Source organism: Danio rerio, chromosome 22 (genome assembly GCF_052040795.2).
Source record: "Danio rerio strain M-AB ecotype USA chromosome 22, GRCz13ab, whole genome shotgun sequence".
NCBI lineage: Eukaryota > Metazoa > Chordata > Actinopteri > Cypriniformes > Danionidae > Danio > Danio rerio.
In genome coordinates this window covers 26,933,526-27,077,704 of record NC_141042.1, presented here as the reverse complement: position 1 = coordinate 27,077,704, position 144,179 = coordinate 26,933,526, and the positions used below count along the sequence as shown (strand labels likewise).

The following is a 144,179-nucleotide window of genomic DNA, read 5'->3' as shown; positions in this document are numbered from 1 at the left end:
CTTCTTTATGTTCTTAAATTTTTTGCAAGTAATTTATCAACCAAAACAACAAATGTGGTTTATGAGATTGTATGTGCGTAGATGAGTACTGATTTCTTGGCATTGTCCTCTACTGGCTTGGCATGCATATTACATAGCATTTCTCTATCTGATTGTTAGATTTTATTGTCGAGGACTAAAAGTTTCATGTTCCTAACTGTAATAGTCACTAACCTGTTCACCTCTATTTACTTTAAATGTAATTTACACACACAAATACTCAAATTTGCATTTGGTTTGAATTTATCATTGCACTTACTTTGTACCTGATGTGAATGTATTTTTTCACGTGAGTACACAGTGAACAGTTCAAAAAACTGAACTGCAGATATCAAAAATATATAAAGATATTTTACTCATTTATCAGATAGACAATGTCAGAGCCATTGGACATTTACAGTACACAGTTTAAATATTATTAGTTTTTCTTTATCCTTCACAAATGGATGACACAGTACTGTCTAGGATTGGGCAATGTCGACCAATTTGGCATTGTACGATGTCTAATGTGAAACATCGCAATGGACGATGGCATCCTCACCGAAGGAGGCGTGAATGAATTATTTATGAATAATTAATTTATAATGAATTAATTATTTGTTGCCTACCATTTAGACTACCTGACCCGCATGCTCTTTGCTTTACCCATAACCAAATCACAAATAATACAAATTAAGCTACACACAAATTACCGCCTGTCAATCACTTTTTCCACAGAACTTGAATAGGCAAAGTAACCTGTGTCGTTATAATGGCATCGATAAACTTGGTTGGTAAAAAAGCTGCACACCCAACGGGAACCAACCAACAGTATCTGAGGTGTCCGCTAAAATTACTGAGTACAAGTGTGAAAGTGAAAGATTAAAGCAGTGTACTGACCCTGTGACGCATTACCTTATAAATTTAAAAGATCGAAGACTTGTAAGATAGAGACAAGATGAATTGGATATCATGTTTAACAGCTATAGTGAGACGTGATTCAGTGGTACATCCTTGATAAACTGTCTCTGGGGTTTTGTGCTCTAAGCACCTGCTGACTGCTGGAGCTCAGATGCACACATGCACTGCATGACAGAGTGTGTGTGTGAGATGTGGATCGTTTTTGTTCTAAAATTCCATTTTAAAACTGACAACTTAATGCAAACGAGGCCTAAGTGTGTATTTGTCGCCAGAGGGTTGCTGCTGCGATGGGGGCGGGGTGGAAGATCGTGATCCCAGCTCAGCATCGTAATGCAGCCTTGATGATGCAAGCTGAGATTGCATCTCTCAGTGATGGAATGCCAGACACAATGCACTCAATGGAGCTAGTGACATCACTGTGAGAGGTAGGGTTAGGGGTGGGGTTTGGTCAGTGCATTAAAAAGCATTGGATGTAGCTCAGATTGCACTGCACCAGGAGCCTCATGTACAAAGATTTGTGTTGAATTCATACTAAAACTTTGCGTACAGACAAAGTTGTATACATGTATGTGCATATGCAGTAAAAAAAATCAGGGGCCTCATGTATCAACGCTGCGTACGCACAAAAACTTTGCGTATGCCAGGTTTCACGCTCAGAATCGCTCACGTTTGGATTTACTAACAATGAACTGAACGTGGGAATGTGCGCAGCTTCACGGCAGCTTTCTGGCTGGCGTACGCACATTTTTTGTGTGTGTCTGTTTTATTTCCATTGGCGACTCCTAGAGGCAGTTGTGTTAAATTCCTCTCTACAAAGTGTCTGAGCCTTGCAATGGCAGCTGTATGAGACGGGTTCATCTAGCAGGTATATAAGGTTTCCATACCATACATTTGACCAGCCAAACATTAAAGCACAATTTGTAGCGGTCGCCTGTTTTCCCAATGTAATCTGAGCGATCTACTGCACACACATTGCTATAAAGGCACCATCTGAAGATGAATTTGCATACGTGAATCAGAAACATTTCCATTTAATAAATGTGCAAATAAAATATGATGCACAAACTTATTGATGATTCCTTCTTGTCTTTCTCGTGATAAATAGTGAATCTGATATGTAGCGGGGGAAAAAAGAAGAAAGAGTTCATTAGACGCTGTATTCGAGCCGAGTTCATGCACGAACGTGTCAATACATGATCACATGCGTCTAAAGAGCTGCGCCACTGAGACTGTTAAGAGTACTGCAACATTTTACAGATATAAACCACACTATTTCTTTTTTTTGATGCACTCAGTGCGATGTTCAGACCCAACTGTGTTAACCGTATCAGCTAAACTCTTCCACTCTATTTTTTTCTTTTGTTGTTAATTCCGGAGAACAAACTTGCAAATAACACCGCTTTTCCCCGGTCTACCCCCGAAAGCAGCACCTCCAATTCATATTCTGTTCAAAGTTTCTCTTTTTGCTTGCTTTTGCCATTGCTTTTTCGTTGGGTTTTGCCATTAGCATAGTCATTAGCATATTCATACGGGGGAGGAGGCAGGGAGGGGTTTTGTGCTCGTGCATGTTGCGCTCAGTTTCACGTTCATTCGGAGGTATAAAAGAATATGCGTGAGATTCGGCGTACGCAGTGTTTCATACATCTGAATTTTTTCTGCGTACGCACATTTACAGCTTTGTGCGTACGCAATGTTTTAGTATGATTTCCACGCAAGTCTTCGTACATGAGGCCCCAGATGTATGAAACACTGCGTACGCAAAATCCCTTGCATATTCTCTTTGTACATCCGAATTAACGTAAAACTAAGAGCACGTGCATGAGCGCAAAACCCCTTCCTGTCTCCTTACCCTTATAAATATGTCAATGACTCTACTTTGGCAAAAAACAAAAGAAAAAGCAATGGCAATAGCAAGCAAAAAGAGAAACTTCACAGAAAATGAATTGGAGGTGCTCTTATTGGAGGTAGAACGGAGAAAAAATGTGTTATTTGCAAGTTTGTCCTCCGAAATTGATAACAAAAGAAAAAAATTGAGTGGAAGAGTTTAGCTGACGCGGTTAACGCAGTGGGGTCTGAACATCACACTGTGAGTGAAATAAAAAAGAAATGGTCTGATGTAAAGGTGCAGGTTAAGAGGAGTACAGTGGCGCATCGTCAAAGTGTGAACTGAACAGGCGGGGGAACAGGGGATGCTGAACTAACACCCTTTGAGGAGAGAGTTGCCTCTATTGTGGGTGACACTTTACTGTCTGGAGTAGTATCTGTGTCTGTGGGAGACAGAGATGTATTAGAAAAATACTTTGTTGGGGTGGTATAGCGGCACCCCTCCGTTCTTATCAAGGCAGTGCCACCAACATTTCAGCTGCCCAATTGCCCGCTCTACAACTGACTGAGTGCCTGCCACCTTGGAGCCTCATCCCGACCATGCTGTTTGTGAGGATGAACGAATCAAGGGTTGACCAAGACCACCTTGCTTCAATATTCGTTTAGCACAATTTGAGCATCACATATTATTTGCACATTTCTTGAATGGAAATTTTTTCGATTGACGTATACAATTTACAAAAAATATATGTTTGTTATTATTCTTTTGTTGAAGGCCAAACGTTTTCAGCTTATTCCATTTCATGGTTTTAATGCCCCCTTCCCCCCACAGCATGTACTTTTTTCCGAACATAATTATGGTCACCCTTCTCTGTTGACGTTGAATATAATCTGCATGCACAAATACTTAAATTCACATTTGGTTTGAACACATCATTGAACGTGAGTGGATAACAAAGTCAATAAAACAGGCCAATAATGTTAAAATTTACTGTGAATGCATGACAATCGACTGAATTGAAGAAGTTCACAAAATTAACATCCAGATATCAAAAATTCAACTTCAACAGGACTTTCTGAATGGTTGCGTTGACTGCAGTGTTTCTCATTGCATCTGTTTGAACACCTTATTTGCTTAAGTGACATTCTGCTCTGGTGTCGAAATAATGGCAGACTGTTTACAGCTCACTCAGGGCAGGTCTATGGTAAAATACCAGTGTCAGTCAACAGATGTGGGAGGAGCCTCAGCCTGTTTTGTCATGCCTATGCCATAAATCTGAGAACAACCTGGGGGCTGTTTCATAAAAGTCATTTAGAAAAGTGGGGATTAAAGTCAAAAACCTGACTTCAGTGAGCTGAACTACACGTCCACGCTTAAATTTGTTCCATAACAGCAAGTTGAAGATCATTTGATCCAACTAATCTGAGTTCATCTTAAATAATCTAGATTTAAATAATCTAGATAACTGCTCATGCACGTTACTGCCGTGAAACCCTGAAGGTCAAGATGCATCTATTATGTTGTGTGCTACCATGGCAACGATGGAAAAAAAGAGCTCTGAAATGAGACACACGTTGGTTTTTGAGTTCAAACATATAAACATTTTTACATAATAATCAAAAACAACTGTATGGCTTGCAACAAAGCAAGAGAGAAGGCTGACATGAAGTTGCAAATTTTAAAATATAGGTCATTATTTAGGCCTATTAACGTTAAATGAAATATTTGTCATGACACATTGAAATTGTGCTTGTGCACACGTGTGAGAAAAAGAGTGAATGCGTGCTTACTGCCAATTGTTGCTTGCAAGAAAAAGTTTTAATGCATTGCAGGCTTACTGTATTGTCAGCACATTAAGATTAAAATAATGGCAACAAAGAGCCGTGTGCTCACAATTGGCGGGATTTTTAATTTGCTCCCAAAACTGCTGTAATTTACTGCGTTTCATTTGACACTTGTGTTTCCTGCGGCCCATGGTATAATATCATTATATTAAAGTGAGGCTACTGCTCGGCCCAGATTCATTTCCCGATTATTCCTCTCAGGGTTTACAACTTTAAAGTATTTTTTTTTAAATGTAGCCTACTTCTTTATATCAGTCAGTCCTTTCTTAATATTATTTTCTTTATTAAATATTTGTCATTCATGTATATATTGCTAATGTACACCACTCACAGATCTATTTTTTTCAAATAAAATTTTCTGGAGGATGCTTTACAATAATATCTTTGTGCTTATACATTAGATTATTCACTACCAAGGCAAAATTTGGAACTAATCTGACAAAAAAAAAAAAAAAAAAAAAGAATGAAGATCACAGTCTAAAAATTAGGGGGAAATATTATATAATTTTTAAATAATCAGGAAAAGCATTAAGAGAAACATAAAAAAATTAGTAATTGAAATTTTAGAATTTTTTATTTTTATTTTTTTAAATTGAGTTTAAATGTATTATCGTTCTATTCTTAAAGATGTTTGGCATAAATAAATAAAATACATATATATAAATATATATATATATATATATATATATATATATATATATATATATATATATACATATATATAAATATATATATATATATATATATATATATATATATATATATATATATATATATATATATATATATATATATATATATATATATAAGCTCTACTTTTTTTCGATAGTTTACAGAACAAACCATTATTATACAATAACTTGTCTAATTACCCTAACCTGCCTAGTTAACCTAATTAAGCTAGTTAAGCCTTTAAATGTCACTTAAAGTTGTATATAAGTGTTTTGAAAAATATCTAGTCAAATATTATTTACTGTCATCATGGTAAAGTTATTAGAAATTAGTTATTAAAACTGTTATGTTTAGAAATGTTTTGAAAAAAAATCTTCTCTCCTTTAAACAGAAATTCGGGGGGAAAATAAACATAGGGATATTGGCTATAAAGGTTTGATCCCCTTATTAAGAGGTTAAGTGAATTAAAATAGTATCAAATTACAGCAGGTGAATGTTAATATTGAACTTAAGACTAAGAGTAACTGAGCTTAAACTATCGTAAATTTGTTTAATTAAACCAAATCTGCCATTCATAAACCTGGCTTATTAAAATAAGCCTTGCTTTTTATGTAAGCTTGGTTTATGGAAGGCCCTGATCTCAGAAAGTGCTTATTATTTGCAAGGGGTTGAAAAAAAATACTTGAGGAATTTTTTCATTATAGTGTGGTTGTGAAGACATGCTACCATGACACATTTCAGTTCAAACATCATTTAAAAATATTTAACATCCGAAGACCCCTATTCACACACTTTATGTTTGTGAAGTTGTCTGTCTCTCTGTTTGCAGTCTGTCTGAGTTCAGCTTAGTTCAACATGTCGCCGTCAGACTGGAAACGTCTCTTCTCTGCTGTATTAATAGAAGAGCATGTGTAATGATAGAAGCACCTGGCCAAAACATAGCAAACGGATATAACACATTCACATTCTCTCTCTCACAAACACACTCATGATTTTCACAGACTACTTCATCTGCACAAACACACTCTCACACTTTCCCACGCATTTAAGCACAGCTAGTTGCAGTTCTTTCTCAGTATTAACACCTGATCCAACAGAGTATTTTATATCAAAAGTCTGATCAGAACATTTACAGTTGAAACCAGAAGTTTACATACACTGTATAAAAATGGGCATAACCATTAAAAAGAAAGTCAAATGTTAATGTTACTAAACTTTTTCTCTTTTAGGTAAGTTAGGATTATCAAATTTGTTTCTGTTATGCTTAAGAGCAGAATAATGAGAGAGATATTTTGAGAAATTGTTAACTTTTTTTTGATAATCAAGTTAACATACAATAAAACTATTATGCCTCTGAAAAGCTCAGATGATGGTCTCAAGGTTTTGGAAGCTTCTGATTGGCTAATTGGCAACATTTGAGTTAATTAGAGGCACAACTGTAGAATACTATTTAAGGAAAACCTCAAACACACAGCTTACTTGTGTGACAACATGGAAAAATCAACAAGCCAGAATCAACAAAAAAGCCAGATTACAATTTGCTAAATTACACTGGGAAAAATAATCATTTTTGGAGACATGTCCTGTGTTCTGATGGAACTGATTGAACTGTTTGGCCATAATGGCCATTGTTACATTTGGAGGACAAATGGGAAAGCTTACAAGCCTAGGAACACCGTCCCAACTGTGAAGTATGGGGCGGCAGCATCATGTTTTGGAGCTGTTTTGTTGCAGGAGGTCCACTTCACAGCATAGATATCATCAAGAAGAAATAATATTATGTAGAAATACTGAAGCAACATCTCAAGACATCAGCCTGGAAATTAAAACTTGGCCACAAATGGATCTTCCAAACAGACCATGTCCCTAAGCATACAGCTAAATTAGTTTAAATGTGCTTTAAGAACAACAGAGTGAATGTTTTGGAGTGGCGATCACAAAGCCATGATCTCAATCCTATAGAAAAATTGTGGGCAGAGTTGAAAAAGCTTGTGCGAGCAAGACAGCCTACACATTTGACTTGGTTACAACAATTCTGTCAGGAGAAATGGGCCAAAATTCTAATACAAACTATTGTGAGAAGCTTGTGGAAGGATACCTGAAACATTTGACCAAATTTATACCGCCTAAAATACAAAGCTAAAAAATACCAAGGAAAAGTATGTACACTTTTGATTGTCTAGAAATTAATAAAAAAAAATAAAAAAATAAAAAATTTGCATTATTAAGGCATTTAGGAAATGTAAATCCTTTAAGTAATCCTATAATGAACCTAAAATAGTAAACGTTTAGTATGATTTACCATCAGACATTCATTCATTCATTTTTTTGTCGGCTTAGTCCCTTTATTAATCCGGGGTCGCCATAGCGGAATGAACCGCCAACTTATCCAGCAAGTTTTTACGCAGCGAATGCCCTTCCATCTCTGGGAATTCCCATCTCTGGGAATCATCCACACACACATTTACACACACACTCATACACTACGGACAATTTAGCCAACCCAATTCACCTGTATCGCATGTCTTTGGACTGTGGGGGAAACCGGAACCCCCAGAGGAAACCCACGCGAATGCAGGGAAAACATTACCATCAGAAATAATAATAAAAAAAATGGTTATGTTCCTTTTTTAAGAGTGTATGTAACAATCTGATATCAATTGTATATGTCTAATAAATACATGTGCACACTGTGTACACAACATTTTCACAACATTGTGTTTTTTTGTAGTTTACACAAATATGATAATTGTATTGTTTTCAAAATCCTCGAAACCCATTTAAATAAATGCCATCAAACATGCATATGCTCAAAAGCCACAGTATATAAATAACATTAAAACGTTATGCATTATTTGTCCTCTAATCTTATAACTACTGTATGTTTGTTTGCCATTAAAACATTACTTATGTACTACTATACATGGACTTATTAGAGTTTCTTAGTGTAGCTGTGTGTGTGCGTGAGCAGGACTTTACTGAGGTGTTAGAGAACAGCTGTGTTTGTTCACACTCCTTTAGAGCATGTAAGAGCAGTTGATTATAAATACAGCATTGTGTGTATGTGTGATCCTGCTAACCGACTGTCCATGAGCACTCAGCTGATGATGACACTGCCAACCTGTGACCTCAGGGTTGCTGTCGTTCCCACAGACACGTTCATGTTCATGGAAAATCTCCAGCTCCTACTGCTGCCTGCCAGTGGTGAAGAGTGAAAAGGCCTCTTGAGTAAATATTTTATCTACTGTTGTAAGATCCGGTTCATTTTAGGTGAACAATACTTTTAACTTGTCCAGTACCACAAAGTCTTACTGACCGTGCCCCCATGATGTCAGTTATTTATTAGGCATGTTGTAAACAGTTTTATTTTACAACAATAATCAAAGTGACACTGGGAAGAAAATCATTAGGAAATTTTTAGGGGCTGTGTATGAGCGAAGCGAGTTAATCCTGTGTTGCGTTAACGTGAGACTCTTATCGGCCGATAAAAAATAAATAACGTCGTTAATCTATTCTCAAAGTTGGATTGGGAGGGTCTATTCTACGCAGCCATGATGACTTTCACCTTGATATTTTAGTGCAGATATATACCTGGCCAAATTGCACTGTAGGTGGCGAGAACGAGTCTTCGAACCTCTATGTAATCCTACTGTGAAATAACCACATCAAATGTGACGTGCTTACAGGGATGCAGTTCACTAGAGTGAATCTAACTGTCAGGCACCTGTAGAGTTTATGCGTTTGAGTAAAAAATATACAAAAAAATGGAGCGAGTGCTTTTTAAAATGAATGACAGTAAACAAAAGTCAAACCAGTGAGCCATCTGACAAGAAAAGTGCCTTTCTGAATCTTTCACTTACTTCGAAGACATTACTGACTACGCTTACATGGACATCTGTAATCTAGTCATTTGCCTTAATAGACTGTAATAGAATTAAGGTGTTTAAGTGAAGTGCTTTCATGTAAGAGTTTCCTGTAATTTTGGGTGACTTTAACTGTAGTTCGGCAGTTTTACATTCACTCATGAACATTTCATTCTTGCCCCTGTGACAAACTGGGGTATTAGACGCAAATAAGGAGTAAGGACTGGTGAGAGTGTTATGGAATTTAATAACACACGCCAAAAAGCATTTCATGATGTGTGTGTGTGCGGCACTTTACTGACAGCTGTGTGTGTGGATCTTGACGGAAAATATGGTGAAAAGTCCTACATGTTGGTTTGATTGTGGTGTTTACTTCAATAATTCCACTAATATATGCATACTCCACATGTCTTAGTTCCATTTCTGTTTAGTTCAGTTTTGACTTTAGTCGGATTAAAGGTAATACAAAAATCGCTGTTTTAACTGAATAAACCCTTAGTAAACACAAGTACATCTTATTGAACATAATTTATATTCATCACCAATTGTCATAGTAGAACAGTTTCTCAAGCAGTTTGTGATGCATTTTAGAAACAGCAGATGAACCCCTGGTCTAATGCGCCACCTGGCTTGAGAAACCCATTCTCAAAGACTTACTTTTAGTCATTATTTGGGAAGCACACATATTCTGAATGCCTTTGGCAGAATTTAAATGAGCCATTTTTGTATATATATATCTACTGTCACCTCATTTTTTGAGATCAGACATGAAAATCTGTTTTTATGATAGTCAAGAAGTTAAGATGTAGAAAAAACAAAAACAAACATGTGCTGAAAACATCTCACCTTTGATGTGGAGAGGACACACTCCACCCTCCTCCTTGCCGTCCATATTTCTCACAACCTAATGCACCGACTACAGCTCCACCTGATTCTAATCTACCAGATCATTTACATTCACTGCTGTCTTTAGCTGTTGAGACAATTCTCAACACCCCCCCCCCCCCCATTTGACTATTTTCAAATCCATTCAGTTAAATAGACATTATGGGCGACGTGGTGGTACAGTAGGTAGTGCTGTTGCCTCACAGCAAGAAGATCGCTGATTTGAGCCTCTGCTGGGTCAGTTGGCATTTCTGTGTGGAGTTTGCATGTTCTCCTAGTGTTCGTGTTGGTTTCCTTTGGGTCCTCTGGCTTCCCCCACGTCCAAAGACATGCGGTACAGGTGAATTGGGTACACTAAAATTGTTCGTAGTGCATGTGTGTGATTGAGTGTGTATGGGTTTCCCAGCTGATGGGTTGCAGCTGGAAGGGGATCCGCTGTGTAAAACATATGCTAGATAAGCTGGCGGATCATTCCGCTGTGGCAACCCCATATTAATAAAGGGACTAAGCCAACAAAAAATTAAATGAATGATAAATAGACATTTGGTTGTTAAAGTGCAAAAAGAGGCGAAAATCCATTTAAACGCAAGCACCGTCATTAGCAGCAGGCTAGCGCAGAAACTTCATTGAAAAAACTGGAGTAAAATGAATTTCCATATTTTAAAGACATAGTGTGAAAAATAATATTCAGTGCAGTGCTTCTGATACCCACTTTTTATTGTATCTCAGCCAGGCAGTAAAGATCACTGTTATTTTAAAGAAATCAGATCTTAAACAGCTATATTTGCATGGGATGAAAATTAATCGAAAGCCGTGGGCCTGACTGACTGAAATTAAAAGTCTGTGTGTGTGCATACACCCCATTTTCACTTACCTTTTGCCCACCTCTCTTCAGTTACCGATCGCTGCAGCTTTGGTGGCCTGAGGTATAATTTTTTTCCAAGGCAAAAACACTGTCCCAATCCACCACTGGTTTCAATGTAAGCTTCTTTTTTATCCTGTTCTGTTTCTTGATTTGTGATGGTGTACATCTTTGTCTTGTCTTTTTTATTAGCTATGTTTCACAGTCTCACGGCAATTCGAAACTTTTTCATTTATGGCCTGTTTTCACTGAGTGGTACGGTACCATACCATACCACTTTTTCGGCACACTTTCTAAAGGGTACCCAACACAAGAAAAGGTACCAAAAGGCAGAGCTAGACCTGGAGCTGAACGCTATTGGTTTACAGAGCAACGACATTTGCTTAAGCAACAAGCCAGAATGCAAACAAAAGAGCCGCCATGTTTAAAATACACAGCGGAGAGATAACAGCATAATTATATACACATATAATAACAAGCTAGGATCGACTGGAGCTCAAACAAACCTTGTCGTCGTCTTGATGAACGGCAACAAAGCCAAAAAGAAGAGCAGATTTACCCTCAGCCCCTTGGTTTTTTACGAGCCAGTCTGACACCACGCCCACCAAAAGGGTACCCTTAAGGCCCGTGCACACTGAGACGTTTTTTGCTCACGTTTTCTGTCAACGTTTAATGCTCATTTTTTTATTTTGACGCGCCGCGTCAAAATCTTCTCCACCAATCAGATCGGCACTTTTGCTCACGTGCACAAAGCTGCTGAAGTTACAGTAAACAGCACTTGGAGGCACTCAAGCGCTAAACTGTCAGTGCGAGCGCTCATTGAAGAAGATGCCCAGAGGCGATATGAACGTGGAGCTGCTTATTGCTCTGGTGAACAATCATTTCTTCATCGCTAGAGCTGAAGCTGCTGCTTGAACTATCCATGCTTGTTCAAGTCACCAGTAACTTTAACAACAAAAGTGTGAACTTCCTCTCCTCCTCTTCTTCTGTGTTATAAGCGGGTGTCAGAAGCTTAAAGTTGTTTAGCGCCATCTAACGTCAAAAGAGTGATTTTGCATACTCTTCAGCTTGACGCCAGTGAAAAGCGCTATGGTTTGAATACTGAAAAACGGCTCGTAAAACGCTGATGATAAATGCAAACGAAAAGCGTCCCGGTGTGTAGGAGCCTTTAGTAGTGGAAACGCAAGTGTGATAAAGGTTACCCATGCTGACCTGAACCGTACCATACTGTACAACTCAGTGGAAATGAGCCATTTGTGGCTAATTCGTATGAATTCGTAAGATCTAATTCATACATTAGTAAGATTTGCTCATTTCCCAGTGACAGTTGGGTTTAGGGGTAGGGTTTGGTGCCACGCCTCCTTTTTAAAATCGTACAATTTCATACGACTGAATTCGTACAAATTAGCTACTAATCTGACTAAACGTAAAATACTTATGTTTTCTTGTGAGATCTGGCTGTTTTATGCGCATTTTGGATATGGACGGAAACTTCAAGATTTACCGAGTAGGATAAATTCTACCGAACAAATTCCAGTATGCACGTTAAAAAAGGTCATGTGATTTTGTTATAAGAGATCAAATGATGATTAAAGTATGTGTGAATGGACAAACCAGCAGGCTGAGCACACTGTAAAACATCTGAAGTATTTTTTTTGTCATTCTATGATGCTGTAACAATTGCAGTATTAGTGTTATATTAGTAATGACCTCCGGAATCAAGAGTGTCTGTGCTCTGCATCTCGTTCATTGAGAGGGGTCCAGGGCTTAAAGTATTCCGGCACCATGCCGGATCTCCGGCGTGCGGCTGTCACCGACTCAGTCCCAGTCATTCCCCTCGCTGGCCAGCAGAGGTCATCATCACCGGACTTCTGACATTACGTCATCCCCAAACACACCTGCAGCACATCTCATTGATCACCACACACACGTATATAAGCAGCACACACACTCACCTCAGTTCGAAGTCTTGTTCTGCCCCTGCAAACACTACTGAGCGTTTCTACTCCTTGCCTGCTTTCCCCGTTGCTAACCCAGACTGTATACCGACCTTGTCTTGCTTGTCGCCTGTCTCGAACCCAGCCTAAATCCCAACTCTGATCCTAGCCGCCTGCCTCTGACCCATGCCTGCTTATTCACTCTGTGTTTGCTTGCCACCACCCCACCGACTGAATACTATTGTGTTTAATATGAGTTCGCACATGAGTAACATCTTTGTGCTCTTTATTAAACTCTGTTTAATAAGCATACTGCAAATGGATCCCTCTGTGTCAGACCCTTCGTTACAGAAGACTTCGCCCAACATGGATCCCGCAGCCATGCAGTTCTTGTCCAAGGAGCTCACAACCCAAGCCCAGGTACTAGCAACACATCAGCAACAGCTTGCACACCTCACTCAGCTAACGGAGGAGTTAGTACACACCCTGCGGGGTTTGAACGTTGCGACCCCAGCGCAACCCACCGCCAACTACTCTCTCCACCACCCTCCGGTAACCTAAACACAACATGCTCCCAGTCCCCGCCTGGCGTTACTGAAAAGTTTACTGGTAACACAGCTAAGTGTAAAGATTTCCTATTACAATGCAAGCTGTTTGTCGCCCAACAACCCCATATGTTCGCAGATGAGAACAGCAAGATCGCATTGGTTTGCTCATTGCTCACTGGGAAGGCTCTAGACTCGGCGACTGCTGTCTGGCCAGACAACACTCCTACTTTTCCCACGTTTAAGGAGTTTCTCCAGCGTTTCTGTGTGGTTTTCGACCATCCGGAGGGAGGTCGAAACGCAGGTGAAGAATTTTAACTATCCAGCAGAACAACCAACCTGCGTCTGAGTTCGCCCTTCATTTCCGTACATTGGCTGCACAGACTGGGCTGACGATCCCCTAAAAACCCTTAAAAAAAAGCCTTAAGCCCCGAACTCCAATCTGAGCTAGCATGTAGAGATGAAGGAAAATCACTTGATCAGCTCATTGAACTCTCCATCAGGCTGGACAACCTGCTACGCACAAGACGTCCTTCTCACGTTATTTCCCCTTGTCCCAGTCCAGCTTCTTCAGGCCCCGTGGAACCCATGCAACTGGGTCGAACCCAATTGTCGAGCGAAGAACGAGACAGATGTTTAAAGAATCACTTGTGCCTGTACTGTGGTATTTATGGTCATACCAAGGTCCAATGCACCAATAAACCATCCGCCAAGACGTTGTCGGTGAGTGCAACTTCCATACTCTCTAACAACAATAACGCTCTAACTGTTCCCATCTCTGTGTCTTTTGGAAATACCACGGTTCACACGGTTGCTCTGGTCGACTCAGGAACTGCTGGCAACTTCATCGATATGACTTTTGCCCATAACAACGCTGTGCCACTAACCTCTTGTGATTCTCCCCTAGCAATCACGGCGGTAGACGGACACCCCCTAGGGGATGGAAATATCACTTACCGCACTCTCCAACTCACCGTTCAAACAAGATCTCTCCATAAGGAGCAGATGGAGTTCCTAATCACAAGGTCCCCTCAGCACATCGTTATTCTTGGATGGCCCTGGTTACAAGCTTATAACCCTCACATTTCCTGGAAAATGGGTGAGATCTCAAAGTGGAATGAATCATGTATCAGTAATTGCCTATGCTCTGTTGTTCCCGTCCAGCTCAATGCTATTGTCTCCAGTGTTGATACCCCTGAAGAACCCATAATTCCCGATGAATACAAAGACCTAGCGAAGGCATTCAGTAAGCATAAAGCTATTAAGCTTCTACCTCACCGTGAGTATGACTGCGCCATTGAGTTACTGCTTGGCACAACGCCCCCTCGTAGGAGAATATTTCCTCTGTCTCAAACAGAAATCGAAACCATGAATGCTTACATTAAGGAGGAGTTGGAGAAAGGATTTATACACCCTTCAACTTCACCCGCATCTGCAGGCTTCTTCTTTGTAGAAAAAAAGGATGGTTTAAATTCCCTGCATTGACTATAGAGGTTTGAATGAAATCACCGTGAAGTACCGCTATACCCTGCCTTTGGTCCCAGCAGCCCTGGAACAACTACGCTCAGCCAGGTACTTTACATTTACATTTACATTTAGTCATTTAGCAGACGCTTTTATCCAAAGCGACTTACAAATGAGGACAAGGAAGCAATTTTCACAACTAAGAGCAACAATGAATAAGTGCTATAGGCAAGTTTCAGGTCTGTAAAGTCTAAGAAGGGAAGTATTAGTAGTATTAGTATTTTTTTTTTTTTTTGGTACAGTTAGTGTGATATTCAGAGAGGCAATTGCAGATTAGGAAGTGTAGTGGAGAGTAAATAGTTTAGTTTTTAGTCGTTTCTTGAAAGTAGCGAGTGACTCTGCTGTTCTGATGCAGTTAGGGAGTTCATTCCACCAACTGGGCAGATTGAGCGTGAGCGTGAGCGAAAGTGATTTCTTCCCTCTTTGGGATGGAACCACGAGGCGACGTTCATTTACAGAACGCAAGTTTCTGGAGGGCACATAGATCTGCAGAAGTGAGAGCAGATAAGAAGGAGCAAGGCCAGAAGTCACTTTGTAGGCAAACATCAGAGCTTTGAATTTGATGCGAGCAGCAACTGGCAGCCAGTGCAAACGGACTAGCAGTGGAGTGACATGTGCTCGTTTAGGTTCATTGAAGACCACTCGTGCTGCTGCTTTCTGGAGCAGTTGAAGAGGCTTGATAGAGTTAGCTGGAAGCCCAGCTAGTAGAGAGTTGCAGTAATCCAGTTTGGAGAGAACAAGAGCTTGAACAAGGAGTTGAGCTGCATGTTCCGATAAGAAGGGTCGGATCTTTCTTGATGTTATAGAGTGCGAATCTGCACAATCGAGCAGTTCTAGAAATGTGGTCAGAGAAGTTTAGTTGGTCATCAATCGTTACTCCAAGGCTTTTCACCACTTTGGATGTAGTAATGGTTGCCCCATCCATCTGGATTGAAAATTTATGGTGTAGAGTCGAGTTGGCAGAAACTACAAGCATTTCCGTTTTTGCGAGGTTCAGCTGGAGATGATGATCTTTCATCCAGTGTGAAATATCCAACAGGCAGGCTGAGATGCGAGCTGGAACCGAGGGATCATCAGGATGAAAAGAGAGGTATAGCTGGGTATCATCAGCATAGCAGTGGTAGGAGAATCCATGTCTCTGGATGACTGGTCCTAGAGATGATGTGTAGATGGAGAAGAGAAGTGGCCCAAGAACAGAGCCTTGAGGTACCCCAGTGTTTAGATGCTGTAGGTTGGACACCTCTCCCCTCCAAGACACCCTGATTGACCTGTCAGTGAGGTAAGATCTGAACCATTGTATTACAGTGCCCGCAACGCCCAGTGACTCGAGCGTAGATAGCAGGATCTGGTGGTTGACAGTGTCAAAAGCAGCTGACAAGTCCAGCAAAATGAGGACTGATGATTTAGAGTCTGCTTTAGTCTGAGATCCTCCACGACCGAGAGCAGGGCAGTCTCAGTTGAGTGGCCTTTCTTAAAGCCGGATTGCTTGTTGTCCATGAGATTGTTTTGAGTAAGAAAGTCCAGGACTTGATTGAACACTACTTTCTCCAGAATCTTGGCCATGAATGGAAGCAGGGATACTGGTCTGTAGTTTTCAAGTAGCGTATGGTCCAGGTTGGGTTTCTTTAGCAGTGGGGTTACCCTAGCCTGCTTAAATGAGATGGGGAATAAACCAGAGTCAAGAGATGTGTTAATTATGTGAGTCAGTGTTGGTAGACTGCAGGAGAGATGGCTTGCAAGAGATGAGAGGGAATGGGATCGCGTGGACAGGTGGTTGCATGGCTAGATAGCACGAGTTTGGACACCTCAGACTCAGAGAGCTGAGAAAAAGAGGTGAGTGTGTGTGGTGTTGGTGGTGTACCTTGCGTGTTTGTTGTAGGTGCAGCAAATTGAGCACTGATTTTTGCAGTTTTGGTGCAAAAGAATGTAGCAAAGTCATCAGTAGTAAGTGTGGAGGATGCGGGGGGAGGAGGAGGATAGAGGAGGGAGGAAAATGTTTTAAAAAGTAGGCGAGGATTAGTGGCATTGTTGATTTTCAGACGGTAATATGTCTGCTTTGCAGAAGTAACCTCAGCTGAGAAAGAGGACAGAAGAGTTTGGTATGTTAAGAGCTGTGCAGTATTTTTAGTTTTCCGCCAAATTCTCTCTGCAGCCCGAAGTTTTGAGCGATGCTCACGGAGAGTATCCGAGAGCCAGGGTGCAGGAGGACTGGCACAGGCTGGCCTGGATGCAAGTGGACATAATCGGTCTAGACATGATGCTAGCGTGGAGCAGAGTGTATCAGTGGCACTGTTCGAATCAAGTGCAGAGAGTTTGCAAGATGGAGGAAGAGAGTCTGAAACAATGGTGGATAGTCTATTGGGTGAGAGAGATCGTAGGTTTCTGCGAAAGGTAACCAAACTTAATCTCCGCAGTGCTTACAACCTCATCCAAATAAAGTGGGTGACGAGTGGAAAACCGGGTTTTCTATGGCTAACGGCCACTATGAATACCGGGTGATGCCCTTCGGCCTAGCAAACAGTCCTTCCGTCTTCCAGGCATTCATAAACGAGGTATTCAGAGACATGTTAAATAAATGGATCATTGTGTATATTGATGATCTCCTTGTATACTCAGATACCTTAGAGGAGCACATCCGCCATGTCAGATGCGTCCTGCAGAGACTCATGGAAAACCAGCTTTATGCCAAATTGTCCAAATGCAAATTTCACCTAACGTGCATCTCCTTCCTGGGATACATCATCAGCGCGGATGGAGTGGCTATGGATGAAAAAAAAGGTAAACACTGTAGTTAACTGGCCAAAGCCGGAGACAGTCAAAGAACTGCAACGCTTTCTGGGGTTTGCTAATTTCTACAGGAGGTTTATAAAAAATTTCAGCTCTGTGGCCGCTCCGCTCACCTCAATGGTGAAAGGAGGCACAACTAAACTAAAAAAAGTTGGAGTCATGATGCCATCTGGGCGTTCAACCACCTCAAATCTCGCTTCTCATCGGCACCCATCCTCTGCCACCCTGACCCAAAGGTACCCTTCGTCCTAGAAATTTACGCCTCCAATACTGGCATCGGAGCTGTGCTCTCCCAAAGGCAAGTGTCGTCTGACAAGCTCCACCCATGTGCCGCCTTCTCCCGCAAGCTCAACTCAGCCGAGAGAAATTATGACGTGGGCAATCGCGAACTTCTTGCCATGAAAATTGCGATGAAGGAATGGAGACACTGGCTGGAAGGAGCTCGACATCCCTTCTCTGTGATCACAGACCACAAAAATCTGGAGTACATTCGTTCAGCCAAAGACTCAATCCTCGGCAGGCTAGATGGGCACTATTCTTCACACGCTTCGACTTCTCAGTGACGTATATCCCTGGCTCAAGAACATCAAAGCCGATGCACTCTCCCGTCTCTCTGAGGAAGAACCCAATAAGGAGGAAGAACAGCCCATTCTGGAAGATTCCATCATCTAGACCCCCATCACTTGGGACATTGACACCGAGATATCCCAAACATCCAACAATCACCCTAAATCTCCAGCTTGCCCTGCAGATAAAGTCTTCGTTCTCCAGTCACTCCGAGAGAGATTAATCGCTGAGATCCACTCAAGCCCTAGTTCCGGACATCCAGGTATTTCAGGCACCGTCGATCTCATCCAAAACCGTTACTGGTGGTCCACAATAAGTAAGGATGTAATTAAATTCATTTAATTACTGTTCCTCTTGTCATATGCATAAACATTCTCGCCATAGCCGCGCCAGACTCTTGCAACCCCTGGAAATCCCATGTCGTCCCTGGTCCCACATCGCGATCGATTTCATCACCGACCTTCCCCTCTCTCAAGGCCACACCACCATCCTGACTGTCATTGACAGATTCTCCAAGGCATGCAGGCTCATTCCTATCCCCAAACTACCTACAGCCCTGGAAACTGCAGAGCTCCTATGCACTCACTTGTTCCGCTATTATGGTCTGCCCGAAGACATCGTGTCTAACAGAGGTCCCCATTTTACATCCAGAGCATGGTCAGCATTCTTTAAAAACCTCAACATTAACATCAGCCTCACATCAGGTTATCATCCTCAGTCCAACGGCCAAGTGGAAAGACTTAACCAAGAAATAGGGCATTTCCTCCGCACCTACTGCCACCAGATTCAGGAGGACTGGAGTCACTTTTTAATGTGGGCTGAATACGCTCAAAATTCCCTCAGAAAAGCATCCACTGGTCTTACGGCATTTCAAGTCATCCTAGGATTCCAGCCCCCCCTGTTTCCATGGTCTGGAGAACCATCGGAACTCCCAGCTCTCAATCACTTGTTCCAAAGATGTGAGGAAACCTGGAACGCAGCCCATACTCACCTCTCTCATGCAGTCAGGCGATTCAAGGAACAAGCTGATCGTCATCGGCGCCCCAATCCAGCGTACACCCCAGGACAGTGAATATGGCTGTCGACTCAAGACCTGCACCTCAGTCTTCTATGCAAAAAGCTCAGTCCCAGGTACGTTGGTCCTTTTAAGATTGACCGTCAGATTTGTCCCGTATCCCACCGATTAAACCTTCCTAATCATTATCGCATCTCTCCTACTTTCCATGTCTCATTGCTCAAGCCTGCTGTTGGTCCAGCCGAGGTGGATAGGGAGGTGGCAGCCGGTGATCAAGGTCCCCCGCCAATCGTCATTGACGGAGAGGAGGCCAGAAGTCCTGAAGATCCTGAAGTCCAGACACCGGGGGGGAAAGCTTCAATACCTGATCGACTGGGAGGGGTACGGTCCGGAGGAACAATCATGGATCAACCCTAAGGACATTCTCAACCCAACGCTGTTATGTGAGTTTCACCGTCTACATCCGGAAATGCCAGCCCCTCGTCCTCATGGAAGACCCCAGCGTCGTGGTCCCTCTCACTTCAGGAGCCGTTCGCAGGAGGGGGGCTCTGTCACTGACTTGGTCCCAGTCATTCCCCTCGCTGGCCAGCAGAAGTCATCATCACCGGACTTCTGACATTACGTCATCCCCAAATACTGATTGATACACACACCTGCAGCACATCTCATTGATCACCACACACACGTATATAAGCAGAACAAACACTCACCTCAGTGCGAAGTCTTGTTCTGCCCCTGCAAACACAACTGAGCATTTCTGCCCCTTGCCTGCTTTCCCTGTTGCTAACCTGGACTGTACACCGACCTTGTCTTGGTTGCCGCCTGTCTCAAACCCATTCTGAATCCCGAGCCGCCTGCCTCTGATCCTAGCCGCCTGCCTCTGACCCATGCCTGCTTATTCACTCTGTGTTTGCCTGCCGCCTGCCCATCGACTGAATACTACTGTGTTTGATGTGAGTTCGCACACGAGTAACATCTGTGTGCTCTTTATTAAACTCTGTTTAATGAACATACTGCAAATGGATCCCTCTGTGTCAGACCTTTCGTTACAGCGGCCATGAGGGAAAATTTTTTTAGAGCCTGCACATATGGTTTAATTATAGGGATGCTCCAAAAAAAAAACAATTAACCGTTAACCGAAAGGGTGCATTTGTAACCGATTAATGGTATCAGTTAAACAATTCAAAAATATACTTTATATATTTTTAAAGTTTGGCTGCATAAGGGGCATCTGTTTAATGATTTACTAACGGCCGCCAGTGTTTTGCTGTTGCGCGCTGTGTGCTCGAGTGGAAAAAGCGTGTTACCTCAGTCGCTTCTTTTTAATTTTTCAGTCAAATGAAAGCACTGCAGGGTTTCTGTTCAGGTGACAGCAGTGTTTGGGTTGTCAAGGCAACTATGGCAAACTTTTAATGATGGAGGTCGCTGTTTTAAGTTACCCAGAGCTGTATTACTTTACAGATCTTGAATATCACAATAGGCTATTATTAAAATTACAATTATAACACGACTCGCACACACCAGCTGATTCAGTCGTTTCCTAGTGACATACAAAAGACTGCCGCTCTTTTTTTTTCTTGTCAAAACTTTTCCATTATCTAGCCAAGGACTACATACGTGTAAACGGTGCTTTTGGGATGGTTACATACGTGATACAGTAAGTTCAAGTTCAGACATGAAACTCGTTGGAAAACCTATATTACATAGCCAATCTGGGAACATTTTGGATTCGTGGCGAATGAGAAAGCTGAACTAAAAATTTGGATGAAGCTATTTGTAGGGCTTGTTTAAAAAATAAGAGTTAAATGGACAAGCACGTGGAATCTCCAGAGCCACCTGTGCCATTGATATGCGGAGCCAGCTCCGGTCATGTCATCTTCTGAATGCAAACACCCAGCTAGTCAGCCAGGTATTGCAGAGAAGCCAGCCTTCCGAGAAGTGCAGGTGGCGGAGCAAGTTACCTCTCTTTGCCACGGTTGCGAAAAAGTATCTGCATTTGCGCTAAAGGAACACCATCTGAATGGGTGTTCAGTGCTGCTGGAAACATTAGGCAAAGAATTTAAAATATGGATAGAAAACAAGGCGGAGAGACGCTGTTTTTTCAACATCTGACTTATATTGTTACAAGCCTAATAGGCTAATATTTTTGTTCTTTTATTATTAGTTTCTACTTATATTATTATTGATTAGTTTTGTGTCATTTTAGGTTATTTGTGAAGTTCTTAATATAACGTTTAATTGTTATTATGTTTCAAGCAGTTAAAGTTATGTAATATTTAATTACATTATTATAGGCTGTATTGTGTGGTTTTATCAATGAAGGTTGAACAGTAAACACGTACGTTTTTATTTTGTTTTTTTAATTTTTACATAAAATGTAAGTTATGTAGGCTACAGAGGCATAATTTGTTACAGGAAGAACATTTTGCCAGTGAATATTGTCCCCATTATTTAAAATAAATAAATAAATAAATAAAACACATTACGAAAAGGATGCAATGAAGGAAAAGCATGCTCTTAATTATTCTTCATAATCTGATTCGTAGCCTACATGCAATAAACCCAATATTGCGCTGACAAAAACAAGGTCTAAAAGGTAAAGTCTAAAGCGAGAGGAGTTATTGATATATTATTAAGATTGGTTGTTAATATGATCATAAACACGACCTGCGTTGTATAATAAATACTGTCACGGTGTCGTGTCTGCAATCTTTTCTCATTGAAGAACAGATAATTCATGTTATCGCCATCTTCCCAGCCAGGTTTTCATCCACAGTTTCCACTTTTGTTTTTTCTTAAACAATAAAGTATCGCTATACACTCTCAGAAATAAAGCTACACGATCTGTCACTGGGTGTGGTACCTTTTCGAATGGTACAAATGTTTACCTAAAAGGTCCATATTAATATCTCAAGGGTACATATTAGTACCTGAAAAGTACAAAAGTGTTCCTCTTAAAATTTGTAGGTACTAATATGTACTTTTAGGGTACGAATATGGACCCTTCAAGTACAAATGTGTACCTTTTGAAAAGGTACCACCCCAGTGACAGATTGCGTACCTTTATTTCTTAGAGTGTAACAGGCCCCGCGGCAGGATGTCATAATTGAGCGGGCTATTACCGATTTTATCAATGAAGGCTACACTGTTGACCCTTACTGTAGATTATGCAGTAAATAACTGTAAAATAGCCAGTGTTTAGCTGTAATGAAAGGAAACAGTATTTTACTGTAAAAGAAGCTGGATTTGTATGAAATTCTGTAGTGCAAAGAATAAATCACAGTAATTTACTATATGTACCCATTACAGATATTTACTGTCATAATAAATGGTAAATTACTGATCAACCATTACTGCCCCATCTACTCTGTTGCTTTATGTTGCTATTTATATGCATTATATAATTTTATATATTTATATATATTTACTGTTCAGTTTTGATATGTGAATGGTCAGTATTGAGGGGAGAGTGGGACATTGCATTGATGATAAGCTGAATTTCACTGCAGCCATGTGTTTTCTTTGGTTTCTTTTATGTTTTAACATTGAGTATCAGGAGTCAACCAATGCCACAGAGATCATCAAAAGCTAAGCATATGTGGATGAAATGCATTTAAAGGCAAAAATATTCACACAGAGCAAAGAAATTGTCATAATAATTCTTATAACTTTGTTTACGTTTCTATAATTAGTCTAATTTGCCTAATTTAACCTATAGTTAAGCTTTTAAATTGCACTTTCAACTGAATATTAGTATTTTGCTAAATGACTAGTAAAAATGTGTTATTTAAAAAAAAAAATCTTAAACAGCACGTACATACATGTTTGCAGAGACTCAATGAATTTGTTTGGAAAACTTCAATTAAAGTAAGTAAAAGTGGCATTAACAGTATAGTTTAAAGGCTTTCCTAAATAAATGTATAAATCATGTAATTTTTGTGTTTTTTTAATATTACTACAGATTTGGAACGACATGAGGATCAGATTATTTATTATCATTTTTTTTTCCTATGGATGAAGTTTGCATATTTTAATTGTTTTTATTAAACAACATGTGCATAATTGTGATAAATGTAGGCAGTTGCTTTGAAAATATGCTATGCTCCAGGCCAGGGGTGTCAAACTACTAGAGGGCCGCAGCCTAGCAGAATTTAGTTCCAGCCCTGCTTCAACACACTACCTTTAGATTTAGTTTGATCAGGTGTGCTTAATTAGGGTTAAAGCTTAACTGCACTCTTCCCCTGTAGATTATGCAGTAAATAACTGCAAAATTGTCAATGTTTTGCTGTAATGAAAGGAAACAGTATTTTACTGTAAAAGGAGTAGAGTTTGTATAAAATTGTGTAATGCAAAGGATAAATTACAGTAATTTACTTTATGTACTGTGACAATAAATGGCAAATTACTGTTCAACCATTACTGTCCCATTTACTCTGATGTTTTATGTTGCTGTTTATAGAGACGTGCATTTTAAAGGCAGAAGACAATGATTTAGGCCTCACCACACTCCCACAGGCTGTCTTTTTCTAAACACAAAGGTATTAGAAAGAGTTTTCAGAAAATGCTGGCCCTTTAAGGGAGTCAGGTGTTTGATTTGTTTACTGCTGAGTGCGCTCTATTCTCTGTCTATCAATCCAGATGTAGAGTCTGATGTTTTAGGCTTTAAATAAGAATCTACAATGAGTAAGTAAAATGTGTTAAAATGTTTTTGAGGGTTTCTAAAATAAGGCTGTGTTTTAAGTTATATTGTTGTTATCTTGAACTGTGTACTTGAAAGCTACATTGTTAGCTAGTTAGCCTCTCCTCGCTTTTGTTTAAGTATATTTATTTATTGGATATTGCATAAAAGTTTGCTAAAAGTTTATGCACATAAAAAACAATAAATTCCATCACCTCAGTAAGGTAACATGTGCACATAAAATAATCACAGGGAATCTCAAAAAAAATGATACAAATAACTATCCACACACAAAAGCTCCACTGTCAGGTCCCAGATTGTGAGTTTGTTGCTAAAGATTTTTAAGAGCTGTGTTTCCACCTATGAATTTATATTAGAAACAATAGAAAAGTTTGTGGTCATGAGATTTTAAAGTAGATAATAATTATAACAATAAAAGATTGGATCCTTTGGATTTTCGGTGTTGCCGACTTTGTTTTTGTTTTTTATAATTATTTAAAACTTTTTATTGAGAATTGACACAGTACCTGCCTGTGTTTGACAAACATGTTTCTATATATATATATATATATATATATATATATATATATATATATATATATATATATATATATATATATATATATATATGTGTGTGTGTGTGTGTGTGTGTGTTCTTTTCATATGCTTATTTTTTAATTATTTGAAACTTTAAAAAATAAAATAGATTTTTGTGTTTTTAGCTGTTTAGTTTTCACATTTTAAAATCACATTTTACTGCAGCACTTTGTGTGTGTGTGTGTGTGTGTGTGTGTGTGCATGCGTCCATTTTTTCTATTTGATATGTGATTGTGATAAATGTTGGCAGTTGCTTTAAAAATATGCTATATACCATGAGGGTCAAACTCCAAGTTCCTGGAGGACTGCAGCGCAGCAGAGTTTAGTTCACACCCTGCTTCAACATTACCTGTAGATTTCTAACAAGCCATAATTAGTTGGATCAGGTGTGTTCAGTTAGAGTTACAGCTTAAAGTCCCAGTCACACTGCACTTTTCTCCCTTTAGACTTCCATTCATGCGCATGTGAATGCTGCAGACCTGGAATGCTAGCTCATGCGAAAGATTTCAGTGTTTGCAGCATTGGAAAGTTCAAACTTGGAGATCTCTGACCTGCAAAATCACATCATGTGATTGCTTGAGACCAATCAAAGATCAAAACATGACCTGTCTGAACAAAAATTTTAACTATGGACCGACTATAAAAAGTCGCTTGCTTTTTAGACGATATTTATATCTGCTGATTTCTTAATTTTGTTTTACATTTTCTGTTGTATATTTGTTTGCTGCCAAAACAAAAAAAATACATTTGTCTAAATTTTTATGCCTTTTATTTTTAATAACAGGTAATAATACGAATTAATTTTAGTAAGACTATGACATACTATTAATGTGTATGCAGTATAATGCTGTGAGTTGTAACACTACAGTACTGTAATTAACTGTACACAGTTTCCAGTTAGTTACCACTACTGCTCTATTACAGTAATTAACTGGCAACACTGTTGCCAGCTACTCACTATAATGGTTCGGTTACAGTAAATAACTGGCAACACTGTTGCCAGCCACTTACTGTAATGGTTCATTTACAGTAATTAACTGGCAACACTGTTGCCAGTTACTTACTGTAACCAAACTTTTACAGTGAGTAACTGGCAACAGTGTTGCCAGTATTCTACTTTAAAAATGCCCGGTAAGGTCTAACAGTGTAGGCATCGATACCGTTTACATTAATGGTGACAGATTATGGCTTAAGCACCAAACAAGTGGTTTAAATTATGTGCTAGTCTCCTTAATTCTTTCCGTTTTATTATAAATAATATACATATTTAAGGTTTTAGGTAAGACGAATGTCCACACATGCAAGCTAAACTAAATCATAACCAAGTTATCACACTTTAATGTTCACCCATCAGCATTAGAAAAAAAAATGTTACAACTGAATGTCATTTTAAAAAAGTTATTAAAATGATGTGTTACTTAGTTACATTTTAAGGCATTAGTGTAGCAAAACAGAGCCTGTCTAACTATCTCCTTAGATTATCATTCAGCCTGCAGTGCATGAGGTGGATCCGCGGTCAATCCACATACATACTCACTATATACCTTTTTAATTTATAACACTGAAAACTTGACTTCGCAGGCCGATCATCTTTAAACTCAAAAGGCATTTTTTAAGTTTCCCATCTTGAGATTGCTGCTGTATAACGGGATGTTTCTTTACACAAATGTAAAAGTGAGTTTTAGTGGTGTCAAAATGAAAGCAAATATTTTTAAGTGTTCTGCGCTTTGTCAGTTTTATAGCTTAGCTAATAATAATAATAATAATAATAATAATAACAATAATAATGAATATAATAAATTGTAATATTATTTATAGTGTAGACCTTTCTTTAATATTAATCTCTAACTGAAAAACTCATATGAAAATGATTGGCCGGCAGCTGCGTCTCTGCCAAAATTAATTTAACGGCAAATTAATTTTACACATTGCTTAATACACACAGGATGTACAGCAATACGCAAATATCTTTACAAATAAAAAAGAATTAAAGGATTAAAATATTACAAAAAATATTTTTTTTCTAGCCTACATAAATATAAAAACAATGTCTTCATCCTTTCATGTCGGGGGGCTTTTTTAGTTTATTCATGACAATTTGCTTTTGTATAATGTTATTATTATTAGCAGTATTATTTATTATATGCATATTTATATTTGTTTTATTAAAAACAAGCTTAAATTTGCCCACCTGTCAGGTTTTAGACCATATGGGGCACAGCATGTGTATTTGGATATAACTCAGTTTTTTTTTAACACACTTTGTTATTATTGTTCAATTATCTGTTTGCTGGAAATTAGAACTTAGTTTAGAAATAGTTTTTAAACAAATCTTTGCGCATAACAAACTAACTTAATTATGTATAGGCTAATGGATGTCTGTGTAAACAACACATTTGCCTATCCACGAGAGCGAAAATGAAAGTAAAGAATGAGGAGGCTCATCTCTCATTCTCCTGCTGCAGATGCTCTGTTTAACTGTTTTCTTACTAGTGAAATGCTCAGTTTTTCCACTTACAAAGTCTGTCATGCAAATGGCAAATGCACTATGGCACAAAGGGAATGGGGGAAGACTCTGATTGGTTTATTCTCAAAACACACCTTTAACTCATTAAGAGAATAAGCTCAACCCTGTTAACCATGTGCCATAGCGCAAAGTGGATTTTTTCCATCCTTATATTAGCAAAAGTGGATTCAGACACACCCATAATGCTTTTGCGCTTTGGGCCTGGATCCTCAAAATAGAGCCCTTGGGGTTCATTGTCATTTTCTTTCATCACACGAAACGCACACAGACATGAGGAGGAAATAAGTCATAATCATAAGACAATCTTTAATCTAATGACTTTTATTAAAAATGTTGACAGAGATTTTGTGAAATAATAATAGCAGCGGAGCATAAATTAAATGTATATTTCCTGTGGAGCGATCGATTTGAGGTAGCCTGATATTTTTGTTTGACAGAAGAAAAAAAAAAAAAAACATGATTGGACAAACAGCAGACCCTCAGCGTCATCCACTGGACCAGCTCCTTCTTCTGGTCTAAATGTCTTAAAAAGAAACCGTTTGCAGGAGTTTGCTTACAACCCAGAATAAAAGGGAAAAAAAGTGATAATGGCATTGATTTCACTTCTAATCTTTAGTTTAGCAGTTCAGTTCTTTAGCATTTTATAGCACTTGTTGTTTAAGCACTTTAAGCACTTGTTATTGTTTAGAAAAACACTTTATTTGACAGTATTTTTAATTAAATGCTGCAAAGCATAATCTCATTTCTCATTCTCAGTTTACCAGTTTTTTTATCACTGTAAGCTCTTGTTTCTTTATTTTTGTTATTATCGTCAATATTTAAGCTTTCTCTGCAGTTTCTCTCCACTACCACCCCCCTCCCGCTCCCGCCATTTAAAGTTCAGGCTCAGAATTTTTTTTTTACTTTAACCCCTGGGGGTCTGGCTGCAGACTCGGTGCAGTGCAATTCTAGCTGCATCCAATGCTTTTTAATGTGCTCACCTAACCCCACCCCTAACCGTCACAATAGCGTCACTAGCTCCATTGAGTCTGACATTGCATCGCTGAGTGATGCAAGCTGAGCTTGCATCATAAAGACTGCATCCAGATACGATTGCTTTCATCACGTGTTGGCATTGTCTTCTGAGGTGCAGGTCATCTATTAAATAAAGAAAGCATTCACACAGCTTCTCCTGCTGCAGCAAATTTCATTTTTTACCTTTTGGTGTCAGTTAATCAGGAAGTGATGATTTTGTTCTCTTTGACTCGTTGGATAGAAACACCGCTTCAGTCGCACGTCTTTTAAGCAATATTCCTGTTCTGCATCTTTGGATGGAAACAGCTATTGTGTGCCTCCTGCATTACCATTCTGGTTTTCACAATCATTTTAATCAATTCTTCACGTGAATTCATTACTTTGTCTTGCACCGGTTATACACAAACGACTTGATACAAATCATAACCTCAGTTTGGGGTTGTTAGTTGACAGAACAGGCACCATGGTTGTTGAACAGCTCATCTCCTTTAAGGTTTGAAATGTTAGTTTAAATATGTTTTTTCTGCAAAACACAGTTGTGACCAGGGAATAGGTTACCCCTGAACTTATACTAGTCTAGCCCAGGGGAGTTACTAGAATCAAATTTCCCAAAATAGAGTGATATGGACATTGTGGCACTTTAAATGCACATAATGCCTGTTTTATGAATGCCATATATGCCTCATAAAAGTTCCAGGACCATGCCAGGAAATCCCTAATATGGATGAAGGCATCCAGCTTTTGCTATAGTTCAAAGGTGTTCAAACTGAGTGCTGAAGAGCTGGTGTCCTGGAGAGTTTAGCTCCAACCCTAATCAAACACACACGAACAAGCGAATCAAGCTCTAACTAGATATACTTGAAACTTCCTGGCAGATGTGTTGAAGCAAGTTGGAACTAATCTCAGCTGGTCACCGGCCCTCCCAGACTGAGTTTGGACACCCCTGTGTAGTTGAACGAATGAAAATAAGAATTGAAAAATAAAATAGATTACCACATCTAGAAAATCTCAAAAGCAGATGCTCTATCAGCAACAAACATTCGTAGCAAAATAGAGAGAGAGAGAGAGAGAGAAAAAAAAAAGACACGTTACCACTTTAGCTCTCAAAAAAAAGTCTTTAAAAAGTAACGTTTCCTTTCATTTATATTAATAAGACATATTTTTTTTTATTACAGCCATTGACCAAAACTGCACACAATTTTATACTGCGAAAACAAATATTAAGCTTAATCTGTACTTGGTTTCGTTTATCAGTTGTACTATTTTCCCCATCAGCTTCAGCTTTTCAAAATATTGAATGACTGTAGTAAACCTGCCTTGTGATAAGTCCCACTCCCACCTGCTGGTGGAAATGGGTACTGCTGAACAGCTGACTAATACCCGACACAAAAGCGGTGTTAAATGAAATGCATGTGATGTGGTAATTTTTAGTACTTAGATAAAATTATAACCTATTTATTTATAAATAAATGCAACATGTTCCAAAAGATTAAAGGCTTAAGCCCCCAAAGCCTTAAGTCATCTTATGAAAAGCAAAAAAATGCCTCAAAGGCCATCTATACAAAAGAAAAACAATTTTTGAACAGTACTGTGGGTAAACAAATGGGCATCAACTTCTCTCAAGAACAGAATGTTTGCATTTTAAAAGGATTTATTGAAAGTCTCAGTCTCTCTCTCTCTCTCTCACACACACACACACACACACACACACACAAGGCCCATGAGTAATCTTTGCAAGTACAGTCTTAAAGACTTGTTTTTAGTGCAGCCAATGTGGAGGAGATGCTGACAAAAATTAAGCTTAGGAATTCAAATCAATGGGTCCTCTGAGCTGCAAGAGAAGAGAAACCATTAAATTTAGACCATACTGTAAGTCTCAAACTTGATTCCTGGAGGGACGCAGCTCAGCAAACTTTTGCTCCAACCCTAATCAAACACAACTGATCCAATCAATCAAGGTGTTCAAGACTACTAAAAACGGCTAAGCAGGTGTGAGTTGGTTGAACCTAAACTATGCAAAGGAACAGCCCTCCAGGATTTGAGACCACCAATTTAGACATAGCCGATTAGTAAAATAAAAAGTATGCAACTGCACTGCTTCCAACGATACAGTACCTTTGGATGCAGCAAAATTTGACTACCAGGTACTTGTACGTGTCAGGACATGGATCAGGGAACGTGCTGTAGTCCACTCGTATGGAGCATCTCCTCTTCTCATTACATCTAACACACACACACACACACACACACACACACACACACACACACACACACACACACACACACACAAGCTCAAATTTACCCATTTTTAACTACCATAAATTAATTTCTATACAGATCATGGTGTGTGTCAAACTAACACTTAAAATTGCAAACAATTTGGTTTAACAGTCGATACAAAAATCAGCTAACAAAATGTCACATTATAGTTACTGAAACATTAACAATTTATGAATAAGGTTCCCATCCAGTTTGCTCAAGTTTCACCTTTCAGACACTATGGCCAGTGTTTGGGGTAAATGGCAGTTGATGTTTTGGACCGAACATTTGTCACAAACGCTGCAGACCCTTTTATTAGTTCGTCCATACTTTGCATCAGTTATCTTAATGTTATATTTTTCTATGAAGAGAAGGAGTGCAGCAATTTTTTAATAAGTGACATGATTAAAATGGCAGCATTATACATTCAACAAAACTTTAATAGATTGGCATTCAAGCACTTACCAGGACAGCCCAGCTTCAGTTCAGACCCGCCACACCTAATTACTGTTGCTGAAATGAAAGAGTCCAGCTTTAAAAGACATTGTCACTTTTAAACGGGGAGATTGCACTGGCCAGCGACTGAATTAAAGCTCTGAATAAGTTTGGTGCAAATAAACGTTCATTCATCTACTCTTGAGAATTCGGAGCACTTGAGTTTCTCTCAGTGTCTTGACAGCACATGGGTGCTCTTTGCCCATTTATATCAGTGGATGTGCAATGCATGAAATGGCAATATCAGGAACATATACAACATGCATATTTAGACTTTAGCAAATCAGTTTGAGCAAACTAGTAGTAGTAATAATAATAATAATAATAATAATAATAATAATGCATCACTTCAGAGTTAAATTAAAGATTATGTACTTCATTTTACATCATGAATTAATATGGGATCATAGAAGGACTTACTAGCAGGCATGTTGCATTCATCTGCAGATATCAGCAGGCTGCAGTTCAAAAGCATTACTGAATAACACAAATGAGAGATTTGATTAAGACACCTGTGCACTGCTAATCTCACACAGATGCACATTTTCAACAGCACAACATTTAATCCAGATAAAAACTTAACAATAATACAGCTAAAAACTGATGTTCACTGCTCTATCCTTTTTCAATTAAATAAACTTACAGGTAAGAAAGAAACTGTGAAAGAACATGATTCTGCTGACTTACTCAAAAAGTAATTCTATGCTTGACTGATTTCTATTTATAGGTCAGTGGTTTAAGTGGTAATAAGCGACACCTGTGGCCCATTCTCAACTTTGCACCCTTTTTTCACATTTTTAATTGAAATGAATACTTTTGGACTTGGGTTAAAATGATGGGTTAAAAACAAGAAAACAGAGATTCTTGAAATAATAAATTTAGAAAATATTTATAAGTATATATTTATAAATATAGTTATAAGTTTATATAAGTCTTCTCTGTAAATGCTGCATTTGTTTGATTATTATTTTATTTTTTCACTGTTTTATATGCATTTATATTATCATTTAACATGCTGTTAAGTTGCAATCACTGTCATTTTTCGGTGTAGATTCTATTTTTGTATGTTTGTTATCGAAGCATCAAATAAAAATATATAAAGAATCGATAGATGATCCACATGCAACAATTTCAGATCAATTCATCCAGACATTCTAATCTGAATTAAGAAACTTGGTAGAAGAAGCACATTAGTCAGAGATAAGTTAGCATTACAAGATCCAGGATTTGCTAAATCAAGGGTTCTGAACCTTTGGCAAGCTGGGCCCCCCCAAAGCTTGTCCATTGCAGTTTGGGCCCCAGTTTATTGTTATTTATTTATTAACAACATAAATATATTTAAACACGTTTGTGTGTGCGTGGCTGCTTGTATTTCACAAAAACTAAAGGAAAGCTTTAACTGTAGCCTATATTTTGACTAGCTTATGTGTGTGTGTGTGTGTGTGTATAATATATATATATATATATATATATATATATATATATATATATATATATATATATATATATATATATATATATATATATATATATATATATATATATATATATATATATATAAAAACTAAATACGACCTCACATTTTATACAATTGCAGCCTTTGCAACTTGCGTCCGTCATAAAAATGAATTCAGATGGTTCGATTTTCTGCATTTTTCACATTCATTTTTGAGGGGTGCCACCAAATGTAGAGGTGTAAACCTAGACTGGTCTCACGATTCGGTTCGGTTCAGTTCGGTTAGGATTATCATGCCATCGATTTGGTTCAATTCTATATCTTGCTGCATTGACGATGCTTTCCATAAATGTTTTCACTGCAATTCTTGTATTAAAATGTATAAATAGATTTACATATTATTTGTTTTACAATTTTGTCCTTTAATACAAACAGTCAGATATTCAAACTGTACCTTTAAACAACACGAGCATCTATAGCAAATAAACAAATATAAATATCCTGCTCGCTTTCTAAGCCTTGTCTACCAAGTTCATACACCCCTTTGATTGGTCACGCGCTCAACAGAATGGGCTGCGATTGGCTCTTACTCACTGGCGCTCTTCACAGATGAGTGACACTGATAAACGGCAGCGGCGATCAGCTTATTCATGATAGACACGGTGGAGAAAACTCTGCAGACACGTGCTCGTGTCTGTATCCAGAAGTATCGCTGTAACAGCCGAGAGGAGAGGAAAAGTCACACCAGCAGGTCAAATGGGCCACAGTAAGAGAGAAAGAGAGAGAAAGAGTTTACTTTAATTTTCTCAATCACAGTGAAATAAGGCCTTCTGCTATAAGTGTGAGTGAAAGACTGTCCAGCAAACACACACGCAGGGAAATTGTGCAGTTTCTGTGTTTTTAAGTAGTTGGAGACTTATTGGTTAAGTTGCGTCATTGATTCGTGGGTCTTTGTTTCTGCCCTATTACCAAACGGCATTTGGGCTATAAAAAGGGAAAAACATTTGCTATCTGGAATGGGTCACTTGATGGGCTTCCAAGATCTGCCGAGGGCACGTGAAAGACTAATCTGGTTGGATATTACTTTGCTTAAAGTGTTTTGCTGTTATAGCCAAGGCTAAAGTGAGTGTAAAGACGGGAAAAGGTAAGAAAGCATTGTGTAAGTACAGTAGTTCAATGTTGTGGTTTATGCAATCCATCTAGGAAGGCTGTATGCCCACTTCCTTTTCTCAGCTGCGAGAACCAGACGCAGGTGCGCCGCTGGGTTTGTTTTGCGGTGCCGGCTGTTTGACTGAAACTGACTATGTGATGACTGCCTTTTGATTTAACCTCGATCCCCTTTGGTGAGAGGTGGATGTTTGCATGTAGTTGTAAATTGTCTGATAGGAGATTTTAAACTTTATACCATAACGATTTAATTTCTTTGTTTATAGACTGGGTCGTATTCTGTAAAGTGAGCTTCTGTCAGGTTTTATTTTGTGTTTAGGTTATTTTGGTTTACATAAGAATTGTTTATTTAGCCAACTTTATTGTTGTTGGTTTGTTTATTTACTATTGCTTGTGTTACTGTCCCATTTCTCCTGTTTGGTTCGTTTTGATTGTATACATTTTTATTAGGTAAAATTCTCCATTTTTGTTTATTCCTTTTGGCAGGATTTATTTATTTATTTATTTGCTTGGTTTATTTCCGTTATTTTGATTATTTATCCAGCTTGTTTTCTTGTTATTTTTATTGATTTATGAGATCTGGTTTTTCATAAAATGTTATGCCTTTTGTGAATGTCTAGTGGGGCTCTGTATTTTCATACTTAAATTTTGTTTAGTCTATTGATTTTTGGTTTATTTTCTTTTTTTTGTAATTCAATTGGCTTAAGATTAAACTTTATGCTTGTTTTCGTTTTTATTAAGAAGGGATTTGATTGACTTTTGTCTTTTTTTTATGTAAATTCTTCAAATTTTCTTTTGCGTGCAAGTTTATAATTTCTCTTGTAATTTTGTTCTGATTGCAGGGCATTTGTCCGAATTGGTTACTTGCCGTCTTGTGACAGGGCCATAGCTCCCAGGATGGAAGGATCATTTTTTAGGTGATTAGGATTTTTCTCACAGCGTGCAGTGTCACTGTGTGTGCTTGTTTGTGTGCGTGTGCACTTTAAACAGTGGAGTGCTGTGTTTTCACTTACAAGAAGTGCAGTCTGGCCACCTTCCCTGGCTGGTGAGCTCCAGCCCTTGGGCACAATTTATGATTGTACAGCTACTGTGTCAATGTTGCAATATGCAGTGTTTTTTACTTAAGACTTGTCAATAAAGAAATTATTTTTGTACTGTGCCGATGTCTCTGACTTCTAACTGGTGGAGCAAACTTGTGCGTGCCTTTATAGGTGGTGCATGTATTCCCAAAGTGACGTAGTCAGGTAAATTGGTGTAATTTCTATTCTATTGGGGGTCATCCTCCATCTGCCCACCTGCCACCCATCACAGTAAGTTACGGCGACATAGCGCATATGTGATAAATGACATCAGTACATAATAACCGGTTATGATCTATTACTATTATATTCTATTACTTATAAAAAAAAAAATAATAATAATAATATTATATATATATATATATATATATATATATATATATATATATATATATATATATATATATATATATATATATATATATATATATATATATATATATATATATATATAAAAAGCTGGTTTGTATTGTCATCAGTACTCTTTCAGTGTTTAAAGACAGACCTTAGTTTAATGATTTCTAAGTTACTAAAGTTTACAGTACGTTATAGACTGAAGAATCTGCTGTAAATGCTGCACTCCGAGTGTAAACATGTTAGTGCCACAATCAAACTATTTCCGTCGTGTAGCATTTTTGATGCATTTTGTGACAGGAATAACACACACTGCTTTCTGAATCTACCAAGTGCATCTAAGTTTACGAAATGTGGAGTCTCTTTTTTTCTCTCATTCTCCGTGCGGTATCAAAAATTGCATTAAAAATAAACACTTCCAGCAATTCCTTGAATCAAATTCTCGTTTCTCATGAGGGTCATGAATGAAAATTCTGAATGAAAGAGCCAAACTACAGTTAAATAATTTGTCAAATAATTCAATTACTGATATCCATGTAAACGGTCACTGTCTTTCTCTCTCGAGTCTGTGGGCCCTATCATATACCCGGCGCAATGCGGCGCAAATGTTATTTGCTAGTTTCAGTTTGGCGCAAGTGTAATTTTTCTGTTTTGCACCAAGTTGTTTAAATAGCAAATGTATTTCCTCTCATATGTGTGCCCATAGGCGTGCGTTATGGTCTAAAAAGGAAGGCATTCTGAGGCGCACTGCTGGCGCGTTGCTATTTTGAGAAACTATAATAGATTTTTCATTAGACCAAAACAAACCCGGTCTAAACTCCAGCGCAGTTGCGCTTCGCTTACACACTGCTTAATAGCCTAAACACAAGATGTAGAGCAATACACAAATATCTTCACATATGAAAAGAATTAATATTAAGTGTGTGTGTGTATATGTATATATATATATATATATATATATATATATATATATATATATATATATATATATATATATATATATATATATAATAAGAATATAGGATATAAATATAAAGGATTAAAATATTACAAAACATTATTTTCTAGCCTACATAAATATAAAAAAACACTGCTTTTATGCCTTCTTCTCAGGAGGCTTTTTCAGTTCATTCATAACAATTTGCTTTTGTATATTGTTTTTATTATAAGCAGTATTATTTAATATATCCATATTTATATTTGTTTTATTAAAAACAAGCTTAGATTTGCCCACCTGCAGGTTTTAGACCATATGGGGCACAGCATGTGTTTGGGGATATAACTCAGGTTTTTGAGCACACTTCGTAATCATTGTTCATTTATTCGTTTGCTGGAAATTAGAACTGAAGTTAGAAATAGTTTTGAAACAAATATTTGCGCTTAACAAATTAAATTAATTATTTATAGGCTAATTGATGTCTGTGCATACAAGGTTTACCTATCCACGAGAGCGAAAGTGAAAGTAGATCGTTTATCTCTCATTCTTGCGCAGTAGATGCTCTGTTTAACTGTTTTCTGTTAAAAGAAAAAAAAAAACTGTTTGCTTGTGAAATGCTCAGTTTTTTCCACTTACACTTACTTTACGTCATGTAAATAGCAAATGCGGTTATGGCGCGACGCAAGGCTCTTAAAGGGAATGGAAGATGAGACTCTGATTGGTTTATTCTCAAAACACACCGATAACTCATTAAGAAAATAAACTCAACCCTTTTAGATCATGCGCCACGGCGCAAAGCGTTTTTTTTCGTCCTTAAATTAGCAAAAATGCATTCTGACATGCCCTGAAAGCGTTTGCGCCCTGCGTTTTGCGAATGGACTGTCAAAATAGAGCCCTGTGTGTTGTTTTGCCTCTGTGAAAATCAGCGCTCGCCTAAACCGACCCTTCCATTTTTATGCAAATTTTTATGCACCTTCCCTCTTTCCCTCCTCTGACACTCCCCCTAAACAGAGCTGTATACTCCCATTTTCCTGACTTTTTTCAAACTAGAGGTGTAAAAAAAAAAGAAAACTCGTGAACCTTTAAACTTGTAGATTTCAGTCACTCAAGTGAATAAATCACCACATTTCTGTCAAACCAAGAAAAAAATTATAAAAATAAATAAATATTTCACATTATATCACTAATCAACAAATCATTTGGGAAGTGATGAAAAACGTACCAGCAGACCTCTCACAGTGATCATCTGCAGATATCAGCAGGCTGGCGTTCAGAAACACCACTGAAAAACAAGAAAACTGATGAACAGATTCACATTATTAGCTGCACAAGATATAATCCACTAAGAACCTTCACATATCATCAAAGTTACACATTAATGTTCACTGCTCTCAAGAAGAAAACTCAAAGATAACCAATAAACTGAGAGAACATGATTCTGCTGTCGTCCTCAATGGTGCACGTGGTCTTTAATGATTCATATTTATAATTATAGGCCGCTGGTGTGGGTGGTAATGAGCGACACCTGTGTGCCTCACCGGTCTGCAGTCTCACAGAGGACAACAGCTCAAACCCAACTCTAAACATTAGCGGGGGCCTGTTTCAGTAAAGAGGTTCAACCAACTCAGAGTTTAAACTTTTTTGATTTACAGAGAGATTAAAAACTCTTAGTTTTCGGGTTTCAGAACAGCTGATCTGAGTTAGGTCAATCAACTTTGAGTAGACACACTCAGAGTTAAGCGAGCACACCGCAACTTTAAAAAAGACATTATCAATGGAGTGCAGATATTATGAGTGACCATGGCTACATCTGAAAAATGAAAGAGTTCAGGATTTCTTTCTCCAGCTGAACTTGATGTGCTCATGCAAAGTTATAGCAAATATGACCATATATTTAAAAAAGCAACACCACTGCATCAGTGAAACAGAGACAGTAGCGTGGCAAAACAGCTGCTCAAGTTAATGCATAATTTTATATTTAAAGTATTTAAATATTTAAGTTTAATAAAACAAGCAATGTTGTGTGACGTTTATACATTTTTTTGCACGTTCCCACTTTTATACACGTTGATCAGTTTTAATAGATGTAAAAGTGCACTTGTGTGTCTGCCTCTATTATTGATCATGTAATAGAGGTTCATATGACTTTTACAATGTAAGCAGAACTAAACAATAGTTTTTAGAACGAGTAATAATCCCATTAATCTAGTAGCAGTACATTTCTCTGTCGAAGGTCAGTGAATTTAAGCTAATTATTTATTTAAAAAGGACAAGCCATTCTCATACATGACTTTGTTCTTTGTGTGATTGAAATATATGCAATAGCTATGTTTCCATCCAAAAATATTAATTAAATTTACGTGCAAAACTGAAATATCGCATAAAAGATATGTGCGAATAAAGCAGCGTTTCCATCCAACGAGTCAAAGAGAACAAAATCTTCATTTCCTGATTAAGCGGGCGCCAAATATCAACAGTAAAAAACAGAATTTACTGTGGTAGGACAAGCTGTGTCAATATTTTCTTTATTTAATAAATGTACTTGCGCCTCAGAAGACAATTCTGACACACAATGAACACGTGGGGGCGTTTGAAGCCATGAGACGAGGAGAACAGACGCCTTTTGACACTTTGTATGTTTTTATGTATTAAATAATTTTAATTTAGGTTTTTGGGGTCTCTCAGCACACAGAACTCCAAATTCATCCCAAATAGTCTTGTTTGTTTGTTTGTTTGTTTCATTTGTGCTGCTTCTGTTGCATAAACATGTTCAGTTGCATATGTTCGATTTTCCCCCTTAAACGCTTGATGCTTAATTAATTAAACTACTAACTTGAAGAGCGGATGTGATTTACCTGAAATGTGTTATTACGTGTGCTCTTACAGAAATGTTATGATGGAAGTAGATGGGAGTTCAGCTGGAGTGACACAATGAGGGAGTATAACTCAGTGGATCAGAGAGTTGTGTGAACTCCCGCGATGTGTGCACGTGCCTGCAAAAGAGTGTCAATCAAAGGTGCAAAAAAAAGGCCGGCGGCCATTTTGTTGACAAAATCACTAGTGTTATGACTGGAGACGCTGCTCTATTGAACGCATTACAGCAAGTAGTTTATATGATTAACATTGATGTTTATCTACAAATGAATAAGTTGTGGACCAAGGTTTTAAGAATTGGACTGCCTAGACCCTTGCTTGAGAGGCGAGTCATTCTATTCAAGCTAGATTCGTCTATCAAAAGAAAAATGTTCAATGTTTGTTGAAGTTTGTAAGGCTTCCCTTTAAAACGTGTTATGTACATTATGAGCGGTGAGAGTTCAGCTTGGATTACCGGCATCTAGCGTTTAAGCATAATTCGTGGACGGTGATCAAATTTTGACTGTGATGTAGTTGGAGAATTGGGTTGAAGACACAGAGGTTGCATTGTGTGAGGCAGTTTGAAGTGGAAGGTTGAGATGCTGTTGGAGTTGCTATGGAGCAGTGTGTTCTTCAAATCGAATATGGCTGTAGTGAGAAACCCTGGCTCTTTATAGTGGGTTAGGACTGGCCTGATTGGTGGATTATACGTAGCTAATGCAGAACCAGTCGTGTTCAATCATAATCACGTGATCCTGTCAAAATTATGAATAATTAATATTTATGAATAAACATTCATTTATTTATCTTTAATACATCTTTTCAGCAGAGATGTAAAAAGCTGAAGGCTGTCCATCATTTTCACAGATTTAATAAAGGGTGATCGTCTCCTAAATAGTCTTTATTTAAATAATAATCTTTTGTTTATGCTGGATAACTCACAGATCAATTAAACTGTGTTTTGCCGAAACAGAGTAAACCTCTCACATCACAGCACAATCACTTTACTTCCAATTTCTCAATTTCACTCATTTACTGGTATTATTGTAAGGTGCAGCATTTGTAAAAGATGTTTAAAGACTTCACATGAGGTGTTGCATAGCTCAGGAATTCTCCTGGGGTTAGATTAGCAAATGTTTTTTAAAAACAGAAAGAAAAAAAAAATGATTTGCCAGTTTGCTTCTACAAACTGCTTTTGTGGGAATTAGTTTTAATACAACCCATGATCAGTCCTCATAAATGGTTTTTGTCCAGCCAATGTGGAGATGTTTAAAAAAATTGTGTAAATCCACAGGATCAGCTCCTACGACTTGCAGGAGAAACAAAAAAAGACACATTAAATATTGAAATCACTTGAGCAGCTTGATTGCCCTGTACAATAACTTACGCCTGCAGCAGTATTTGACACTCAGGTATTTGTATGTGCCGGCACAAGGATCAGAGAATTTGGTGTTGGTGGCTGGTACAGAGCAGCACTTTTTCCTGTTATAACTACACCATTAAGAGGACAAGTCATGAAACCCATTTGATTAACTGGCCTAGATTCTGTTTGTTCTAGTTGTTCTGTTTGATCTTACTAGCAATTCACAAACGACTTAACAGCTTTCCGATAGTGTCAGTTCAAAATGTTCAAATAATAATAATTCTAGAGTATTTACTTGAGATTTCGGATTCATATTTATAGGCCACTGATGTGACTGGTACTGAGCCATGCCAGTGCACACCAACTTCATTGGTTTGTGTGAATCTCCGGACACTAGAAATAAAATAGGCCTATTGTATGTGCGGCTTCAGAAAACTAAAAACAAGTTTACCTTAAAAATGTTTAACTAACAATTTTCTGACATAAATTTGTTTAATAGGATTGGGTTTCTACTATGAGATTTAAAAAAAAAAAAATATTGCAAAAAAAGCTCAATTCACACACAAAAACCCCCCACAAATCTGCTTAAAAACAAGCGAAGCAGCACAATTTTACCAACAACAAAAATACTATTTGGAGCATGATGGTTACAGAAACACATCTAACCTTTGAACAATACGACTGAAAGTTGATTTACGCAAGCATTCCTAATCCTAAAATGAAGTTTGTCAATGTACTCGACCTTGATCCAAAATGTATTATGTTTAAACACAAACTTAGGGTTTCAAACACTTTAGCCAATAGATTTGGTTTGTTTCTAATGTGGTAACATATTACCAACTTTATCTAGCACCTAATTATAGTTAAGAAATCACTTTAGCCAGTAGATTGTTAATTTATTTTGTGTTATCAGATATTCTGTCAATACAATTTAGCTAGCCACTGACAAGCTACAGTAAAAGCAAACTGCTCTGCTTAACCACTTCATTCAAACGGTTTTACAAATTAATCTTTAAATTCAGTCAGGAAACTACCAGTAAGGTAGGGCAAAGAGGGGAAGAAAAAAAAAATAATTACAAAAAAACTGACAGTTACGTTCTGAAGGGCGTTTATTGAAATGTAAACTCCCAACACAATACATAAGGACAGCAGGATTAGCTAGGAAAAAGAAATCCTTATGGAAGCCATTATAACCTACAGTAATGTCAATGTAGTCATGTTTACACTGAAACATGTTTTTGGGAATTATTGAAATAAAACCCATCATTAATCTTTGTGAAGCCTCAAAGGTTTGTTTTTGGTCCAGCCAATGTTGAGATGTTGACAGATCCAAATCCACAAGATCAGCCCCTACGACCTGCAAGACAGAAACAAGCACATCAATTATTGAAATCACTTGTGCAGCTTCATCGCTCTGAACAATAACTTACGCCTGCAGCAGTATTTGACTCTCAGGTACTTGTATGTGCCGACACAAGGATCAGAGAACACACTGTTGGTGGCTGGTATAGAGCAGCGCTTTCTCCAGTTACAGCTACAGCACAGAAAGGACAAGTCATGAAACCCATTTGATTAACTGGCCTTGATTCCATTTAGTGTAGTCATACATTTGTAAACATTATACCTTCTTGCCACAATGAGGACAGAGTTTGGTGAATAGCAGTGGGTGTCTCGGAGCTGCCCATATGGACGTCTGTAGCTGCAGATTCTTCTTTCTGTACGTCCATAGTTTGCTGCAAGGATCTTGATCCTAGTATGATCTACATGGAGACAGAAGCAAATAGTGGGGCATGTGACTATTAAAGCTGCAGCATTATAGAACAATCAAGTTTAATGGATTGTGTCACTTCAACACTTTACCTGGACAGGACAGATCAAGGACAGAGTGCTCACACGCAGTTGCTATGTCTGCAAAATAAGGGTTTCACTTTAATGCCTTAATAGGAACTTAAACTGGTAGACCTAGGCCACTCGAGCTAATGACCATTACAAACAACATACATACTATGAAACCTAAATGTTTAATATTTTTTAGAATTACACATTATAAAAATGAATTTACAAATAATTTTGGAAATGAGAAACTCTTACCAATAGACCTCTTACAGTAATCATCTGCAGATATCAGCAGGATGGAGTTCAGAAACACCACTGAAAAACAAGAAAACTGATGAACACACGTGCACTGCTAATCTCACACAGATTCACATTATTATCTGTAAAAAATACAATCCAGTGAGAAATTTAACACATCACCAAAGCTACACATTAATGTTCAAGGCTCTCTCAACTCAATCAGAAACTCACAGGTGAGCAATAAACAGAGAGCGACCATGATTCTGCTGTTGTCCTCAAGGATGCTTGTATCTTTACTGATTCTTATTTATAGGCCGCTGGTGTGAGTGGTAATGAGCGACACCTGTGCACCACACCGACTGCAGTTCCACAGAGGACAACAGGAGGAGCCCAAACCCAACTCTGAGCAGCAAAATAGTTTGAATCAATAGGGGGGAAATCTATCTGTGCTGCTTTAGTTTTTCAGATGTTAAAATAATCTTAGTCTTTGTGAATGTTTTTAGCTCCACCAACTGCTCTAAATTTAGCCTAAAATTACAGTTTGCTTCATTTGTGCTAGTGTGGGACAGTGAAAGACTCATTTGTGCTGCTTCTGTTATCAAAATATTGGACAATGACTTTGTATTGATGACTATAACGTCTCCAGTCGCCTCTCCAAATACTCTTGTTTATTGTGCTTTGTATGTTTTTATGTATTAAATAATATTAAATTTAGGTTTTTGGGGTCACTCGGCACACCGAGCTCTAAATTCATCCCAAATAGTCTTGTTTGTTTGTTTCATTTGTGCTGCTTCTCTTACATAAATATGATTATTTGCACACGTCCAATTACCATTTTTCCCCCTCAAACACTTGATTCATAATTAATTAAACTATTTACTTGAAGAGCAGATGTGATTTACCTGAAGTGTGTCTCTCGCACATTTATTTATTTTTTTAAATACATCTTTTCAGCAGAGATGTAAAAAGCTGGAGGCTGTCCATCATTTTGACAGATTTCCCAGAGGGTGATCAGCATCCAAATACTCTATATTTAAATAATAATCTTTTGTTTATGCTGGATAACTCACAGATCAATTAAACTGTAAGCGTTTTGCCTATACAGAGAAAACCTCTCACATCACACGATCATTTTACTTCCAATTTCACAATCATGCACTCATTTACTGGTGTTATTGCTGCTGAGAGTATCATTATGTTGAGTGAGTCTCAGGACACTAGAAATGAAATGGGCCTATTTTATCATTATGACTTTAGCGATTGATTTTCATCCAAAAATATAATTTAAACATTTAATTAAGAGTATAGATTATTATCTCTGCTTTCTGTTTTAAACTTACAGCACAGGCTAATACTTGTGCTAGGCCTACAGCTTTGACTTAATTTAGTGAAGCAGTTGTAGCCTTTATTTATTTACACAAAAATATTTGACTGAATGAACAAAACTTGAGCTTTAATTTTTATGAACTATATTAAGTAGATTGACTACACTACACATGACTACAATAATCAATTTTCTTTAAGAATGAATGTTTTAAAATTAATTTTCTGAAATCAAAACTAAATATTGAAAACAGTAAAAAAATATATTTATTTTTTACAAAAATACAGATTAAACACACTTACACTGACCAATATTGATGATTTAACCTTTAAAACAGCACAAAGGACCTCTTCAGTAGCAAAAACAAGACAAGTTAGGATGAATTTGGAGCATAGAGAGGACTAAGAAACACACTTCACCTTAAAATAAAAATGGAAGCAAAACCAGCTGATTATTGATTTCTTTGGCAAAGGATTGTTCACTCAAAGATAAATATTTAAACTTTTTTTTACTGTATTCAACTGCCCTGCTGAAAAATCCAGCTTAAACCAGCCTAGGCTGGTTGGCTGGTTTTAACTGGTCGACCAGGCTGGTTTTAGAGGGGTTTTAGTCATTTCTAGCCTGGTCTCAGCTGGTCAGGCTGGAAAATGACCAGCTAAGACCAGCCTGGTTTAAGCTGGACATAGCTGGTTTTGGCTGGTCATCTCCCACCCTGACCAGCCAAGACCAGGGAGGAAATGGCTGGATACCAGTCATCGTATAAGGCAGAAAAGGGTATCTTTTGTCCTATGTAGTGCCCAGTAATGATTCTATTGTATAATAAAACATAATAAAAATAAACATCGTGTAAAGCAACATTTGCTTTATAGTTTTTTTTTTTACTATATTTGTATTATACACTTGAATCATTACTTCCTGAAAATCAGCCATTTAGCCTTAACATAAAGTGATGAGGTGGGGTCATCACATATGAGCTGGTAAGTGGAAGCAATAATAAGTTTAATAGTTGAAACACCAAAAGATTGAGGACAGAAAATTAAGTTGTACCTGCACATTTATACTATGGACAAATTTCATATTATCAGTGTCCTTTAGTGACTGATGGAGCTTTAAAACCGGCTGCAATTAATGCACACAATAGCATTTGGAAACCCTGAAAAAAAAATTCTATTAAAAAATGTAGGTGTGTGTGCGTGAATGTATATATATAAACGACGTCCTACATCTTAAATTATAGATATATTTTCCTACAAAAGACAAAGCTGCCACTTCTTATAATATTATACAGAAAAATGTGAGGGGTGCAGAAGGAGAGAAAAAACACAAGATCTGTAAGTGAGATTCGAACTCGCTCCATTGTGCGCTCCATTGTTCATTAACAACGTACTGTCCATACACTATTGCCGTGCTCTGAATCAACTGTGTAATGATACGCAGATTTCAAAAAGGTTTGTTAAATACATTAACGTTATAAATTTGGTAATGAAAAAAACTATGCACTTATAACCCTCTCACAATGAAAAAACTTGTATCTGTGCGTCCACATCCATAAATATTCTCATCAAAAGAGCACGCGATGCTCAGTAAACTCTCTGAAACAGACACACTCTGGAACATAGCAACTTACTCTCTGAACATAACCTACTCCGGAGCAGGTTATCTTCAGAGAGCAAATTGCTATGGCTACTTAACATACCCAGAAGTTACCTCAGATTTTGGAACCAAAGCTGTGGTTATCCACCTACTTACTCTCAAACTTACCCGGCTATGTCACATAACCTGCTTTCTGGAACAGCCCCCTGGTCAGTGAAGTAGCACATTTTTATTTACAAAAAATCCGATCAAATAAGTGAAGTTTAATTTCGAGAGGAGCACGTGATATGATTGTGCACTGCTGGCCACTCATCCGTAATCAGTAATAATCCAATCAGAATGATCCTAGCTTAATATAAATGGATCACTTTCTCCTTATTGCTCCTAAAATCTTCTTTTTGGAAGAATGCTACCCGCTACAAACGCTCCAGCATTTAACCTACGCTTCAGCATCATTTAACCTTCTGACATGGAAGAACAACAAACAACAACTCCCCCAGCCAGAACCTCGCTCTCCTCAAAACTTCAGCAGCTGCCCCGCCAGCAATCGAGACCGAATCCCGCAAGACGCTGGCACATCAGCTCTTCCAACCTCTAATTCAATTGCCCCACTCTACACAAGCCACAACTCTGACTAAACTTAAAACGCCGGCGATCCAAGCCACCCCAAGGAAGCCAAACTCACTGATCACCTAACGTTAGCGGTCCACTTTCGGTAACGTGCATGATTTAAAAGGATGTCTGGCGAGAACAGTGCGTAAACGAAGAACTCACCTCTCAGCCTCCTGCTGGTCTACAGGTCTATAACATTCTGACAGCTGAAGTAGTTTGAATGCAAATGACCAGGCTATTTAATCCATAAACATTTGTCCACAACACATTCATACGCTGATATACATCCATGGAAAAGTGCACTGATCCTACACATCAAGCTTTTATCTCTTTTGTAACATGCCAATAGTGACTCTCGAGTGTCATAGACAGTTTTATAATAGCAGTAAGATGTGAAATGGCAAAGAAACAATTTCCTGCTTGACTGCAACAAACAAGAGGAGGACATTTCTGGCTATGGAGTAGCCTTTCATACTTTGACAGTGTTAGATATATTCACTTTTAAACAACTTCTATATCAGTAAAGGGTTTAAACTCCACTCCACTATCATCTCATGGGGCCTATAATAATAATAATAATAATACATTTAATTATGTCTGCTGTACATGTGCCATGTTGCAAAGATTCAATTTCTAATTCTCTCTTGTTTTTCCATTTTAGAGTTCACGACTGCCGGCTCCTGAAACTGCCCTTATTCAACCCATCACATTCTACATCCATTCCTAATGCATTCACACTCTTCACAAAGATACTTTTCCACCCATACAGCCCACACCCTTGATGTCATATTCACACTAGACTTGGTTTTGAGAAGTTCCGAGCTAACATCAAATTTCATCCCACATCCCATCAAAGCATAGCTGATCTAACTTTGCAGGATGTAGAACTCTCTTTCTTTATTAAGCAAACAGATCAATTACACAAGGACATTCTATTATACATTCAACCCCCCCCCCCCCCTTACTCTTCATATCACAATATCTAGCACTCATAATGCTCCAATGCTGACAACCATTCACACTTCCGCTATAGCAGAGTCGCTCCGCCGAGCCTTATTCTCCCTCTGCACCCCACCCCTCTTCTCCATTTATAGATGACACAAACCGCCCAGTAAAACAATTCTGATTTAGAGATGCTTTATAGCAGGGGTTTTCAAAGTGTGAGGCGCGCCTCCCCTGGGGGGCGCCAGAGCATGTCAGGGGAGGCGCGTAAAAAAATATAATATAATAAAAATATAATTATTAAGTTTAATTATTATATGTATTTTTTATTATACTTAAACATTTTACTTAAACAAAGCAAAAAAAATAATACGTCAGATATAAGAAAACCTTTTTTACCCAGAAGACCATAGCTGTGAATTCGCTTTTGTTTGTCAAGCCCGCCAATACAGGTATATGCCTGCTAATACAATGGGTCGGTTTCTGAGACCCCCCCGATTCAAAGCTGTAATGAAGTTCACGGCCCTTTGGCTGCCAGGAAGAAGGAGGCGGAGAACCGAAGCAGTTTTAAAGTGATTTATTAATAACAGTGATGGCAGCTCCTCACGGAGGCTGCCGTCTAAACCAAAACAAACAGACGGCAGCTCTTCACGGAGACTGCCGTCAAACTGAAAGCAAAAGTAAAATATGTCCAGGTCCGGTCCTCTCTCGGCTTCCTCTGCCCTCGTTCCTCCTTTTATGATCCTTTTATGATTTTATGTTCCTCCTTCCGTGGGATCCGAGGCAGGTGCGCACCACCGCAGGTGTATCCACTTACGCTCTGGCCTCACTCCGTTCCCACAGCTCTCGGCCACGCCCCCTCACCACAAAAGCCTTCAAGTTCAGGGCTTAAACCCAAAAGACGACGATATGATGATCAGTATTTGAGTTTAGGACTTACGTGGACAGGACCAGCTGATGAACCACGACCTTTATGTGTGGTCTGTAAAAATATTTTGGCTAATGACAGCATGAGACCCACTAAACTTCGACTGTTTTGACTGGGATGGACAGTTCTTGAATCTGTTCTATTCATATTAAACCATCATCCTAGTTTTAAAAACGTTATATTAAAATACTTGTTATTACTCTGTAAATAATTGCACTTTCATACAAATGGTGATAAAAGTGAGTTAACAGTCTGACATCTGTCTGTGTCTTTATATATACTGTATATATATATATATATATATATATATATATATATATATATATATATATATATATATATATATATATATATATATATATATATATATATATGTGTGTGTGTGTGTGTGCGCGCGCGCGCGTGTTTGGGAGGAGGGGGGCGCCAATGGATAAGTTGTATCAAAAGGGAGGCCCACTGTCTTAGACTTTGAAAAACCCTGCTTTATAGTAATTCTTTGCTTCACAGGCTTCCCCCAGACCCACTCCCAGTCACTCTTACACAGGGCGTTTGCGGAGTATTAGAAGGTGTTGGGGGCTGATAAGTCAACATAGAGAAGTTCGAGGGCCTTTTAAGTATTAGAAAGTCTTAGTTTCCTTTACAAGATAATAAAATTTTTTGTTGTACAAGGTATCATTGTATGCTAAAGTCTGACTGTATTCAAGCTGTGAATGTCAGGATACTAGGTAGTTACGTAATCAGTATAATTCTACTAAGATTTGACAGCTTGCCGCTTGTTTACTGCAACACCATTAGTCTGCAGCTCTATAGGTGACAACCTGTCGAATCGGCTTGATTTTAGTATACATGTTTTCTGTATACGAATGTTTAATTGGATTAATTTCTTACATTTAATGTTTAGTAAATATTCTGTAAGATAAATCTCACCAGGTTGAGTTGTTGAATTACTTTCTCTTATTCCTCTATACTATGTTTCAGAATATGAGCAGCCATCACAGAAGTACAAAGGGCAGCAACAAATCCAGATTCTAGGAAGGAGGTCATCTGATGCCTTCAAGACATACGTCCTAGCCACTAGCCCCCCAAAGAAGCCCAGATGGCTCTCGTCAGCCATCAACCCACATCCACTCAAGGGCGAGGGCATGACCCAGCCACCTTACCTTCTTCTTTTTCTTCCTTCTAGCCAGAGTAACACAGTTTTCTCCCCCAGCCACGTAGGTAATTGGAGTTCATCCAAGCCCCCCTCACCCTGCCACCCCGGCCGTTTCCGCAGTCTTCACAGCCCCCTCCCATTTTCCGACTCCTGCCGGACCCTGCCCCCCTAAGACTCTGACTTCTGCAGAAGTGTTACCCTGAGCATTGACTCCCGCAGGAGTCATCTCACTGCCCCTCCTAGGCCTTAGCAACCTTCATCATATATATATGCACGTACATAAATATATATTTATAATAGCGCTGTCATCTCCTCACGGAGTGTTCCTCGAGCACCTAACTCATCCCGTCACCCTCTAACAGGAGTCTTCACCATCCAAATCCCCTTTCCCAGACCCCCCCCAGGCCACTGAAACTCATTATATATATATATATATATATATATATATATATATATATATATATATATATATATATATATATAAATATACTGACATATATATATATATATATATATATATATATATATATATATATATATATATATATATATATTTATATATAGCGCTGCCACTTCCCTGCTTTATCTCCGTTCGGAGTGTTCCTCGAGCATATTTTTGACTCTTAATGAGCCAACCCGCCCACCCCTTTTGGCCCCCCTTCACTTGTCTCCCTCCAACCCCCTCCCCCACTCTGGCTCCCACAGGAGTCTGTTTCAAACTTTGCTCCAACTGGAGCCCTCTACTCTTCGTTCCATTCCTTAATCACTATATCCAGCAGCCCGATATAGTAAAAACTTTCTAGCTTTATGTCCCGAGTTAAAAGGGGAGCGATTGACACCTACCTGATCTCGGATCCCCTGATATGCTTCTAGATCGGGTGGGAGCCCTGGGCTCAAATATCTCCGAGCTCAGGGTTCTCTCCCGGGACAGCATGCCAAACCTGCTATAAATGCCAAGCATATCTAAGTGGGAATTCTTGAAATAGGCCTATTGTATGTGTGGCTCCAGCGATCGATTTTTTTTCCTAATATATAACTTAATCGTTCAAATAGGAGTAAAGTTTATTATTAGCGCTTTCGGTTTTAAACCTACAGCACAGGCTAATCCTTAGGCTAAATCCTAAGTTTATTTATTTATTTATTTATTTATTTATGTATATATTTTTTTCCCTATAGCAAGGATGAACACAAAAATGTTTTAACAGAAGGCTATTCCAAGCCAAAAATGTACACACATTATTGATGACCATGCAAATCCATTAAGGATGATTAAGCACGGATAATTAAAAGACTAGTTATCCTGACATGCGTCCACGACTTCACACATTACACAAAGTGTGTGCAGTGTAAGTTACCTTATGGAGTCAAGCTAATTGCATATTGGGGACTCATAAAACCTTGTTATGTGTGATTCTTTCATATTCACGAGTCCTGCTTTGTGATGTGTGATCTACAGGTCAGGTAATCAAAAAGTCGGCTACTTGATATTTAACTTTGAGTGGGTCGCGGGTAGATAAGACCAATAGCCATAAATACGCAACGCATACCCTTATTTTAAAAATCACGCGACCATCATCTCTCATTGTTTATTAATTAATAATAATATATTTTTTATTAAAACAAAAATATTTAGCACTGACAAGCCAACTGCAGAGAAACAAGCAACCATCGCGACAACCGTATAATCACTTTTCAGAAGTTCAGCTCTTCTTTTTGCACTTGATTATTATGCGTTGAATGTTAAAAAAGCAATATTGAATAGCCCTTCTAGAGTGTATCCTGCGTTTGCGTGCGTCTTTTATCACTGAAGCCGCTCTCTTCAAAAACCGAACGTTGCTTCGTCTGTCTGTCAATATTTTGACCTTTAATAAAATTAAAAGTTAATTTAGATGAGCCAATATTCGAATACTGCAGTAAAATAACTGTGACGTGCGGCCACACATCGAATCTATGAGGTTTGATCTCATCTTGCTCTAGCTGTCATGCAGACATTGATACAGACACCACACAAGTCAAGTCGCAAGACTAAGGCTGGTACCAGCTGACAGAATAGCTGAAGCCTTTGCGAAATCTGTGAAAATACAGCACTGAAACTAACAGGCATAAATATCTTTGAGCCAAAAAGTTTATTTGTGGGATATCTGTATAAACACAATCAGAGCTGATATTATGTAGAAGTTAAGTCGACTAATAATTAGGCTATATTAATTCTAATAAAATGAATACCAAAATAAACAATTCATTGCGTTTTTCGTTTAATAAAAAATATAAGAAATATAAGAAACAAAACAATTTTTTATCTAGTTTGTCGGAGCCGGTGTTTTAATATTAATAAAAATATGCTCAGCCTATTTAAGCTTAACGGCTATATACACCGCCAATAGACGAGCATTCAAAAATATTATTTTACTGTGTACTGGATTAGGATTATAATGTATATTTTACAATGAAAACTAAATGTAGCATGTCTCGCTGTCATTTAAACATGTAATTTATAACACACCAGAGCTGTAAGCGGTGTGTAAGCATACAGGGCGGTGTTTGGTTACTGCGCACCACGTTATTGAACGCCAATATCTCTGAGGGAGATTATGCTTCCCGATAGCCTATATTACTGAGAGATTTTTAAAATAAAAGGCATTTTAAAAAAGAAACAACAGTCAAATCGCACCTGTCATCTTGCCAGTGTAGCCTAAGTGTGTCGCCCTCGCATGTCACCTGCCCGCTGGCGAGAGAGAGAGCGCATGCTTAAAGAGCTCAAAGCTGGCATATAACCAAAAACTAGATCATATCGTTATAATTATTCCATTAACGACACTTATAGAAACATTTATACATTGACATGGTGTTTATTGAGATCTGTGTGTCTGCTCTTTACAGAAGCTGTAAACTGCACGCGCGCGGTGACCGCAGATGCTCAGCATTGACTAAACGCTTTAATTTAGCCTGTAGTCTTTAGTTTTTTTTACATAATGTTCTGTTACTTAAAATATCTTTCATTTTTTATTTAGTTTATAAATAAAATGAGTGCTAGCTTGTTTAGCTGTGATCATTACGCAAGGGTCGTATTGCATATTCGGTTTATTCTTCAGTAGCCTAAGGATTCGTTAATAATGTATTTTATAAATGGACTGTTTATAAGGACTAAACTATTATTATATAATACATTGGGCTAATTAAAACATTAAAGTCAGGTAGGACAACAAATCACATCCATGTAGTGAATTACTGTTGAGTGGTATCGGTGCATGGTATCGGCCTTTCATGTCCGATACGAGTATTTGAACCAAGTATCAACCCAATATCGGTATCAGTGCATTCCTAGTTTGAATCAACAAATCTAGCTAGGTTTTGTAAGAAAGCCATATAAATTCAATTTAGTTAAAAAAAAAATCTGATTTGTTACAAACCATTTAGATGAATAAAGACAAGTTTACCTTAAAAACTGTATTAAGACTGACATCAAAATAAAAATACTGAAAAAAAAACGAGGAATAAATTAACATGATCTTGTTTCTACTATTAAATATATATATATATATATATATATATATATATATAAACTATTGCAAAAGGCTAAAATTCAGTTGCACAAACCACAACATTTTAAGCTTAAAAACAACCCAAACAGCACAAATAATAATTGCACCAGCAACAACAATACTATTTGGAGGCATGTTAAATCAAAACATTTCACCCTAAAACAAATCCAACTGAATGTTGATTTATTATTTGACAATGATTGTTCAACCAAAACTCAATATACTCAACCCTTGATTCAAACCTTATTTTACTTTGTTTAAACAGAATTTTAAGGTTTAAAAGCACCTGAAGATGAACAAATTTGTTTGGGAAGAATAATCACTTTATGTGCGAGGTTAAAATTAGGGTGCAACATTTAAAAAAAAAAATTAAATAAAAAAATTAATGATTGAGATTAGACACAAGTGATTTCAAAATCATACTGAGGTAAAATATCATTCATATATACATATAGTTTTCAGCCAATGGATTTGACTAATTACTAATGTCGTTTAAGATATATCAAAACAATTTTAACAAACCCCTAACAGTAAAACACACGCACATTATCAGATATTTTATCAGGACAATTTAGGTAGCCTTTAACTACTGTTAAACACTAATTGCTACACTTATCCACCATGTTTTCAGATATTACAACAGTTTTACAAATTTTAGTGCCTATATTCAGTCAGGAAACTACCAATAAGAGCAAAGAGGGAAAAAAAAAAAAAAAACCAGGCCACGTTCTAAAAGACATTTATTTAAATGTCAACTCCCAACACAACAGGATTAATTAGGAAAAGAAACTTACAGATGCCATTATAAACTACAGTGATAGTCAATGTAGTCACGCTTCAACTAAAACATGTTTATGGAATTATTTTTAATAAAACCCATGATTGATCTTCATGTGAAGCATTAAAGGTTTCTTTTTGGTCCAGCCAATGTTGAGATGCTGACAAATCCAGATCCACAAGATCAGCCCCTACGACCTTCAAGACAGAAACAAGCACATCAGTTATTAAAATCACTTGTGCAGCTTGGTTGCTCTGAACAATAACTTACGCCTGCAGCAGTATTTGACTCTCAGGTACTTGTATGTGCCGACACAAGGATCAGAGAACACACTGTTGGTGGCTGGTACAGAGCAGCGCTTTCTCCAGTTACAGCTACAGCACAGAAAGGATAAGTCATGAAACCCATTTGATTAACTGGCCTAAACTGATTTGTTTAGTTGTAAACATTATACCGTCTTCCCACAATGAAGACAGCGTTTGGTGTATAGCAGTGGGTGTCTCTGAGCTGCCCATATGGACGGTTGCGGCAGCTTCTTCTTTCTGTACGTCCATAGTTTGCAGCAAGGATCTTAATCACAGTATGATCTACATGGAGACAGAAGCAAATGGTGGGGCATTTGAGAATTAAAACCGCAGCATTATAGAACAAACAAGTTTAATGGATTGTGCCACTTGAACACTTTACCTGGACAGGACAGATCCAGGACAGAGTGCTCACACGCAGTTTCTATGTCTGCAAAATGATAGGGTCTCACTTTAATGCCCAAATAGGAACTTAAACTGGTAGACTTCAGTCATAAGAGCAAATGACCAATAAGGTGTTAAATAGTTGCTACATTACGAACTAAGAAAGACCAAGTGTTTAAAGTTCCTTTGAGAATTACACATAATAATCACGAATTAATAAATAACTAGGGAAGTGATATGACACTCACCAGTAGACCTCTTACAGTAATCATCTGCAGATATCAGCAGAATGGAGTTCAGAAACACCACTGAAAAACAAGAAAACTGATGAACACACGTGCACTGCTAATCTCACACAGATTCACATTATTAGCTGCACATGACATAAACATCACCAAAACTACATATAAATGTTCATTACGATATTCAACAAGAAACTCACAGGTAAACAATAAACTGAGAGAGCACATGATTCTGCTGCCGTCCACAACGGTGCTTGTAGTCTTTACTGATTCATATTTAAAGGCCGCTGGTGTGATTGGTAATGAGCGACACCTGTGCACCACACCGCTCCGCCGAGGACAACAGGAGGAGCCCAAACCCAACTCTAAACAGCAAAATAGTTTGAAACATTCGGGAGGGAAAATCCATCTGTGCTGCTTTGGTTTTTCAGATGTTAAAATAATCTTGGACTTTGTGATTTGTTTTTCAGCTCCACCAACTGCTCTAAATTCAGCCTAAAATGTACGGTTTGCTTCATTTGTGCTAGTTTGGGACAGTGAAAGATTAATTTGTGCTGCTTCTCTTTTCACAATATTAGACAATGACTTTGAATTGATGAATAACGTCTTCAGTCGCCTCTCCAAATACTCTTGTTTATTGTGTTTTGTATAGTTTTATGAATTAAATAATATTTAATTTCGGTTTTTGGGGTCTCTTAGCCCACCAAGGTCCAAATTCATCCCAACTAGTCTTGTTTGTTGGTTTCATTTGTGCTGCTTCTGTTACATAAATATGATTATTTGCACACGTTCAATGACCTTTTTTCCCTTTCAAACACTTGATGCATGTCTTAATAAACTATTAACTTGAAGAGCAGATGTGATTTACCTGAAGTGTGTCTCTCGCACATTTATTTACTTTTTTTAAATACATCTTTTCAGCAGAGATGTAAAAAGCTAAAGGCTGTCCATCATTTTGACAGATTTCCCAGAGGGTGATCGGCATCCAAATACTCTATATTTAAATAATAATCTTTCGTTTATGCTGGATAACTTACAAGATCAATAAAAACTGTAAGTGGTTTGCCTATACAGAGAAAACCTCTCACATCCCAGCACAGTCACTTTATTTCCAATTTCACAATCATGCACTCATTTACTGGTGTTATTGCTGCCGAGAGTACCCAACTTCATTATTTTGTGTGAGTCTCAGGACACTAGAAATGAAATGGGCCTATTTTATCATTGCGACTTCAGCAATTGATTTTCATCCTAAAATATAATTTAATAATTTAATTAACAGTATAGATTATTATCCACGTTTTCTGTTTTAAACTTACAGCACAGGCTAATACTTGTGCTAGGCCTACAGCTTTGACTTAATTCAGTGAAGCAGTTGTAGCCTTTATTTATTTACACAAAAATATTTGACTGAATGAACAAAACTTGAGCTACCATTTTTAAGAACTTTATTAAATAGATTGACTAAAATCAGATTGTGACAAACAATTCAGATTACAAAACATGACTACAATAGCTAATTTGCTGTAAGAATGAATGTTTTAAAATTAATTTTCTGAAATAAAACAAATTTTTTTCTAACAAAAAAACAGTGAAAAAATATTAAATAGAATTTTTTTTTTTGGCATTTGGACAAAAATACAGATTAAAACACTTACACTAACCAATATTGAATATTTTACCAGCAATGACTATTTGGGATGAATTTGAAGCATACAGAGGACTTAGAAACACAACTTACCTTAAAATAAAAGTGGAAGTAAAACCAGCTCACCATTGATTTTTTGCCAAAGGAATCTTCACTCCAAAGATGAAGATTCAAACCTTTTTTTTTACTGTGTCAACAAAAGAAACTTGAAAGGTTTAAAACCACTTGTGGGCGATTAAACTTTCACTTTGGGGTGAATAGTCTTTTAAAGGGCCATGAAACCCCCTCGTTTCAGCAGGGTGTTTTCACACCTCTACTTTGGAAAAAGTCAGAAAAGTGGGCGTGTCCAGCTCTGTTTAGGGGGGAGTGTCGGAGGAACTAAAGTAGGATGGTGTGGGAGTGTCTATTTGGGCACGCGCGAGTTTCAGTCAAAATACACACACATGAGAAAGTGATGGTGTTTAACCTACATGGACATCTGTAGTCGAATTATTTGCCAAATTATTAAATCTTGGACTTTAACTGCAGTTTGGCTCTTTCATTCAGGGACTTCATTCATGCCCCTCGCGACAAACGCGATAGTTGATTCGAGGATCTGCTCTAAGCGTGTATTTTTCATGCAATGTTTGATACCTCACGGCGAATGAGAGAAAAAAAAACTCTGCATTTCCTGGAAACTTAGATGCACACGGCAGGTAGCGTCAGAAAGCCGCGTGTGTTATTCCGGTCACAAAATGCGGTGCTATGTTTGCACTCAGTGCAATAGTTAACTTAATTCGATACGAACAAACTGAATAAACAAAGAGCACTGATCGCTCACTTACCAAATCTGTAGAGACAGGACAATCACCAGCATCTAGAGCCGCGTCTTTATGAAGAGAAGACTAACGTTACAAGCGAATCCGAATTTCAGCGTTTGCAGATGAGAACAGCTCTCAGGTAAACAATGTTCCTCCTTAGACACGTAAGTTATTGTTGTCGAGCGTCGCGTACATTGTTAATCCACACGTGATCCAGCTGAGCTCTCACAGAGAGAAAAGGAAAACGAAACTTAATGGCAGCAAACTATAAAAGCAACACTTCACGCTTGTTTTGCCAAGACAACGTGGCGTCTCTGTGGTGTAAACACGGTGACACTAATGAATATTAATGAAGTTGCACAATAGAGCACGCTGATTGGTTTGAACCAAGCCTTACTCATGCATTAATGCATCACACTGTAAGACGTAATAAGACTCACGCCCAGTCTGCACGCTGGAATACAACGCTATTATGTCATGACCGAGACGCAGCTTCAAAAATTCATTTCAAACAGGAAGTACGAATTTGCTTGAAATAACGCAAAAACAACCAATTTACACTTTTTAGTGAAATATAGGTGTCCTAATAGTGTTTTTAGCAGTGTGGGACACATATACAACTGTCAACAGCTCAAAAAATGTGTTTTGGTGTTTCGTGACCCTTTAAACTTTTGCTTGGAAATCACAAGTCAGCAGCAGGGGGCAGCATTTTAAAAACATGTTTAAAGACACAATGCGTTACATAACTCAGGAATCCTCCTGGGGTTAGATTATCAAAAGTTTTTAAAAAGAGAAAGAAAAAGAAAAATTTCTTGGGTTGTTTTCAGATAAATGACCAAGACAGTTAACTAGTCACAAACAAACTGTTGTAAAAGCATACTACTACACTTAACCACTACTTTTTCAAAGGTTTTACAAATTGTATACCCGAATTCAGTTAACAAACTAATATGGGGAGAAAAAAGGGTGAACATCCGTTTAAGTCACCTTAAATAGCATTTATTGATTGCAAACTCACAACACAGAAGGATAACAGGATTAACTATGAAAAGAAACAGTGCTTTTATTGGTTAATATGGATGCCATTTTTAAACTACAGTAATATGAAGCATAGTTATGCTTCAACAAACTGCTTTTTTGGGATTTAGTTCTAATAAAACCCATGTTTAGTCTTCATAAATTATTTTTGTCCAACTGATGTGGAGTTGCTCACAAAAATAATGTAAATCCAAAAGATCAGCCCCTACGACCTGCAGGTGAAACAAAGAGAAACACAATAAATATTGAAATCACCCTTGCAACCTGATTGCTCTGAACAATAACTTACGCCTGCAGCAGTATTTGACTCTCAGTTACTTGTATGTGCCGACACAAGAATCAGACAATTTGGTGTTGGTGGCTGGGACAGTGCAGCGCTTGTTCCCATATACTGTAGCTACGCCATTCAAAGGACAAGTCATGAAACAAATTTGATTAACTGGCCTTTTTTCAATTCAATTCAGCTTTATTTGTGTGACCAGAGGACTTTTGTCCGTGTTAATGATTTAGCAGAGGGTAAATGAAGTGACTTACAATTAGGAGGACAATTATATTTTATTCCACAAGTTGTAATATACAAATTGTCTCCATCTTTATTGCAAATAAGGAGGAAAAAAAAGTAAATAAACTAAATAAAAGAAAAGAAAAAACAAACCACTAATGGCCACCGGTTACCCAGAAAGTGAGGACAGATGAGGTACCCAAGCAGCAGTGTTTTCACCACACTCAGCTCACAGCAATCACACTGCAACCTAAAAAACACAAAAATAAACAGTGACCAAATCACCACACAATCCCAACCACCTTTTCTCCACCGCCATCCACACAGTGCAGGGAACCCAGTGGCCACTGATGGTAAAGCAAATCCAAAACAGAACCTACAAAAGAAAGAAAAGTTTAACAAAGGAAAATACAAATTGTTGTCAACCTAGCAACATAATAAACAACCCAAATTCGCATACAACAAAAGTCAACAACAAGGATTCAATAACAAAAATATTATTGTAAGTCTAAAGTAAACGGCAACCGTGCATCCCTAAAAAGGGGAAACACAGTTTATTACAACACAGAAACTCAGAATATAAAGAAATCAAACACAATAAAACATCCTATAAATAAAACATGCATTAAGAGATAAAAACCCTTCTTTGTTTTAAACAATACCTCTAAGATCCTTAATTTCCCATGCTGACACTCAGGCAACAATCAGCAAACAATGATCCCGTAATAGCACTAGAAATAAAAAGGATAATATCATTAAAACACAATACTAAAAACGGTTTATTAAAATTATAAAACAACTACCTCTTTAAATAAGTTCGCAATGAAGATCTGGCAGCATTAAATGTTGTTTGCTCATCAGCTACCCCTCACGTGAAGTGTTGACTCTATAAATGTCAGTTTATGCATGCGTTAAATAAAGGAAACTCCGCGAGAAAGAGAGAGACCGCACATCACACAAATAAACTTACTACCTACCGGCCTTTACGTGCCGCGACCAGAATGCAACAACGACAGCAAAATGGCAAACAAACTTTGACTCACTTATATAGCGCTGAGCAATCTACAACCTGTTGTTAATTTATGCCGCAATCAGGAAATAAAGTGTCCGCACATAAACAACAACACTTCCTTGCATGGCGCTAAGCCTGCTGGGACTTGTAGTGCCCAGACATGGTCTCATTACAATCTACCCCCCAAAATTTAAATCGACGTCTCGTCGATTAACTTAAACCACTACAACCATGGGCGAAACAAACCATTTAGGACATTGCTGGACAGCCCCGTTACTGGAAGAGCAACATGGCTATGCAACTCAGCTTCACTGACATGTACAGGCCGAGGAAGATGGTATGGGTTTGAATGCTGTCCAGCTCTTGCTCTTCTCGTACGCCTTACAACCGCTCCTTCCGGCCGTGGAGCGGACTGGTCCTCCACATCAACCACTACAGGTAAAGATGGACTAATATCTTCTATTATTTGTGTTCTAGGTTGCGGATTAACTTTTTCTTGAGATAACACACCCCCAGGCCTCAGGGACATCATTACAATATCTCCCTCTTCATCAGGGAAGTTTTCTTGATAGTCTGCCTGATCTAAAAGGCCAAAATCATTTGGGGGGGTATAGGCTGGACGCAGTTCAGAACGATGGAGGTTTCTAATATTGCCACCTTCTACAGGAACAATAGCATACACAGCTCCAAGTTCATCAAGGGACCGCACTACTTTGTAAGGGGTTAAATCCCAAGCATCTTGAATCTTGTTCCTGCCTTTTATGTTGTGAGCTCTTCGATACACAAGCTGGCCTTCTTTTAGCTTCTCATGTCGCACAAGCTGGTCATTTGTTCGAGCACGATGTTCTGTGGCACACTGAAGACGAGCTCGGGCATTGTTGAATATTCTTTCCAAGTTGTCCTTATGGTACACCATCCAGTCTACGTCACTCTGGAAACCATCATCCAATCCCAACAGAAAATCGACTGGCAAATGTGGCTCCTGCCCAAACATAAGGACATGAGGAGAGTACCCAGTAGATTGATGCTCTGTGGTATTGTACGCAAAGACTACCTGAGCAAGATGGTCTGGCCAGCGACACTTTTCCTTTGGTGGCAATGTACGAAGCAAATCATGCATGGTTCTATTAAACCTTTCGCATTGCCCATTGCCTTGTGGTCGGTAAGGTGTGGTGCGAGTCTTTGAAATGCCATATAGTTTGCATAACTCGTAGATCAACTTGCTTTCAAAGCACCTTCCTTGATCGGAATGGATTTGTCGTGGTACTCCAAACAAGTAGAACCAACGCTCCACTAAAACACGTGCCACTGTTACTGCAGTTTGATCTTTAGTTGGGATAGCTTGTGAGAACTTTGAAAACACATCAGTCATAACTAGTACATTTTCAAGCCCATTTGATGCAGGTTCCAGTAATGTGAAGTCAATAGCCAGGATGTCCAATGGTCTCTCTGCCATCAGGTGCCCCATGAAACTTCGCACTCTTGGTCGTACCACTTTAGCCAGAGTGCAACGCTGACATCTCTTGCACCATTCCTCAATAAACTTAAACATACCTGGCCAATAACAACGAGTTCTCACTAAACTTGCGGTCCGCTCAATGCCTTGATGCCCATGATCATCATGTAGACTGGCCAAGACTTTTTCCCGGAGTACAGATGGTAATACAACCTGGCGGATTTCTCGATGTTCCTCTTGAGGATGAAACTTTCGGTACAACACTCCCTCCATCTTCACCAGCTTCCCCCACTGCCGCACGAGTTCCAGCACCTCTGATGACTCCATTGCTCTCTCTTGTGCATCAGGGGTCTTTTGGCGATTCCAATAAACAAGAAAACGCCCAATCGCAGGATCCGCTTCCTGTAACGCACCAAGATCTTCCCTAGGCTGTTCTGGAAAGACAGACATGGTTTCACTGGCAACTGTGTGACAACTGTTGGGACCATACTGATGTAACTCCTTTGGCACTGGAGTCGTTAAAGCAAGTTCAACCACAGATGGAGTTTTTCTAGAAAGAGCATCAGCATTAACATTTGACCGTCCAGGCTTGTATTTTATTTCCAGATCGAAATCTGCCAGTTGATTAGCCCAACGCTGTTCCAATGCTCCCAACTTTGCAGTCTGCAAGTGGCTAAGTGGATTATTATCAGTATACACAAAGCACTTCTGGCCCAACAAGTACTCCCTGAACTTTTCTGTAACAGCCCATTTCAGGGCCAAAAACTCCAATTTCATAGAGCTGTAATTTTGCATGTTACGTTCAGGTGGTCGCAATCCACGGCTTGCAAAAGCCACTGGTCGATGTTTACCTCCATGTTCTTGAGACAACACAGCGCCCAGACCTTGGTGACTTGCATCAATGTCCAGAATAAAGGGCTTACTAAAATCAGCATAAGCCAGAACAGGAGCGTTAGTCAGAGCCATTTTAAGGGCTTGGAAAGCACGTTCACAAGAATCAGTCCAATTGGACCCCAGGTTAATCTTAGGTCGTTTACTCTTTTGCCCCCTAATCAGCTCCGCTACCAATGCATTCAAGGGTCCAGCCATTTTTGAAAAGTCCTTTACAAACCGTCGATAGTAGCTAGCAAAGCCAAGGAAAGATCTAAGTTCTTGAAGACTTTGTGGCTGATTCCACTTAGCTACGGCCGATATCTTCTCTGGATCTGTGCTAACCCCAGTGGAAGAGACCACATGCCCCAAATAACGTACTTCTGACCGGAAAAAGCAACATTTACTGAGTTTTATCTTAAGGTTTTGTTGTCTCAGCCTATCCAGCACCAGCCCCAGTCGTTGAATATGTTGCTTAATAGTTGTTGAGAAAACAATCACATCATCCAAGTAGAGCAGCAGCGACTGAAAACTCTGGTCCCCAAAAATTCTCTCCATTAATCTTTGAAAAGTGCTTGGGGCATTGCACAGTCCAAATGGCATCCTGTTAAATTCAAACAGCCCAAATGGGGTACAAAAAGCAGTCTTGAATCGATCAGATTCCGCTACCGGTACCTGATTATATCCACTTGCCAGATCCAAAGTTGAAAACCACTTTGCTCCAGTCAATGCATCCAGCGACTCTTCTATCCTTGGCAAAGGGTAGGCATCCTTACGGGTTCTGGCATTCAGCTGGCGGTAGTCAATACACATCCTCAAAGAACCATCCTTCTTTTTCACCAATACAATTGGGGAGGCATATGGGCTACTGCTCTCCCTAATAATGTGGCTGTCCAACAACTGTCTAATGTGAGCCTTCACATCTTCAAACTGAATGGGGGGAATTCTACGATAGCGTTGGCGTACTGGTGTATCATCTACTAAGGGGATTTGATGGTCTATTAAATTTGTACATCCCAAATCGCCATCATGTTTTGAAAAGACGTCTGAATATTTCATTAACAATCTCTTAACTTCCTCCTCCTCAATCTCTGAAAGCCCAGACAGTTCTACGCCTTGCATATCAATGCTTGACTCCGATGTAACAGCATGGCACTGAACAACCACTACACTAGGGTCCTGTGACCTATCACCCTGAAAGAAAATGCCCTGAGATGAACTTATGATTTCAACATTAAGCAAACTACCCAATCTAATTCTGGGGGGCAAATATAAAGGTTCTGTGCCGACATTAACTATAGGTACATGAACTATACCTTGAACACACTGCAGCATAGCAGATGAGATTAGCACTCCAGCAGGTAACCCCCCGTTCTCTGGGTTTTGGGGTTCTAAAACCACTACTGTCCCACTGTGTATATTCTTTGGGCACAAAGCAGGCACTAACCTCATAGTTCCAGCTGGAATCTGAACAGGTTGGCAGGACTGCACTCTGGCATACCCAACAAAGCCAGGAACAGGGGCATCCTCCACCCCGTGACACTGGGATAGGGCGTCTCTCCAACCTTGTTCTGCCTGCCTAACCTGTGGAACTGAAAATAGTGCTGGGCCATGTTTTTCAAACAAATCATTATAACATTGTCCTATAATGTTCATGCCCAAGAGGCCAGGAGTAAATTCTTTCTTTTGATGAAAAAAAACATCAACTGGATCTTTCACAACCAAAATGCCCTGTCCTCGAAGGGTTTGTCCCAACACTTTCACGTCGGTTTCAAAATAACCCACATAGGGGATCTCAAGGCCATTAGCTGCTTTTAATTGAAGCCAGTTACATTTCTTAAGACCATTCACCCCTAATTGACGGAAATGTTTCTCAAAAAATGACTCTGTTATCGTGGTTACCATGGATCCTGTATCCAACAAACAAGAAATATCTACTCCCATCCCAATCTGTGCATTTACAACAGGGCATTTGCCCACGAGTCGCTGTAAAATAGTAGGGCAAACGGGTGACTTTGAAGCTTCCCTAGTCCCTTCAACAATCTGGCTTAAAATTGCAGTAGGGGCTACAGTATCGGATTCCCCAACTGAAATCTCATTTACATTTGCCTGAGGTGATCCGGAGTTTGACTCTGTAGGCCAAGGTGAACGACAAAATCTGGCAATGTGCCCCATTTTGTTACAACGTAGGCATCGCCACAATGTATTTTGCCTTGGTAAAGCAACAGCAGGGGGATCATTCTTTGTAGGCATAAGTCTATCAAGACGCTGGGTAAGATCATTTAATTGTGCTTGTTGCTGTCTCAACATTTCTTTCATTTCTTTTAACTCTGTTGATTCCTGGAATCTAACCTTAGGTTCCTGGTCAACTACCCTGGTTTGAGTGGCATTACACCATGGCTGGGAATATGAAAGAGTTGCTTCCCTGCTCCCCTCTTCTACCCATCTAAGAGCCTCACGTCGAACCTCGAGCAACGTAAGAGAAGGCTTCTCCCTCACAAGTCGTTTCAACTCACGTTTTAACGTTACATCTTGGACATATTCAACAAACTGATCGCGAAGCACTCTATCGGAATTGGGAACACTACCTGGATTACTATTAAGAATCAAGTCCATCAATGACATTAAAGCATGAGAAAATTCAGTCAATGATTCACCTTCTTTCTGTTTTGGCTTATAAAACCTCTGCTGTAATTGTACAAATGTCTGTTTTCCCCCATACAAATCTTTTAAAACTTCAAAAACAGACTCTGGAGTTTGTCTAGTAACAGGTGGATGAAGTTTTACCTCCATTCTAGCTTCTCCCCCAAGATGATCTAACAGAAAGACAACCTTTTCTTTATCAGCCCAACCTCTACCCTCAATACACACCTTAGCCTCGTCAATCCAGTCCTCAATACTCAAGTTAGAGTCCATGTTCCCATAAAAACGTGGGCACTTCCTCTCTCGGGGCACATAAAGCATTCTGTTAAAAGACACTGAAGATGGGTCATTAGAAACAGAAGGGTGAGGTTGGCTAGGGGCATCACTGCTAGATGGGGGACGCAGTCTCATCAACTCCTCATTCTGTGCTTGTAAGCTTTGAACCCGCTCCCTCAAGTCCATTAGTTCTTACTCCATATCTGTTGGTGAATTCTGGAAGACAGTTCAATCAGCACAATGACATCCAGGGTCCACAAAGCAGAGTCTGCGAAATCCTTTATGCACGGTCACCGTTTACTTACACTGAACTTATGCAAAAACATTTAAAGTTGCACAATCGATAGAGTAAGACACTTCACAACAGCCTCTGCTAAATTAAATCAATTTTAAATGTCCTGCCGACTACGCCAATTGTGACCAGAGGACTTTTGTCCGTGTTAATGATTTAGCAGAGGGTAAATGAAGTGACTTACAATTAGGAGGACAATTATATTTTATTCCACAAGTTGTAATATACAAATTGTCTCCATCTTTATTGCAAATAAGGAGGAAAAAAAAGTAAATAAACTAAATAAAAGAAAAGAAAAAACAAACCACTAATGGCCACCGGTTACCCAGAAAGTGAGGACAGATGAGGTACCCAAGCAGCAGTGTTTTCACCACACTCAGCTCACAGCAATCACACTGCAACCTAAAAAACACAAAAATAAACAGTGACCAAATCACCACACAATCCCAACCACCTTTTCTCCACCGCCATCCACACAGTGCAGGGAACCCAGTGGCCACTGATGGTAAAGCAAATCCAAAACAGAACCTACAAAAGAAAGAAAAGTTTAACAAAGGAAAATACAAATTGTTGTCAACCTAGCAACATAATAAACAACCCAAATTCGCATACAACAAAAGTCAACAACAAGGATTCAATAACAAAAATATTATTGTAAGTCTAAAGTAAACGGCAACCGTGCATCCCTAAAAAGGGGAAACACAGTTTATTACAACACAGAAACTCAGAATATAAAGAAATCAAACACAATAAAACATCCTATAAATAAAACATGCATTAAGAGATAAAAACCCTTCTTTGTTTTAAACAATACCTCTAAGATCCTTAATTTCCCATGCTGACACTCAGGCAACAATCAGCAAACAATGATCCCGTAATAGCACTAGAAATAAAAAGGATAATATCATTAAAACACAATACTAAAAACGGTTTATTAAAATTATAAAACAACTACCTCTTTAAATAAGTTCGCAATGAAGATCTGGCAGCATTAAATGTTGTTTGCTCATCAGCTACCCCTCACGTGAAGTGTTGACTCTATAAATGTCAGTTTATGCATGCGTTAAAAAAAGGAAACTCCGCGAGAAAGAGAGAGACCGCACATCACACAAATAAACTTACTACCTACCGGCCTTTACGTGCCGCGACCAGAATGCAACAACGACTGTTGAGGTGGAACCTCTGGAATGTTCTGATAGTCCTTGAAAACTGGAGACTCCGGTAAGAGAGTAAAGGGCTCGGAGAGTTTCATCCAAAAATAGCTTTAATGAGTGAGTACGTGTGTGTGTGTGTGTGTGTGTGTGTGGTCTGGAACATAAAATAGAACAAATTAAGTATCAATAAAATATTACAGGTTTAGCAATTAACAAATAACAGTCAAACATTTCCATTTAGATTACAACAGAAAATAATCTTTAGGTATAGGAATAAATTCACTGTCAAACTGTAGTGTTTAGAAATGACTCAACATTACACCATGTGTCAAAATATATACATTAATCCAACAAGGAAACATACTATGGCATAAATAGTTTGGACTAGCATATTAGCTTCCCAACACAGATTAACATATGACATAAGATTATGCAAATATATGCATTAAAGGTGAAATACAACATTACAGATATTGTTACAACAGTATTAACATAAGTATTACCCATGTTTTTGGTGGGAATCAGTAAATAAACTTACTTTCTTGGCATGAACGCACACAGGATAGATGTTTGCCTTCTCACCGTGCCTCACAAGTGATTTTTGCCATGTGCTTGCTCTTGAAAGCGAAAGTAGTGAATGTCGGTCAAATAAGAGAGGTGCGCCATCTAGGGTATACTCATAAGAACTGCAACCCTGTATAGGACTTTCCTACAAAGCCGCCCCCAAATTTACTAGATAAATTTGTAATTAGTCTAGGGAAAGTCTCAAGGCTAATTGTTTCCTTCCTCATCTTCCCATGATGGTAACTTAACTAACCGGGCGACAGGCCGAAGATAAGTTCGCTCTTTTACTTGCACTTCTGCAGTACGTACGCAATGATCTACACCAGCATATGTCTTAATCACTTTACCAATAGGCCATGAAGCTCGTGGCAACTGTGGATCAACTACCATGACGATCTGTCCAATAGTTAAATTGCCGGTGTCCCTTTGCCATTTTTGGCGTGTCTGTAGGCCTGGTAAGTAATGCCGTACAAAGTTTACCCAAAAATGATCAGCCAAAATTTGACTATGTCGCCACCTCCTTCTACCTAACAGATCACTAGAGGAGTAGATCGCTTGTGGGAGTGATGCATCGCGACGGCCCATCAGCAATAGATTGGGTGTGACTGGGTCTGGATCAGCTACATCCGAGGAAACATACCCGAGTGGCTTGGAGTTGATGATTCCCTCAACCTCTACCAGCACTGTACGTAAAACGGACTCAGTCACAGTTCGATTGCCTAGGACTACCTGAAGAGCTGTTTTGACAGACCGTATCTCTCGCTCCCAGGTACCACCAAAATGCGGGGCATGTGGCGGATTAAACTGAAATGTAATTTCCTGACCAGCTAACTGTTCTTTAAGTGAAGCTTCTAACGCTGTAAAAGCTTCTTGCAATTCAGTGGCTCCTCCCCTGAAATTTGTCCCCCTATCCGCCAGTATCTCAAATGGCTTTCCCCGACGTGATACAAATCTTCGTAAAGCCATCAGAAAGGCATCTGTGTCCATGCTCTCTAAGAGATCAAGATGTATACAACTTGTCGTCATGCATTTGAATATGATGCCCCAGCGTTTCTCAGTGCGTCGTCCTATTTTAATGGTGAATGGGCCAAAACAATCAACGCCTGTTGACCAGAAAGGGGGTTTATATAGTCTTAAACGTGATGGAGGCAAGTCTGCCATCTTTGGTATTACAGGCTTTGCTCTCCATTTTTGGCATGTTTCACAGTTGTACTGGTGTCTCTTAATGGATTCCCTGCCACGAAGGATCCAGTATTTGCGTCTGATCTCACCTAAGACCCGTTCTGGACCTGGATGGAGAAGCTGGTTGTCATATTTCTTGATTAGGAGCATGGTAATTGGATGTTTAGGGTCCAGTATTATGGGATGTATGGTGTCTGGAACTAGGCACTCAGCTCTGCGAAGCCGTCCGCCTACTCGGATAAGACCAACTGTCTGATCATACACAGGGGCTAGTGCAGCCAGACGGCTCTGGGTGGATATGGGTTTACCTTTTGTCAGTGCATCCACCTCTTCTGGGAAGCTGTCACTCTGAGCTTGCCTTAGTATATGTAACTCAACCTCAATGGCATCTGCTGCAGTCATGGAATCAGCCGCCCCGTGAAGGGACTGGTAAGTAAACTTCAACAGTTCACTCCAATTTTTATAATTGGAGATGGCAGGTTGAGGCGTAGTGATGATTGTATTGCCACAGAATGTTTGTTTTCTTAGCTCATCATGATCATCAGGAGCAGCTAATTCAGGCAGGGATGGCCAGGTGTCTGGATGCTGGTGAATGAACTGTGGTCCTTGACTCCAGCGCTGGGATTTGGTTAACTCTACCAAAGTCTTCCCCCTGGTCAAATCATCCGCTGGGTTGTCTGCAGTGTTAACATATCGCCAACAAGACTCCATTGTCAAATCCTGAATTTCCGCTATGCGGGTTCCGACAAAGACTTTATAGCGGCAGGAGTCGGATTTTAACCAACTCAGGACCGTTGTCGAATCAGTCCACAGGACAACATCTCTGGCAGGAATAGACAACTCTTTACTGAGTAACTTTGCTAGCTGCGCTCCTGTGAGAGCTCCACAAAGCTCCAAGCGTGGCATTGATATCTGTTTGCGTGGAGCCACCCTAGATCTTGCCATCACAAAAGCAACATGTGTTTGGTTATGCTGATCTAAAGTACAGAGGTAAGCGACTGACCCGTACGCGCGTTCAGAGGCATCGCAGAAGATATGTATGGTTCTCTGCATGCCTTCTGTGTCTGCACATGGTGGTATGTATGCTCGGGGTATTTCAACGGTGTGCAAATTAGCCAGTTCAGCCTCCCATTGGCGCCACTGTATTCGCAGGCTTTCTGGGTGGATAACATCATCCCAACCAACTTTTAGGTTCCAAAGATCCTGAATTAATATCTTTGCTTTCGTAGTGAAAGGTATTAGATATCCAAGTGGGTCATACTGCGTAGCCAGTACCTTGTAAACATTTCGGAGTGTGGGTTCAGAATAATGAACTTGACGGTGTTGGTATCCAAGATGGTCAGTGAGACAGTTCCAGCGGAGACCCAAAGCTGGCTCTTGTGGATCTGAACTATGCTCAGAAACCCACAGTTCAGTGCTAGCTGCTCTGGCTTCTATTGGGAGGTGTTCTATTACTTGGGGTATGTTGCTGGCCCACTGGCGGATTTCAAACCCCCCTGACGACAGATGACTACGCATTCGGTCAATTAGGCTGCGAGCTTTCTCTGGGCAGTTAAGACTCTGCAAACAGTTATCTACATAGAATGCTTGTTCGACAGACATTTGAACATCCTCATAGCCTACACAGTTGTCTTTTACATGTCGTTGTAGCGCATATGTGGCACAGCAGGGACTGCAGGTTGTTCCAAATGGGAGGACTTGCCATTCAAAGACATTTGGCTCTTCGTTCTTCTTCATGTCCCTCCAAAGGAAACGTAACAGTGAGCGATCTTCTGGCAAAAGTCTGATCTGATGGAACATTGCTTTAATGTCCCCACTGATTGCCACTGTGTGCTCACGAAACCGAAGTAGGACTCCAAGAAGTGAAGGACCCAGGATCGGCCCAGGAAGAAGATGTTCATTAAGCGCAAGTCCTCTGTACTGGTATGAACAATTGAAAACAAGCCTGGCTTTGTTATTGTGGTGGACTAAGTGATGTGGTAGATACCATGATTCAGCAGAGGATTCAACTTCTTCATTTGTCAGCCTCTTTACATAACCTGCATTTTCAAGTTTCTGAATCTCCTCGCAATATGTCAGGGTTTGATTGGGGTCATTAATGATTCTCCGTTCTGTACTTCGAAGTAGTGAAAGACAAGCCGATTTGGGTGCTTTTAGACAAGGACTGTCTTTCCGCCTGAGAAGTGGTGTAGCATATCTCATTGTGCCATTTACATTCACCCTTACAGTTTGCTGCTCGAGCAATTCAAGTGCTTGTTGATCGAACTTGGATCGAGTGGCTGCTTTCTCACTGATATAAGGTAAAGTGTCGATCTGCCACAATTTCTCCACATGTCTCTGTAGATCTAAGTGGGTAGGTCCCACTGCAGTGAAGAGACACCGCTGCTCATCACTAGGAACATGCATCAGGCTGGCAGGACCTTGGAGTGTCCAACCAAGCGGGGTGCAGATTGCTACAGGTCCACCTGCTGGGCCAGTATGCACAGGCTGAGTGGGAATGAGCAAATGTGGAAAGTCGGAACCGATTAGTAGTACGGGCCGCACATGATCAATTTCTGGTATTGGTAACCCTCGCAAATGCTTGTACTTTTTCATCAGTACTTTCACTGGGTAAGTATGCTCTGAGAAACCCAATTCATCAGCCGTAAAGGCATGATGGATCTTGTATTTTTGTCTAGGATTGTCAGCGGGTGAAATTTCAAATGAAACAGATGACCCCTTCAGGTGAACAACCTCATGTCGGACAGTTCTCAATGAGAGCGTTTCAGGGTTTTTATGCAGCTGGAGGTATTGTGTAGCAGAGGAGAGGAGAATTGTCCGCTCGGAACCATCATCTAGCAAAGCATAAGCCTCTAGTGAGTGTCTGGCATTATGTATGAGTACTTTGACCACCTTTAACATGACCTGTTGAGGACGATTGGGACGGTCAAGATAAATGGTGTCTGCTGAGGTACTGACCATAAGGACCTTGTTGGGCTCCTGCATGTTTACATCATGTAGTACAGTAAGATGCTGCTTTTGACATATATTACAGGGCTTTTTGAGGGTGCAAGCCTCAGGTTTGTGATTGCGTCCACAGCGGAAACAACCTTTGTCTCTGATCCATTCTGTGATCTGGGTAGTCGTCAGTGACTTAAATTTGGAACACATACTGAGATAATGCTCACGGGTATTACAGTATGGACAGTAAGCCTTTGGTTTGTCCCTGGGCTTTTGTGGAAAGGTACGACATGGCAGAGTGGTAAGGGGCATTTTATCATGACTGCTACTAATGTTGTAGTACACAGAAGATGATGATGTATGGCTACTCTTCCCTTTCCTTTGAGGCTTTATCTGTTCTTGAAACATGTCAACAGCTCTACTTGAGATGCGCTTCGCCTGTGATTTTAGCTGAAGCCATGCTGCTAAGTCATGAAGAGTGTATGTTTTATCTGTCCCTGTGACGAGTATACCACGACTGAGACAATGTTCAACAAATCCATCTCGGTAGGTAGCCGGCAATTTGACTAAAAGTCTGTCCACATGTGAGCCACACTTCAGTTCGTACCCATTCTCCCCTTCTAAAGAACGAAGCATACCTACAAGTGAATGTACTGCAAGAGCGAAATTATCGAAGGCTTCGGCATCCCCTACTCTAACTGGTGGAGAGTTCAAAATGGACCCAAGTTCACTCTGTACAAGTTGACGAGGTTGCCCATATTTGTCTTGGAGGGCTTGCAATGCAGTAGTGTACGGTGTAGGATCATGCATATAGGCTTGTGCTAATTTGTATGCACTGGGTAGTCTTATTCTGTCTAGAAGTACCTGGTACTTAAACTGCTCTGTGAGATGAGCGTGGCAGCCTATGAGACTATCTAATGCCATTTTTAGTAGGGCAAAGTCTGACTCCCTACCACTCTCAAATGTAGGCAGAGCTGGTTTAGGTATACCATATGAATTAGCAATTAGCATATCCATAACATTGGCTGGGGCTGGTGGCTGTACACTGGGAACATATAGCCTGGGTAATGGCTGTGAGCTTAATTGCTGTTGCCTAACAGGATTTTGTGACTGATTAATTGTGGGCTGAGACGGTACTGAAATTGACTGGTGAGGTGGCTGAGCATAGCTGGTCGCTGTTGAATCCGGAGACACATATGATGCACCTGGGCATAGAAGGTTAGAGCCTAACTGACTATATGTTTGTCTCTCATAGGACAAAGATGGCTGTACGGTTAAAGGAGGGCAAACATCTGCAACATGTAATTTTACCTGTGAGGGAAACACACCTGGTGCTGCAACAGAACAGATAGGAGAAGGAACAACATTCATTGGTTCTACATATAATGATTTGGATGTAGCATGAGAGGTAATGTGCTCATGTACTGAATGTGGAACTAATGGCTGAGCAGTAACAGGTTTACTCTGATATGTGTGGGGTGTAGAGTGCTGTGTACTATCAGGGAACTGTCGTAGTGTATGGTGAGCAACCTCTACCTTTGGTAAACGGAGTGTATCAGTCTGTACCTGCTCTGGGTCAAGTTCACCTTCAGTTTGTGAAATAGCAGTTGCATTCTCAGTCTCTGATTCGCGGAGAAGTGAAGCAACAAGACGCGCTTTCTCCAGCTCCATCTCTTTCTGCTTAATACGACGCTGTCTCTCAAGCTGTTTGGTGATCAGTTCTTTGGTCTTGTGTGCGGCACGAGCCTCTTCATCTAACTGATGACTTCTCCTCTGCTGCTCTCTGAGTAATTCTTCTCTCTCATATAATGCTAAGCGTGCTTGTTGATCCAGGAACTCACACTGCTCCTCAGCTTTGCTCTCCTCCACCATCTGCCTCTGCATCTCTGCTAGCTCCATACTTTTCAGCTTTTCCTCTACAATAGCTGCCTGTAGCTCTGTCAGTTGCGAAGCTGTCGAACGGCTGGATACACTGCTTCTGGTGGTCTTTGTCCTGGATCGGCTTTGACGTGACTTTGCAGATGAATGTGCTGATAATGATCGGCAAGGCACATGCGCTTCATCTGGATGTGCAGATGCAATGGCAGCTGCTGGCATTGTATTACTGTCCCCTGCACTGGAAGCTGGAATCTGGCTTGGTTGATATCCAACATCATAATCACCCAAGTAGGCTGGTGGATGTCTCTCCCGCTGAGTACAAGGTTGCACAATGGTTGGTGTGACCTCCTGCTCGGATTGCATGTTGTCTTCAAGGTTACTATCCTCCGGCTCGAAGGACCATTTGTTGAGGTGGAACCTCTGGAATGTTCTGATAGTCCTTGAAAACTGGAGACTCCGGTAAGAGAGTAAAGGGCTCGGAGAGTTTCATCCAAAAATAGCTTTAATGAGTGAGTACGTGTGTGTGTGTGTGTGTGTGTGTGTGGTCTGGAACATAAAATAGAACAAATTAAGTATCAATAAAATATTACAGGTTTAGCAATTAACAAATAACAGTCAAACATTTCCATTTAGATTACAACAGAAAATAATCTTTAGGTATAGGAATAAATTCACTGTCAAACTGTAGTGTTTAGAAATGACTCAACATTACACCATGTGTCAAAATATATACATTAATCCAACAAGGAAACATACTATGGCATAAATAGTTTGGACTAGCATATTAGCTTCCCAACACAGATTAACATATGACATAAGATTATGCAAATATATGCATTAAAGGTGAAATACAACATTACAGATATTGTTACAACAGTATTAACATAAGTATTACCCATGTTTTTGGTGGGAATCAGTAAATAAACTTACTTTCTTGGCATGAACGCACACAGGATAGATGTTTGCCTTCTCACCGTGCCTCACAAGTGATTTTTGCCATGTGCTTGCTCTTGAAAGCGAAAGTAGTGAATGTCGGTCAAATAAGAGAGGTGCGCCATCTAGGGTATACTCATAAGAACTGCAACCCTGTATAGGACTTTCCTACAACGACAGCAAAATGGCAAACAAACTTTGACTCACTTATATAGCGCTGAGCAATCTACAACCTGTTGTTAATTTATGCCGCAATCAGGAAATAAAGTGTCCGCACATAAACAACAACACTTCCTTGCATGGCGCTAAGCCTGCTGGGACTTGTAGTGCCCAGACATGGTCTCATTACATTTGTATAGCGGTTTAACAATGTAGATTGTGTCAAAGCAGCTTCACATCAAGGGTCATAGGAACAGGATCAGTGTAGTTCAGTTTGTAGTGTTTAAATCCAGTTCAGTTTAGCTCAGTTCAGTGTGGTTTGAAATCATTACTGAGAGTTCAAACACTGAAGAGCAAATTCATCGATACGTAGCTTTACAGATCCTGAACCATGCAAGCCAGTGGCAACAGCGGAGAGGGAAAAAAAAAACTTCACCAATAGGAGATTGAAGAAAAAAACCTTGAGAGAACCAGACTCAGTTCAGCACGACCATTTTAATTTCTCCGCTGGCCAAATATCTTGTGCAGAGCTGCAGTCTCAGCAGTGGAGGCAGGAAGCGGGCTTCAGCGAAGACTCGTCTGTCCCTGGAGCGTCACTGGAATCAGTCTCATGCTCTCCACTCCCCTATGACCAACAGCGCAGCAGCAGCTCAGGATACGGCCTGGTCCCGGATATGGACACCTTGGGATCATCTCGTCACTGGACTTGGATCCAATCAGTAACTCCGCATAATCTGGGGACCTCGGGATGAGTATCCCCAGGTGGAAATGGAGAATGAAGAGAATAATTAGCGTAGCTGCTGTTCATAGTGTATGTAAACAAGATGTAGAAACTTGTGTGGAAACCCGCTAAGTGATGCATTGAGTGTATGCTTTACTAAACAGATAGGTCTTTAATCTAGTTTTGATCTGAGAGAGTTCAATTCAATTCAGATTTATTTGTATAGCGCTTTTACAATGTAAAATAACTGTGACGTGCGGCCACACATCGAATCTATGAGGTCTGATCTCATCTTGCTCTAGCTGTCATGCAGACATTGATACAGACACCACACAAGTCAAGTCGCAAGACTGAGGCTGGTACCAGCTGACAGAATAGCTGAAGCCTTTGCGAAATCTGTGAAAATACAGCACTGAAACTAACAGGCATAAATATCTTTGAGCCAAAAAGTCTATTTGTGGGATATCTGTATAAACACAATCAGAGCTGATATTATGTAGAAGTTAAGTCGACTAATAATTAGACTATATTAATTCTAATAAAATGAATACCAAAATAAACAATTCATTGCGTTTTTCGTTTAATAGAAAATATACAGAAACTAAAAAAAATGTAATCTAGTTTGTATTAATGTGTTTTAATATTATTAAAAAAATGCTCAGCCTATTTAAGCTTAACGGCTATATACACCGCCAATAGACGAGCATTCAAAAATATTATTTTACTGTGTACTGGATTAGGATTATAATGTATATTTTACAATGAAAACTAAATGTAGCATGTCTCGCTGTCATTTAAACATGTAATTTATAACACACCAGAGCTGTAAGCGGTGTGTAAGCATACAGGGCGGTGTTTGGTTACTGCGCACCACGTTATTGAACGCCAATATCTCTGAGGGAGATTATGCTACCCGATAGCCTATATTACTGAGAGATTTTTAAAATAAAAGGCATTTTAAAAAAGAAACAACAGTCAAATCGCACCTGTCATCTTGCCAGTGTAGCCTAAGTGTGTCGCCCTCGCATGTCACCTGCCGGCTGGCGAGAGAGAGAGCGCATGCTTAAAGAGCTCAAAGCTGGCATATAACCAAAAACTAGATCATATCGTTATAATTATTCCATTAACGACACTTATAGAAACATTTATACATTGACATGGTGTTTATTGAGATCTGTGTGTCTGCTCTTTACAGAAGCTGTAAACTGCACGCGCGCTGTGACCGCAGATGCTCAGCACTGACTATACGCTTTTATTTAGCCTGTAGTCTTTAGTTTTTTTACATAATGTTCTGTTACTTAAAATATCTTTCATTTTTTATTTAGTTTATAAATAAAATGAGTGCTAGCTTGTTTAGCTGTGATCATTACGCAAGGGTCGTATTGCATTTTCGGTTTATTCTTCAGTAGCCTAAAGATTCGTTAATAATGTATTTTATAAATGGACTGTTTATAAGGACTAAACTATTATTATATAATACATTGGGCTAATTAAAACAAAGTCAGGTAGGACAACAAATCACATCCATGTAGTGAATTTCTGTTGAGTGGTATCGGTGCATGGTATCGGCCTTTCATGTTCGATACGAGTATTTGAACCAAGTAGCGACCCGATACCGGTATCAGTGCATCCCTAGTTTGAATCAACAAATCTAGCTAGGTTTTGTAAGAAAACCATATAAATTCAATTTAGTTAATAAAAATCAGAATTGTTACAAACCATTTAGATGAATAAAGACAAGCTTACCTTAAAAACTGTTTTAAGACTGACATCAAGATAAAAATGAAAAAAATGAATAAATTAATTTTTAACATGATCTTGTTTCTACTATTCAAAAAAAAAAAAAAATATATATATATATATATATATATTGCAAAAGGCTAAAATTCAGTTGCACAAACCACAACATTAAGCTTAAAAACAACCCAAGCAGCACAAATAATAATTGCACCAGCAACTACAATACTATTTGGAGCATGTTGGTTAAAAATAAACATTTCACCTTAAAACAAATCCAACTGTATGTTGATTTATTATTTGACTAAATGATTGTTCAACCAAAACTCAAGACTCAATATATTCAACCCTTGATTCAAACCTTATTTTACTTGATTAAACAGAATTTTAAGATCTAAAAGCACCTGAAGGTTAACAAACTTTGTTTGGGAAGAATCACTTTGTGCGAGGTCAAAATGGGGGTGCAACATTTATATAAAAAAATAAATAAATAAATAATAATAATAAATATATGATTGAGACTAGACGCAAGTGATTCCAAAATCATGCTGAGGTAAGTTGTCATTCATATATACACACATAAATAATAATTTACAGCTATTGGATTTAGTTAATTACTAATGTGTATAAGATATCAAAACAATTTTAACAAACCCCTAACAGTAAAACACACGCACATTATCAGATATTTTATCAGGACAATTTAGATAGCCACTAACAAACTACTGTTAAACACGAAATTCAACTCTTATCCATCATGTTTTAAGATATTACAACAGTTTTACAAATTATAATGCCTGTATTCAGTCAGGAAACAACCAGTAAGAGGGTAAAGAGGGGAAAAAAAATAAAGATAGGCCACATATAAAAGGCATTTATTTAAATGTAAACTCTCAACACAACAGGATTAACTAGGAAAAGAAACTCTTATAGATGCCATTATAAACTACAGTAATAGTCAATGTAGTCATGCTTCAACTAAAACATGTTTATGGAATTATTTTTAATAAAACCCATGATTGATCTTCATGTGAAGCATTAAAGGTTTCTTTTTGGTCCAGCCAATGTTGAGATGCTGACAAATCCAGATCCACAAGATCAGCCCCTACGACCTGCAAGACAGAAACAAGCACATCAGTTATTAAAATCACTTGTGCAGCTTGGTTGCTCTGAACAATAACTTACGCCTGCAGCAGTATTTGACTCTCAGGTACTTGTATGTGCCGACACAAGGATCAGAGAACACACTGTTGGTGGCTGGTACAGAGCAGCGCTTTCTCCAGTTACAGCTACAGCACAGAAAGGATAAGTCATGAAACCTATTTGATTAACTGGCCTAAACTGATTTGTTTAGTTGTAAACATTATACCGTCTTCCCACTATGAAGACAGCGTTTGGTGTATAGCAGTGGGTGTTTCGGAGCTGCCCATATGGACGGTTGCGGCAGCTTCTTCTTTCTGTACGTCCATAGTTTGCAGCAAGGATCTTAATCACAGTATGATCTACATGGAGACAAAGCAAATGGTGGGGCATTTGAGAATTAAAACCGCAGCATTATAGAACAAACAAGTTTAATGGATTGTGCCACTTGAACACTTTACCTGGACAGGACAGATCCAGGACAGAGTGCTCACACGCAGTTGCTATGTCTGCAAAATGATAGGGTCTCACTTTAATGCCCAAATAGGAACTTAAACTGGTAGACTTCAGTCACTGGAGCGAATGACCAATAAGGTGTTAAATAGTTGCTACATTACAAACTAAGACTGACTGAGTGTTTAAAGTTCCTTTGAGAATTACACATAATAATCATGAATTAATAAATAACTAGGGAAGTGATATGACACTCACCAGTAGACCTCTTACAGTAATCATCTGCAGATATCAGCAGGATGGAGTTCAGAAACACCACTGAAAAACAAGAAAACTGATGAACACACGTGCACTGCTAATCTCACACAGATTCACATTATTAGCTGCACATGACATAAACATCACCAAAACTACGTATAAATGTTCATTACGATATTCAACAAGAAACTCACAGGTAAACAATAAACTGAGAGAGAGCATGATTCTGCTGCCGTCCACAACGGTGCTTGTAGTCTTTACTGATTCATATTTAAAGGCCGCTGGTGTGAGTGGTAATGAGCGACACCTGTGCACCACACCGGTCCGCCGAGGACAACAGGAGGAGCCCAAACCCAACTCTAAACAGCAAAATAGTTTGAAACATTCGGGAGGGAAAATTCATCTGTGCTGCTTTGGTTTTTCAGATGTTAAAATAATCTTGGACTTTGTGATTTGTTTTTCAGCTCCACCAACTGCTCTAAATTCAGCCTAAAATGTACCGTTTGCTTCATTTGTGCTAGTTTGGGACAGTGAAAGATTCATTTGTGCTGCTTCTCTTTTCACAATATTAAACAATGACTTTGAATTGATGCATAACGTCTCCAGTCGCCTCTCCAAATACTCTTGTTTATTGTGTTTTGTATAGTTTTATGAATTAAATAATATTTAATTTCGGTTTTTGGGGTCTCTTAGCCCACCAAGGTCCAAATTCATCCCAACTAGTCTTGTTTGTTGGTTTCAGTTGTGCTGCTTCTGTTACATAAATATGATTATTTGCACACGTTCAATGACCTTTTTTTCCTTTTCAAACACTTGATGCATGTCTTAATAAACTATTAACTTGAAGAGCAGATGTGATTTACCTGAAGTGTGTCTCTCGCACATTTATTTACTTTTTTTAAATACATCTTTTCAGCAGAGATGTAAAAAGCTAAAGGCTGTCCACCATTTTGACAGATTTCCCAGAGGGTGATCGGCATCCAAATACTCTATATTTAAATAATAATCTTTCGTTTATGCTGGATAACTTACAAGATCAATAAAAACTGTAAGTGGTTTGCCTATACAGAGAAAACCTCTCACATCCCAGCACAGTCACTTTATTTCCAATTTCACAATCATGCACTCATTTACTGGTGTTATTGCTGCCGAGAGTACCCAACTTCATTATTTTGTGTGAGTCTCAGGACACTAGAAATGAAATGGGCCTATTTTATCATTGCGACTTCAGCAATTGATTTTCATCCTAAAATATAATTTAATAATTTAATTAAGAGTATAGATTATTATCCACGTTTTCTGTTTTAAACTTACAGCACAGGCTAATACTTGTGCTAGGCCTACAGCTTTGACTTAATTCAGTGAAGCAGTTGTAGCCTTTATTTATTTACACAAAAATATTTGACTGAATGAACAAAACTTGAGCTACCATTTTTAAGAACTTTATCAATTAGATTGACTAAAATCAGATTGTGACAAACAATTCAGATTACAAAACATGACTACAATAGCCAATTTGCTTTAAGAATGAATGTTTTAAAATTAATTTTCTAAAATAAAACAAATTTTTTCTAACAAAAAAATTGAAAACAGTGAAAAAATATTAAATAGAATTTTTTTTTTTGGCATTTGGACAAAAATACAGATTAAAACACTTACACTAACCAATATTGAATATTTTACCAGCAATGACTATTTGGGATGAATTTGAAGCATACAGAGGACTTAGAAACACAACTTACCTTAAAATAAAAGTGGAAGTAAAACCAGCCCACCATTGATTTTTTGCCAAAGGAATCTTCACCCCAAAAAATGACGATTTAAACCTTTTTTTTACTGTGTCAACAGAAGAAACTTGAAAGGTTTAAAACCACTTGTGGGCGATTAAACTTTCACTTTAAGGTGAATAGTCTTTTAAAGGGCCATGAAACCCCCTCGTTTCAGCAGGGTGTTTTCACACCTCTACTTTGGAAAAAGTCAGAAAAGTGGGCGTGTCCAGCTCTGTTTAGGGGGGAGTGTCGGAGGAACTAAAGTGGGATGGTGTGGGAGTGTCTATTTGGGCGCGCGCGAGTTTCTGTATTAATGAAGTTGCACAATAGAGCGCGCTGATTGGTTTGAACCAAGCCTTACTCATGCATTAATGCATCACACTGTAAGACGTAATAAGACTCACGCCCAGTCTGCACGCTGGAATACAACGCTATTATGTCATGACCGAGACGCAGCTTCAAAAATTCATTTCAAACAGGAAGTACGAATTTGCTTGAAATAACGCAAAAACAACCAATTTACACTTTTTAGTGAAATATAGGTGTCCTAATAGTGTTTTTAGCAGTGTGGGACACATATACAACTGTCAACAGCTCAAAAAATGTGTTTTGGTGTTTCGTGACCCTTTAAACTTTTGCTTGGAAATCACAAGTCAGCAGCAGGGGGCAGCATTTTAAAAACATGTTTAAAGACACAATGCGTTACATAACTCAGGAATCCTCCTGGGGTTAGATTATCAAAAGTTTTTAAGTGAAGTTTTTAAACTAATTTCGAGAGGAGCACGTGATATAATTGACAGCAGCTGGCCACCTATCTACACTCATTAGTTAGCCAATCAGATCTATCCTAACCCACTATAAGTAGCCTAGCTAGACATTACTCCCTTATCTTCGTTTTCCGAAGAAACAAACGACAGGTCCGCTCTAGCTTCTCCAAAAGTTACTCACGGACAAAACGGATCCTCCACATCTCCTACTATTCTTCAACTACAATACCACACCACCTTTAATACCATCGTCAGCAACTACAAAAAATGACAAAAACAACAACAACAGCGACGGCAGCTGAGATCACAACAGCATCAGCGCAGCTACATACAAGAAAGAAAGCTCCGGGCTCCCTGAAACACCAGCCCCGTCTTAACAACAACCAGCCCAGCATGAAAGTCAGCTCGAGACCGAGGCTCCAACGAGAGGCCGTAGGCCTATCCACTCCAGCCAGATCACAATGCAATCCCCAGCTCCGCTACGTACCTTCTCCAGCATCATCATGTGTCACTCATATCCAACAACGACTGTCACTGAACTCCTCCAAACTCCTAGACGCCGGGACCATAATTCAAAGCCGCTGCATTAAACCCAAAACACTTGCGAATCCACGTCTTCACCGCCACCCCCAGGACATAACACGCTCCTGCCACACCCCCTATCCTAAACAGACATTAAACCCGCAATCTCTCCGCCTCCCCGGAGAATCAAGGAAAGGATTAAAAAGCAATATTGGATTTGGACATATTGCAGCAATCATAATTCTAAACACGGATAAAACATATCTCCCGGACAATAAAGCAACTCTTGGGAATCCCACCTCACCTCTTCCATCCTGCAGCTCCCGATTCCAGTGCACACTCCAGTCCTCCTCTTTCAGCGATCCTTACCACCTACGCACCCCGCCCCTCTACCTTGCGTATCATTGCTTTTTCCCCCTCTCATTTTTACAAGCTCGCAGCTACTGCTGATTATTTTCTATTATAAAATAGAAATTACTTGTCGACTTTTGTCAATATGTTTATGCTTTTACTGAATTACGTTTGTAACTGACCTAATTTTCTGAATTTCTCATTCCAGGTTTCGTCTACCGAAGCACAGCCGATCTCGGCGCTCCCTTCCCACAACCTCACTAGCCGTCCACCAACACTACACCAGAAATCACAGAGCAATTCCCTGTTAAGCACATCCATACCAGCCCTACTGAAATGGACATTAGAACGTTTCTAAAAACGTCTAATAACGGCTCTTTCATCTCCTCATAATTCTGCCTTTTTCAGCTTTAACAGCATGATTCTGCCAGATGGATATGCTTAAATTATCACGTTATAAACCAAGCAATCTCTCTAATCTAGACGGCTGCAGCGCTCGGTTGCAATCAACATTACACCCGCCACCCGATTTCTGGCAATCGGAGGTCACAATTACATTTCGTAGTCCGTTTAACATTCGGATGCAAAAGTAGCCCACACATTTATGCTTAAAAACGATCCGCTGGATTCGCCAATAACTACGGTGTTTGCACGTAATTCACCTACAAGTTCCCGTTTCTCTCTCCCTAATATCCCCCAGCTAAACTAGTGACCGGTTTTCTAATATTTGCATTCTCATTGCGGAAGAACCTCCGGCTTAAGCACTTCTATAGAATTCTTAAGCATCAATTTGGAGTGATAAAATTTCAAGCATTAATAAGCTACTTGAATAAATCGACAATCAGTCCCCTTTTATATTCTGGAACAAAAATATCACGCTAAGCATAAACTGCTCTCCATCTAGAACATCAAACACACATGCGCATTATCCCGCAGGGATGCCTTTTCGTCACTCACCTATTTCATCTCGCAGCAGCAATCTCCGGAATAGAAGAGAAATGATCTAAATCCGATCTTGGCCGTAACAAACTCTGCCTGAAGGGCGTCGCGCACCAGAGGCGCCGACGGCGCGGTGACGCGACGCACTTACGACAGAGAATAGTAGATTAATGCGCACCAGACTCAAGCATTCATACTTTATCAAATAAACTAATCAATTATACAAATAGCGCTCCGCGGCGCGGCAGAATACGAAGTGTCATGAATTGTGGCTGGGCACTACGGACAGCCGCATTGACTTCCTTATTATTTATTCCTTCCTGTGAAAGTCAATGGTTACAGGTTTTCAGCTTTCTTCAAAATGTTGTCTTTAGCGTTTAACACGGGAGTCACTAACCTCTGAAACTAAGAGCTACTTTCGGGCACCGATTAACGTGGAGGGCTACCAGTTGGATAAACAATTCTTAAATAACAAATTGCTCAAATTACTTATAATTATAATTTAAGTTTTTGGTTATTTTTTAATAATGAATAATATTCATCCAGGTGTAGTCACTGATCATGTTATGATTCTCTCAAAGTTACCAACAATGATTTAACAGGGTAGGAAATACCCCGTAATTAATATATCAACGTGCAACACTATTTTATTTATCTTTGCAAATATTTACATTTTTAAATGATTACTTCTATATTAGAGAAAGCTTACTTGTAAGTGGTGTTATGGTGAGCCATTTTAGAACAGGCCTGTGAGCAACACACGAGAGCCTCGTGAGCTATCTGGTGCCCATCGGTACCATATTTGGTGACTCCTGGTTTAACAGAAATGAAATTCATAAAGGTTCGTAACCATCAGGTAGCGCTTAAAGCATGCGACCTGCTTATGCTTCCTTCCTTAAGCGCTGGAATAGAAGCCATTCATTTATTAGCTATCCAATTTCATCCTCAGTATATCCTTTTACACAGATGCTGCCCCCTTCGTGGGGTATATTATCGGGGCCGCCAATGCGCTTCTAACTGGCAATAAAGTCAATACATTCTGAAAAAAAAAAAAAAAAAAAACTTCTGTACATGTTCCTAGTGGCATAGGAAATCGCTGACTCTCTTTTGCTTTATTTTCAGAAACTGGTATCAGAAGCAGAGCCGCAGCTGACTCCATTTCTCCTTTTAAGATGATAATCCCATAACCACAGCATACACAATTTGCGTCAGCATTCATTTATACATTTTAAGTTACCCCAGAACACCTCATCAGTTTCTCACTGCTCAACACATCCACACATTCCGTTCAATAACATTTTTGGTTTCATAACACCTTAAAGTCATAGGACCATTCAGGCTTCCCACCAGATTCATAATCCAGTCACTCATTCAGAATTGGAGCCACCACCACAGCAGCACACAAGGGCTATCGTAACAACACATACAAACACTAGGAAAGTAGTCTCCCGATGCCTTCAAATCTTATATCTGACTCAGCCACAGCCATCTCAGGGAAGCTCAGAGGACCCTCACCAGCAGACGCAGTAATCCCAGCGGCCAAGGGCATGGGCCTAGTCCAGGGAGAGAATACGACCCAACCATACCAGCTTCCCGAGGGCAGAGGAACTACCCAGTCTCCCAAGGGCGCGGGCATGACCCAGCCATCTAGCTTCCTTTCTTCCTTCCAGCTGATTTGCACTCAGCCTTCTCCCCCTTTTCACTCACCTAACTCCAGTAGGAGTTCTCTCCCTGCCCAGGCCCCCTTGTCACCCCCGCCCCCCCCGGCCGCTGCCACAGAAGTTTTCACTGCCCCCCAACTTTTCTAACTTCTGTAGGACCCCGCCCCCCCCATGGCTCTGGCCCCCGCAGGGGCGTTACCCCGAGCTTCGATTCTCGCAGGAATCATCTCACTGCCCTGGCCTTAGCTTTTTATATTATGTCATTCCATAATGACATATAGTATAGCACTATTTATTTTTCTCTCTGTTTGATTTTATTTATATAAATTTATATCTATATGCACCCACGCATATAAATATGAATTTATATATAGTGCTGTCACCCTCACGCTCTGTTCCCGCAGGAACACCCCCAGAGCACCTATACTGCCCGTCACCCTCCAGTAAGAAGTCTTCACCTCCCCCTCATCTTTCCCGACTCCTACTGGAGCAGCTAAATAGCTCACCCAACCCCGAGCTGTGACACGAGTCATGTCACCGACCCTCCCCGGCCCTAGCTTTTATTTATGTTTATTTTTGTTTATTTCTCACACTTATCTTTTATTTTTTTAATTTATTTATATATATGTATATATATATATGCACCCACGCATATAAATATATATTTATATATAGTGCTGTCACCCTCAAGCTCTAACTCCCGCGGAGTTAATCCCGAGCACCGGACCCCCGCAGGGGTCATCGCCCAACTGCCATTTCCCCCTTCAGCTGGGGCTTCACCGACCATTCCTTTTCCCGACTCCAGCTGGAGATGGCACATACAGCTCTCTCTCCCGCAGGAGAGCCAAGAGCTTCGACTCTCGCAAGAGTCAGTAAAAACGCCCCCCCAAGGCCCTAGATTACCCCATTATATATTTATATATCTATATGTTTCATATAAAAATATAATTATATATAGTGCTGCCACCTCCCAGCTCAATCTCCGCAAGGAGTGTTCCTCGAGCAAATTACTCCTTTGGAGTCCCCGCCCCCCCTGCCCCCCTTCACCCCCCTCTCCAGCCGGAGTCCTTCACTCCCCTTCCCTTGTAATGACTCCAGCAGGATTCCCGCCCACCCCATGGCTCTGACCCCCGCAGGGGTCTCCCCGAGTCTCTACTCCAGCAGGAGTATTCACAGCCCAAGCCAACTCTGCTTCTCTGAAACTCTGTTTCACCCTTTGCTCCAAAGGAGCCCTCTTTACCTTTTCTTTTTCAAATAACTATATCCAGCAGCCGGATATAGCATTTCAAGCCTTTTGGGGAGTTTCTTCGAATACACGGCTGCTGTCCCGAGCTTCATGCATTTGGGGAGCTCTCGAGAACCACCTGATCTCGTACTCCCCTCACATGCTCTATGGACCTGGCGGGAGCCCTGGGCTCAACTATCTCCGAGCTCAGGGTTCTCTCCCGGGACAGCATGCCAAACCTGCTTACAGCTGTCAAGCAATATCTAAGTGTGAACTCTTGAAGTGAAGTTTTTAAACTAATTTCGAGAGGAGCACGTGATATAATTGACAGCAGCTGGCCACCTATCTACACTCATTAGTTAGCCAATCAGATCTATCCTAACCCACTATAAGTAGCCTAGCTAGACATTACTCCCTTATCTTCGTTTTCCGAAGAAACCCCCCATCCACCCCTTTCTCCTCCTTTTCTCCTTTACAAAAAGGGGAGCTCTCGAGAACCACCTGATCTCGTACTCCCCTCACATGCTCTATGGACCTGGCGGGAGCCCTGGGCTCAACTATCTCCGAGCTCAGGGTTCTCTCCCGGGACAGCATGCCAAACCTGCTTACAGCTGTCAAGCAATATCTAAGTGTGAACTCTTGAAAAAGAGAAAGAAAAAGAAAAAGACTAGTTTTGCCAGTAGATTTGATTAATTTCTTGGGTTGTTTTCAGATAAATGACCAAGACAGTTAACTAGTCACAAACAAACTGTTGTAAAAGCATACTGCTACACTTAACCACTACTTTTCCAAAGGTTTTACAAATTGTATACCCGAATTCAGTTAACAAACTAATATGGGGAGAAAAAAGGGTGAAAATCCGTTTAAGTCACCTTAAATAGCATTTATTGATTGCAAACTCACAACACAGAAGGATAACAGGATTAACTATGAAAAGAAACAGTGCTTTTATTGGTTAATATGGATGCCATTTTTAAACTACAGTAATATGAAGCATAGTTATGCTTCAACAAACTGCTTTTTTGGGATTTAGTTCTAATAAAACCCATGTTTAGTCTTCATAAATTATTTTTGTCCAACTGATGTGGAGTTGCTTACAAAAATAGTGTAAATCCAAAAGATCAGCCCCTACGACCTGCAGGTGAAACAAAGAGAAACACAATAAATATTGAAATCACCCTTGCAACCTGATTGCTCTGAACAATAACTTACGCCTGCAGCAGTATTTGACTCTCAGTTACTTGTATGTGCCGACACAAGAATCAGACAATTTGGTGTTGGTGGCTGGGACAGTGCAGCGCTTGTTCCCATATACTGTAGCTACGCCATTCAAAGGACAAGTCATGAAACAAATTTGATTAACTGGCCTTTTTTCAATTCAATTCAGCTTTATTTGTATAGCGCTTTTACAATGTAGATTGTGTCAAAGCAGCTTCACATCAAGGGTCATAGTAACAGGATCAGTGTAGTTCAGTTTGTAGTGTTTAAATCCAGTTCAGTTTAGCTCAGTTCAGTGTGGTTTGAAATCATTACTGAGAGTTCAAACACTGAAGAGCAAATTCATCGATACGTAGCTTTACAGATCCTGAACCATGCAAGCCAGTGGCAACAGCGGAGAGGAAAAAAAAAAACTTCACCAATAGGAGATTGAAGAAAAAAACCTTGAGAGAACCAGACTCAGTTCAGCACGACCATTTTAATTTCTCCGCTGGCCAAATATCTTTTGCAGAGCTGCAGTCTCAGCAGTGGAGGCTGGAAGCGGGCCTCAGCGAAGACTCGTCTGTCCCTGGAGCGTCACTGGAATCAGTCTCATGCTCTCCACTCCCCTATGACCAACAGCGCAGCAGCAGCTCAGGATACGGCCTGGTCCCGGATATGGACACCTTGGGATCATCTCGTCACTGGACTTGGATCCAATCAGTAACTCCGCATAATCTGGGGACCTCGGGATGAGTATCCCCAGGTGGAAATGGAGAATGAAGAGAATAATTAGCGTAGCTGCTGTTCATAGTGTATATAAACAAGATGTAGAAACTTGTGTGGAAACCCGCTAAGTGATGCATTGAGTGTATGCTTTACTAAACAGATAGGTCTTTAATCTAGTTTTGATCTGAGAGAGTTCAATTCAATTCAGCTTTATTTGTATAGCGCTTTTACAATGTAAAATAACTGTGACGTGCGGCCACACATCGAATCTATGAGGTCTGATCTCATCTTGCTCTAGCTGTCATGCAGACATTGATACAGACACCACACAAGTCAAGTCGCAAGACTGAGGCTGGTACCAGCTGACAGAATAGCTGAAGCCTTTGCGAAATCTGTGAAAATACAGCACTGAAACTAACAGGCATAAATATCTTTGAGCCAAAAAGTCTATTTGTGGGATATCTGTATAAACACAATCAGAGCTGATATTATGTAGAAGTTAAGTCGACTAATAATTAGGCTATATTAATTCTAATAAAATGAATACCAAAATAAACAATTCATTGCGTTTTTCGTTTAATAGAAAATATACAGAAACTAAAAAAAAATGTAATCTAGTTTGTATTAATGTGTTTTAATATTATTTAAAAAATGCTCAGCCTATTTAAGCTTAACGGCTATATACACCGCCAATAGACGAGCATTCAAAAATATTATTTTACTGTGTACTGGATTAGGATTATAATGTATATTTTACAATGAAAACTAAATGTAGCATGTCTCGCTGTCATTTAAACATGTAATTTATAACACACCAGAGCTGTAAGCGGTGTGTAAGCATACAGGGCGGTGTTTGGTTACTGCGCACCACGTTATTGAACGCCAATATCTCTGAGGGAGATTATGCTACCCGATAGCCTATATTACTGAGAGATTTTTAAAATAAAAGGCATTTTAAAAAAGAAACAACAGTCAAATCGCACCTGTCATCTTGCCAGTGTAGCCTAAGTGTGTCGCCCTCGCATGTCACCTGCCGGCTGGCGAGAGAGAGAGCGCATGCTTAAAGAGCTCAAAGCTGGCATATACCCAAAAACTAGATCATATCGTTATAATTATTCCATTAACGACACTTATAGAAACATTTATACATTGACATGGTGTTTATTGAGATCTGTGTGTCTGCTCTTTACAGAAGCTGTAAACTGCACGCGCGCTGTGACCGCAGATGCTCAGCACTGACTATACGCTTTTATTTAGCCTGTAGTCTTTAGTTTTTTTACATAATGTTCTGTTACTTAAAATATCTTTCATTTTTTATTTAGTTTATAAATAAAATGAGTGCTAGCTTGTTTAGCTGTGATCATTACGCAAGGGTCGTATTGCATTTTCGGTTTATTCTTCAGTAGCCTAAAGATTCGTTAATAATGTATTTTATAAATGGACTGTTTATAAGGACTAAACTATTATTATATAATACATTGGGCTAATTAAAACAAAGTCAGGTAGGACAACAAATCACATCCATGTAGTGAATTTCTGTTGAGTGGTATCGGTGCATGGTATCGGCCTTTCATGTTCGATACGAGTATTTGAACCAAGTAGCGACCCGATACCGGTATCAGTGCATCCCTAGTTTGAATCAACAAATCTAGCTAGGTTTTGTAAGAAAACCATATAAATTCAATTTAGTTAATAAAAATCAGAATTGTTACAAACCATTTAGATGAATAAAGACAAGCTTACCTTAAAAACTGTTTTAAGACTGACATCAAAATAAAAATGAAAAAAATGAATAAATTAATTTTTAACATGATCTTGTTTCTACCATTTAAAAAAAAAAAAAAAATATATATATATATATATATATATATATATATATATATATATATTGCAAAAGGCTAAAATTCAGTTGCACAAACCACAACATTAAGCTTAAAAACAACCCAAGCAGCACAAATAATAATTGCACCAGCAACTACAATACTATTTGGAGCATGTTGGTTAAAAATAAACATTTCACCTTAAAACAAATCCAACTGTATGTTGATTTATTATTTGACTAAATGATTGTTCAACCAAAACTCAAGACTCAATATATTCAACCCTTGATTCAAACCTTATTTTACTTGATTAAACAGAATTTTAAGGTCTAAAAGCACCTGAAGGTTAACAAACTTTGTTTGGGAAGAATAATCACTTTATGTGCGAGGTCAAAATGGGGGTGCAACATTTATATAAAAAAATAAATAAATAAATAATAATAATAATATATATATGATAGAGACTAAACGCAAGTGATTCCAAAATCATGCTGAGGTAAGTTGTCATTCATATATACACACATAAATAATAATTTACAGCTATTGGATTTAGTTAATTACTAATGTGGTTTAAGATATCAAAACAATTTTAACAAACCCCTAACAGTAAAACACACGCACATTATCAGATATTTTATCAGGACAATTTAGGTAGCCACTAACAAACTACTGTTAAACACGAAATTCAACTCTTATCCATCATGTTTTAAGATATTACAACAGTTTTACAAAAATATAATGCCTGTATTCAGTCAGGAAACAACCAGTAAGAGGGTAAAGAGGGAAAAAAAAAAATAAAGATAGGCCACATTATAAAAGGCATTTATTTAAATGTAAACTCTCAACACAACAGGATTAACTAGGAAAAGAAACTCTTATAGATGCCATTATAAACTACAGTAATAGTCAATGTAGTCATGCTTCAACTAAAACATGTTTATGGAATTATTTTTAATAAAACCCATGATTGATCTTCATGTGAAGCATTAAAGGTTTCTTTTTGGTCCAGCCAATGTTGAGATGCTGACAAATCCAGATCCACAAGATCAGCCCCTACGACCTGCAAGACAGAAACAAGCACATCAGTTATTAAAATCACTTGTGCAGCTTGGTTGCTCTGAACAATAACTTACGCCTGCAGCAGTATTTGACTCTCAGGTACTTGTATGTGCCGACACAAGGATCAGAGAACACACTGTTGGTGGCTGGTACAGAGCAGCGCTTTCTCCAGTTACAGCTACAGCACAGAAAGGATAAGTCATGAAACCCATTTGATTAACTGGCCTTGTTTAAGTTGTAAACATTATACCGTCTTCCCACTATGAAGACAGCGTTTGGTGTATAGCAGTGAGTGTCTCGGAGCTGCCCATATGGACGGTTGCGGCAGCTTCTTCTTTCTGTACGTCCATAGTTTGCAGCAAGGATCTTAATCACAGTATGATCTACATGGAGACAGAAGCAAATGGTGGGGCATTTGAAAATTAAAACCGCAGCATTATAGAACAAACAAGTTCAATGGATTGTGCCACTTGAACACTTTACCTGGACAGGACAGATCCAGGACAGAGTGCTCACACGCAGTTGCTATGTCTGCAAAATGATAGGGTCTCACTTTAATGCCCAAATAGGAACTTAAACTGGTAGACTTCAGTCATAAGAGCGAATGACCAATAAGGTGTTAAATAGTTGCTACATTACGAACTAAGAAAGACTAAGTGTTTAAAGTTCCTTTGAGAATTACACATAATAATCACGAATTAATAACTAGGGAAGTGATATGACACTCACCAGTAGACCTCTTACAGTAATCATCTGCAGATATCAGCAGGATGGAGTTCAGAAACACCACTGAAAAACAAGAAAACTGATGAACAGATGTGTAGTGCTAATCTCACACAGATTCACATTATTAGCTGCACATGACATAAACATCACCAAAACTACAAATAAATGTTCGTTGCGCTATTCAACAAGAAACTCACAGGTAAACAATAAACTGAGAGAGAGCATGATTCTGCTGTCATCCACAACGGTGCTTGTAGTCTTTACTGATTCATATTTATAGGCCGCTGGTGTGAGTGGTAATGAGCGACACCTGTGCACCACACCGCTCCGCCGAGGTCAACAGGAGGAGCGCAAACCCAACTCTAAACAGTAAAATAGTTGAGAGGGTGCTCGCTGCAGAACCATTTGAGGAGAGGTGAGCTCCAGAGAGGGGGAGCATGAGCTGTCGCTCCTCCTCCTGTAAGTTGTTTTAATGCGTACACCAACCCCACCCCTAACCCTACCCCCAGTGACATCACTCGTAGAAGAAGTGCAAAAAAGGTGGAGCTCAAGCTTAAGCTCCCCCTCTCTGGAGCTCACCTCTCCTCAAATGGCTCTGCAGCAAGCACCACTTGAAATAGTTTGAAACATTCGGGAGGGAAAATCCATCTGTGCTGCTTTGGTTTTTCAGATGTTAAAATTATCTTGGACTTTGTGATTTGTTTTTCAGCTCCACCAACTGCTCTAAATTCAGCCTAAAATGTACCGTTTGCTTCATTTGTGCTAGTTTGGGACAGTGAAAGATTCATTTATGCTGCTTCTCTTTTCACAATATTAAACAATGACTTTGAATTGATGAATAACGTCTCCAGTCGCCTCTCCAAATACTCTTGTTTATTGTGTTTTGTATAGTTTTATAAATGAAATAATATTCAATTTAAGTTTTTGGGGTCTCTTAGCCCACCAAGGTCGAAATTCATCCCAACTAGTCTTGTTTGTTGGTTTCAGTTGTGCTGCTTCTGTTACATAAATATGATTATTTGCACACGTTCAATGACCTTTTTTCCCTTTCAAACACTTGATGCATGTCTTAATAAACTATTAACTTGAAGAGCAGATGTGATTTACCTGAAGTGTGTCTCTCGCACATTTATTTACTTTTTTTAAATACATCTTTTCAGCAGAGATGTAAAAAGCTGAAGGCTGTCCATCATTTTGACAGATTTCCCAGAGGGTGATCGGCATCCAAATACTCTATATTTAAATAATAATCTTTTGTTTATGCTGGATAACTCACAAGATCAATAAAAACTGTAAGTGGTTTGCCTATACAGAGAAAACCTCTCACATCCCAGCACAGTCACTTTATTTCCAATTTCACAATCATGCACTCATTTACTGGTGTTATTGCTGCCGAGAGTACCCAACTTCATTATTTTGTGTGAGTCTCAGGACACTAGAAATGAAATGGGCCTATTTTATCATTGCGACTTCAGCAATTGATTTTCATCCTAAAATATCATTTAATCATTCAATTAAGAGTACAGATTATTATCCACGTTTTCTGTTTTAAACTTACAGCACAGGCTAATACTTGTGCTAGGCCTACAGCTTTGACTTAATTCAGTGAAGCAGTTGTAGCCTTTATTTATTTACACAAAAATATTTGACTGAATGAACAAAACTTGAGCTACCATTTTTAAGAACTTTATTAATTAAATTGACTAAAATCAGATTGTGACAAACAATTCAGATGACAAAACATGACTACAATAGCCAATTTGCTTTAAGAATGAATGTTTTAAAATTAATTTTCTGAAATCAAAGCTAAAAAATTTAAAACAGTGAAAAAATATTAAATGGAATTTTGTTTTTGGCATTTGGACAAAAATACAGATTTAAACACTTACACTAACCAATATTGAATATTTTACCAGCAATGACTATTTGGGATGAATTTGAAGCATACAGAGGACTGAGAAACACAACTTACCTTAAAATAAAAGTGGAAGTAAAAGCAGCCCACCATTGATTTTTTGCCAAAGGAATCTTCACCCCAAAAATGACGATTTAAACCTTTTTTTTTACTGTGTCAACAGAAGAAACTTGAAAGGTTTAAAACCACTTGTGGGCGATTAAACTTTCACTTTGGGGTGAATAGTCTTTTAAACTTTTACTTGGAAATCACAAGTCAGCAGCAGGGGGCAGCATTTTAAAAAGATGTTTAAAGACTTTACACAAGGTGCTACATAACTCAGGAATCCTCCTGGGGTTAGATTATCAAAAGTTTTTAAAAAGAGAAAGAAAAAGAAAAAGACTAGATTTGCCAGTAGATTTGGTTAATTTCTGGTGTGGTTTCAGATAATTGACCAAGACAGTTAACTAGTCACAAACAAACTGTTGTAAAAGCAGACTGCTACACTTAACCACTACTTTTCCAAAAGTTTTACAAATTGTATACCAGAATTCAGTTAACAAACTAATATGGGGAGAAAAAAGGCTGAAAATCCGTTTAAGTCACCTTAAATAGCATTTATTGATTGCAAACTCACAGAAGGATAACAGGATTAACTATGAAAAGAAACAGTGCTTTTATTGGTTAATATGGATGCCATTTTTAAACTACAGTTATATGCAGCATAGTTATGCTTTAACAAACTGCTTTTTTGGGATTTAGTTGTAATAAAACCCATGTTTAGTCTTCATAAATTATTTTTGTCCAACTGATGTGGAGTTGCTTACAAAAATAGTGTAAATCCAAAAGATCAGCCCCTACGACCTGCAGGTGAAACAAAGAGAAACACAATAAATATTGAAATCACCCGTGCAACCTGATTGCTCTGAACAATAACTTACGCCTGCAGCAGTATTTGACTCTCAGTTACTTGTATGTGCCGACACAAGGATCAGACAATTTGGTGTTGGTGGCTGGGACAGTGCAGCGCTTGTTCCCATATACTGTAGCTACGCCATTCAAAGGACAAGTCATGAAACCCATTTGCTTAACTGGCCTTTTTTCAATTCAATTCAGCTTTATTTGTATAGCGGTTTTACAATGTAGATTGTGTCAAAGCAGCTTCACATCAAGGGTCATAGTAACAGGATCAGGGTAGTTCAGTTTGTAGTGTTTAAGTTCAGTTCAGTTTAGCTCAGTTCAGTGTGGTTTGAAATCATTACTGAGAGTTCAAACACTGAAGAGCAAATTCATCGATACGTAGCTTTACAGATCCTGAACCATGCAAGCCAGTGGCAACAGCGGAGAGGGGAAAAAAAAAAAAACTTCACCAATAGGAGATTGAAGAAAAAAACCTTGAGAGAACCAGACTCAGTTCAGCACGACCATTTTAATTTCTCCGCTGGCCAAATATCTTTTGCAGAGCTGCAGTCTCAGCAGTGGAGGCTGGAAGATGGCCTCAGCGAAGACTCGTCATTCCCTGGAACGTCACTGGAATCAGTCTCATGCTCTCCACTCCCCTATGACCAACAGCGCAGCAGCAGCTCAGGATATGGCCTGGACACCTTGGGATCATCTCGTCACTGGACTTGGATCCAATCAGTGACTCCGCATAATCTGGGGACCTCGGGATGAGAATCCCCAGGTGGAAATGGAGAATGAAGAGAATAATTAGCGTAGCTGCTGTTCATAGTGTATGTAAACAAGATGTAGAAACTTGTGTGGAAACCCGCTAAGTGATCCATTGAGTGTATGCTTTACTAAACAGATAGGTCTTTAATCTAGTTTTGAACTGAGAGAGTTCAATTCAATTCAGCTTTATTTGTATAGCGCTTTTACAATGTAGATTGTGTCAAAGCAGCTTCACATAATGGTCATAGTAACAGGATCAGTGTAGTTCAGTTTTTAGTGGTTAAGTTCAGTTCAGTTTAGCTCAGTTCAGTGTGATTGAATCATTACTGAGAGTTCAAACACTGAAGAGCAAATTCATCGATGCGTAGCTCTACCAATCCTGAACCATGCGAGCCAGTGGCAACAGCGGAGAGGGAAAAAAAACTTCACCTGATAGGAGTGAAGAAAAAAAAACCTTGAGAGAACCAGACTCAGTTGGGCACGACCATTTTAATTTCTCGCTGGCCAAAATTCTTGTGCAGAGCTTCAGTCACCACGGTGGAGGCTGGAAGCGGGCCTCAGCGAAGACTCGTTTGTCCCTGGAGCGTCGCTGGAATCAGACTCATGTTCTCCACTCCCCATGACCATCAGCGCAGCAGCAGCTCAGGATACGGCCTGGTCCCGGATATGGAAACCTTGGGATCATCATGTCGCTGGTCTTGGATCCAATCAGTGACTCCGCATAATCTGAGGACCTCGGGATGAGTATCCCCAGGTGAAAATAGAGAATAAAGAGAATAATTAGCGTAGCTGCTGTTCATAGTGTATATAAACAAGATGCAGAAGCCTGTGTGGAACCCGCTAGATGATGCATTGAGTGTATGCTTTACTAAACAGATAGGTCTTTAATCTAGTTTTGAATTGGGAGAGTGTGTCTGAGCCTCGGACATTATCAGGAAGGCTATTACAGAGTGTAGGAGCCATAAAGGAGAAGGCTAGACCTCCTTTACTTGATTTTGCTATTCTAGTCACTACCAGAAGCCCTGAATTTTGAGATTTTAAAGAGCGAGTTAGATTGTAGCGAGACAGAAGGTTGGTTAGATAAACAGGAGCTAGATTATTTAGAGCTTTATAGGTGAGAAGTAATATTTTAAATTCAATACGAAACTTTACAGGCACCCAGTGTAAGGAGGATAAAATTGGGGTGATATGATCATATTTTCTAGACCTGGTCAGAACTCTGGCTGCTGCATTTTGTACTAATTGAAGTTTGTTAATAGAGGATGCTGGGCAGCCAGCAAATAGAGCATTACAGTAATCCAGCCTCGAAGTCATAAAAGCATGGACTAGCTTTTCTGCATCTGAGATGGATAGCATATTTCGTAATTTAGCGATATTTCTCAGATGAAAGAAAGCAGTTTTTGTGACATGGGATATATGATTTTCAAAAGTTTGATTGCTATCTAATATGATACCTAGATCTTTTATAGTAGAGCTAAAGCTAACTTTGTATCCCTCTAATTGTAGATTGAGTTGCGAGATCTGCTGTGTACAAGATTTAGGCCCAATAAGTAATAATTCTGTTTTGTCGGAGTTTAAGAGAAGAAAATTGTTGGTCATCCAGTCTTTAATGTCTTTGATACACACAGTTAGTTTAGACAGTTGAGACGTCTCGTCAGGTTTAGTTGAAATATGTAATTGAGTATCATCTGCATAGCAGTGAAAGCTGATCCCATGTCTTCTAATAATGTCTCCCAGAGGTAGAATGTAAATTGTAAACAGTAAAGGGCCTAAAACTGATCCTTGAGGCACCCCATACTTTACTGGGCTGACTTGTGAAGGCTGTCCATTAATATTCCCAAACTGGTAACAGTCAGTTAAGTATGACTTAAACCAATGTAGAGCCTGTCCCTGGACACCTGTAGACTTTAAGCGATTTATGAGGATATCGTGGTCAATGGTGTCAAATGCCGCACTAAGATCGAGTAAAACTAATAGCTAGATGCACCCTTGGTCAGCAGCTAAGAGTAAATCATTGGTTATTTTCACTAATGCGGTTTCTGTACTGTGATGAGCCCTGAAACCTGACTGAAAGACTTCAAAAATATTGTTCGTCTGCAGAAAGGAGCATAATTGAGTAGAAACAACTTTTTCAAGTATTTTAGACATAAATGGAAGATTTGAAATAGGCCTTTAGTTAGCTAAGTTGTTGGGGTCCAGTTGCGGTTTCTTAATAATAGGCTTAATAACAGCTAGCTTGTACGAGTTTGGAACATGGCCTATAGATAAAGAAGAGTTGATAATGTTAAGAAGAGGTTCTCCTATAGCAGGTAGCAGCTCTTTCAGTAATTTTGTTGGAATTGAGTCCAGCATACACGTAGCTGGTTTAGAGCTATTTATAATTTTTACTAACTCTTCGTGTTCTATGATTTTGAAGCAGTGTAGGTTATTATTATGATTCAATGAAATATTTACAGGATTTGGAGTATAAGCCGGTGCAGACAGTTTGGCATCTCCTATTTTCTGTCTAAAGCCTTCTATTTTATCACTGAAAAAATTCATGAAGTCATCACTACTAATTTGCGGTGGAACAGTTTGTTCCAAGGATGACCGATTATTTGCTAATTTAGAGATGGTGTTAAATAAAAATCTAGGATTGTTATGATTATTTTCTATCAGTTTGCGCAGGTGCTCGGTCCTGGCAGATTTTAGAGCCCTCCTATAGCTGGACATACTGTCTTTGTACGCAATTCTAAAGACCTCTAAATTAGTTTTTTTCCATTTACGTTCCAGGGCGCGGGTTGCTGTTTTGTTTTGAGTTTCTCTAGCCATTTTTAATTTGATGGGTGCCACAGTATTTAGTGTGCTAGTAAAGATGCCATCCATACTGCTGGTTACTACATCAAGATCATTTGAGTTTGCGGGTGCATTACGAAATAAAGAGAGATCAGGTAAGTTATTTATAAATTCATCTTTGGTTGACGGAACAATAGTTCTACTAGGGCGGAGTATTGGAGCGGGTTTGCTAATTTCAGGTAAACACAGCTTATATAGTAAGAGGTAGTGATCAGTAATATCATCACTTTGTGGTATAATGTCTACGTCAATAACCTCGATTCCATAAGACAGAATTAGATCTAATGTATGCTTTAAGTGATGGGTTGAACCCACAACGTTTTGCTTTATCCCAGATGAGTGTATTAAATCCATAAACGCGAGCCCTAATGTATCGTTAGCGTCATCTATGTGGATGTTAAAGTCACCTACAATTAGCATTTTATCAGTTTTGACTAGTAAGTCAGAAATAAAATCTGAAAATTCTTTTAGAAAATTGACATAGGGTCCTGGGGGTCTATATATGGTGATAAAAGTGAGAGATAACATAGGTTATTGCATAGTATCTAGAAGCTGAACATTAAGCGCTATTACTTCAAAGGAGCTAAACATAAGTCCGTTTCTTTGATTAACATTAAGGAAATCACTAAACGACCAGTTTGACGAGCCTCATGTTTATATAAGAATCCTGGAGGAGTTGCTTCATTTGAGCTAATATAGTCATTTTGTTTCAGCCAGGTTTCAGAGAGACAGAGTGCATTAAGATTGTTTTCTGTTATTATTTCATTTATGATAAGTGCTTTAGGTGCAAGTGACCTGGGGCCTCATGTATCAACGCTGCGTATGCACAAAAACTTTGCGTACGCCAGGTTTCACGCTCAGAATTGCTCACGTTTGGATTTACTAACGATGAACTGAACGTGGGAATGTGCGCAGCTTCACAGCAGCTTTCTGACTGGCGTACGCACATTTTTTGTGCGTGTCTGTTTTATTTCCATAGGCGCCTCCTAGAGGCAGTTGTGTTAAATTCCTCTCTACAAAGTGTCTGAGCCTTGCAATGGCAGCTGTATGAGACGGGTTCATCTAGTAGGTATGTAAGGTTTCCATACCATACAGTTGACCAGCTAAACATTAAAGCACAATTTGTAGCAGTCGCCTGTTTTCCCATTGTAATCTGAGCTATCTACTGCACGCACATTGCTATAAAGACACTATCTGAAGATGAATTTGCATGCGTGAATCAGAAACATTTCCATTCAATAAATGTGCAAATAAAATATGATGCACAAACTTATTGATGATTCCTACTTGTCTTTCTCGTGATAAATAGTGGGCAAAATCTGATATGTAGCGGGGAAAAAAAGAAGAAAGAGTTCATCAGACGCTGGATTCAAGCCGAGTTTATGCTCGAATGTGTCAATATATGTTCACATGAGTCTTACGAGGTGCGCCACAGAGACTGTTAAGGATACTGCAACATTTTACACATATAAACCACACTATTCTTTTTTTAATGCACTCAGTGCGATGTTCAGACCCAACAGTGTTGACCGCATCAGCTAAACTCTCCCACTCTATTTTTTTTCTTTTGTTGTTAATTCCAGAGAACAAACTTGCAAATAACACCACTTTTCTCCGGTCTACCTCCGAAAGCAGCACCTCCATTTCACATTCTGTTCAAAGTTTCTCTTTTTGCTTGATTTTGCCATTGCTTTTTCTTTGGGTTTTGCTATTAGCATAGTCATTAGCATATTCATACGGGGGAGGAGGCAGGGAGGGGTTTTGTGCTCGTGCATGTTGCGCTCAGTTTCACGTTCATTCGGATGTACAAAAGAATATGCGTGAGATTCGGCGTACGCAGTGTTTCATACATCTGAATTGTTTTCTGCATATGCACATTTACAGCTTTCTGCGTACGCAATGTTTTAGTAAGATTTCCACGCAAGTCTTCGTACATGAAGCCCCTGATGTTTAGGAGACCAAGCTTTACGAAATTTTAGTATTTTCACTTTTTACCGTTTTTTCTGGTTTGATTCTTGATAGATTATTTCTGGAGCACACAGTACGTTTGTTTCTTGATCTCTAATAATACGAGGAACAGACACAGTCTCTATGGGGTTAGCCAGATATGCATTACTGTAGTTTAAGTGGGACGAACAAGAATCTATGTGGTTATAATGTGAACTTTGTGGATTTTTACCTACTAGTCAGATGGAGCGAAGTAATCTGGAGATGTTGTCCGACAAGAGTTCAGCACTAGCTCGACTAGGGTGCAGGCCGTCAGCACGGAAAAGCCTAAGACGCTCCCAGAAAAGATTCCAGTTATTAGCAAAGAGCAATTTTTGTTCTATACACCATGTTTATAGCCATTCATTCAGAGCAAAAAGTCTACTGAACCTTTCATTTCCTCGGCAGTAGGTAGGAAGTGGCACAGAAACGATGATCTGCATGGCAGACGAGGCGCGTTGAACTGTCTCGATCAGGTTCCTGAAGTTCTTCTTCAGGAACTCCGACTGCCGGAGCCCGGTGTCTTTCGTCCCCATTTGGAGGACGACGGCACCAGGGCTCTCGGCAGCGCCCAGGATCATTGTAATCTGTGTAGAAATATTCTTAACTCGTGCACCAGGGGCCTCATGTATCAATGCTGCGTACCCACCAAAACTTTGCGTACGCCAGGTTTCACGCTCAGAATCGCTCACGTTTGGATTTACTAACAATGAACTGAATGTAGGAATGTGCACAGCTCCACGCCAGCTTTATGACTGGCGTACGCACATTTTTTGTGCGTGTCTGTTTTATTTCCATTGGCGACTCCTAGAGGCTGTTGTGTTAAATTGCTCTCTACAAAGTGTCTGAGCCTTGCAATGGCAGCTGTATGAGACGGGTTCATCTAGCAGGTATATAAGGTTTCCATACCATACAGTTGACCAGCTAAACATTAAAGCGCAATTTGTAGCGGTCGCCTGTTTTCCCATTGTAATCTGAGCTATCTACTGCACGCACATTGCTATAAAGACATTATCTGAAGATGAATTTGCATGCGTGAATCAGAAACATTTCCATTCAATAAATGTGCAAATAAAATATGATGCACAGACTTATTAATGATTCCTACTTGTCTTTCTCGTGATAAATAGTTGGCAAAATCTGATATGTAGCGGGGAAAAAGGAAGAAAGAGTTCATCAGACGCTGGATTCGAACCGAGTTCATGCTTGAACGTATCAAAACATGTTGACATGCGTTTTACGAGCTGCGCCACTGAGACTGTTAAGAGTATTGCAACATTTTACACCTATAAATCACACTATTTCTTTTTTAATTCACTCAGTGCGATGTTCAGACCCAACTGTGTTAACCGCATCAGGTAAACTCTCCCACTCTATTTTTTTTTCTTTTGTTGTTAATTCCGGAGAACAAACTTGCAAATAACACCACTTTTCTCCGGTCTACCTCCGAAAGCAGCACCTCCATTTCACATTCTGTTCAAAGTTTCTCTTTTTGCTTGCTTTTGCCATTGCTTTTTCGTTGGGTTTTGCCAAAGTAGAGTCATTAGCATATTCATACAGGGGAGGAGGCAGGGAGGGGTTTTGTGCTCGTGCATCTTGCGCTCAGTTTCACGTTCATTCGGATGTACAAAAGAATATGCGTGGGATTCGGCGTACGCAGTGTTTCATACATCTGAATTTTTTTCTGCATACGCACATTTACAGCTTACGCAATGCAAGTGCGTACGCAATGTTTTAGTATGTTTCCACGCAAGTCTTCATACATGAGGCCCCAGGAAAGCAGAAAGTATGTACTTTGTTACCTTTGGAGAAGGCGGTGCGGACGTGGCAAACGATCAAGTCACCGATGATGGCCACATCAGGACCCGTCTCACGTAGTGGGGAGAAGCGGTTCTCCGTGGAGATCTCGAACACAGGAGGAGGAGACGTCCTGCCCTGGGACCTGGCAAGCACCTTACACGGCTGCAGCCAGGCGCCGTGGCAGCCGGGTGTCGGCGTGACGCCTTGCTGAGCCCGGTGCACTGGACGTGGACAGAGAAACACGAGGGGTTGAAGTAGAGGGAGTGATGTAGTTGTATCTTCCGCTTACCTTAGATGATTAGCGTTAGGTACAAGCAGAGCTCGTTGTTCCTGCAGCCGTGTCCACCTCACCTCGAGGGTGCGAATCTGGGACTCCACTGCTTCCAGCTCCAGCGCCTTCATCGATGCTTCTCCTGCACTCAAGGACAGACACACAAGCGACAATGTACAGGGTGAAGAGCAAGGCCAGTAAGTCAAAAAAAATGAGTGAATGTAAGAGATCGGTAGCTTTAGCTGACCAGTGGTGCTAGCAGGCTAAAGCTACAAACAACAGGCGGATGCTCGAGGGACAGAACGTTTTAAAGCAGTTTTGTTTGTATAAATGTATTAAGGGTTTGTTCACCCTAAGTCAGAGAGAAATACTTAGCGAATGAGGAAGTATTTTATGAATTATATGTCAATTGCGAGTCCAAACTCCAAACACAAGCAGTGAGGCGACCGAACAGAGACAGTGACGTCAGTGACATCACTCGAGCAATAACAGCCTTGATTCTGTTTGTTCTAGTTGTACATTAAATGTTTATAAACTGGCCCATTAGCAATTCACAAAACATGCAAACAATTGATTTACCAGCTTTCTGATAGTGTCAGTACAAAATGTTCTATAAATAATACTGGAGCATTAACTTGAGAACCTTTCCAGAGTTTGCGAAGGGTCTCAATATCTGCAATCATATTTGAAGACCATGAATATGGAATGGATGGGAAAAAATGGTGAATGTATTCCTTACTGATTCATATTTATAGGCCGCTGGTGTGAGTGGTACAGAGCGATGCCTGTGCACCACACCGTCTTCATTAGTTGGTGCGAATCTCTGGACACTAGAAATTAAATAGACTTATTAAATGTGTGGCTCCAGTGATCGATTAATTTCCTAAAATATAACTTAATCATTTAAATAGGAGTAAAGTTTATTATTAGTGCTTTCAGTTTTAAACCTACACCACAGGCTAATCCTTGTGGTTGGCTATAAGCTTTGACCAAATCAAATTCAGTGAAGTAGCCTGTATTTATTTACAAAATGTTGGTTTGAATCAACAAATCTAGCTAGGTTTTGTAAAGAAGCCATATAAATTCAATTTAGTTCATTAAAATCAGAATTGTGACAAACCATTCAGATGAATAAATAGACAAGTTAACCTTAAGAACTGTTTTAAGACTGACATCAAAGTAAAAACACTAAAAACAATGAGGAATAAATTAAGTTTTAACATAATCTTGTTCCTACTATTAAAAAAAAAAAAAAAAACTATTACAAAAAGCTAAAATTCAGTTGCACAAATCACAACATTTTAAGCTTAAAAACAACCCAAGCAGCACAAATAATAATTGTACCAGAAACAACAATACTATTTGGAGCATGTTGGTTACAGAAACACATCTCACCTTACAACAAATCCAACTGAACGTTGATATAATATTTTACTGACAGGATTGATCAACCAAAACTCAAGATTGTCAATATATTCAACCCTTGAATCCAACCTAATTTTACTTTGTTTAAACAGAATTTTAAGGTTTTAATTCACCTGAAGGTGAACAAACTTTAAGTTTGGGAAGAATAATCCCTTTATCCGCTAGTATGTCAGAAGTCAATATTAGGGTGCAGTATTTTAAATGCTGATTAAGACTCAACTCAAGCAATTCAAAAATCCTCCTGGAGGTTACATTATATATAAATAAATAAATAAATTTCAGCCAATGGATTTGGTTAGTTACTAATGTGGTTTAAGTTATTACATGAAAACAATTAACAAACCCCTAACAGTAAGACAAATGCACGTTATCAGATATTTTATCAGGACAATTTAGATAGCCATTAACAAACTAGAGTAAAAGGCAAATTGCTAAACTTATCCCCCATGTTTTTAGATATTACAACAGTATTACAAATTAAAATGCCTGTATTCAGTCAGGAAACAGCCAGTAAGAGAAGGGCAAAGAGGGAAAGAATAAAACATAGGCCACGTTCTGAAAGGTGTTTATTCAACGTAAACTCCCAACACAACATATGGACGACAGGATTAACTAGGAAAAGAAACTCTTATAGATGCCATTATAAACTACAGTAATAGTCAATGTAGTCACGCTTCAAAACTAAAGCATGTTTGTGGGAATTATTTTAATAAAACCCATGATTGATCTTCATATGTGAAGCATTAAAGGTTTCTTTTGTGGTCCAGCCAATGTTGAGATGCTGACAAAATCCAAATCCACAAGATCAGCCCCTACGACCTGCAAGACAGAAACAAGCACATCAGTTATTTAAATCACTTGTGCAGCTTCATCGCTCTGAACAATAACTTACGCCTGCAGCAGTATTTGACTCTCAGGTACTTGTATGTGCCGACACAAGGATCAGAGAACACACTGTTGGTGGCTGGTACAGAGCAGCGCTTTCTCCAGTTACAGCTACAGCACAGAAAGGACAAGTCATGAAACCCATTTGATTAACTGGCCTTGTTTGTCAAGTTGTAAACATTATACCGTCTTCCCACTATGAAGACAGCGTTTGGTGTATAGCAGTGGGTGTTTCGGAGCTGCCCATATGGACGGTTGCGGCAGCTTCTTCTTTCTGTACGTCCATAGTTTGCTGTAAGGATCTTAATCCTAGTATGATCTACATGGAGACAGAAGCAAATGGTGGGGCATTTGAGAATTAAAACCGCAGCATTATAGAACAAACAAATTTTAATGGATTGTGCCACTTGAACACTTTACCTGGACAGGACAGATCCAGGACAGAGTGCTCACACGCAGTTGCTATGTCTGCAAAATGATAGGGTCTCACTTTAATGCCCAAATAGGAACTTAAACTGGTAGACTTCAGTCACTGGAGCGAATGACCAATAAGGTGTTAAATAGTTGCAACATCACAAACTAAGAAAGACTAAGTGTTTAAAGTTCCTTTGAGAATTATACATTATAATCATGAATTAATAAATAACTTGGGAAGTGATATGACACTCACCAGTAGACCTCTTACAGTAATCATCTGCAGATATCAGCAGGATGGAGTTCAGAAACACCACTGAAAAACAAGAAAACTGATGAACACACGTGCACTGCTAATCTCACACAGATTCACATTATTAGCTGCACATGACATAATCCAGTAAGAAACTTCACACATCATCAAAACTACGTATAAATGTTCATTGCGCTATTCAACAAGAAACTCACAGGTAAACAATAAACTGAGAGAGAGCATGATTCTGCTGCCGTCCACAACGGTGCTTGTAGTCTTTACTGATTCATATTTATAGGCCGCTGGTGTGATTGGTAATGAGCGACACCTGTGCACCACACCGCTCCGCCGAGGACAACAGGAGGAGCCCAAACCCAACTCTAAACAGCAAAATAGTTTGAAACATTCGGGAGGGAAAATCCATCTGTGCTGCTTTGGTTTTTCAGATGTTAAAATTATCTTGGACTTTGTGAATTTCAGCTCCACCAACTGCTCTAAATTCAGCCTAAAATGTACCGTTTGCTTCATTTGTGCTAGTTTGGGACAGTGAAAGATTCATTTGTGCTGCTTCTCTTTTCACAATATTAGACAATGACCTTGAATTGATGAATAACGTCTCCAGTCGCCTCTCCAAATACTCTTGTTTATTGTGTTTTGTATAGTTTTATAAATGAAATAATATTCAATTTAAGTTTTTGGGGTCTCTTAGTCCACCAAGGTCCAAATTCATCCCAACTAGTCTTGTTTGTTGGTTTCATTTGTGCTGCTTCTGTTACATGAATATGATTATTTGCACACGTTCAATGACCTTTTTTTCCCTTTCAAACACTTGATGCATGTCTTAATAAACTATTAACTTGAAGAGCAGATGTGATTTACCTGAAGTGTGTCTCTCGTACATTTATTTACTTTTTTTAAATACATCTTTTCAGCAGAGATGTAAAAAGCTGAAGGCTGTCCATCATTTTGACAGATTTCCCAGAGGGTGATCGGCATCCAAATACTCTATATTTAAATAATAATCTTTCGTTTATGCTGGATAACTCACAAGATCAATAAAAACTGTAAGTGGTTTGCCTATACAGAGAAAACCTCTCACATCCCAGCACAGTCGCTTTACTTCCAATTTCACAATCATGCACTCATTTACTGGTGTTATTGCTGCCGAGAGTACCCAACTTCATTATTTTGTGTGAGCCTCAGGACACTAGAAATGAAATGGGCCTATTTTATCATTGCGACTTCAGCAATTGATTTTCATCCTAAAATATAATTTAATCATTCAATTAAGAGTATAGATTATTATCCACATTTTCTGTTTTAAACTTACAGCACAGGCTAATACTTGTGCTAGGCCTACAGCTTTGACTTAATTCAGTGAAGCAGTTGTAGCCTTTATTTATTTAAATATTAGACTAAATAAACAAAACTTGAGCTACCATTTTTAAGAACTTTATTAATTAGATTGACTAAAATCAGATTGTGACAAACAATTCAGATGACAAAACATGACTACAATAGCCAATTTGCTTTAAGAATGAATGTTTTAAAATTAATTTTCTGAAATCAAAACTAAAAGTTGAAATAAGTGAAAAAATATTAAATGGTATTTTGTTTTTGGCATTTGGACAAAAATACAGATTTAAACACTTACACTAACCAATATTGAATATTTTACCAGCAATAACGACACTATTTGGGATTAATTTGAAGTAGGGATGATCAAAATAATCGATTAACCGTTAACCGAACGGTATAAATTGTATACCAGAATTCAGTTAACAAACTAAAATGGGGAGAAAAAAGGCTGAAAATCCATTTAAGTCACCTTAAATAGCATTTATTGATTGAAAACTCACAGAAGGATAACAGGATTAACCATGAAAAGAAACAGTGCTTTTATTGGTTAATATGGATGCTATTTTTAAACTACAGTAATATGCAGCATAGTTATGCTTCAACAAACTGCTTTTTTTGGGATTTAGTTCTAATAAAACCCATGTTTAGTCTTCATAAAATATTTTTGTCCAACTGATGTGGAGTTGCTTACAAAAATAGTGTAAATCCAAAAGATCAGCCCCTACGACCTGCAGGTGAAACAAAGAGAAACACAATAAATATTGAAATCACTCGTGCAACCTGATTGCTCTGAACAATAACTTACGCCTGCAGCAGTATTTGACTCTCAGGTACTTGTTTGTGCCGATACAAGGATCAGACAATCTGGTGTTGGCAGCTGGGACAGTGCAGCGCTTGATCCCATATAGCTACGCCATTCAATGGACAAGTCATGAAACCCATTTGCTTAACTGGCCTTGATTCTGTTTGTTCTAGTTGTACATTAAATGTTCATAAACTGGCCCATTAGCAATTCACAAAACATGCAAACAATTGATTTACCAGCTTTCTGATAGTGTCAGTACAAAATGTTCTATAAATAATACTGGAGCATTAACTTGAGAACCTTTCCAGAGTTTGCGAAGGGTCTCAATATCTGCAATCATATTTGAAGACCATGAATATGGAATGGATGGGAAAAAATGGTGAATGTATTCCTTACTGATTCATATTTATAGGCCGCTGGTGTGAGTGGTACAGAGCGATGCCTGTGCACCACACCGTCTTCATTAGTTTGTGCGAATCTCTGGACACTAGAAATTAAATAGGCCTATTGAATGTGTGGCTCCAGCGATCGATTATTTTCCTAAAATATAACTTAATCGTTCAAATAGGAGTTAAGGTTATTATTAGTGCTTTCGGTTTTAAACCTACACCACAGGCTAATCCTTGTGGTTGGCTATAAGCTTTGACCAAATCAAATTCAGTGAAGTAGCCTGTATTTATTTACAAAATGTTGGTTTGAATCAACAAATCTAGCTAGGTTTTGTAAAGAAGCCATATAAATTCAATTTAGTTCATTAAAATCAGAATTGTGACAAACCATTCAGATGAATAAATAGACAAGTTAACCTTAAGAACGGTTTTAAGACTGACGTCAAAAACACTGAAAAAAAGGGGGAATAAATTAATGTTTAACATGATCATGTTTCTACAAAAAAAAAAAAACTATTGCAAAAAGCTAAAATTCAGTTGCACAAACCACAACATTTTAAGCTTAAAAACAACCCAAGCAACACAAATAATTGTACCAGCATCAAAAATACCATTTGGATTATGTTGGTTACAGAAACACATCTCACCTTAAAACAAGTCCAACTGAATGTTGATTTATTATTTGACTAGAAGTATTGATCAACCAAAACTTAAGATTGTCAATATACTCAACCCTTGATTTGAACCTCATTTTACTTTAAAACAGAATTTTAAGGTTTAAATTCACCTGAAGGTGAACAAACTTTTAGTTTGGGAAGAATAATCCCTCTATTTGCTAGTAGGTCAGATGTCAATATTATGGTGCAGCATTTTAAATGCTGCTTAAGATTCGACTCAAGCCAATGAATTAAATTCAGCCAATGGATTTGGTTGGTTACATATGTGGTTTAAGATATATGGTCAATACAATTACCAAACCCCTAACAGTAAGACACATAGACATCATTTATTTTATCAGGACAGTTTAGGTAGCCACTAACAAACTACAGTAAAACGCAAATTGCTACTCTTTTCCACAATGTTTTTCAGATATTACATCAGTTTTACAAATTATAATGCCTGTATTCAGTCAGGATACTACCAATAAGAGGAGGGCAAAAAAAAAAAAAAAAAAAAAAAAAAAAAAAAAAAAAAAAAAAACACACACAAGCCACGTTCTGAAGGGCGTTTATTTCATGAAAACTCCCAACACAACATATGGACGACAGGATTAACTAGGAAAAGAAACTCTTATAGATGCCATTATAAACAACAGTAATAGTTAATGTAGTCACACTTCAACTAAAACATGTTTGTGGGAATTATTGTAATAAAACCCATGATTGATCTTCATATGTGAAGCATTAAAGGTTTCTTTTTTGGTCCAGCCAATGTTGAGATGCTGACAAAATCCAAATCCACAAGATCAGCCCCTACGACCTGCAAGACAGAAACAAGCACATCAGTTATTAAAATCACTTGTGCAGCTTGGTTGCTCTGAACAATAACTTACGCCTGCAGCAGTATTTGACTCTCAGGTACTTGTATGTGCCGACACAAGGATCAGAGAACACACTGTTGGTGGCTGGTACAGAGCAGCGCTTTCTCCAGTTACAGCTACAGCACAGAAAGGACAAGTCATGAAACCCATTTGATTAACTGGCCTTGTTTGTTAAGTTGTAAACATTATACCGTCTTGCCACAATGAAGACAGCATTTGGTGTATAGCAGTGGGTGTTTCGGAGCTGCCCATATGGACGGTTGCGGCAGCTTCTTCTTTCTGTACGTCCATAGTTTGCTGCAAGGATCTTAATCCTAGTATGATCTACATGGAGACAGAAGCAAATGGTGGAGCATTTGAGAATTTAAAAAAAAAAAAAAAAAAAAAAAAAAAAAAAAAAGCAGCATTATAGAACAAACAAGTTTAATGGATTGTGCCACTTGAACACTTTACCTGGACAGGACAGATCCAGGACAGAGTGCTCACACGCAGTTGCTATGTCTGCAAAATGATAGGGTCTCACTTTAATGTCCAAATAGGAACTTAAACTGGTAGACTTCAGTCATTAGAGCGAATGACCAATAAGGTGTTAAATAGTTGCAACATTACAAACTAAGAAAGACTCGGTGTTTAAAGTTCCTTTGAGAATTACACGAACTAATAAATAACTTGGGAAGTGATATGACACTCACCAGTAGACCTCTTACAGTAATCATCTGCAGATATCAGCAGGATGGAGTTCAGAAACACCACTGAAAAACAAGAAAACTGATGAACACACGTGCACTGCTAATCTCACACAGACTCACATTATTAGCTGACCATGACATAATCCAGTAAGAAACTTCACACATCACCAAAACTACATATAAATGTCCATAGACTATTCAACAAGAAACTCACAGGTAAACAATAAACTGAGAGAGCGCATGATTCTGCTGCCGTCCACAACGGTGCTTGTAGTCTTTACTGATTCATATTTATAGGCCGCTGGTGTGAGTGGTAATGAGCGACACCTGTGCACCACACCGCTCCGCCGAGGACAACAGGAGGAGCCCAAACCCAACTCTAAACAGCAAAATAGTTTTGAAACATTCGGGAGGGAAAATCCATCTGTGCTGCTTTGGTTTTTCAGATGTTAAAATAATGTTGGACTTTGTGATTTGTTTTTCAGCTCCACCAACTGCTCTAAATTCAGCCTAAAATGTACCGTTTGCTTCATTTGTGCTAGTTTGGGACAGTGAAAGATTCATTTGTGCTGCTTCTCTTTTCACAATATTAGACAATGACTTTGAATTGATGAATAACGTCTCCAGTCGCCTCTCCAAATACTCTTGTTTATTGTGTTTTGTATAGTTTTATAAATGAAATAATATTCAATTTAAGTTTTTGGGGTCTCTTAGCCCACCAAGGTCCAAATTCATCTCAACTAGTCTTGTTTGTTGGTTTCATTTGTGCTGCTTCTATTACATAAATATGATTATTTGCACACGTTCAATGACCTTTTTTCCCTTTCAAACACTTGATGCATGTCTTAATAAACTATTAACTTGAAGAGCAGATGTGATTTACCTGAAGTGTGTCTCTCGCACATTTATTTACTTTTTTTAAATACATCTTTTCAGCAGAGATGTAAAAAGCTGAAGGCTGTCCATCATTTTGACATATTTCCCAGAGGGTGATCAGCATCCAAATACTCTATATTTAAATAATAATCTTTTGTTTATGCTGGATAACTCACAAGATCAATAAAAACTGTAAGTGGTTTGCCTATACAGAGAAAACCTCTCACATCCCAGCACAGTCGCTTTACTTCCAATTTCACAATCATGCACTCATTTACTGGTGTTATTGCTGCCGAGAGTACCCAACTTCATTATTTTGTGTGAGTCTCAGGACACTAGAAATGAAATGGGCCTATTTTATCATTGCGACTTCAGCAATTGATTTTCATCCTAAAATATAATTTAATCATTCAATTAAGAGTATAGATTATTATCCACATTTTCTGTTTTAAACTTACAGCACAGGCTAATACTTGTGCTAGGCCTACAGCTTTGACTTAATTCAGTGAAGCAGTTGTAGCCTTTATTCATTTAAATATTAGACTAAATGAACAAAACTTGAGCTACCATTTTTAAGAACTTTATTAATTAGATTGACTAAAATCAGATTGTGACAAACAATTCAGATGACAAAACATGACTACAATAGCCAATTTGCTTTAAGAATGAATGTTTTAAAATTAATTTTCTGAAATCAAAACTAAAAATTGAAAACATTAAAAAAATATTAAATGGCATTTTGTTTTTGGCATTTGGACAAAAATACAGATTTAAACACTTACACTAACCAATATTGAATATTTTACCAGCAATAACGAGACTATTTGGGATTAATTTGAAGTAGGGATGATCAAAATAATAGATTAACCGTTAACCGAACGGGTGCGTTTGTAACTGATTAATGATATCAGTTAAACGATTAAAAACATTCTTTTATACATTTTTAGTTTGGCTGCATAAGGGGCCGATCAAATGCGTTTGTTTGCGTTAAGAGGGGCATCTTTTAAATGGTTTACTAAAAGCCGCAGGTGTTTTGCTTGTGGCTCATCCCAGAGCAGCAGTTTGTGTTGTCAAGACAACTACAGAGAACTTTTAAAAAGCTTGGATTATTTAAGTGGAAAATAACTTAGGGCAGGCCTATTTATTTTATTCATTTTATTTAGTTTATTCTGTTCTTCTGTGTTATTAGAAAAACTGCAGGTGCATGAATATGCTCTGTTATGTTCTGTTACTAATATGCTAGCATGTTAAAATAAATTAGTATTTTAAAATGCAATATTTAATGTGTCAGACACAAAATAGACACATACATTTAAAAAAGTTTTTTTTTTTTTTATAGTAATCTGACCACGAGCGGCGGTTGTCTGTTAGCAAAATTAACCGAAATGAGCATCCCTAATTTGGAGCATACAGAGGACTGAGAAACACACCTCACCTTAAAATAAAAGTGGAAGTAAAAGCAGCCCACCATTGATTTTTTGCCAAATGAATCTTCACTCCAAAGATGAAGATTCAAACCTTTTTTTTTTTTTTACTGTGTTCAACAGAAGAAACTTGAAAGGTTCAAAACCACTTGTGGGCGATTAAACTTCCACTTTGGGGTTAATAGTCTTTTAACTTTTGCTTGGAAATCACAAGTCAGCAGCAGGGGGCAGCATTTTAAAAAGATGTTTAAAGACTTGACACAAGGTGTTACATAACTCAGGAATCCTCCTGGGGTTAGATTATCAAAAGTTTTTAAAAAGAGAAAGAAAAAGAAAAAGACTAGATTTGCCAGTAGATTTGGTTAATTTCTCTTGTGGTTTCAGATAATTGACCAAGACAGTTAACTAGTCACAAACAAACTGTTGTAAAAGCAGACTGCTACACTTAACCACTACTTTTCCAAAAGTTTTACAAATTGTATACCAGAATTCAGTTAACAAACTAATATGGGGAGAAAAAAGGCTGAAAATCCGTTTAAGTCACCTTAAATAGCATTTATTGATTGTAAGCTCACAACACAGAAGGATAACAGGATTAACCATGAAAAGAAACAGTGCTTTTATTGGTTAATATGGATGCTATTTTTAAACTACAGTAATATGCAGCATAGTTATGCTTCAACAAACTGCTTTTTTGGGATTTAGTTCTAATAAAACCCATATAATAAAACCCTTCATAAAATATTTTTGTCCAACTGATGTGGAGTTGCTTACAAAAATAGTGTAAATCCAAAAGATCAGCCCCTACAACCTGCAGGTGAAACAAAGAGAAACACATTAAATATTGAAATCACTCGTGCAACCTGATTGCTCTGAACAATAACTTACGCCTGCAGCAGTATTTGACTCTCAGGTACTTGTTTGTGCCGATACAAGGATCAGACAATCTGGTGTTGGCAGCTGGGACAGTGCAGCGCTTGATCCCATATAGCTACGCCATTCAATGGACAAGTCATGAAACCCATTTGCTTAACTGGCCTTGATTCTGTTTGTTCTAGTTGTACATTAAATGTTCATAAACTGGCCCATTAGCAATTCACAAAACATGCAAACAATTGATTTACCAGCTTTCTGATAGTGTCAGTACAAAATGTTCTATAAATAATACTGGAGCATTAACTTGAGAACCTTTCCAGAGTTTGCGAAGGGTCTCAATATCTGCAATCATATTTGAAGACCATGAATATGGAATGGATGGGAAAAAATGGTGAATGTATTCCTTACTGATTCATATTTATAGGCCGCTGGTGTGAGTGGTACAGAGCGATGCCTGTGCACCACACCGTCTTCTTTAGTTTGTGCGAATCTCTGGACACTAGAAATTAAATAGGCCTATTGAATGTGTGGCTCCAGCGATCGATTATTTTCCTAAAATATAACTTAATCGTTCAAATAGGAGTTAAGGTTATTATTAGTGCTTTCAGTTTTAAACCTACACCACAGGCTAATCCTTGTGGTTGGCTATAAGCTTTAACCAAATCAAATTCAGTGAAGTAGCCTGTATTTATTTACAAAATGTTGGTTTGAATCAACAAATCTAGCTAGGTTTTGTAAAGAAGCCATATAAATTTAATTTAGTTCATTAAAATCAGAATTGTGACAAACCATTCAGATGAATAAATAGACAAGTTAACCTTAAGAACAGTTTTAAGACTGACGTCAAAAACACTGAAAAAAAGGGGGAATAAATTAATGTTTAACATGATCTTGTTTCTACAACAAAAAAAAAAACTATTGCAAAAAGCTAAAATTCAGTTGCACAAACCACAACATTTTAAGCTTAAATAACAACCCAAGCAACACAAATAATTGTACCAGCATCAAAAATACCATTTGGATTATGTTGGTTACAGAAACACATCTCACCTTAAAACAAGTCCAACTGAATGTTGATTTATTATTTTTGACTAGAATGATTGATCAACCAAAACTTAAGATTGTCAATATACTCAACCCTTGATTTGAACCTCATTTTACTTTAAAACAGAATTTTAAGGTTTAAATTCACCTAAAGGTGAACAAACTTTTAGTTTGGGAAGAATAATCCCTCTATTTGCTAGTAGGTCAGATGTCAATATTATGGTGCAGCATTTTAAATGCTGCTTAAGATTCGACTCAAGCCAATGAATTAAATTCAGCCAATGGATTTGGTTGGTTTCTAATGTGGTTTAAGATATTAAGTCAATACAATTACCAAACCCCTAACAGTAAGACACATGCACATCATTTATTTTATCAGGACAGTTTAGGTAGCCACTAACAAACTACAGTAAAACGCAAATTGCTTCTCTCTTCCACAATGTTCTCACATATTACATCAGTTTTACAAATTATGATGCCTGTATTCAGTCAGGATACTACCAATAAGAGGGCAAAAAGGGAGAAGAAAAAAAAAAAAAAAAAAAAAAAAAAAACACAAGTCACATTCTGAAGGGCGTTTATTTCATGAAAACTCCCAACACAACATATGGACGACAGGATTAACTAGGAAAAGAAACTCTTTTAGATGCCATTATAAAAAACAGTAATAGTCAATGTAGTCACACTTCAACTAAAACATGTTTGTGGGAATTATTGTAATAAAACCCATGATTGATCTTCATATGTGAAGCATTAAAAGGTTTCTTTTTTGGTCCAGCCAATGTTGAGATGCTGACAAATCCAGATCCACAAGATCAGCCCCTACGACCTGCAAGACAGAAACAAGCACATCAGTTACTAAAATCACTTGTGCAGCTTCATCGCTCTGAACAATAACTTACGCCTGCAGCAGTATTTGACTCTCAGGTACTTGTATGTGCCGACACAAGGATCAGAGAACACACTGTTGGTGGCTGGTACAGAGCAGCGCTTTCTCCAGTTACAGCTACAGCACAGAAAGGACAAGTCATGAAACCCATTTGATTAACTGGCCTTGTTTGTTAAGTTGTAAACATTATACCGTCTTGCCACAATGAAGACAGCGTTTGGTGTATAGCAGTGGGTGTTTCGGAGCTGCCCATATGGACGGTTGCGGCAGCTTCTTCTTTCTGTACGTCCATAGTTTGCTGCAAGGATCTTAATCCTAGTATGATCTACATGGAGACAAAGCAAATGGTGGGGCATTTGAAAATTAAAACCGCAGCATTATAGAACAAACAAGTTTAATGGATTGTGCCACTTGAACACTTTACCTGGACAGGACAGATCCAGGACAGAGTGCTCACATGCAGTTGCTATGTCTGCAAAATGATAGGGTCTCACTTTAATGTCCAAATAGGAACTTAAACTGGTAGACTTCAGTCATAAGAGCGAATGACCAATAAGGTGTTAAATGGTTGCTACATTACGAACTAAGAAAGACCAAGTGTTTAAAGTTCCTTTGAGAATTACACAAACTAATAAATAACTTGGGAAGTGATATGACACTCACCAGTAGACCTCTTACAGTAATCATCTGCAGATATCAGCAGGATGGAGTTCAGAAACACCACTGAAAAACAAGAAAACTGATGAACACACGTGCACTGCTAATCTCACACAGATTCACATTATTAGCTGCACATGACATAATCCAGTAAGAAACTTCACACATCATCAAAACTACATATAAATGTCCATTGCGATATTCAACAAGAAACTCACAGGTAACCAATAAACTGAGAGAGCGCATGATTCTGCTGCCGTCCACAACGGTGCTTGTAGTCTTTACTGATTCATATTTATAGGCCGCTGGTGTGAGTGGTAATGAGCGACACCTGTGCACCACACCGCTCCGCCGAGGACAACAGGAGGAGCCCAAACCCAACTCTAAACAGCAAAATAGTTTGAAACATTCGGGAGGGAAAATCCATCTGTGCTGCTTTGGTTTTTCAGATGTTAAAATTATCTTGGACTTTGTGAATTTCAGCTCCACCAACTGCTCTAAATTCAGCCTAAAATGTACCATTTGCTTAATTTGTGCTAGTTTGGGACAGTAAAAGATTCATTTGTGCTGCTTCTCTTTTCACAATATTAGACAATGACTTTGAATTGATGAATAACGTCTCCAGTCGCCTCTCCAAATACTCTTGTTTATTGTGTTTTGTATAGTTTTATAAATGAAATAATATTCAATTTAAGTTTTTGGGGTCTCTTAGCCCACCAAGGTCCAAATTCATCCCAACTAGTCTTGTTTGTTGGTTTCATTTGTGCTGCTTCTGTTACATGAATATGATTATTTGCACACATTCAATGACCTTTTTCCCTTTCAAACACTCGATGCATGTCTTAATAAACTATTAACTTGAAGAGCAGATGTGATTTACCTGAAGTGTGTCTCTCGCACATTTATTTACTTTTTTTAAATACATCTTTTCAGCAGAGATGTAAAAAGCTGAAGGCTGTCCATCATTTTGACATATTTCCCAGAGGGTGATCAGCATCCAAATACTCTATATTTAAATAATAATCTTTTGTTTATGCTGGATAACTCACAAGATCAATAAAAACTGTAAGTGGTTTGCCTATACAGAGAAAACCTCTCACATCCCAGCACAGTCGCTTTACTTCCAATTTCACAATCATGCACTCATTTACTGGTGTTATTGCTGCCGAGAGTACCCAACTTCATTATTTTGTGTGAGTCTCAGGACACTAGAAATGAAATGGGCCTATTTTATCATTGCGACTTCAGCAATTGATTTTCATCCTAAAATATAATTTAATCATTCAATTAAGAGTATAGATTATTATCCACATTTTCTGTTTTAAACTTACAGCACAGGCTAATACTTGTGCTAGGCCTACAGCTTTGACTTAATTCAGTGAAGCAGTTGTAGCCTTTATTCATTTAAATATTAGACTAAATGAACAAAACTTGAGCTACCATTTTTAAGAACTTTATTAATTAGATTGACTAAAATCAGATTGTGACAAACAATTCAGATGACAAAACATGACTACAATAGCCAATTTGCTTTAAGAATGAATGTTTTAAAATTAATTTTCTGAAATCAAAACTAAAAATTGAAAACAGTTAAAAAATATTAAATGGCATTTTGTTTTTGGCATTTGGACAAAAATACAGATTTAAACACTTACACTAACCAATATTGAATATTTTACCAGCAATAACGAGACTATTTGGGATTAATTTGAAGTTGATCAAAATAATAGATTAACCGTTAACCGAACGGGTGCTTTTGTAACCGATTAATGATATCAGTTAAACGATTAAAATTATTCTTTATACATTTTTAGTTTGGCTGCATAAGGGGCTGATCGAATGCGTTTGTTTGCGTTAAGAGGGGCATCTTTTAAATGGTTTAATAAAAGCCGCAGGTGTTTTGCACGTGGCTCATCCCAGAGCAGCAGTTTGTGTTGTCAAGACAACTACAGAGAACTTTTAAAGAGCTTGGATTATTTAAGTGGAAAATAACTTAGGGCAGGCCTATTTATTTTATTCATTTTATTTAGTTTATTCTGTTCTTCTGTGTTATTAGAAAAACTGCAGGTGCATGAATATGCTCTGTTATGTTCTGTTACTAATATGCTAGCATGTTAAAATAAATTAGAATTTTAAAATGCAATATTTAATGTGTCAGACACAAAATAGACACATAAATTTAAAAAAGTTTTTTTTTTTTATAGTAATCTGACCACGAGCGGCGGTTGTCTGTTAGCAAAATTAACCGAAATGAGCATCCCTAATTTGGAGCATACAGAGGACTGAGAAACACACCTCACCTTAAAATAAAAGTGGAAGTAAAAGCAGCCCACCACTGATTTTTTGCCAAATGAATCTTCACTCCAAAGATGAAGATTCAAACCTTTTTTTTTTACTGTGTTCAACAGAAGAAACTTGAAAGGTTAAAAACCACTTGTGGGCGATTAAACTTCCACTTTGGGGTGAATAGTCTTTTAACTTTTGCTTGGAAATCACAAGTCAGCAGCAGGGGGCAGCATTTTAAAAAGATGTTTAAAGACTTGACACAAGGTGTTACATAACTCAGAAATCCTCCTGGGGTTAGATTATCAAAAGTTTTTAAAAAGAGAAAGAAAAAGAAAAAGACTAGATTTGCCAGTAGATTTGGTTAATTTCTTTTGTGGTTTCAGATCATTGACCAAGACAGTTAACTAGTCACAAACAAACTGTTGTAAAAGCAGACTGCTACACTTAACCACTACTTTTCCAAAAGTTTTACAAATTGTATACCAGAATTCAGTTAACAAACTAAAATGGGGAGAAAAAAGGCTGAAAATCCGTTTAAGTCACCTTAAATAGCATTTATTGATTGAAAACTCACAGAAGGATAACAGGATTAACCATGAAAAGAAACAGTGCTTTTATTGGTTAATATGGATGCCATTTTTAAACTACAGTAATATGCAGCATAGTTATGCTTCAACAAACTGCTTTTTTTGGGATTTAGTTCTAATAAAACCCATGTTTAGTCTTCATAAAATATTTTTGTCCAACTGATGTGGAGTTGCTTACAAAAATAGTGTAAATCCAAAAGATCAGCCCCTACGACCTGCAGGTGAAACAAAGAGAAACACAATAAATATTGAAATCACTCGTGCAACCTGATTGCTCTGAACAATAACTTACACCTGCAGCAGTATTTGACTCTCAGGTACTTGTTTGTGCCGATACAAGGATCAGACAATCTGGTGTTGGCAGCTGGGACAGTGCAGCGCTTGATCCCATATAGCTACGCCATTCAATGGACAAGTCATGAAACCCATTTGCTTAACTGGCCTTGATTCAGTTTTTTCTAGTTGTACATTAAATGTTCATAAACTGACCCATTAGCAATTCACAAAACATGCAAACAATTGATTTACCAGCTTTCTGATAGTGTCAGTATAAAATGTTCTATAAATAATACTGGAGCATTAACTTGAGAACCTTTCCAGAGTTTGCGAAGGGTCTCAATATCTGCAATCATATTTGAAGACCATGAATATGGAATGGATGGGAAAAAATGGTGAATGTATTCCTTACTGATTCATATTTATAGGCCGCTGGTGTGAGTGGTACAGAGCGATGCCTGTGCACCACACCGTCTTCATTAGTTTGTGCGAATCTCTGGACACTAGAAATTAAATAGGCCTATTGAATGTGTGGCTACAGCGATCAATTATTTTCCTAAAATATAACTTAATCGTTCAAATAGGAGTTAAGGTTATTATTAGTGCTTTCGGTTTTAAACCTACACCACAGGCTAATCCTTGTGGTTGGCTATAAGCTTTGACCAAATCAAATTCAGTGAAGTAGCCTGAATTTATTTACAAAATGTTGGTTTGAATCAACAAATCTAGCTAGGTTTTGTAAAGAAGCCATATAAATTCAATTTAGTTCATTAAAATCAGAATTGTGACAAACCATTCAGATGAATTAATAGAAAAGTTAACCTTAAGAACGGTTTTAAGACTGACGTCAAAAACACTAAAAAATGGGGGAATAAATTAATGTTTAACATGATCTTGTTTCTACAAAAAAAAAAAAAAAAAACTATTGCAAAAAGCTAAAATTCAATTTCACAAACCACAACATTTTAAGCTTAAAAACAACCCAAGCAGCACAAATAATTGTACCAGCATCAAAAATACCATTTGGATTGTTGGTTACAGAAACACATCTCACCTTAAAACAAGTCCAACTGAATGTTGATTTATTATTTGACTAGAAGGATTGATCAACCAAAACTCAAGATTGTCAATTTACTCAACCCTTGATTTGAACCTCATTTTACTTTAAAACAGAATTTTAAGGTTTAAATTCACCTGAAGGTGAACAAACTTTTAGTTTGGGAAGAATAATCTCTCTATTTGCTAGTAGGTCAGATGTCAATATTATGGTGCAGCATTTAAAATGCTACTTAAGATTCGACTCAAGCCAATGAATTAAATTCAGCCAATGGATTTGGTTGGTTTCTAATGTGGTTTAAGATATTAAGTCAATACAATTACCAAACCCCTAACAGTAAGACACATACACATCATTTATTTTATCAGGACAGTTTGGGTAGCCACTGACAAACTACAGTAAATGCAAATTGCTACTCTTTTCCACAATGTTTTCAGATATTACATCAGTTTTACAAATTATAATGCCTGTATTCAGTCAGGATACTACCAATAAGAGGAGGGCAAAAAGGGAGAAGAAAAAAAAAAAAAAAAAAAAAACACAAGTCACGTTCTGATGGGCGTTTATTTCATGAAAACTCCCAACACAACATATGGACGACAGGATTAACTAGAAAAAGAAACTCTTATAGATGCCATTATAAACTACAGTAAGCCAATGTAGTCACGCTTCAACTAAAACAAGTTTTTGGGAATTATTTTAATAAAACCCATGATTGATCTTCATATGTGAAGCATTAAAAGGTTTCTTTTGTCCAGCCAATGTTGAGATGACAAATCCAGATCCACAAGATCAGCCCCTACGACCTGCAAGACAGAAACAAGCACATCAGTTATTAAAATCACTTGTGCAGCTTGGTTGCTCTGAACAATAACTTACGCCTGCAGCAGTATTTGACTCTCAGGTACTTGTATGTGCCGACACATGGATCAGAGAACACACTGTTGGTGGCTGGTACAGAGCAGCGCTTTCTCCAGTTACAGCTACAGCACAGAAAGGACAAGTCATGAAACCCATTTGATTAACTGGCCTTGTTTGTTAATTTGTAAACATTATACCGTCTTGCCACAATGAAGACAGCGTTTGGTGTATAGCAGTGGGTGTTTCGGAGCTGCCCATATGGACGGTTGCGGCAGCTTCTTCTTTCTGTACGTCCATAGTTTGCTGCAAGGATCTTAATCCTAGTATGATCTACATGGAGACAGAAGCAAATGATGGGGCATTTGAGAATTAAAACTGCAGCATTATAGAACAAACAAGTTTAATGGATTGTGCCACTTGAACACTTTACCTGGACAGGACAGATCCAGGACAGAGTGCTCACACGCAGTTGCTATGTCTGCAAAATGATAGGGTCTCACTTTAATGCCCAAATAGGAACTTAAACTGGTAGACTTCAGTCACTGGAGCGAATGACCAATAAGGTGTTAAATAGTTGCAACATTACAAACTAAGAAAGACTCGGTGTTTAAAGTTCCTTTGAGAATTACACAAACTAATAAATAACTTGGGAAGTGATATGACACTCACCAGTAGACCTCTTACAGTAATCATCTGCAGATATCAGCAGGATAGAGTTCAGAAACACCACTGAAAAACAAGAAAACTGATGAACACACGTGCACTGCTAATCTCACACAGATTCACATTATTAGCTGCACATGACATAATCCAGTAAGAAACTTCACACATCACCAAAACTACGTATAAATGTTCATTGCGCTATTCAACAAGAAACTCACAGGTAAACAATAAACTGAGAGAGCGCATGATTCTGCTGCCGTCCACAACGGTGCTTGAAGTCTTTACTGATTCATATTTATAGGCCGCTGGTGTGAGTGGTAATGAGCGACACCTGTGCACCACACCGCTCCGCCGAGGACAACAGGAGGAGCCCAAACCCAACTCTAAACAGCAAAATAGTTTGAAACATTCGGGAGGGAAAATCCATCTGTGCTGCTTTGGTTTTTCAGATGTTAAAATTATCTTGGACTTTGTGAATTTCAGCTCCACCAACTGCTCTAAATTCAGCCTAAAATGTACCATTTGCTTCATTTGTGCTAGTTTGGGACAGTGAAAGATTCATTTGTGCTGCTTCTCTTTTCACAATATTAGACAATGACTTTGAATTGATGAATAACGTCTCCAGTCGCCTCTCCAAATACTCTTGTTTATTGTGTTTTGTATAGTTTTATAAATGAAATAATATTCAATTTAAGTTTTTGGGGTCTCTTAGCCCACCAAGGTCCAAATTCATCCCAACTAGTCTTGTTTGTTGGTTTCATTTGTGCTGCTTCTGTTACATAAATATGATTATTTGCACACGTTCAATGACCTTTTTCCCTTTCAAACACTTGATGCATGTCTTAATAAACTATTAACTTGAAGAGCAGATGTGATTTACCTGAAGTGTGTCTCTCGCACATTTATTTACTTTTTTTAAATACATCTTTTCAGCAGAGATGTAAAAAGCTGAAGGCTGTCCATCATTTTGACAGATTTCCCAGAGGGTGATCAGCATCCAAATACTCTATATTTAAATAATAATCTTTTGTTTATGCTGGATAACTCACAGATCAATAAAAACTGTAAGTGGTTTGCCTATACAGAGAAAACCTCTCACATCCCAGCACAGTCACTTTATTTCCAATTTCACAATCATGCACTCATTTACTGGTGTTATTGCTGCCGAGAATACCCAACTTCATTATTTTGTGTGAGTCTCAGGATGCTAGAAAATGAAATGGGCCTATTTTATCATTGCGACTTCAGCAATTGATTTTCATCCTAAAATATAATTTAATCATTCAATTAAGAGTATAGATTATTATCCACATTTTCTGTTTTAAACTTACAGCACAGGCTAATACTGTAATGGGGAGACTGACACGGAGGGATCCATTTTGCAGTATTTATTAAGTCACACTTAAACATCAACACCTCGCACGGTTGTGCGAACATACCACATACAACTCAACGATGATTAGCAGATAACAGAGGCAGAGTGATTACCAGGCTTGAGTCAAGGGCAGGCAGCGTGGTTCAGAGTCCGTAATACAGGCTTTAGTCAGGGGCAGGCAGCGAGAATCAGAGTCCGTGTAATCAGGCTTTAGGTCAAGAGCAGGCAGAAGACAGAGCAGAGTCGAGGAACGGGCTGAAGTGGTAAACGGGAGATCAGGCAGGATAGAACGCTCAGAAATGCTGGCCGGGGCTAAACAAGACTTCGCAATGGAGTGTGTGTGTGAGCTGCTTATAAGTGGTACGTGGGTCATTAGTGAGATGGATAACAGGTGTGCTGGGATCTGAGTGAGAAGGATGACGTAATGGTTAGAAGTCCGGAGATGGTGACCTCTGCTGGTCAGCGAGGGGAATGACTGGGACCGAGTCGGTGACAGAGCCCCCCCCTAACGAACGGCTCCTGAAGTGAGGCAATTCTCGACGCCGGGGTCTTCCACGGGGGCGAGGGGCCGGCATCTCCGGATGTTGTGAGTGGAACTCTTCCAGTAGATTGGTGTCGAGGATGTCCTTGCGGTTAATCCAAGATCTCTCCTCCGGACCGTACCCCTCCCAATCAACGAGATATTGGAGTTGACCGCCCCGGCGTCTGGATCTCAGGATCTCGTGGATCTGGTAAGCCTCTTCGCCATCGATCATGAGTGGCGGGGGACCCTGTTCACCGGCTGCCACCTCCCTATCCGTCTCGGCTGGACCAGCAGCAGGCTTGAGCAGAGAGACGTGGAAAGTTGGGGAAATACGAAAATGATTAGGGAGTGTCAGTCTGAACGAAACAGGAGATATTTGTCTTTCTATCTGGAAAGGACCCACGTACCTGGGACTGAGTTTCTTGCAGGGCAGCTTGAGGCGTAAGTCGCGGGTGGAAAGCCATACCCATTGTCCTGGGGAATACATGGGACCAGGACGTCGGTGTCGATCGGCTTGTTCCTTGAAACGCCTTATGGCGTGAGAGAGGTGAGTATGAGCTGCGTTCCAGACCTCTTCGCAGTTTTTAAACCAGGTATCCACCGCAGGGAGTTCAGAGGTCTCGCCGGACCAGGGAAAGAGCGGAGGTTGGAAGCCCAGCACGCATTGAAATGGGGTTAATCCAGTAGATGCTTTTCTGAGGGAGTTCTGAGCATATTCTGCCCACATCAAAAATTTGGCCCATTCGTTCTGGGTCGAGTGACAATACGTGCGGAGGAATCGACCGATCTCTTGGTTCAAGCGCTCTGTCTGCCCGTTGGATTGGGGATGATAGCCGGATGTTAGGCTGACGTTGATTTGGAGATTTTTGAAGAATGCTGACCAGAGTCGGGATGTAAACTGGGGACCTCTATCCGATACGATGTCTTCGGGGAGACCATAGTACCGAAACACACACTCGCAGAGTAACTCAGCCGTTTCCATGGCTGTGGGCAGTTTGGAAATGGGAATAAGGCGGCAGGATTTCGAAAATCGGTCCACTACTGTGAGGATGGTGGTTTTGCCCTGAGATATGGGTAAATCGGTGATGAAATCTATAGCGATGTGTGACCAAGGACGGTGTGGCACCTCCAGGGGTTGGAGTAATCCAGCTGGACGGTGACGGGAGTGTTTGGACATCTGACAGGGTGAGCATTTGTTAATGAAGTTGATTACATTCTTGTGTATGGATGACCACCAGTAGCTGGATTGAATCATTTGCACAGTGGCTGTGCTGCCTGGGTGACCGGAACTGGGGTGGTCATGTACCTCGGAGATGAGTCTTTCTCGAAGCGACGAGGGAACAAAGATTTTATTCTCCGGACAGGGCTGCTGAGAAGGATTACTTTCGGCGGCTTGGAGGATCTCCTGATCTATATCCCACTGGATGGGAGCGACAATTAGAGGACTTTTGATTATGGGCTCGTCAGGGATTTCAGAGGTCTCATCGTCTGAGAGGCGGGACAGAGCATCTGCTTTGATGTTTTTCGAACCAGGGATATAGGTGACTTGGAAGTCAAATCGTGTGAAAAACAGCGCCCATCTTGCCTGTCTAGGATTCAGACGTTTACAAGACCGGATGTATTCTAGGTTCTTGTGATCAGTGATGACGATGAAAGGGTGTTTTGCACCCTCAAGCCAGTGTCTCCATTCCTCTAGCGCAGCTTTCATGGCGAGGAGTTCTCGGTTTCCCACATCGTAGTTCCGTTCAGCGGAGTTAAGCTTGCGAGAATAGAAGGCACAGGGATGGAGCTTCTTATTCACTAGGGATCGCTGGGACAGGATGGCTCCAATTCCAGTGTTTGACGCGTCAATTTCGACGACAAAGGGTTGTTCGGGATCAGGATGACGCAGAATGGGTGCACTGGAGAAGCGAGTCTTTAGCTGGGTGAATGCTCGGACAGCGTCGGGGTTCCATTTAAGGCGAGCATTGTTGGCTTTGACCATGGCGGTCAGTGGGGCAGCGACTGAACTGAAGTTCAGTATGAAGCGCCTGTAGAAGTTAGCAAAGCCCAGGAATCGTTGTAGTTGCCTGATGGTTTCGGGTTGCGGCCATTGTGTCACAGAGTCAACCTTTTGCTGGTCCATGGCCACGCCTTCTGGACTGATAATGTAGCCAAGGAATGAGATGCAGGTCTGGTGGAATTCGCACTTGGAGCTTTTTGCATACAGCTGGTTTTTAATGAGACGTTTGAGCACTGCCCGAACGTGCTGGATATGCTCAGATAGCGAATTGGAATAGACCAGGATGTCGTCAATATATACTATGACCCATTTGTTGAGCATGTCTCTAAATATCTCATTTACAAATGCCTGGAACACGGAAGGACTGTTTGCTAGGCCTAAGGGCATAACGAGATATTCATAGTGGCCGTCAATTGTAGAGAACCCGGTTTTCCACTCGTCTCCCTGTCGTATGCGGATGAGGTTATAGGCACTACGGAGGTCCAACTTAGTGAAATACTGGGCGGATCGGAGTTGTTCAAGGGCGGCAGGAACCAATGGTAATGGGTAGCGGTATTTGACTGTGATCTCATTCAATCCTCGGTAATCGATGCAAGGGCGTAAGCTGCCATCCTTCTTCCTGACGAAGAAAAACCCTGCTGAAGCGGGAGAAGTAGATGGTCGAATAAATCCTTTTTCTAGCTCCTCAGAGATGTACTTCTTCATAGCCTCAGTTTCAGGTTGTGAGAGAGGGAATATGCGACCACGAGGGGGCGTGGTGCCGGGTAGCAGCTCAATGGCACAGTCATTCTCACGATGAGGAGGGAGCTTAGTAGCCTTCTGCTTATTGAATGCTTCAATTAGATCGTGATAAGCATCAGGAACATGATGGAGTTCAGAGTCTTCGGTCTTGTTGATTGTGTTGATCTGGATAGGGGAAACAGGATGCAGGCATTGGGTAAAGCATTGATTGCTCCATTTTATGATCTCACCAGTTCTCCAAGAGACTTGAGGGTCATGCTGTTGTAGCCATGGTAACCCGAGAATCACAGAGTGTTTAGGGGAGTTGATGGCAAGAAGGGAAATTTCTTCTTCATGAAGAGAGCCTGTTTGAAGCAAGACTGGCAGGGTCTGGAATTTTATACGTCCTTCTCCCAAAGGTCGCCCATCTACAGCAGTGATGGCTATGGAGGAATCACAGGAGGTTAGAGGAATGGAGTGAGTGGTGGCAAACGTGTAATCGATAAAGTTACCAGCGGCTCCTGAATCGATCATGGCCATAGTCTCAATCTCGTTTCCATCATTTCTCAAAGTGACAGGCAGATTCACAACATTATTAGTGGTAGTGAACATAGTGGTTGCACTCACCGAGAGGGTTTTAGGGAGAGGCTTGTTGGGACATACAACCTTCGTATGACCTGGAAGTCCGCAGTAAATGCACAAGTGATTTCTTCTCCGTCGTTCTCGCTCTTCTGGGTTCAGACGGGTTCTACCCAATTGCATGGGTTCAGCGAAGGTTTCAGGGGATACAGGACTGGAAGCAGTTGAGCAGAGCGGATTGCGAGTGCGGAGGAGAGTGTCTAACCTTATGGAAAGCTCGATTAGTTGATCCAGAGTTTTCCCATCGTCACGACATGCCATCTCTCGCTGCAATTCTGGCTTTAGAGCCCTTCTGTAGAGCGTGACGAGCGGATCATCAGCCCAGCCAGTTTGCGCTGCCAAGGTGCGGAACTGCAGAGCGAACTCAGCTGCGGAGCGATCTCCCTGTTGGATACACAGTAGCTCCTCGCCAGCGTTACGACCACCCTCCGGATGATCGAACACAGTGCAGAAACGTTTGAGAAAGTCATTAAACGAGGGAAATATCGGGGTACTGTCTGGCCAAACTGCAGTAGCCCAGTCTAGCGCTTTCCCAGTGAGCAGTGAGCACACAAAAGCAATTTTCCCGTTCTCGTCCTTAAACAGATGGGGCTGTTGGGCGATAAACAGTTTGCATTGCAATAGAAAGCCTTTACATTTTGCTGGGTTACCTGAGAACTTGTCAGGAAAAGCCAATCGAACTCCGGAAGTCATCGGGGGTTGTGCAACAACAAGTGGACTTGGAGGGTAGTTGGCGGTGGGTTGCGCAGTGGCAGCAGCTTGCAGGTTTTGAAGGGATTTCACCAGTTCATCTGTTAACTGAGTTAGGTGTGTTAGTTGTTGTTGGTGTGTTGACAATACCTGAGCTTGTGTGGTGACTTCGTGAGACAAAACCTGGATGGCTGCGGGATCCGTGTTGGGCGAAGTCTTCTGTAACGGGGAGACTGACACGGAGGGATCCATTTTGCAGTATTTATTAAGTCACACTTAAACATCAACACCTCGCACGGTTGTGCGAACATACCACATACAACTCAACGATGATTAGCAGATAACAGAGGCAGAGTGATTACCAGGCTTGAGTCAAGGGCAGGCAGCGTGGTTCAGAGTCCGTAATACAGGCTTTAGTCAGGGGCAGGCAGTGAGAATCAGTGTCCGTGTAATCAGGCTTTAGGTCAAGGGCAGGCAGAAGACAGAGCAGAGTCGAGGAACGGGCTGAAGTGGTAAACGGGAGATCAGGCAGGATAGAACGCTCATAAATGCTGGCCGGGGCTAAACAAGACTTCGCAATGGAGTGTGTGTGTGAGCTGCTTATAAGTGGTACGTGGGTCATTAGTGAGATGGATAACAGGTGTGCTGGGATCTGAGTGAGAAGGATGACGTAATGGTTAGAAGTCCGGAGATGGTGACCTCTGCTGGTCAGCGAGGGGAATGACTGGGACCGACTCGGTGACAAATACTTGTGCTAGGCCTACAGCTTTGACTTAATTCAGTGAAGCAGTTGTAGCCTTTATTTATTTAAATATTAGACTAAATGAACAAAACTTGAGCTACCATTTTTAAGAACTTTATTAATTAGATTGACTAAAATCAGATTGCGACAAACAATTCAGATGACAAAACATGACTACAATAGCCAATTTGCTTTAAGAATGAATGTTTTAAAATTAATTTTCTGAAATCAAAACTAAAAATTGAAAACAGTTAAAAAATATTAAATGGCATTTTGTTTTTGGCATTTGGACAAAAATACAGATTTAAACACACTAACCAATATTGAATATTTTACCAGCAATAACGAGACTATTTGGGATTAATTTGAAGTAGGGATGATCAAAATAATAGATTAACCGTTAACCGAACGGGTGCGTTTGTAACCGATTAATGATATCAGTTAAACGATTAAAAACATTCTTTTATACATTTTTAGAGTAGCTGCATAAGGGGCTGATCGAATGCGTTTGTTTGCGTTAAGAGGGGCATCTTTTAAATGGTTTAATAAAAGCTGCAGGTGTTTTGCACGTGGCTCATCCCAGAGCAGCAGTTTGTGTTGTCAAGACAACTACAGAGAACTTTTAAAGAGCTTGGATTATTTAAGTGGAAAATAACTTAGGGCAGGCCTATTTATTTTATTCATTTTATTTAGTTTATTCTGTTCTTCTGTGTTATTAGAAAAACTGCAGGTGCATGAATATGCTCTGTTATGTTCTGTTACTAATATGCTAGCATGTTAAAATAAATTAGTATTTTAAAATGCAATATTTAATGTGTCAGACACAAAATAGACACATACATTTAAAAAAGTTTTTTTTTTTTTATAGTAATCTGACCACGAGCGGCGGTTGTCTGCTAGCAAAATTAACCGAAATGAGCATCCCTAATTTGGAGCATACAGAGGACTGAGAAACACACCTCACCTTAAAATAAAAGTGGAAGTAAAAGCAGCCCACCATTGATTTTTTGCCAAATGAATCTTCACTCCAAAGATGAAGATTCAAACCTTTTTTTTTTTACTGTGTTCAACAGAAGAAACTTGAAAGGTTCAAAACCACTTGTGGGCGATTAAACTTTCACTTTGGGGTTAATAGTCTTTTAACTTTTGCTTGGAAATCACAAGTCAGCAGCAGGGGGCAGCATTTTAAAAATATGTTTAAAGACTTGACACAAGGTGTTACATAACTCAGGAATCCTCCTGGGGTTAGATTATCAAAAGTTTTTAAAAAGAGAAAGAAAAAGAAAAAGACTAGATTTGCCAGTAGATTTGGTTAATTTCTCTTGTGGTTTCAGATAATTGACCAAGACAGTTAACTAGTCACAAACAAACTGTTGTAAAAGCAGACTGCTACACTTAACCACTACTTTTCCAAAAGTTTTACAAATTGTATACCAGAATTCAGTTAACAAACTAATATGGGGAGAAAAAAGGGTGAAAATCCGTTTAAGTCACCTTAAATAGCATTTATTGATTGTAAACTCACAACACAGAAGGATAACAGGATTAACCATGAAAAGAAACAGTGCTTTTATTGGTTAATATGGATGCCATTTTTAAACTACAGTAATAGGCAGCATAGTTATGCTTCAACAAACTGCTTTTTTGGGATTTAGTTCTAATAAAACCCATGTGTAGTCTTCATAAAATATTTTTGTCCAACTGATGTGGAGTTGCTTACAAAAACAGTGTAAATCCAAAAGATCAGCCCCTACGACCTGCAGGTGAAACAAAGAGAAACACAATAGATATTGAAATCACTCGTGCAACCTGATTGCTCTGAACAATAACTTACGCCTGCAGCAGTATTTGACTCTCAGTTATTTGTTTGTGCCGATACAAGGATCAGACAATCTGGTGTTGGCAGCTGGGACAGTGCAGCGCTTGATCCCATATAGCTACGCCATTCAATTGACAAGTCATGAAACCCATTTGCTTAACTGGCCTTGATTCTGTTTGTTCTAGTTGTACATTAAATGTTCATAAACTGGCCCATTAGCAATTCACAAAAACATGCAAACAATTGATTTACCAGCTTTCTGATAGTGTCAGTACAAAATGTTCTATAAATAATACTGGAGCATTAACTTGAGAACCTTTCCAGAGTTTGCGAAGGGTCTCAATATCTGCAATCATATTTGAAGACCATGAATATGGAATGGATGGGAAAAAATGGTGAATGTATTCCTTACTGATTCATATTTTTAGGCCGCTGGTGTGAGTGGTACAGAGCGATGCCTGTGCACCACACCGTCTTCATTAGTTTGTGCGAATCTCTGGACACTAGAAATTAAATAGGCCTATTGAATGTGTGGCTCCAGCGATCGATTATTTTCCTAAAATATAACTTAATCGTTCAAATAGGAGTTAAGGTTATTATTAGTGCTTTCGGTTTTAAACCTACACCACAGGCTAATCCTTGTGGTTGGCTATAAGCTTTGACCAAATCAAATTCAGTGAAGTAGCCTGTATTTATTTACAAAATGTTGGTTTGAATCAACAAATCTAGCTAGGTTTTGTAAAGAAGCCATATAAATTCAATTTAGTTCATTAAAATCAGAATTGTGACAAACCATTCAGATGAATAAATAGACAAGTTAACCTTAAGAACGGTTTTAAGACTGACGTCAAAAACACTGAAAAAAAAGGGGAATAAATTAATGTTTAACATGATCATGTTTCTACAAAAAAAAAAAACTATTGCAAAAAGCTAAAATTCAGTTGCACAAACCACAACATTTTAAGCTTAAAAACAACCCAAGCAACACAAATAATTGTACCAGCATCAAAAATACCATTTGGATTATGTTGGTTACAGAAACACATCTCACCTTAAAACAAGTCCAACTGAATGTTGATTTATTATTTGACTAGAAGGATTGATCAACCAAAACTTAAGATTGTCAATTTACTCAATCCTTGATTTGAACCTCATTTTACTTTAAAACAGAATTTTAAGGTTTAAATTCACCTGAAGGTGAACAAACTTTTAGTTTGGGAAGAATAATCCCTCTATTTGCTAGTAGGTCAGATGTCAATATTATGGTGCAGCATTTTAAATGCTGCTTAAGATTCGACTCAAGCCAATGAATTAAATTCAGCCAATGGATTTGGTTGGTTTCTAATGTGGTTTAAGATATATGGTCAATACAATTACCAAACCCCTAACAGTAAGACATATAGACATAATTTATTTTATCAGGACAGTTTAGGTAGCCACTAACAAACTACAGTCAAACGCAAATTGCTTCTCTCTTCCACAATGTTCTCACATATTACATCAGTTTTACAAATTATGATGCCTGTATTCAGTCAGGATACTACCAATAAGAGGAGGGCAAAAAGGGAGAAGGAGGAAAAAAAACAAACAAAAAAAAAAAAACACAAGCCACGTTCTGAAGGGCGTTTATTTCATGAAAACTCCCAACACAACATATGGACGACAGGATTAACTAGGAAAAGAAACTCTTATAGATGCCATTATAAACAACAGTAATAGTCAATGTAGTCACACTTCAACTAAAACATGTTTGTGGGAATTATTGTAATAAAACCCATGATTGATCTTCATATGTGAAGCATTAAAGGTTTCTTTTTTGGTCCAGCCAATGTTGAGATGCTGACAAATCCAGATCCACAAGATCAGCCCCTACGACCTGCAAGACAGAAACAAGCACATCAGTTATTAAAATCACTTGTGCAGCTTGGTTGCTCTGAACAATAACTTACGCCTGCAGCAGTATTTGACTCTCAGGTACTTGTATGTGCCGACACAAGGATCAGAGAACACACTGTTGGTGGCTGGTACAGAGCAGCGCTTTCTCCAGTTACAGCTACAGCACAGAAAGGACAAGTCATGAAACCCATTTGATTAACTGGCCTTGTTTGTTAAGTTGTAAACATTATACCGTCTTGCCACAATGAAGACAGCGTTTGGTGTATAGCAGTGGGTGTTTCGGAGCTGCCCATATGGACGGTTGCGGCAGCTTCTTCTTTCTGTACGTCCATAGTTTGCTGCAAGGATCTTAATCCTAGTATGATCTACATGGAGACAGAAGCAAATGGTGGGGCATTTGAGAATTAAAAAAAAAAAAAAAAAAAAAAAGCAGCATTATAGAACAAAGTTTAATGGATTGTGCCACTTGAACACTTTACCTGGACAGGACAGATCCAGGACAGAGTGCTCACACGCAGTTGCTATGTCTGCAAAATGATAGGGTCTCACTTTAATGTCCAAATAGGAACTTAAACTGGTAGACTTCAGTCATAAGAGCGAATGACCAATAAGGTGTTAAATAGTTGCTACATTACGAACTAAGAAAGACCAAGTGTTTAAAGTTCCTTTGAGAATTACACGAACTAATAAATAACTTGGGAAGTGATAGGACACTCACCAGTAGACCTCTTACAGTAATCATCTGCAGATATCAGCAGGATGGAGTTCAGAAACACCACTGAAAAACAAGAAAACTGATGAACACACGTGCACTGCTAATCTCACACAGATTCACATTATTAGCTGCACATGACATAATCCAGTAAGAAACTTCACACATCATCAAAACTACATATAAATGTTCATTGCGATATTCAACAAGAAACTCACAGGTAAACAATAAACTGAGAGAGCGCATGATTCTGCTGCCGCCCACAACGGTGGTCTTTACTGATTCATATTTATAGGCCGCTGGTGTGAGTGGTAATGAGCGACACCTGTGCACCACACCGCTCCGCCGAGGACAACAGGAGGAGCCCAAACCCAACTCTAAACAGCAAAATAGTTTGAAACATTCGGGAGGGAAAATCCATCTGTGCTGCTTTGGTTTTTCAGATGTTAAAATTATCTTGGACTTTGTGAATTTCAGCTCCACCAACTGCTCTAAATTCAGCCTAAAATGTACCATTTGCTTCATTTGTGCTAGTTTGGGACAGTGAAAGATTCATTTGTGCTGCTTCTCTTTTCACAATATTAGACAATGACTTTGAATTGATGAATAACGTCTCCAGTCGCCTCTCCAAATACTCTTGTTTATTGTGTTTTGTATAGTTTTATAAATGAAATAATATTCAATTTAAGTTTTTGGGGTCTCTTAGCCCACCAAGGTCCAAATTCATCCCAACTAGTCTTGTTTGTTGGTTTCATTTGTGCTGCTTCTGTTACATGAATATGATTATTTGCACACGTTCAATGACCTTTTTCCCTTTCAAACACTTGATGCATGTCTTAATAAACTATTAACTTGAAGAGCAGATGTGATTTACCTGAAGTGTGTCTCTCGCACATTTATTTATTTTTTTAAATACATCTTTTCAGCAGAGATGTAAAAAGCTGAAGGCTGTCCATCATTTTGACAGATTTCCCAGAGGGTGATCAGCATCCAAATACTCTATATTTAAATAATAATCTTTCGTTTATGCTGGATAACTCACAAGATCAATAAAAACTGTAAGTGGTTTGCCTATACAGAGAAAACCTCTCACATCCCAGCACAGTCGCTTTACTTCCAATTTCACAATCATGCACTCATTTACTGGTGTTATTGCTGCCGAGAGTACCCAACTTCATTATTTTGTGTGAGTCTCAGGACACTAGAAATGAAATGGGCCTATTTTATCATTGCGACTTCAGCAATTGATTTTCATCCTAAAATATAATTTAATCATTCAATTAAGAGTATAGATTATTATCCACATTTTCTGTTTTAAACTTACAGCACAGGCTAATACTTGTGCTAGGCCTACAGCTTTGACTTAATTCAGTGAAGCAGTTGTAGCCTTTATTCATTTAAATATTAGACTAAATGAACAAAACTTGAGCTACCATTTTTAAGAACTTTAATAATTAGATTGACTAAAATCAGATTGTGACAAACAATTCAGATGACAAAACATGACTACAATAGCCAATTTGCTTTAAGAATGAATGTTTTAAAATTAATTTTCTGAAATCAAAACTAAAAATTGAAAACAGTAAAAAAATATTAAATGGTATTTTGTTTTTGGCATTTGGACAAAAATACAGATTTAAACACTTACACTAACCAATATTGAATATTTTACCAGCAATAACGAGACTATTTGGGATTAATTTGAAGTAGGGATGATCAAAATAATAGATTAACCGTTAACCGAACGGGTGCGTTTGTAACTGATTAATGATATCAGTTAAACGATTAAAAACATTCTTTTATACATTTTTAGTTTGGCTGCATAAGGGGCCGATCAAATGCGTTTGTTTGCGTTAAGAGGGGCATCTTTTAAATGGTTTACTAAAAGCCGCAGGTGTTTTGCTTGTGGCTCATCCCAGAGCAGCAGTTTGTGTTGTCAAGACAACTACAGAGAACTTTTAAAGAGCTTGGATTATTTAAGTGGAAAATAACTTAGGGCAGGCCTATTTATTTTATTCATTTTATTTAGTTTATTCTGTTCTTCTGTGTTATTAGAAAAACTGCAGGTGCATGAATATGCTCTGTTATGTTCTGTTACTAATATGCTAGCATGTTAAAATAAATTAGTATTTTAAAATGCAATATTTAATGTGTCAGACACAAAATAGACACATACATTTAAAAAAGTTTTTTTTTTTTTATAGTAATCTGACCACGAGCGGCGGTTGTCTGTTAGCAAAATTAACCGAAATGAGCATCCCTAATTTGGAGCATACAGAGGACTGAGAAACACACCTCACCTTAAAATACAAGTGGAAGTAAAAGCAGCCCACCATTGATTTTTTGCCTAATGAATCTTCACTCCAAAGATGAAGATTCAAACCTTTTTTTTTTTTACTGTGTTCAACAGAAGAAACTTGAAAGGTTCAAAACCACTTGTGGGCGATTAAACTTCCACTTTGGGGTTAATAGTCTTTTAACTTTTGCTTGGAAATCACAAGTCAGCAGCAGGGGGCAGCATTTTAAAAAGATGTTTAAAGACTTGACACAAGATGTTACATAACTCAGGAATCCTCCTGGGGTTAGATTATCAAAAGTTTTTAAAAAGAGAAAGAAAAAGAAAAAGACTAGATTTGCCAGTAGATTTGGTTAATTTCTCTTGTGGTTTCAGATAATTGACCAAGACAGTTAACTAGTCACAAACAAACTGTTGTAAAAGCAGACTGCTACACTTAACCACTACTTTTCCAAAAGTTTTACAAATTGTATACCAGAATTCAGTTAACAAACTAATATGGGGAGAAAAAAGGCTGAAAATCCGTTTAAGTCACCTTAAATAGCATTTATTGATTGTAAACTCACAACACAGAAGGATAACAGGATTAACCATGAAAAGAAACAGTGCTTTTATTGGTTAATATGGATGCTATTTTTAAACTACAGTAATATGCAGCATAGTTATGCTTCAACAAACTGCTTTTTTGGGATTTAGTTCTAATAAAACCCATATAATAAAACCCTTCATAAAATATTTTTGTCCAACTGATGTGGAGTTGCTTACAAAAATAGTGTAAATCCAAAAGATCAGCCCCTACAACCTGCAGGTGAAACAAAGAGAAACACATTAAATATTGAAATCACTCGTGCAACCTGATTGCTCTGAACAATAACTTACGCCTGCAGCAGTATTTGACTCTCAGGTACTTGTTTGTGCCGATACAAGGATCAGACAATCTGGTGTTGGCAGCTGGGACAGTGCATCGCTTGATCCCATATAGCTACGCCATTCAATGGACAAGTCATGAAACCCATTTGCTTAACTGGCCTTGATTCTGTTTGTTCTAGTTGTACATTAAATGTTCATAAACTGGCCCATTAGCAATTCACAAAACATGCAAACAATTGATTTACCAGCTTTCTGATAGTGTCAGTACAAAATGTTCTATAAATAATACTGGAGCATTAACTTGAGAACCTTTCCAGAGTTTGCGAAGGGTCTCAATATCTGCAATCATATTTGAAAACCATGAATATGGAATGGATGGGAAAAAATGGTGAATGTATTCCTTACTGATTCATATTTATAGGCCGCTGGTGTGAGTGGTACAGAGCGATGCCTGTGCACCACACCGTCTTCTTTAGTTTGTGCGAATCTCTGGACACTAGAAATTAAATAGGCCTATTGTATGTGTGGCTCCAGCGATCGATTATTTTCCTAAAATATAACTTAATCGTTCAAATAGGAGTAAAGTTTATTATTAGTGCTTTCAGTTTTAAACCTACACCACAGACTAATCCTTGTGGTTGGCTATAAGCTTTAACCAAATCAAATTCAGTGAAGTAGCCTGTATTTATTTACAAAATGTTGGTTTGAATCAACAAATCTAGCTAGGTTTTGTAAAGAAGCCATATAAATTCAATTTAGTTCATTAAAATCAGAATTGTGACAAACCATTCAGATGAATAAATAGACAAGTTAACCTTAAGAACAGTTTTAAGACTGACGTCAAAAACACTGAAAAAAAGGGGGAATAAATTAATGTTTAACATGATCTTGTTTCTACAAAAAAAAAAAAAAAACTATTGCAAAAAGCTAAAATTCAGTTGCACAAACCACAACATTTTAAGCTTAAAAACAACCCAAGCAACACAAATAATTGTACCAGCATCAAAAATACCATTTGGATTATGTTGGTTACAGAAACACATCTCACCTTAAAACAAGTCCAACTGAATGTTGATTTATTATTTGACTAGAAGGATTGATCAACCAAAACTTAAGATTGTCAATATACTCAACCCTTGATTTGAACCTCATTTTACTTTAAAACAGAATTTTAAGGTTTAAATTCACCTGAAGGTGAACAAACTTTTAGTTTGGGAAGAATAATCCCTCTATTTGCTAGTAGGTCAGATGTCAATATTATGGTGCAGCATTTTAAATGCTGCTTAAGATTCGACTCATGCCAATGAATTAAATTCAGCCAATGGATTTGGTTGGTTTCTAATGTGGTTTAAGATATTAAGTCAATACAATTACCAAACCCCTAACAGTAAGACACATGCACATCATTTATTTTATCAGGACAGTTTAGGTAGCCACTAACAAACTACAGTAAAACGCAAATTGCTTCTCTCTTCCACAATGTTCTCACATATTACATCAGTTTTACAAATTATGATGCCTGTATTCAGTCAGGATACTACCAATAAGAGGGCAAAAAGGGAAAAAAAAAAAAAAAAAAAAAAAAAAAAACACAAGTCACATTCTGAAGGGCGTTTATTTCATGAAAACTCCCAACACAACATATGGACGACAGGATTAACTAGGAAAAGAAACTCTTTTAGATGCCATTATAAACAACAGTAATAGTCAATGTAGTCACACTTCAACTAAAACATGTTTGTGGGAATTATTGTAATAAAACCCATGATTGATCTTCATATGTGAAGCATTAAAGGTTTCTTTTTTGGTCCAGCCAATGTTGAGATGCTGACAAATCCAGATCCACAAGATCAGCCCCTACGACCTGCAAGACAGAAACAAGCACATCAGTTATTAAAATCACTTGTGCAGCTTGGTTGCTCTGAACAATAACTTACGCCTGCAGCAGTATTTGACTCTCAGGTACTTGTATGTGCCGACACATGGATCAGAGAACACACTGTTGGTGGCTGGTACAGAGCAGCGCTTTCTCCAGTTACAGCTACAGCACAGAAAGGACAAGTCATGAAACCCATTTGATTAACTGGCCTTGTTTGTTAAGTTGTAAACATTATACCGTCTTGCCACAATGAAGACAGCGTTTGGTGTATAGCAGTGGGTGTTTCGGAGCTGCCCATATGGACGGTTGCGGCAGCTTCTTCTTTCTGTACGTCCATAGTTTGCTGCAAGGATCTTAATCCTAGTATGATCTACATGGAGACAGAAGCAAATGGTGGGGCATTTGAGAATTTTAAAAAAAAAAAAAAAAAAAAAAAGCAGCATTATAGAACAAAGTTTAATGGATTGTGCCACTTGAACACTTTACCTGGACAGGACAGATCCAGGACAGAGTGCTCACACGCAGTTGCTATGTCTGCAAAATGATAGGGTCTCACTTTAATGTCCAAATAGGAACTTAAACTGGTAGACTTCAGTCATAAGAGCGAATGACCAATAAGGTGTTAAATAGTTGCTACATTACGAACTAAGAAAGACCAAGTGTTTAAAGTTCCTTTGAGAATTACACGAACTAATAAATAACTTGGGAAGTGATAGGACACTCACCAGTAGACCTCTTACAGTAATCATCTGCAGATATCAGCAGGATGGAGTTCAGAAACACCACTGAAAAACAAGAAAACTGATGAACACACGTGCACTGCTAATCTCACACAGATTCACATTATTAGCTGCACATGACATAATCCAGTAAGAAACTTCACACATCATCAAAACTACATATAAATGTTCATTGCGATATTCAACAAGAAACAGGTAAACAATAAACTGAGAGAGCGCATGATTCTGCTGCCGCCCACAACGGTGCTTGTAGTCTTTACTGATTCATATTTATAGGCCGCTGGTGTGAGTGGTAATGAGCGACACCTGTGCACCACACCGCTCCGCCGAGGACAACAGGAGGAGCCCAAACCCAACTCTAAACAGCAAAATAGTTTGAAACATTCGGGAGGGAAAATCCATCTGTGCTGCTTTGGTTTTTCAGATGTTAAAATTATCTTGGACTTTGTGAATTTCAGCTCCACCAACTGCTCTAAATTCAGCCTAAAATGTACCATTTGCTTCATTTGTGCTAGTTTGGGACAGTGAAAGATTCATTTGTGCTGCTTCTCTTTTCACAATATTAGACAATGACTTTGAATTGATGAATAACGTCTCCAGTCGCCTCTCCAAATACTCTTGTTTATTGTGTTTTGTATAGTTTTATAAATGAAATAATATTCAATTTAAGTTTTTGGGGTCTCTTAGCCCACCAAGGTCCAAATTCATCCCAACTAGTCTTGTTTGTTGGTTTCATTTGTGCTGCTTCTGTTACATGAATATGATTATTTGCACACGTTCAATGACCTTTTTCCCTTTCAAACACTTGATGCATGTCTTAATAAACTATTAACTTGAAGAGCAGATGTGATTTACCTGAAGTGTGTCTCTCGCACATTTATTTATTTTTTTAAATACATCTTTTCAGCAGAGATGTAAAAAGCTGAAGGCTGTCCATCATTTTGACAGATTTCCCAGAGGGTGATCAGCATCCAAATACTCTATATTTAAATAATAATCTTTCGTTTATGCTGGATAACTCACAAGATCAATAAAAACTGTAAGTGGTTTGCCTATACAGAGAAAACCTCTCACATCCCAGCACAGTCGCTTTACTTCCAATTTCACAATCATGCACTCATTTACTGGTGTTATTGCTGCCGAGAGTACCCAACTTCATTATTTTGTGTGAGTCTCAGGACACTAGAAATGAAATGGGCCTATTTTATCATTGCGACTTCAGCAATTGATTTTCATCCTAAAATATAATTTAATCATTCAATTAAGAGTATAGATTATTATCCACATTTTCTGTTTTAAACTTACAGCACAGGCTAATACTTGTGCTAGGCCTAAAGCTTTGACTTAATTCAGTGAAGCAGTTGTAGCCTTTATTCATTTAAATATTAGACTAAATGAACAAATCTTGAGCTACCATTTTTAAGAACTTTATTAATTAGATTGACTAAAATCAGATTGTGACAAACATTTCAGATGACAAAACATGACTACAATAGCCAATTTGCTTTAAGAATGAATGTTTTAAAATTAATTTTCTGAAATCAAAACTAAAAATTGAAAACAGTAAAAAAATATTAAATGGCATTTTGTTTTTGGCATTTGGACAAAAATACAGATTTAAACACTTACACTAACCAATATTGAATATTTTACCAGCAATAACGAGACTATTTGGGATTAATTTGAAGTAGGGATGATCAAAATAATAGATTAACCGTTAACCGAACGGGTGCGTTTGTAACCGATTAATGATATCAGTTAAACGATTAAAAACATTCTTTTATACATTTTTAGTTTGGCTGCATAAGGGGCCGATCAAATGCGTTTGTTTGCGTTAAAAGGGGCATCTTTTAAATGGTTTACTAAAAGCCGCAGGTGTTTTGCACGTGGCTCATCCCAGAGCAGCAGTTTGTGTTGTCAAGACAACTACAGAGAACTTTTAAAGAGCTTGGATTATTTAAGTGGAAAATAACTTAGGGCAGGCCTATTTATTTTATTCATTTTATTTAGTTTATTCTGTTCTTCTGTGTTATTAGAAAAACTGCAGGTGCATGAATATGCTCTGTTATGTTCTGTTACTAATATGCTAGCATGTTAAAATAAATTAGAATTTTAAAATGCAATATTTAATGTGTCAGACACAAAATAGACACATACATTTAAAAAAGTTTTTTTTTTTTTTTATAGTAATCTGACCACGAGCGGCGGTTGTCTGTTAGCAAAATTAACCAAAATGAGCATCCCTAATTTGGAGCATACAGAGGACTGAGAAACACACCTCACCTTAAAATAAAAGTGGAAGTAAAAGCAGCCCACCATTGATTTTTTGCCAAATGAATCTTCACTCCAAAGATGAAGATTCAAACCTTTTTTTTTTACTGTGTTCAACAGAAGAAACTTGAAAGGTTCAAAACCACTTGTGGGCGATTAAACTTCCACTTTGGGGTGAATAGTCTTTTAACTTTTGCTTGGAAATCACAAGTCAGCAGCAGGGGGCAGCATTTTAAAAAGATGTTTAAAGACTTGACACAAGGTGTTACGTAACTCAGAAATCCTCCTGGGGTTAGATTATCAAAAGTTTTTAAAAAGAGAAAGAAAAAGAAAAAGACTAGATTTGCCAGTAGATTTGGTTAATTTCTCTTGTGGTTTCAGATAATTGACCAAGACAGTTAACTAGTCACAAACAAACTGTTGTAAAAGCAGACTGCTACACTTAACCACTACTTTTCCAAAAGTTTTACAAATTGTATACCAGAATTCAGTTAACAAACTAAAATGGGGAGAAAAAAGGCTGAAAATCCATTTAAGTCACCTTAAATAGCATTTATTGATTGAAAACTCACAGAAGGATAACAGGATTAACCATGAAAAGAAACAGTGCTTTTATTGGTTAATATGGATGCTATTTTTAAACTACAGTAATATGCAGCATAGTTATGCTTCAACAAACTGCTTTTTTTGGGATTTAGTTCTAATAAAACCCATGTTTAGTCTTCATAAAATATTTTTGTCCAACTGATGTGGAGTTGCTTACAAAAATAGTGTAAATCCAAAAGATCAGCCCCTACGACCTGCAGGTGAAACAAAGAGAAACACAATAAATATTGAAATCACTCGTGCAACCTGATTGCTCTGAACAATAACTTACGCCTGCAGCAGTATTTGACTCTCAGGTACTTGTTTGTGCCGATACAAGGATCAGACAATCTGGTGTTGGCAGCTGGGACAGTGCAGCGATTGATCCCATATAGCTACGCCATTCAATGGACAAGTCATGAAACCCATTTGCTTAACTGGCCTTGATTCAGTTTTTTCTAGTTGTACATTAAATGTTCATAAACTGGCCCATTAGCAATTCACAAAACATGCAAACAATTGATTTACCAGCTTTCAGATAGTGTCAGTACAAAATGTTCTATAAATAATACTGGAGCATTAACTTGAGAACCTTTCCAGAGTTTGCGAAGGGTCTCAATATCTGCAATCATATTTGAAGACCATGAATATGGAATGGATGGGAAAAAATGGTGAATGTATTCCTTACTGATTCATATTTATAGGCCGCTGGTGTGAGTGGTACAGAGCGATGCCTGTGCACCACACCGTCTTCATTAGTTTGTGCGAATCTCTGGACACTAGAAATTAAATAGGCCTATTGTATGTGTAGCTCCAGCGATCGATTATTTCCTAAAATATAACTTAATCGTTCAAATAGGAGTAAAAGTTATTAGTACTTTCAGTTTTAAACCTACACCACAGGCTAATCCTTGTGGTTGGCTGGAAGCGTTTGACCAAATCAAATTCAGTGAAGTAGCCTGTATTTATTTACAAAATGTTGGTTTGAATCAACAAATCTAGCTAGGTTTTGTAAAGAAGCCATATAAATTTAATTTAGTTCATTAAAATCAGAATTGTAGCAAAAAAAAAAAACTATTGCAAAAAGCTAAAATTCAGTTGCACAAACCACAACATTTTAAGCTTAAAAACAACCCAAGCAACACAAATAATTGTACCAGCATCAAAAATACCATTTGGAGCATGTTGGTTACAGAAACACATCTCACCTTAAAACAAGTCCAACTAAATGTTGATTTATTATTTGACTAGAATGATTGATCAACCAAAACTCAAGATTGTCAATTTACTCGACCCTTGATTTGAACCTCATTTGACTTGGTTTAAAACAGAATTTTAAGGTTAAAATTCACCTGAAGGTGAACAAACTTTTAGTTTGGGAAGAATAATCCCTCTATTTGCTAGTAGGTCAGATGTCAATATTATGGTGCAGCATTTAAAACGCTGCTTAAGATTCGACTCAAGCCAATGAATTAAATTCAGCCAATGGATTTGGTTGGTTTCTAATGTGGTTTAAGATATTAAGTCTATACAATTACCAAACCCCTAACAGTAAGACACATGCACATTATCAGTTATTTTATCAGGACAGTTTAGGTAGCCACTAATAAACTACAGTAACACACAAATTGCTACTCTTTTCCACCATGTTTTCAGATATTACAACAGTTTTACAAATTATAATGCCTATATTCAGTCAGGATACTACCAATAAGAGGGCAAAAAGGGAGAAAAGAAAAAAAAAAAAAAACAAGCCACGTTCTGAAGGGCGTTTATTTCATGAAAACTCCCAACACAACATATGGACGACAGGATTAACTAGGAAAAGAAACTCATAGATGCCATTATAAACTACAGTAAGCCAATGTTGTCACGCTTCAACTAAAACAAGTTTTTGGGAATTATTTTAATAAAACCCATGATTGATCTTCATATGTGAAGCATTAAAGGTTTCTTTTTGGTCCAGCCAATGTTGAGATGACAAATCCAGATCCACAAGATTAGCCCCTACGACCTGCAAGGCAGAAACAAGCACATCAGTTATTAAAATCACTTGTGCAGCTTGGTTGCTCTGAACAAGAACTTACGCCTGCAGCAGTATTTGACTCTCAGGTACTTGTATGTGCCGACACAAGGATCAGAGAACACACTGTTGGTGGCTGGTACAGAGCAGCGCTTTCTCCAGTTACAGCTACAGCACAGAAAGGACAAGTCATGAAACCCATTTGATTAACTGGCCTTGTTTAAGTTGTAAACATTATACCGTCTTCCCACTATGAAGACAGCGTTTGGTGTATAGCAGTGGGTGTCTCGGAGCTGCCCATATGGACGGTTGCGGCAGCTTCTTCTTTCTGTACGTCCATAGTTTGCAGCAAGGATCTTAAATCACAGTATGATCTACATGGAGACAGAAGCAAATGGTGGGGCATTTGAGAATTAAAACCGCAGCATTATAGAACAAACAAGTTTAATGGATTGTGCCACTTGAACACTTTACCTGGACAGGACAGATCCAGGACAGAGTGCTCACACGCAGTTGCTATGTCTGCAAAATGATGGGGTCTCACTTTAATGCCCAAATAGGAACTTAAACTGGTAGACTTCAGTCATAAGAGCAAATGACCAATAAGGTGTTAAATAGTTGCTACATTACGAACTAAGAAAAACTAAGTGTTTAAAGTTCCTTTGAGAATTACACAAACTAATAAATAACTTGGGAAGTGATATGACACTCACCAGTAGACCTCTTACAGTAATCATCTGCAGATATCAGCAGGATGGAGTTCAGAAACACCACTGAAAAACAAGAAAACTGATGAACACACGTGCACTGCTAATCTCACACAGATTCACATTATTAGCTGCACATGACATAATCCAGTAAGAAACTTCACACATCACCAAAACAACATATAAATGTTCATTGCGCTATTCAACAAGAAACTCACAGGTAAACAATAAACTGAGAGAGCGCATGATTCTGCTGCCGCCCACAACGGTGCTTGTAGTCTTTACTGATTCATATTTATAGGCCGCTGGTGTGAGTGGTAATGAGCGACACCTGTGCACCACACCGCTCCGCCGAGGACAACAGGAGGAGCCCAAACCCAACTCTAAACAGCAAAATAGTTTGAAACATTCGGGAGGGAAAATCCATCTGTGCTGCTTTGGTTTTTCAGATGTTAAAATAATGTTGGACTTTGTGATTTGTTTTTCAGCTCCACCAACTGCTCTAAATTCAGCCTAAAATGTACCGTTTGCTTCATTTGTGCTAGTTTGGGACAGTGAAAGATTCATTTGTGCTGCTTCTCTTTTCACAATATTAGACAATGACTTTGAATTGATGAATAACGTCTCCAGTCGCCTCTCCAAATACTCTTGTTTATTGTGTTTTGTATAGTTTTATAAATTAAATAATATTCAATTTATGTTTTTGGGGTCTCTTAGCCCACCAAGGTCCAAATTCATCCCAACTAGTCTTGTTTGTTGGTTTCATTTGTGCTGCTTCTGTTACATAAATATGATTATTTGCACACGTTCAATGACCTTTTTTCCCTTTCAAACACTTGATGCATGTCTTAATAAACTATTAACTTGAAGAGCAGATGTGATTTACCTGAAGTGTGTCTCTCGCACATTTATTTACTTTTTTTAAATACATCTTTTCAGCAGAGATGTAAAAAGCTGAAGGCTGTCCATCATTTTGACAGATTTCCCAGAGGGTGATCGGCATCCAAATACTCTATATTTAAATAATAATCTTTTGTTTATGCTGGATAACTCACAAGATCAATAAAAACTGTAATATACTATACCTTATATAATATACTTTAAATATACTTTTTTTTTTTTTTTACTTTTAATCTGCACTGCGGCAACTTCCTCCTGCTGTTTCCTTAACCTGCAAGTCTTAGTTTTACAAATTATAAAGAATGTCTGCTTCTCAAGCTCTATGAGGGGTGTCAGTCATGTATTTTAAGATGCACTCGGTCAGAAGACAATCACATGAGATATCATGGCATTGTGTTTTTGATTGTCAGCATTATGTAGGCTTATAGTGACACTAATATTTAAACAATATGGTTATAATGATATTTATACATGATCCAAACTAGTGTGCAACTTTAGCAACTTTTTTTTACATTTAGTTTTGGAGTTCGGGCCCAAACAAATATTTGTTGCATTTTTCAATTGTTTAAGTTCATTTGATTGACAATGTAAAATCTTTTAATCGTCGTTTGATGTTTCATTGTTGAGTTAAACATTTTTTAAGGGTCTCTTATACGTTGCTTTTATTATTAATCTGTATTTTATTAATCAACATTAACTGTGTGCGTCAGCAGGCAGTTTTTGTTATGTTCATT

At 38.6% G+C, this 144,179-nt stretch overlaps 12 protein-coding genes and 2 long non-coding RNA genes across 24 annotated transcripts; 1 reads left to right on the top strand and 13 right to left on the bottom strand.

The window, feature by feature from the left end:
• Nucleotides 1-29,714: 29,714 nt before the first annotated feature.
• LOC100535847 (L-rhamnose-binding lectin CSL3) lies at nt 29,715-37,286 on the bottom strand. 3 transcript variants are annotated; one of them, XM_087304483.1, is made up of 8 exons: nt 37,051-37,286; nt 36,909-36,957; nt 32,886-33,003; nt 31,256-31,312; nt 30,806-30,853; nt 30,569-30,701; nt 30,197-30,304; nt 29,715-29,912 (listed from the first exon to the last, which is right to left on the bottom strand). In XM_087304483.1, the coding sequence occupies exons 3-8, from the start codon at nt 32,941-32,943 to the stop codon at nt 29,891-29,893; spliced, it is 426 nt and encodes a 141-aa protein (XP_087160609.1). In that variant the 5' UTR covers nt 32,944-33,003; nt 36,909-36,957; nt 37,051-37,286; the 3' UTR covers nt 29,715-29,890. The 3 variants fall into 3 exon arrangements, 2 of the variants coding, with proteins under 2 accessions (XP_087160609.1, XP_087160608.1); XM_087304482.1 differs by lacking the exon at nt 36,909-36,957; XR_015522087.1 differs by lacking the exons at nt 32,886-33,003; nt 36,909-36,957; nt 37,051-37,286 and adding an exon at nt 31,479-31,531.
• Nucleotides 37,287-41,134: 3,848 nt separating this feature from the next.
• Nucleotides 41,135-42,403, bottom strand: si:ch211-250e5.16. The gene is given in 6 exon segments (NM_001100404.2): nt 41,135-41,401; nt 41,475-41,578; nt 41,669-41,804; nt 41,905-41,952; nt 42,136-42,195; nt 42,352-42,403. Coding segments are annotated over 6 exon segments (390 nt in total). The 5' UTR covers nt 42,380-42,403; the 3' UTR covers nt 41,135-41,387.
• A 10,533-nt stretch (nt 42,404-52,936) lies between these two features.
• Nucleotides 52,937-77,825, bottom strand: LOC100331909 (D-galactoside-specific lectin-like). Of its 2 annotated transcripts, none has more exon segments than NM_001365958.1 (6): nt 52,937-53,189; nt 76,914-77,017; nt 77,098-77,230; nt 77,330-77,377; nt 77,580-77,639; nt 77,774-77,825. In NM_001365958.1, coding segments are annotated over 6 exon segments (387 nt in total). In that variant the 5' UTR covers nt 77,802-77,825; the 3' UTR covers nt 52,937-53,175.
• LOC147838530 (uncharacterized) lies at nt 57,946-73,418 on the bottom strand. 8 transcript variants are annotated; one of them, XR_015522055.1, is made up of 7 exons: nt 66,153-72,684; nt 65,590-65,768; nt 65,416-65,498; nt 65,275-65,343; nt 62,697-64,988; nt 58,574-58,642; nt 57,946-58,287 (listed from the first exon to the last, which is right to left on the bottom strand). XR_015522055.1 is itself a non-coding variant. In XM_087304413.1 (5 exons), exon 5 carries the CDS (start codon nt 64,352-64,354, stop codon nt 59,147-59,149), a length of 5,208 nt encoding a protein of 1,735 aa, XP_087160539.1. In that variant the 5' UTR covers nt 64,355-65,146; nt 65,275-65,343; nt 65,416-65,498; nt 65,590-65,625; nt 73,290-73,418; the 3' UTR covers nt 57,946-59,146. The 8 variants fall into 8 exon arrangements, 3 of the variants coding, with proteins under 3 accessions (XP_087160539.1, XP_087160538.1, XP_087160540.1); XR_015522057.1 differs by lacking the exon at nt 66,153-72,684 and adding an exon at nt 73,290-73,418 and having other exon boundaries at nt 58,574-64,988; nt 65,590-65,625; XR_015522056.1 differs by having other exon boundaries at nt 57,946-58,445; nt 62,697-65,146; nt 65,590-72,684.
• An 11,540-nt stretch (nt 77,826-89,365) lies between the features above and the next one.
• Nucleotides 89,366-90,593, bottom strand: si:dkeyp-98a7.9. The gene is given in 6 exon segments (NM_001365960.2): nt 89,366-89,619; nt 89,693-89,796; nt 89,869-90,001; nt 90,102-90,149; nt 90,348-90,407; nt 90,542-90,593. Coding segments are annotated over 6 exon segments (387 nt in total). The 5' UTR covers nt 90,570-90,593; the 3' UTR covers nt 89,366-89,605.
• A 2,245-nt stretch (nt 90,594-92,838) lies between these two features.
• LOC147831588 (uncharacterized) lies at nt 92,839-99,886 on the top strand. Its single transcript, XR_015522178.1, has 3 exons — nt 92,839-93,922; nt 94,664-97,813; nt 99,621-99,886. It is a non-coding gene; the product is annotated as an uncharacterized LOC147831588 (long non-coding RNA).
• A 2,875-nt stretch (nt 99,887-102,761) lies between these two features.
• si:dkeyp-98a7.8 lies at nt 102,762-104,059 on the bottom strand. The gene is made up of 6 exons (NM_001160373.2): nt 103,994-104,059; nt 103,782-103,841; nt 103,532-103,579; nt 103,298-103,430; nt 103,119-103,222; nt 102,762-103,045 (listed from the first exon to the last, which is right to left on the bottom strand). Exons 1-6 carry the CDS (start codon nt 104,019-104,021, stop codon nt 103,032-103,034), a joined length of 387 nt encoding a protein of 128 aa, NP_001153845.2. The 5' UTR covers nt 104,022-104,059; the 3' UTR covers nt 102,762-103,031.
• Nucleotides 104,060-107,542: 3,483 nt separating this feature from the next.
• Nucleotides 107,543-108,826, bottom strand: si:dkeyp-98a7.5. Its single transcript, NM_001160362.3, is given in 6 exon segments — nt 107,543-107,810; nt 107,884-107,987; nt 108,063-108,195; nt 108,325-108,372; nt 108,564-108,623; nt 108,775-108,826. Coding segments are annotated over 6 exon segments (387 nt in total). The 5' UTR covers nt 108,803-108,826; the 3' UTR covers nt 107,543-107,796.
• A 4,515-nt stretch (nt 108,827-113,341) lies between these two features.
• si:dkeyp-98a7.4 lies at nt 113,342-114,596 on the bottom strand. The gene is given in 6 exon segments (NM_001110111.5): nt 113,342-113,609; nt 113,683-113,786; nt 113,862-113,994; nt 114,094-114,141; nt 114,333-114,392; nt 114,545-114,596. Coding segments are annotated over 6 exon segments (387 nt in total). The 5' UTR covers nt 114,573-114,596; the 3' UTR covers nt 113,342-113,595.
• Nucleotides 114,597-119,077: 4,481 nt separating this feature from the next.
• On the bottom strand, nt 119,078-120,326 carry LOC147838529 (L-rhamnose-binding lectin ELEL-1-like). The gene is made up of 6 exons (XM_087304471.1): nt 120,275-120,326; nt 120,063-120,122; nt 119,824-119,871; nt 119,591-119,723; nt 119,412-119,515; nt 119,078-119,338 (listed from the first exon to the last, which is right to left on the bottom strand). The coding sequence occupies exons 1-6, from the start codon at nt 120,300-120,302 to the stop codon at nt 119,325-119,327; spliced, it is 387 nt and encodes a 128-aa protein (XP_087160597.1). The 5' UTR covers nt 120,303-120,326; the 3' UTR covers nt 119,078-119,324.
• Nucleotides 120,327-130,175: 9,849 nt separating this feature from the next.
• On the bottom strand, nt 130,176-131,444 carry LOC147838528 (L-rhamnose-binding lectin ELEL-1-like). Its single transcript, XM_087304472.1, has 6 exons — nt 131,393-131,444; nt 131,181-131,240; nt 130,942-130,989; nt 130,695-130,827; nt 130,516-130,619; nt 130,176-130,442 (listed from the first exon to the last, which is right to left on the bottom strand). The coding sequence occupies exons 1-6, from the start codon at nt 131,418-131,420 to the stop codon at nt 130,429-130,431; spliced, it is 387 nt and encodes a 128-aa protein (XP_087160598.1). The 5' UTR covers nt 131,421-131,444; the 3' UTR covers nt 130,176-130,428.
• A 4,492-nt stretch (nt 131,445-135,936) lies between these two features.
• On the bottom strand, nt 135,937-137,204 carry si:dkeyp-98a7.7. Its single transcript, XM_087304470.1, has 6 exons — nt 137,153-137,204; nt 136,945-137,004; nt 136,706-136,753; nt 136,457-136,589; nt 136,278-136,381; nt 135,937-136,204 (listed from the first exon to the last, which is right to left on the bottom strand). Exons 1-6 carry the CDS (start codon nt 137,178-137,180, stop codon nt 136,191-136,193), a joined length of 387 nt encoding a protein of 128 aa, XP_087160596.1. The 5' UTR covers nt 137,181-137,204; the 3' UTR covers nt 135,937-136,190.
• A 2,557-nt stretch (nt 137,205-139,761) lies between these two features.
• Nucleotides 139,762-140,224, bottom strand: LOC147838527 (uncharacterized). Its single transcript, XR_015522192.1, has 2 exons — nt 140,108-140,224; nt 139,762-140,030 (listed from the first exon to the last, which is right to left on the bottom strand). It is a non-coding gene; the product is annotated as an uncharacterized LOC147838527 (long non-coding RNA).
• Nucleotides 140,225-141,570: 1,346 nt separating this feature from the next.
• Nucleotides 141,571-142,815, bottom strand: si:ch211-250e5.3. The gene is given in 7 exon segments (NM_001160365.3): nt 141,571-141,829; nt 141,903-142,006; nt 142,079-142,197; nt 142,199-142,212; nt 142,313-142,360; nt 142,552-142,611; nt 142,764-142,815. Coding segments are annotated over 7 exon segments (387 nt in total). The 5' UTR covers nt 142,792-142,815; the 3' UTR covers nt 141,571-141,815.
• Nucleotides 142,816-144,179: the final 1,364 nt, after the last annotated feature.

Coding starts and splice junctions, on each gene's coding strand:
- LOC147838530 (XM_087304413.1), bottom strand. CDS start 64,354: ATGGACTTGAGGGAGCGGGTTCAAAGCTTACAAGCACAGAATGAGGAG.
- LOC147838528 (XM_087304472.1), bottom strand. CDS start 131,420: ATGCGCTCTCTCAGTTTATTGTTTACCT. Junction 131,241..131,392: donor TCTCAGTTTATTGTTTACCT/GTGAGTTTCTTG, acceptor CTTGTTTTTCAG/TGGTGTTTCTGAACTCCATC. Junction 130,828..130,941: donor CCTGGATCTGTCCTGTCCAG/GTAAAGTGTTCA, acceptor GTCTCCATGTAG/ATCATACTAGGATTAAGATC.
- LOC147838529 (XM_087304471.1), bottom strand. CDS start 120,302: ATGCGCTCTCTCAGTTTATTGTTTACCT. Junction 120,123..120,274: donor TCTCAGTTTATTGTTTACCT/GTGAGTTTCTTG, acceptor CTTGTTTTTCAG/TGGTGTTTCTGAACTCTATC. Junction 119,872..120,062: donor TTACTGTAAGAGGTCTACTG/GTGAGTGTCATA, acceptor ATCATTTTGCAG/ACATAGCAACTGCGTGTGAG.
- LOC100331909 (XM_087302217.1), bottom strand. CDS start 77,801: ATGCTCTCTCTCAGTTTATTGTTTACCT. Junction 77,378..77,579: donor TTACTGTAAGAGGTCTACTG/GTGAGTGTCATA, acceptor ATCATTTTGCAG/ACATAGCAACTGCGTGTGAG. Junction 77,018..77,097: donor GTCTTCATAGTGGGAAGACG/GTATAATGTTTA, acceptor TCTGTGCTGTAG/CTGTAACTGGAGAAAGCGCT.
- LOC100535847 (XM_087304482.1), bottom strand. CDS start 37,074: ATGATCACTGTGAGAGGTCTGCTG. Junction 31,313..32,885: donor CTCATCTGTGAAGAGCGCCA/GTGAGTAAGAGC, acceptor TGTGTTATTCAG/TAATGCTTTTGAACTGCAGC. Junction 29,913..30,196: donor AAATTTTGCTGCATCCAAAG/GTACTGTATCGT, acceptor CTTCTCTTGCAG/CTCAGAGGACCCATTGATTT.
- si:dkeyp-98a7.7 (XM_087304470.1), bottom strand. CDS start 137,180: ATGCGCTCTCTCAGTTTATTGTTTACCT. Junction 137,005..137,152: donor TCTCAGTTTATTGTTTACCT/GTTTCTTGTTGA, acceptor CTTGTTTTTCAG/TGGTGTTTCTGAACTCCATC. Junction 136,590..136,705: donor CCTGGATCTGTCCTGTCCAG/GTAAAGTGTTCA, acceptor GTCTCCATGTAG/ATCATACTAGGATTAAGATC.
- si:dkeyp-98a7.8 (NM_001160373.2), bottom strand. CDS start 104,021: ATGCTCTCTCTCAGTTTATTGTTTACCT. Junction 103,842..103,993: donor TCTCAGTTTATTGTTTACCT/GTGAGTTTCTTG, acceptor CTTGTTTTTCAG/TGGTGTTTCTGAACTCCATC. Junction 103,223..103,297: donor GTCTTCATAGTGGGAAGACG/GTATAATGTTTA, acceptor TCTGTGCTGTAG/CTGTAACTGGAGAAAGCGCT.